The sequence below is a fragment of the Serinus canaria genome, chromosome 5, assembly GCF_022539315.1.
Source record: "Serinus canaria isolate serCan28SL12 chromosome 5, serCan2020, whole genome shotgun sequence".
Taxonomy (NCBI): domain Eukaryota; kingdom Metazoa; phylum Chordata; class Aves; order Passeriformes; family Fringillidae; genus Serinus; species Serinus canaria.
Genome location: NC_066319.1, coordinates 51197374 through 51319269, shown reverse-complemented (window position 1 = coordinate 51319269; position 121896 = coordinate 51197374). Strand labels below are relative to the sequence as shown.

At 36.9% G+C, this 121896-nt stretch overlaps 1 protein-coding gene across 3 annotated transcripts; it reads right to left on the bottom strand.

Moving 5' to 3' along the window:
- Positions 1 to 2933: 2933 nt before the first annotated feature.
- PPP2R5C (protein phosphatase 2 regulatory subunit B'gamma) lies at positions 2934 to 75804 on the bottom strand. 3 transcript variants are annotated; one of them, XM_009101739.3, is made up of 16 exons: positions 75645 to 75804; positions 74065 to 74130; positions 58748 to 58907; positions 26876 to 27075; positions 21500 to 21610; positions 20795 to 20887; positions 20566 to 20696; positions 18011 to 18070; positions 15951 to 16059; positions 14840 to 14893; positions 12959 to 13129; positions 12298 to 12425; positions 10667 to 10768; positions 8685 to 8757; positions 6287 to 6403; positions 2934 to 5578 (listed from the first exon to the last, which is right to left on the bottom strand). In XM_009101739.3, exons 1-16 carry the CDS (start codon positions 75669 to 75671, stop codon positions 5447 to 5449), a joined length of 1734 nt encoding a protein of 577 aa, XP_009099987.1. In that variant the 5' UTR covers positions 75672 to 75804; the 3' UTR covers positions 2934 to 5446. The 3 variants fall into 3 exon arrangements, with proteins under 3 accessions (XP_009099987.1, XP_009099988.1, XP_050830785.1); XM_009101740.4 differs by lacking the exons at positions 74065 to 74130; positions 75645 to 75804 and adding an exon at positions 46667 to 46790 and having other exon boundaries at positions 58748 to 58890; XM_050974828.1 differs by lacking the exons at positions 58748 to 58907; positions 75645 to 75804 and having other exon boundaries at positions 74065 to 74113.
- Positions 75805 to 121896: the final 46092 nt, after the last annotated feature.

Here is a 121896-nt window from a genome sequence, read left to right as displayed (position 1 = left end):
AAGCAGTCTAGATACCTCTCAAGTGTAACTTGGCCTCTCTTTGGAGGTGAGCTCAAGCAATGATTCGAAGCACTGGCATGTTCACTCTTCTGGAGCAGTCATCATCTGCTATGCCAAACTGTCACAGAATTTCTGTAGCTTACAAAGCAAGATAAAATATCTCACTGCTGTAAACTGTTGCCAGGAAAAATGCAAATACGGAAGGAAAAAAAATAAGGAAGTAAGTAGAAGCAAGCAGGACAGGGATAAGAAATTAAAATTCAAGTAAATATTTATGTATGTTGCTGCTGACTTGCAGAAAAAGTAGGATCAAAAAACCCTCAATAAGTCTCATCTTACTGTAGGTTTTAAAATCAGAAATGCTCCATGTGCAACAAGTCTTGAATTCTGATATCCAAATGTAAGGCCACTTGCAACTAAAAGCCGGCGCAGGTAGAGACTTAGTTTTCCTTTAATCCCTTCAGCCTTATCTACTGCTCTAAGGGGAGAAGGAGGAAGATGCAAATTAACTTAAAGGAAACTGAGGCAGAGACAAGATAAAATAATTTTTAATATAAAATCTCTTCTGCAGTCAAAGTCTATGGAGAGAGGTAAGGCTTTACTTGCTCAATCAGGGTGAAAAATAATTTGCCTTGATCTGGTTCTAGTTAATTATGTATGTCCTTTTCCTGGGCACACAGAAGACCTGGCCCTTCTTAGAAGTGTGAGAAGCCACGGAAACCAGCCATCTAAAGGGAAAGACTGCCAATATGACACATTTCCCATATAATTTAACTAAAGACATGTATTTCATATGGACTTGTCAAGATACAAGACTTACTCCTAGAAAATGAAATACAAAGTTATGTAGAAAGAAAACCTTTTTTTGTAATTTATAAAAGAATTTTATAATTCTTTTATATATAAAGAATTTGTAATTTATAAAAGAACAACTTCAGCAGGAAAAAAAAAGGATTTTTCCTATACCTAACATTAATTTAGTAGTATTTGAGATCAAAACCGAAGGAAAATACCCCAACAAGTAACCATAAGAGCAAATCACCTCCTTTCCCATCTCTAATCCTCCTGCATCTTGAATTCTACAGCAACTGAACTAGAAAAATTACTACGGCAGGGTCTTCATGCTAGCATGAACTTGCTCAGTGTGGTTTTTTGGATCACAAAAATGACTAAAATAGCTCAAGGCAATTATGTGACTGCTCTCTCCCCTCCTCACCACAGGGTCAGTGCTTACAAATCTTCCCCAGTGTGTGCAGCCCTCCCCAGGGAGGGAATGAATACGGTCCCTGCGTGCCTGGCTCCAGCAAGAGCCAGCTGCAGCCGTGCTGCTCTTCAATGAGCTGAGAAAGGAATAATGCACTGCCTTCTTTTAGCTCCACTCTAAATTCTCCTTTGGGAATTTGTTCATAGAAAATGGTTAACTACATCCAAGTTTTATTGCATAAAGTAAAGACAGCCCAAGCCAAGTCTCCTCATAGAAAAGAAACTATAATCCAGTTATATACACTCTCCAGGGAGACAGCGATATGGTCATTAGAATGGCATTTCTTAATTAGCTATACACAGTCAGTCTCCACAATCACTGCACACAGTAAGGACAAGATCCAAGGGGCAGAAGTGCTCCACTTTTAGGTGGGTGGCCCATAAAACAATCCACAAACATGGATAACCTGAAATCACAGCTATCTCTTATAAGTATGTTTGTGAGGTGGGTAAAGCAAATGAACACATCTCCAAACACAATCAATATGTGCACTAGCAACTTCCTTTCCAATTCTACAAAGCCAAACCATGAAAGCAGTGCCAAAAAACTGCTGCTGGTCAAAGCCCCTGAGACTAATTTCCTTTGAGGGAAAGGATTAAAGGTCATTTTCTGAAAAAGCTGGCCGCTCACTAACGTATTAATGTGGAAAAAAATGTCATTGCTGTCAGTAATTTAAAACATTGTGTGATGTATCTAACCCTGATTTCCAAAGGTGAATAACTGGATCCTCAGTTGTTTCAATATCTTGTTTTTCATTCACGGATCTGATGAGTTTACTACTGAGCTCATGCAGAAACTGTTTCTTTCACTACACCAACCTAACTTGTAACTCCAATCTTGCATTTCTAACTCAAGCTAGTAGTCAGCTCTTGATCCCAGGCCCAACCCCCCCAGTTACCGAATGTCAGCTTTACGTGAGTAATTTCCTTAGTTCTTTTGAAGATTTTTATGGATTGCAGAGGGAAGACAAGTCTTGCTGTAGACTTCAGTTTTTCCTTATATCCTTGCCACCTGATTATGTACAGAGTACCACAATATACTCCCAGATTTTATGGCTACTTTGCTTGAAGCTTGTAAATACAGAAATGTTTCAGGGAAAAATACTATGGTATGAAAGATGTTTTTTTAATATATGCAGATTAGGGTACTACCAAATGTTAGTACTGATTGCTGTTCTACAGGCAAAGTCTGCTTTTTCTACCGAGTATCAATCATTCCTGCCTTTTTTTTTTTTTTACTTAATGGCCTTTCCATAATTTTGTCTTGCTTTTGTGAAATTTATGAAGTTAATTTGTACAGATCATTCTGCTACCAGTGATAATTTGAACACACCCCCAAACACCTTGTGTTAAACTTAGTTTCATGATGAGCAAGTAAAATTCACATGTTCTTTATTTGTCCATATAATACACCTTTTTTTTTTTTTTAAGTTTTAAAATTAGATAAAAGCATATTAAATGGCAGGTGTATGAAGTTCTTCAGAAACAATACCAGAACAAAAAATTGAATTACAAAATGTTAAAAAATATGTAGGTACATTTGAACTTAACATTCCACTAACGTATAATGTTACAGATATTGTCTAATGAAAAATAATTGTGCCACTTACCTATTTTTGCTGTTTCTAGGAACTTTTTATTCTGTACATAGGACGATTCTGTACAAAATATGAAGTCTACATTTTTATTACTTATTACCATAAAACAAGGTACAATGTATGTACAATATTAAAATGAAGCCATACTAAAGCCACACTAAAAAGACACTTGTAATATTACTTTCGACATTCCTGATGTACAGGTGTAATTTTGGAAAACGGGGGAAGGTATCAGACAGAACTTTATGAAGAACAACAGTCACCAAAATTCTACTTTAATTTTTCTTTTTATTTTGGATGTATTAGTTTTAGAATTGTTTAGTACAAGATTATACGAAATATATAAATATTGATAACAAACATGCTAAACCATTAGTGATGGTAAGATTTTGGAATATTGCCTAAGCAAATGTTCACTGACCCAAAATTTCAAATATGCCTTTATAGAGAACTTGAAGCATCTAAATTACCACAATACTTCCCTTTTTGGTGAGTGTTTATCTTCAATAAAGAATAAAAATAAAATCTAGACAGTGAAAGATGTTCTTATACGTTGAGTATCACACAATCAATCAAACACTGATATACAGCTGGGCTTTTCCCCCCCTTGGATAACGTAAGAATAATTCCTTTCAGCAATCTCTTGCACAGACATACTGAACACCCAAAATCAAAGGTAACTGATAATCTACCAGCTAAAGATGGAAGTTCAAACAATGGTATATCAAAATACATAGACGTTGCTTTACACAATTAAAAAAGCACCCTTTTTCCCTCAAAAGTAGAAGGCATCTTTAAACTGTTTTCATATAGTTTATCCTAATGGTAAAGCATTTTCTTTTTCAAGTTTTACAGGAAATGTTTTCAGACGCAGTGGACATTCCACTTAAAGGTTGGGTTGGTCTTTAAATTTAGGTGTTGTAAGCCAATATTTACCACTCACAATTTTCTTCCAATAGACAATGTAACAAATATTGGAAATTGAATGTTAAATGCAACCAACGAACAGCAGGCACTACATCTGCACAAGTTTACTATGAATGTCTGCTTTGAGCAATATTTTTTTTTAATGGATGCAGGAGATGTTATACTTCCTTAAAAAGTAAAACAAAGCTATTTTTAAAGAAGCCACATTTTTTATCTCTTTATGCATCAAGACATTAAACATTAAGTTATATCATGTTACTGCCAGAGACAAAAGAAACTAATCACCCATTTAGAATAGCAGAACACATTTCAAACAGCTTGTAAGCAGGATAAGTAAGTCAAAATACTGGCCACCCTGAGAGAAATCAAATATTGAAGACAAAGCACTATATTTTAAAAGAGATTTTCCTCCCGTGCTTTTCCATCTACAACAAAAAGCTCATTACATGCAAGTAATCTTGTGGAATATATAGCAGCATTTGAAGATCATCAGCAACTCAGATGCATTTTCAGTTCACTTGTGAGGTGTATTTGCAGCACATGTGCTCTTTACAACAACAACAAAAATATTTTCACGGTAAAATTATGGTCACTATCTCCTCAGCTCTTAGACTCATTTAAAAAGAAGCAGAATGGAATTCAAGAGTCTGTTCTTTTTTTTTCTTTTTTTTTTTTTTTTTTAATTTTAATACTTATGATGTTGTGTTCATCTTTCAGATAAAAACTGATGCAACTGAAATCACACATAGTATCTGCCACAGAATATTGAACTCCTAGAGCCCAAGAAAAATGCTGAGTATTAAAAGCTCAGATAAGGGAGAAAACAGTGAAAGAGTTATTTTATTGACTTGAAAAAAATTAAATGAAATTTTATATTCAGTCTATTCCCAGTCATAGTAAACAAATTTTCATTTTAGGAAAAATTCTTCTACCAGTTCATATCTGGAATACTGGTGCCATATTATACACTAAAGACTGGAAGATATGGCTTTAATATACATAAAGTATTAGGATGTGGTATATATAGATATATATATATATCTTTACCCTAAGTAAAAGAGAAACGAATTTACAGAATTCTTAGAAAGGAATGATGACTGAGGATTGTCATGAATGTTACCAGTTTGTAAGCCATGTTTTATAATACGAAAGAATAATTGTATTTTCAAAACTGCTGGTATATAACAAGACAGCAATAATGTTGAAACAACTGTAAAGCTGAGAAATCCTAGAAAAAGTTTAATACTTATATCTGAAATAATTTTCCTTCTGAAAACACACATTTATCATTAGTACCAACTATTGGTCATTCACTTATTTAGATGGAAAGATTTTATGGAACGTTTTTCTCAAATGTGACTATAAAAACTGCATGTTATCAGCTAGTTGGTACTATGACAACACCTACAGGAAATTTTGTCCACTTGATTACAGTCAACCCAATATTCTGCCAATGGAACTGGGTAATTTACCATTGTTTGAACTACTAATCTTGAGCTGCATACTCTATTAAGTTATTGCCTACAGAAATGGGTTGAAGAAAGCTTTGACTTTGTGTGTAACTGATTGGTATGGCACAAAAAATTAAGTTCTACTGTAGAACTGAGTCCAGAAAAGAAAACAACTTTTCCTCCAAAATAATATTTCACTGTAATAGTTTAATGCCCATCATGTGATATTAATTCATCAGCTCTGCAATGTGATTCCAAGGCTTTCATGGTATAGATATCCTGAGGCAGTTCTGACTTGCGCCGCACAAGAGGACGATCTTTTTTCTGATCTTTTTGTGCCTGAAATAACAACAGAACAAAGTTAGCTAAACATACTAATTACTACACATTACTTAAGAGTACTTCTTGCATATCAGTATACTCACTTACAGGAAAAGAAATAAAAAATCTCTGGAAAAATGTTTATAGTTTCTCCTCTTTACCCTACCATCTATGCAGTTTCAAGTATTAAAACCAATTTTTTTGCTAAGAGGAAAACTAGAAACAACTATGAAATTCTAAGCTATTAACAATCATGATATCATTACCATTTTACCAATGCTCTCTCAAAACCAGACAATATTCCTAACAAAGTACCTTTAATTTTATAATGGTGTCTTAATGTCATTCCCGTGTCTGTCTCACCTACCCTAATTTGCTTGTTTATTTTTTTTTCCTTCCTATAAACAAGTCCTTAATAAAAAACTGCCTGGCTTTTACTCAGCCATTTATTAACTGGCATGTTAAAAGTCAGTAAGTCACAGTGATCCAAAAAAGTTTCTAAGATGAAACCTTAGAAGAAACTATGTAGCATATTCACAGGCATTAGAAACATAACACTACCTCTGGCTGCTAGACTATCATTTGAAAGTAGCAGCCCTGGTGAACCCTATTACTATAGAACAAATGGTTATGGGGCTGAAAATGCAAGCCAAGTTTATGATTAACAGTCATCTAAAGAAATTAAATCATAAATTGGAGCACTTTGCCATTTCCACAAGGCTTTACCTGACAAGCCTCTTCTTTCACTGTCTTTTTCAGCGTCTGCAAATCTTCAATTAAAGGCCCGTCTGTTTCCATTGCAACAGGGCTGTTCAGCAAACTCGTGTCACTGTATGTTGGGTACTAATAAAATGCAAAACGTTAAAATAATCATTCTTAGTCATAATAACTAAACACTAGGAGTGTAACTGTGCATTTGATTTATATGACTAATTATTTAAGATTAACTTCAATATTTTATGCATCCAGGGACTAAGTAATAGATTTTAGAATTGAACTCCAATACTTTCACACTTGGCCGAAATATCCTGCTGAAAAAATACAGTCAGCATTAAAAAAAGATGGTTTGATTATCTGAGACTCAATTTTAAGATACTCAGATTTTGTCAGTATTGCATGGCTATTTTGGCAATCTGAAACCTTATGAATACATTAAGTGCTCTGTGAACATAGTAATCCAAACACAATCATTTTACTTGATAATGCAATTTTGTGTTGGAAGAAAAAATACACTGTTAAAAGACCAAATATACCTAATATATATTTAATATGATTTCAAACAAAAAAAACCCCAACCTTTTCTGTCTTTGGAAAGAAAAACAATTATAGAAGTACTTTAGGAATTTAAAAAACCCAAAATCTTTGTTGTCCAGTAATCTCAATACATCAGATCTTATTTTATTTCAGATGAGATGTATATAGTTTTAAATTCAGAACTTATTTATATGCACACACACAGACCTTTTCATCAGTTTTTCCTCATAAATATTTTCGTATCTGAGTGAACCAAAAACTCAATGCAAATGAGAAAAAATTTTTAAAAACCCTAAGAGCAAGGATTTAACAAATATAATGATTTAAAATATTAAATTGTATTTTGTGTCATGCACAATCAGGAACAGGTCTGAATAACAAGAATCATCAGTCATTAGATGAATGAAAAAGTTAGATAGATATTTCAGGAAAAAAAGAAACTCCTAAAAATCCATTATCTAAAGCACTAAAAGCATTTATATCCTTATGTCAATTCAGTGGAGTATTCAGTAATTTGTATTTTAAATTTCTTCCAAATATTAGCTTTCTTCAGGCAGACTATGCAGAACATCCTATATATGGGTGGTGTTAACCAGTATCAGAAAATGTATGTACAAAAAGTTCCTTGGAAAGAAAAGGAAATTGATACTGTAGAACTCTGAATTTTTCTACAACTCAATCCACTTATTTAGACAAACAGGTAATAGCCCATCATTTGTGATAGCAAGTCAAATACTCTGCAAGCAATGCTTTTGTATGACTTATGTCATTAGAGAAATGTTTTGTCGGTGGAAGTCAATTATTGCATTCATATGAATAGTCCTTTTTGATTAATTTAATTGATCTGTTGTCAACTGACATTTTATTAATTTTAATAGATTTTACTGAGGCAGTTTAATAATTGTTCGCTGGCAAATAACCCAAGAGGAAAAAAGCATTTACGAATTTCCTCTTCTTAGAAAAAGAGATTACCTCACCTCATACTTTCTGTTTTAAAACAGCACTGAGATCAGGAAGTGTCCCGCTTCTGTTTACAGAGTACCCTTTCTCTCTCCTCCACCACTTTAAACTCAGCTAGATGGTTTTGGAAATATACAGTACATGAAGCTTCTTGCTACAGTAGAATAGAATTCTGGCTGTGAAGTAATTTGAATGTTTGGAGGTTTTTTGTTCATAGCAGAAAACCGTATGATTGAGCTGAAAGAAAACTGGCAGCCATCTCCAAGCAAGTGAAGGGGGTGTGGGGGAGATCCAAGCCAAACCATTTCCTTCTCCCATCATTTCAACATCCAATGAATAATCTAAAGGACCTTTGCTTTGTTATCATAACTGGAGCCACATCATTAATGCTGGACAGAATGGTTCCTGTAGGAAAGACCTGAGCAGCAGGTTCACCAGCAGAGCGGCCCAGTGCAACTATGGGAACAAATGCACCAGACAAGAACATACGATATTACTTTAATCCATTTCACATGAAGGAAAACTGACCAGTCAAAACTCACAGTTTGCAGAAAGAACTCTTTTGTAATATATTGTTTGCAAAACAGCTTTTCAAGAGAAACCAATTATGGCCTCTATATTTTTCCATAATTTTGCACAGCAGCTTTTCAAACTGCAATACGGTAAAAGTCCTATTATAAGGAAAGGAAAAAGTACTTCATATCATACTTTTCAGAAACCTTTTTTAAAAAAAATAATTACTTGCACAAGAGAAAGGTTACAAAATTGAAAAGTAGTTTTATTGTGTGTCTTTCATAATACAATTGGTGAAATTCCTTTATTTCCATGATCAGTCAGACCTGTTTCCCCCCACTGATATTTAACAAAATTCGAGTATTTAAACATGATCATGTTAATCTTTTCTAAATACCTGGGGATTTGATTTGGCTAGATTTTCTATTTTAACCCACGCTTCTTCCCGCTCCTTCAATTTTAGCTTCTCTCTGGAAAAAAAATCATATAGAAGTAAAAGAATTCAACAAAATAGATTATTTAGTTATACCTGTTTGAGTCTATTGTTCAAAACATCACTGTTGACAGGATAATCTGCATCATATCAATACCCCATGATCTCAAATCAACATTAAAAGGGAAAACCCTCCAGATTTTCTCATTAAAGCAACAAACTGGCTGATACCATTTTAACTTTAGCACATGTACATTGTTAAAAATAAAAATTAAAACAGAAAAAAGTTTTGATCTAGGCTGGAAGCACATTTTTGTTTTATTTATATTAGAATGCTACATTGGTGAGTAAGAATAACTGACCATGAAAGGGCAGAGATTTTTACTTGTCAGCCCAATGACTTCAGGTAGCAGGTTAAAGGAAAAGGCACCAGAGACATTTTGAATTGAACTCTAACAGAGAAGTACCCCCCAAAACCATGCTCATCCTAGGGAGTAGCAAGCCCAGATGGGTGACATAAAGGTGGGTTGTTTTTTTTTTGTTTTGTGTTTTTTTTACAAAGTAGAAGTTTGTTTTCTTATGCCTAATGTAATTTGAAAAGGTAAAATCTAGGGTATGTATTCCTTTCTTTCTTACAAATTAACATCATTTTGCAGAGACTAGAATGATCCACCTGTCTTTGAAGGTTGGTAGAATTTAAAAAAAATTTGAACTAAGAGTGCTAAAAATGCTCTCAATGCACAGAGCAGATGATCCAAATGTCAGGAAAAAAAGGAAGAACAGTTATATGCAAGCACATACACAACTTGCCTCCAGCTCTCAATTAAATTAATTCAAGATGGAGGCAGGAACCCTTCAACCATCCCCCTTTTCAGTTCTTATGTGGTGGGAGATTTTTTATTTTGGTTTTGTGTTGTCAGCTCATCGCTCAGCACTGTGCTTTAGGTTCATACTCAGAACACCCAAAAATGTTGGAAAAATCAGAGAAGAAAAGATTTGATTTCTCATTTAAAAGGGGTTCCACTTACTTGCAATCAGGAAAAAGAGAATTACAGTCTTTTTTTGAAGAGCCAATGCTCATATTTTGTCATCTATAAACACTCAAACCTTAAGAATTTGATACAGTACAAGATTATTTCTTCTTGAATTCTAACAGGAAACTTCAAAACTTGGACAAATCAAGCTACATTGAGAATCTGTACTACTTCTAGTATACCAGTTTAAAATAGGTGTCTAATCTGAACCACTACTCGAAAGAATTCCTGATTACTTTGAAATTTAAAATAAAATTCAAATCCAGGTATTTTATATCCAGTTAGTGGGCAGGCACTAACCCACTTCTGCTAGTCCACTAACTGCTTCCAGCCCCTAAAATGAGACCCAAACCATTAATACTTCTGACTTCTCTCATTTTAGTAGGATTCTTCCATCAAATAAAATCTGTACTAGAGACCTGCACTACAGCAGAATAACAACTTGATTTCAGTTAAATTATATAATAATATGAAGATATGCTAACACACAATGCAATGCTGAAAAATTGGGAAATTGCTGAAATACTGGGAAGGTATTTTGGGACAAAGTGAGTGACAACATGAAAGGAAGTAACACTGGGTAAATAAAGCATGCAAAAATAAACACAGGATGTGAACTAATCTGTTCAACAGATTCTCTACACTGGGCTCCACCATTAGCAGTGTCCCTCTCAAAAACTTAATTTTTACGAAGATGGTAATACCAGAAGTATTAGGTCTAAGCCTACATGAGATGCCTTATTGATAGGAAGATTTAAAATTCACATATAACAAAAAGTTTCAGCAAGTCAGCTTTGAGACTGCTAGAATCAAACAGGCAGCTTCTCACTAATGACACAGTGGTTTTTCAGAGCTAAAGCACTCTGAACAAAATACTCAAGAACAGACAGACACACTGACACGAAAACTTACTTCAGTTTTTCTGCTTTAAATTGCTGTGTGCAGTCATCGAACAGTTTTTGGTTCATCTCCATGAAGAGTTTCAGAGCATTGTATATCAAGCCATGTATTGTCCTATAAGTAAAACTTCTGGTTGAAACTCAGAGTACTTTAAACTTTGAAATCTACTTTTTCTGGTCAACAGTAGCCAATAGCCTACATAACTGGAAAATTACATCATTTCAGAATAAGTGGAAATAAAATTAATTAGTGGAAGTTTCAATTTACCCACAAGAGGCCTAACACAAGTACTAAAATTACCAACTTTGAATGAAGTTTTCTTACTCTGTAGTACTACTCATCACTTAAACTTCTGACATTTGAACTTCACTCTGAATGCTACATGTATCAATACAGGCCTAGTTGTGCAATTTAGTAGCTGACACTAATCCCATAAAGGTTAACAGAGAGAATGTAGTATGACATTAAAGATCTTGATGTAAGCAACTTACTGGTAACTGATAAATTGAAGAAAACAAGAGTTAGTAATTAAAAGGAGTGCAAAAAAGACCCCATTCCATTTGAAAACTGCCACACAGCAACAGCACTCAGCTCAACGCAATTATGCCAGAACTCTTAAGAAATGTGTTATAAAAGTAAAGTTGAAAACATCACAAAAATTACACAAAACCAATCTGCTTTATGAGGCACTTTTACAGATTAATTTACAGCTCCAGTCTATAATGTACTGCTGCTCAAAAAGCAATCTGTTAAATGATTACTTTGTATTGTATATGAAGTTACAAGTAAGAGTGCAGCTGTACTGGTAGCATGACTTTTACTCAGAATAAATGAATGCATGACTTTGAAAGTCAGAAAAAAATAACCAACAGCAACCCACATTTACTATGTACAATTGCATCACTGAATTGGAATTTTATTAATGAGTACATTATTTGTTACTGCTTGCACCCAGTGACAGTAAGCAACCACTTTAACATCACTTTATTTTCCATTTCTTTCCCAGTGTTTAATTGCAGACTGATTACTCATTCTTGGCCAGCCCATCAGCAATCCTCAATTCACAGCTAGAGCCAGACTGGGATACTGTCACCATACTGTTGCACAATAGCTCAAACAAAGAGGCACTTTACAATGGAACAGCTGCAGAAGGGAGCTGACCAGGACTGTTTTTATGCGTAAGTACTACGTTATTGTGGGGGAAAAAGTGAAAAAAATCAATGGAGAAAGAAGAAAAGAAACAATAAACAAAAAAAAAAGGGGGGGGGAATTATCTGATCTACAGCATATTTCACTTGAATGCAGAAGAAAATGCAAATCAGCAAATAGGTTAGTGATCAGAAATCAAAGTTAGTCTTTAGAAGTATCTGAACTACAGATGAATGCCAAATTTGCTCCAGATTTATAGAAGAATGTCATGGATTAGATGCACTAAAACACATTTTCTTGTTTAGTTAAAAGAGGAAAAACTATCTTCCACAGTTCTAAATACTTCCTCAAAACTGGCAACAGTCTCTTTATCCAGCAACTTCAATGTCATGGAATACACAGCTCAACACACTGTTAAACTAGCAAGTCACAGATCCAAACTCCTACAACTACACATAAGTGAAGTAGCAGAAATTTGTACAAGTGTTTCTTACTTATTCCAATGCGTCTTTGAATTCCGGTACAAGGATGGAAACATGATGGGTAAAATCTTTGCTGCATTATCACTAATTAAACTCATAATATATTCATTATTCCAGTAGTATAATGCTCGCTCTGCAACCTAAGACAACATGAAAAAAGGAACACTTCTTCAATCTCTTACAGAGCAAATAATTATAACATTTGGCAAATATAGGGAAAGGTAAGAAAGTTGCAAATCATACTTGGATTTTTTAGTGCTAATGAGAGTCATGGAGCTGATGGAACAAGAGACAGAAACACTGCTCTTTACCTTGCTAGGGACATGATTCAATCTATAACCCATTAACTCTGAAATTCAAGCAAAGAAATACTTTCCAAAAGAACCAGTATTTGTAGAACTTGTATTACCAGTAATGAAATGCAAACACTACACTGAAAGGGTTCAGGTACTTCTGAAAACACTGAGTTTTTCAGCTTTTTTATGGTATTATGAAGTGAATCATCCAACATGAATGCACATACTGCACTCTTGAGAAGAAACAATAAAACTAATGTTTGGATCCCTGCAACTTGACATAGAATTGAAGACTTCTTTGCAACAAATAAAACTCATTATGGCGAATAATACCTTACAAAAATTCTGATATCATTGTACATGCAGTAAATACAGACCTGAAAGTGTGGACTGGACACACATTTGGCTAGCTGTCTGAAGAGAGGCTCCATAACTTTAACAAATTCAGATGGCTCAATAACATCTAAAATTTCTTCTAGTTCATTTAAAAACATGACTTCTTTTGGACTGTGAGTCTTTGGCCAGTATTTCAGCAGTGCCATTACCACCTGTAAGGACAAAGATAAAATAATTCCACGATAATTCCACTCTACCTCAATTATAATGCATTAATAAGTCTGGTATTTTAAGCAGAACACAAAAGTCATGATTTCTTGTCCCACGTGACAGTAGTAATCAGACATGGTTCAGTGTCAAAAAAATAACTTTAATAGGTCTAAACTCACTTCTTTAGAAAACAAAGTTATATGTCTGTAAGACATGTTCAAAAATAATAATCAAAATACTAGAGAGAAAACCTAACATCTAACTTGTTATGATCAAAGTGCAAATTCCCTATTACATTTTTGGGAAAATTACCTGCCACTTAAGTGACAGCAGCTTTAAATCTCTACCTTCTTGGGGATGTAATCCAAAACTCAAGCAATTAAGTTCTATCAATATATTTTAACAAAGTATTTATTATAAATGCCTGAATTACAGGTGACCAGCTATTCTAGGTATGTTGATCTTAAACTCTGATTTTACTACCTTACTATAATGTTAGTCTTAACCTTCTTAACAATTAATAAATTATTTACCCAGCTTGCTTACCTAGCAAACCATGAACACTCAAAACACCATCCTCTGATTCTATGATTTTTAAATATAAAAGCTGTAAACAATATTTAATATAATCACAAGAAAACTCTGAGATATACATGCTTCTTTCATGTATATATTATTTAATCACGAAAGCAGACATTATGTCCTCAATGAGGCCTTGGTTAATATACACAGATTCTAAAAAATAAGGTGCCAAAAAGTCTCATGTGACAATTATAAGGGGAAGCAAAGACCAGGATCTTTTGAAGAGGAACTTAGTACTTTGCGGATGTGTATGCTAAGTTTATAAAGAAAATTGTAATTGCATACTAATTTGGGATCATAAAAGGAAACAAACCTGGTTGCATATTAGTTCTAGATTTCTGGATTCCTACTAGGAAATATGCTACATCCTATCTGATGTCAGGAGGAAAGCTAAGAAAACAAGATCTCATACAGTAGAAATTATAGAATGCCTGACATCTGCTATCTTATTAAATATGAAAAGCTCCAGCTAGAAGAGAACTCCTGCTCAGGTGCATACTTCCATTTGTTTCATAAATCCCATTTCCATTTTACAAGGAAATGGTCATAATCTAATAATATGCACTTTTGTTAGCAACTGTTGTTTTATTGATCTACTGATTAAACACATTAGTTCTTACCTACTTGATATTGGGTGTAATGAAGCAAACCCCTAGATACTATAGAGGACAGTTAAACCTATTCATCTCTGCAATTATGAGCAGCCAGACCAAAGCCTGATTTTGTCCAAGGCTGGCAGACATGAGCAGGATCTGATTTAAAGCCTTGCACCAATAGGTAGCTGTGTGTCAGAAATCTCTGTTCTATCATAACATCCATCTCTGAACAGAGCACAGTTCAGGCAAGCTAATTTCTGATTAAACTGCTTCTGGATCCACCATCTCCTGTCTGCTCAGCCAGAACAAAATAAGCAGAGTAAAATCTGTCTCTTCGTAAGACCTGTACTATTAATGTTGTTTTAGATATTCTGAATGACTGCTGAAAAAACCAAAATTTGACAGATCAAAATGGTTAAATATTTGACTCAAATATAAACAATTACAAATATATACTTTGATCCCCAAACCTCCTTAAACAGTCTACAAATGTGAGGTGTATTAATAGTTCAAAATGTAATAATAGCAACTTACCGGTTCTGTAAGTGTGCTGTCCTTTTCTAAAAACTGAACTACACAGTATGCCAGCTACAGCAAAAGAAAAAGAGTTTGATTAATTCTCACTATGAAACTGAACATATTTTGAAGTCACTAGCATAAGTCAAGAATAATTTTGAATGCCTCAAATAAAATACAAGTTTCTTCTGTAATTTAAAAAACTTAAAATTTAAAAACCTATTTGGCAGACAACTTAAACAGAAGGGTAAGTAGGCTTTAGACAACTCTTTCCAATCTTTGCAAGTCTGTCCTCACCTCTTCCTGTGTTATAATACAGATAACACATGACAATGATTTCTTTTTAGACCTGGTACTTTGCATTTCATCACACTTCATCTTTTCAAATACAGGATTTAAAAATCATGACCCAGCCCTATAGAGTGCTTTCCACTCACTAACATTTTGGTGTCCTGTGCTGATTTAGCAAGTATATTCTATTTCATAACCTAAGTTAGATATAAGTACATTGAACAGCTGTAAATCTTGGGATTTTTAAATGTATCACTCCTAATGATAACTATGCCTATCAATGTAAACTGATGGATTAAAAGCACGGCACAACTTAGAAGTGTTTTTTTTTCTGTGTACTTCTAAAAGGATCTAGTGAATTAAATAATGATGTCCTCATAAATTCCCAATTCCTTTCAAAACAGGAAATTCAACAAACTGAATTCAGCTGAATTGCTTCATGTAATTTAGAATAAAGTGTTTATAGACGACGTTCATTAAAACCATACTTTTCTGCAATTTTTTATGTCTAAACATTACAGACAAGAAGATAAACAAAAAATTCTGTGTGGATAAATACGAAGAACTCTCACATTAACCAACTACTACATATGTTTCATCTATAAACACTACAGTGCTTTTAAAAAGGGTATCATTGTGTACACACATGTTTACTTTTTAATTTTTCTATCAACAAGCGAAGCATTACAGGCATCTGTGTTAAGTAATTTTCCCCAGGCCAGGTAGCAAGAAGTTTTGGAGCTTAGAACTGAATTTACAGCAGACCTACTCAAGACCCCCAACCTCCTCAAGCAAGCTTACTTAAACACTAGTAAGAAAAACACCAAGTAAAATTTACCTGTGGATGGTAAACACTGAGTGATTTCACTTTGTGCAATGGTAACAAAACCTTCAATAGGAATATTTTGTGCTCTTCTTTTAATGGTAAGGCAAATCCATTAATTATGCTGCCAGGGAAAGAAATTTAAAGACAAAGATCAGTAATTATATGGAAATTTGCACTAATGTACAGGATATACAAAAATTCTTGGGCTTGTTTCCTAATATTTACAAATGAACAGAACAGTCAAATCAATCTCTGTCCACATGGTAACCAAGTTTTACAGCAGTCTCAACTTCTTCTTCCAAGCTGCACACAACTACACCTACAGCTCAGACTTCACCCTTCACTATGAACTACTCATAGTTTCAAAGCTTTGCATACACATCTCTCTCAGCTTCTTCATGGTATTAACAAGTGAAACAGAGACTGGATATAGAAGAGGTAATCTAGGACAGCAGACGAGTCAAAACATGACTTCTACTCAACTATTAGTATAGCTGCAAGGCCCTAGAGTACAACCAAACAGCATTTCCCAACACAAGACATCCCAGCTAAGGCTGAGTGCAGATGCAGCTCAGTACTGGGTCAATGGACCTTTACCTAAACCCACAGCACTACACCAAGAAGCTCTGTGTCAACAACTGCTCAGTGAAACTTCTTAATGAACTGGATGAACAACCAATACAGAACAGTTCCAGAACAGAAGCCTCACTGAGCTACTAAAAACTCTGATTTGGAAGCCTGAGGGGATAAAAAAATCTGCAAACCAAACTGACAGTGTCACTTTTAAATCTGCAATACTTACAGCCAACCTAACAAAAACAAGAATAAAAATGCTGGTGACTCAATAACAGTTTGGAAGATTTAGCTCCATATTCTAGTACTTAAACTTTATAGTTTTCATGATGAGTTCTGAAGAGAGTTACCCGAGTATAGTGTGTTGAAGTAATGATGGACATGTAACTTCTTTAATCACTGAAAATTTAATTGAAAATTACAGAACTATCTGGGCAGGCATGTAGACCTAAGAAATTTTAAAACATCTTTGCAATTTCAACAGCCTTCTGGGCTGCATCAGAAACAGCACTGCCAGTAAGTTGAGGTGAGTCAGTGATGCTTCACCTCTGCTCAGCCCTGGTGAGACATCTGGTGTTTGTGTCCAGGACAAGAGAGATGCAGATGTACTGGAGGGAGTCCAGTAAAGTGCAATGAAGAGGCTGGAGCACCTGACATACACAGAGAGGCTGAAAAAAGTGTTTAGTTTGAAGCACAGAAAGCTCAGGGGGCTCCCACCCACGTGTGCAAATACATGAAGGGATGTTGTGAAGAGTCAGACTCTTCTTAGCAATGTGCATTGAAAGGGCAAGAGACAAACTGAAAGATGGGTATTTAATTCAAGGACAAGAAAAAAACCCTTTTTACTGTGAGTGTGGCCAAATGTGGGAATCCATTGCCCAGAAAGATTGTGGAGGTCTTCATCTCTGGAGATATACAAAGCCTGACCAGACACAACCCTGAGCAACCTGCTCCTGCTCATCCATTACTTTCCTGTGCAAAGATATGGAAATACCATAAAGTAATCCTAACTGAGCTTCTGCAGTGTAATAATGTGTAAAAAATTGCTAAAAGCTTGTACATGGATTACGGAAATCAGTTAATTAAAAACTCACTAGTTTCAATGAGGCTATCAGCTTTAAAATGTCAAATTTCAGTGTCAAAGGCTTACAGATAGATCACTGAAGTCTGAGAAATTATGGGATTAGCAAAATTATGTTTCTGAAGTTTCATAACCTGTGCTTCTTTTGTTCACCCACTGTATCTTCAGTGAAGAATTTTTTAGAAATTTCAGTTCACTATATTTTACTGGTAGTTGCTTTAAAACTAATGTCAATTACAAGAATCCTAAGCAGAAAATAAGACCTAAAAAATAGGATTACAAAAAGTGTCATGTCCCAAAACATCACCACAAGGTTCAAGTTTTTTCTGTGTTTCTACAATCTTACACAAAACCCCTTTAATTTTTGAAGTCTACTCTTAAAACAAGTGAGTTTAATTGAACAAAATCTACAACTTACCTTCCCAGTATTTCCAGTAATTCTGCTATGCCGTTGTGATGTTCTGTTTCATAAATAAACCTAAATAAATGAAACATTTTATTGGCTTACTGCTGAAGAGAGATACAAATCTAATACCAAGATCCCCATCTATCATTACAGGTAGCCTTGACCCCAAATATTTCAGTCACTCAGTAAAAGGAAAGCAGAGAGACATAGTGGAAAAGAAACTTTGTGGAAACAAAAATCAGTAGCACACCCAGCTGCTTTCAAGCTTCACACCTGCTTGCTCTTTTCTCCCACATTTAACAAAGCAGCCTATACTCAAGCTTTTCCCAATACTCATATTTTATGCCATTTTAATAATGCAAAACTGAACACAGCAAATAACACTTTAAATATTAAAATAACACAAGAATATCTGGCATAATTAATCACCATGACTCAACTTTCTATAGCCAATGCAAGCACAAGGTGTTCAAACAGTTACTACTTCTGGATGTAAAAAGCTTTTTGGCATTACAGATCTCTGTGCATATAAAAGGCTTGCAATAAACAAAGGAAATCACATTTTCCTGAATCTTCTTTAGACAGAGCACTGTAATTTACTAGGCAGTCACCTTTCAGCCTCCTTCACCTGAGTGTAAATTTATTGACAAAGTTCTATGCATGGCTTCAGGTAATTTGCAGAGTTATAAACATTTACACTTATGAGAAAGTATTTTCACTAACTTGAAACCATGTTTTAATTTGAAAATTTGTCATAGGCTGACATATTGAAAGCTACTTTTAATCCAGAATATTTGAAGCGACAGTTTTTAATTCTTAAAGATCTCTTCCATATAATTCAGGATATAATTCCAAGCAAAATTAAACACAGTGATGCAAGAAGGTTTGGATTGAATTAATAGGCACATACAGGTTTCATAATTTTAAAAAAAAAGTGTTTCACTTCTGGGAAAAAATAGATTAACAACTACGGGGAAAGAATTAATGTAATTCTGGTCAATGACTAAAAGACAAATGAAGGCCACACATTTCTTAGGTGAGCACAGTAATAAACTGACAACTTGAAGGTAAAAGTATATGAAAATTAAATATTTTTAAAGTTGTACACGTACTTCATGTGTATGTGTACACATATGCATCATGTCACATAACCCAATTCACTAATTCAAGACAAGCTGGAACAACTTCTCCTTGGTGATCATAAACAAATGCACCAGTTTACATTTGGATGCAAAATTTTTAAACTTTGAGCTCCTAAATATTATACAGCTAAGTGAGTTTTTGTCTAAGTTTGTGGTTGGCTTTTTTTTTTCTCCCACAACTTCATAGCTGTGCAAATTATATAATCTCCCATATACATGTCAGACTGAAAACTCTCTTATACAAACTGTACAAAGCTGATCTAACAACCAATTTCTTAGTCTTTAAAAAACTTAGCACCAGAATTATCTGTATTTGAAAACTTTGCTTTCATTATATCTGAAAGCAAAGTGCAAGAAATGGCAAATAAAAACACTTTCCAGAAGTGCGTATAATGCGCTATGATGCTGTTTTACCATCTGTTCAGATATTTGACCAAATTATGTTTTTTGGATTTAATTTAATAAAATCATTGGGAAATTTATTAATGTGTGGGGAAAAAAAAAAACCTGCATCTTTAAGATCCACTCATACTTTTTCCTTGGGATATACTGGCTCTTCACTTGTCCTGTCTAGACTGCCCTGTGAAGTCAACTTCCAGTGACTGCAGGACAGTACAGGCTCACTAATTATTTTAGAGTAGCTCCTCTGTATCCCTTCCAAAGGCTCAGTTGTTGCCATAGGCAGCTCCCTCTACAGCTGGTACTGCCGGGTGCCATTCATGATATGGCACTGAGGGCCTGGCAGCTCTTTGCTACTTTCTTAAAGAGGTACCACTGCATACTCATTTTGGGATGAAAACAGTGGCAGAGAAGGACCAGGATGTAAAACTGATACACAGCACTATTATTTGTAGAAAAGCAAAGAATATCAAAATGAAAAAATTCAAACAGGCACCACAATCTTGCATTCACACTGGATGTAACAGTCTTCCAAAGACCTTTGGTAATACAGTGGCTTGTATCAGTGATAATACTAGAGTTCATTCTAGGCAACAAACAACTGTTTCACAAAAGCTCAACTGCACATGTCAATTCTGAGGAAAGAAGAGGCTGCAGACATGATCCTTTAAGCAAATTACAGTCATTCCATTTCAGCCCATTTTCTGCATTATAAAGAACTACACTTTATGAAGGCATTATTCTAATACAAACACTACTACCCCACCCCCCCAAAAAAAAGCCTTCCACAAAAAGATACCAAACTACCCAGTAAATCATATACTAACTCAAATTTCAGCTGACAGATATATACCACAGGCAAGACTACCATAATTTTACCACTCTCCCAGAGTGGTATTAATTATTATTAGATGTAGTAATACTGAGTATAAATATATTAAGAATTTTAAAATTGCTAGCAGTGTCTTGGGTTGTTTTAATTGCATACCTGATAACATGTACCATAATACAAAGATGTTGACATACCTATAAAATATATTATTAATTTGTTTCCGGATGTAAGCTCTTAAGCCTAAGAATTTCCCATATATTCTGTGTAGAGTTGTTTTAAGAAAATCTCTTTCACGTGGATCTTCACTGTCAAAGAGCTCTAAAAGCTGAAAAGAGGGGAAAAAAGATGCACTTTAACTGATTCTAATGCATTGTAAAAATAATTAGTGCTTGAAATTAAAAAAAAAATCTTTTTTTACCTCACCTGTAATACAAACTTCTGATCAATGTATTTCTTAGCTATATTAGGTTGAAAATCTGGAGATTCTAAAAACCTTAAGAAAAATTCATAAACAAGCTGGAAAAAAACCAAAAAACCAGGATTAGTCTTTTAAACAAGAACCATTTTATAAGCATCACATTACTAAAACTGCTGATTAGCTGCTCAGAACTGCAAAATGTTTTTAGTTATATTTATCTACATAACACACAGTAAAAGCTTTGCTCTTGCTCTCCTGACAACTTACAAGAACTTGAGATTATTTAAACTGCAGAAATTCTGCTGAGCTCTATCACTACACTTTACTCAAATGACACACAGTAATGTAATATTTATCATGCCCAGAAGTCCATGTTCTAAGAAATTTCTGTTCTCTTCTGTTTGGTCATGGTACTTCTGAAAGCTAAAGCTGTGCCAGAGCCAGATCAAAGCATTTATAGTGACAAACAGAAGCTCATTTAAAATCTCAGCAGTTACATCTCTACCACAAGAAACAATGAGCCTTTACCCTGTAACAACTGATTTAAAAAAAAAAAATTCAGTTTTAATTCAAGAAACACATTATAAAAATTACATAGGAAAGTAACTGTTTTGAGATAAACACATAACCTCAACAATTTAAAATAGATAAACAATGCATTTAATGTCAAAATTCTGTTATAGACTGATGTTTCAGCCTCCATGAAGTACCTGTAGATGAGGCCATGCAGCTTCTAAGGTTGGTTCATCTTCCTCTGGATCAAATTCTGCTCCCGTTGGATTGGAAGATGGTGGTAATGTTCGAAACATGTTAACTGCAAACTGAAATGACATGTGCCTTTAAGACCTCTGAAACAACTGAATGACTAAAAAAAATACTTCCAAGATAGTTTTGGCTAAGAATTCTTTGCATCAACTATTTTAATTAACATTTGCAAAAATACCTGCTATATAACACAGTATTTTAAACAGTGAGGAACATTCATACTTTACATAGCTCTAACTTGGAAAACACTTTTCTATGCACTAAGTACTCTTTGAAACACAAAACTACTGTCAGGATGTGTTTTATGAGGACACTGCTCTAATCTCTCTACACACAGACATGTATGTATGCAAACATATGTAAAATGTTTAGACAAACATTTTCATATATACCCACTTAATAAGGCATTCCAGCAACCTGCAAAAGTGTAAGTCAGAAGTAGAGATGCAAACCAAAGATAACTCACATCTGTTTTACTCTGTAAAATACTAGTTTCACTTCACATAGGAGCTGCACACATATGGGAACACTTCAAAACCAAGTTCCACAACACCAACCTCCCCAGTGGTATTTCTCTTAAACCATGTCCAAATACCTGACATTACACAGCACCAAGGGGGAAGAACAACACACCCTCATCTTTTTAATATTTGAATCCTGAACCCCCTGAAAAACATCTAGCATCCTCATGGAAGCGGACCAGTCTGCAAACATGAACTACTTTTCAAGTTGTTGATACAAATGCATTTTAGTGCTTCCAAGTGCTTGTCTACATACCAGGGCCAAGGAAGATGTGTATGTGCTGTTCTGCCACCTCACATCTGACAGATGGCTGAGCAGACAGTGGGAGGCAGTATCAAACTGCATCAGCTAAATCTGCAAGGCTTACATTATACTCCCATGAGGGAAAAGTCATCCTGATGCTCTGTTTTTCTGCATAATATTCCTTCATTCAAGCAATGCAGACATAGGTCTGATACACACCAAGACTGACATGTCAGAGTAATTACTACTGCAGAGAATTAAAACTAAAGCTGATATATTTTTATGTTCCCCTTTTTAAAAGCATGGACATCAAGTGATTAACCACCTCAGACCTCTGTTTAAAAAATATGATGAAAATTTGCAGTAATCAGTGGTCTACCAAGAAAACAAATCCAGGAGGACCAGACTTGAAATTTAAAACTTGCTGAGGTTGTTAAACTAATGGAAGAATAATCTTATCTAAAGAATTCTTAAAGTCTCAGGCTCTCACTATAAAAAAGAACATCTGGGTCATGTCAGGTGTTAGCAACCAAGTTTTGTACTTTGTATTTTTCAAAACAGAATATAGAAACCTAGAGAGTTTTTTTTCCATGAGAAATAGAACCAGTAAAGCCTGATGTGATCTATTTTGCATTTTATATCCTTGACCAGCAGAATAGAAAACTGTTCAAATCAAGCTGCAGGATCTTGCATGGAAAGCACAAACCTGAAACTCTCTTGGTCCCCTGTCTCTCTTGTCTACCCTTCTGAGGTTTAGGAAAACTCACAATGAATTAATATCAGTGAGTCCTTTACCCATTAAATGGCTGATCTTTTTTCTAACTTCTCAGTCATTTGACCAAACAGATAAGACACAATTTGCAAAGCCTGATCTCCTCTAAGGCAAATTTCCCACAGAAGTATAAATAAACACAGCATAACTGAAAAACATTTCCCTCCCCAGCTCCTCCTCCCACCAATAAAATTCCACAAACCCCCCAAACTTATGAAACACTGGCCTAGTATGCCAAAATTCTGTCAGTGCTGCCAGCACTAACAACACTTGACTTACAGGAGGATGGGAGAACGAAAAGGGAAAAGAAAACAACCTGCATTTTTATCAGTTCAGGGGCTTCTGCTGTAATGGCAGTCACAAATCCTCCTTTTCTTGTGGCCCATTTCATATAACATGAGAATAGTTTCAAGCAAGTAGGCATCAGAGATACTATACATTTTCTCCTCCCTTGTGCACATTTTCTCCTCCCTTGTGCTGAGCAGCCTGGGTCAAGCTTGATGTGAACAGCCCTGAATGAGGAGGCACATAAACTGAAAGTCTGTGCCTTCTGTATTGATAGGAAGAAAGCCAGCCTTATAGTTAACAGAGCAATAAGCAGCACACTTCTACTCACAGCACTCCCTCTTATTCTAGAGCAAAGATAGGGAACACCACACCTACAATGCCCCTTTGAACACAAAACTAAAAAAACCAACCAAACAAAAAACCAACAAAACCTCAAGCTCACATAGGTATAACTGAGTATGTAGTTCTAACAATGCATGAAATGGTGCACTGAAAACCATGTCAGCTGCTGAATAAATTTAGATCTGTTCCTATATATAGTATCAATCAAAAAAAAAAAAAATAGTACTACCCTATGTGCTAATGCACAACAGAATACTGTCAAAAAGCTCTGCTTTCTGCTAAAGCCAAGCTAAAAAGAAAAGCATTATTATTTTCTAAGTAAGAATCTGAAATGCATGCTTTTCATCACAAAACCTGAATACATCATGTATGTTTAGAAAATTTACTCAGATATTTGCCTACACATTTTATAGTTATGAGAAGAGGTACTTAACTATATTGCACCTAGGAAATGGAATTTGTATAATAAGCAGTTAATAAAACATTTCCTTTCTCATCACATCTTTGCTTAGAAATATAAAATGAATTTGAAGGACATCAGCCGGCTCTTCTAAGAAGAAAGGGAAAATACTCTTGAATCCACTCTAAAGGAACATTAAATTCATTTTTGAAATTAATTTCTCACACCTTTTGAAAAAAAAGACTTAGGCTTAACACTAAATTATTAGCTAAGCCACTAGATAAATATACAGCTTAAAGAAAAGATCTTACTATAATTTAGTCCAGGACATCTAAAGTGGGGGAAAAAAAAAAGAAAGAAGGGTGGGGTGGATACACATGACACGAGCATCATGAGCATTAAGACTATAAAGAATAAAGCAGAATGAGATTATAAGGTAAATGTTTATTTTGTCAGAGAGAAAGAATGTTTGAAGCTATGGAAACTGTGGAAAAGGAAACATTATTTTATTTCAAGTAAACAGATAACCTGTGAAATTCATTGCCCTGAGTGATTGGCCTAAATAATAATTTAGTAACACCAAACAGAACTTGTACACGCACACACACACATATATACAGCATGTATGCATGTACATACACAAACAAGTAACCTCCAAGCTGTGAAGTCTGGCAGAATGGCACAGCAAAATCCCAACTTTCGTGCCAACTCCACATACTTTCCAAACTGAGAACCATTCTCAAAACTGAATATTTCCTGATCCTCATAACTTAATTGAAAATGCTATTCCTTACTAATATAATTCAGTGGCAGCAGCAGCACATAACTTATGAATGTTTCTTGGACGAGTTTTAAAGTACATGAAAACATGACATTTATTTTCCTTAAAATTCCCCACAATCAATTCAGATATATGTCTAGAATTTAGCAAATGTTCATGACAATCTACACATACATGCCTGAAGGAAAGATCATAACACTACTGGAGAAAGTATACAGTTGTTTCAACAAATGAGCAAAGGAGAAATAAAACCCGATCTGAATTTAAATGCAAAATACCAGTCCAGGTGCCTTCACTGACCAGTGTTTCTCACAGTGCTGTGTAAAACCAATGTAAGGGAACTCCATACCCTTCAGACCCTTGCAGACAAAAAGCATTTTAATGTCACCAAAAGAATTTTCAATCACTGCCCACTACCAGTAAAACACTGGCAACCAAGATAGCAGCCAAATTCTGCTGCAAGGTTTGTTCAACTGACCAAAGTGCAGACTTGGTTATCATTGGGTACACCTGAAAAGAAAGAAAATGTACATTCTCCTTAGTCAAATGTACTCTGGCCATAACTGTTTGGGGGAGAAAGACACTGCAGGCATAGAAAGCACAAGCAATGAACTATGGGCAGTTAAGAACTCTTGCACAGAGCAAGCACCAATGTCTGACACTGGTATTCAAGAACTCATCATGAACTCCACTTTACCCAAAGAAAGCCTCAGCAAGCTTATTCTCTTTCATATCTCTCTTTTCAAAAGTGCCAAGTACTGCCAAAGAAGCAATCAATTAGGAAAAAAACCCCAGAGATATAAATAAATTATCAAAACATGGGAAAAGACACGATCCCACATCTCCTCATTAACTGTCCTCAATGCTTTGGGTACATGTTTGACATCCAGAGTTATGTGTAATCCTCATATTCTGAGAAGTTCTCATGGAAATAACTTCTGTCTCAGTAAACACTTATGGTTGATTTAGATAATATACATCATAAACAACGTCCTACATACTATAAATCCTTAAAATCTTTGAAGAAGCTTCAAAGTCTCTGATTTGTAGGAGAATTACTAAATTTGAAGTTTATATTCATGTTAAAGAAGGACTCTTTTCTCAACCCATTGAAAATTCACCCTAAGTTATAAAGCCTTGGGAAACATTATCCTGTTACACACAGCCAAGAGCTTCTTGCAGGGTTAGTAGTTAGCAATTTCAAAATATGCCTTCTGTTCTCAGGGTGTTGTAGACAACAGCTACAGACCTCAACCCAACTGCTACTCCAAGCCACTGGTGTCTGTTCACCATCATGACGAGAGCTGAAAGACTCTGCTGTAATTTCATGGCCTCCTCCTCTGGAGAGGACTTGCAGACAACAGAAAAATAAGCTAAGCCGAGCTAGCCAGGATTTGGATATTGAGAAGGGAGGGACAAGGCAGGTCTGAATGCTCAACTTGCTCTAGCAGAAACCCCATCTGCCATCCTGTGTGCTTAATAAAGTCTGACTCTCATTCTCACCTCTGAACACAGAATAAAGTCAGTCTTTGGTACTGAACAGGATTACAGGTGTCAAGCTTGCACATGTGATCTTGATTCTAACCTTCCAATTTTTTAAAATTTCAATTTTACAGTTTACATGTTTTTAAACAGTTTTGTGTGTGTATATATATATATATATATGTATGTATGTATGTATGTATGTATGCATGCATTTAACTTCCCTCCTTTCTATTTTTTAAATACAAGATTTTGTTTTTACCAACTTCACCCATCATCTAATTCTGCTTCATATACGTGTCTAGTTTCTGTCTTACAAAAAAGAAAAATCAACACTGGCAATAAAATTAACAATAAAATTTCAAAGTCCTGTTATTCTTTTGCAGATGTACAAACATAGCTGATCTTTTCTGAAGATTTCATCAAAATTTCTTCAGATAAATTGATACAGCTGAAGAAGCAACACTGAATCATAAAGCAGGAACACTTACCATATGTACTACTTCCGGGTAAATAGGTTCTGTAATCACATTGCGATTGTGTGTGATATATTCTACCATTTCACTTAAAGCTGCTCGTTTTACTTCCTTCCACTTTAGGTCACTTAGTGGATCAGAAACAAAGTCAAAAAGTACACAACATTGTCGTAACTTCTGGATAAAAAGCTTTTCTTGATCCGCTGGAGGAACATCTGAAAAGTGAAAATAATTATACAATGTTTAAATTATACTGTAGAGGATTCACTGCCCTCCCCATTCTTACTTTGTGAAACACAGGTATAGAAGTGTTTAAGATTACAAGCCAACTATCTAAATCTTCACACAATTTTCAGGAATATCCTTTTTCCAGAGTATGAACCCCACTGAAATACTCTGTACATATCAGGATGATTTAAAAAATTGCAAGAGTGATGCATAACTTGCCCTTGCCAGACACTGCATGGAAAAAATACATATTTGAAGAACTGCCTACATATGCTTTGTGTTTTGCCTAAGTAATCCCATAAGCCATTAAAATGACAGATATATGAGAGATTACAAATTATACCTAGCAAAAACTTCCAGGATCAGGACTTAAATATCTAGGAAATACTAGGTAACTGGCCAGAGGTAAAGAAAGCAATACCATGTTTTGACTGCAGCAAAAACTTGGGTCCAATTAAATGTCCACATGATTACAGCACGAAGCTTAAGAAATGAAATGTAAACACACCACAGAGAGTATGCCTAAGTTTATACCACAACACATTTTATGTTTCTGCATAATGACTTTTTTATTGTTAGATATGAACTACTAAGGCAGCAATAGCATATTAAAAAATAGGACTAGAGTGACTTCCTAAATAGTTCTGCAATTTACTCCCACTTCTTCCAGCTGATGAGCTTTTCTTTTTCCTTAGAGTTATCATAAAATACTAAGAATTTTCCTACACAAGCAGCAACAGCTACCATCCAAGTATTTCAAGCGGTATTACTGAATACAAGCTCATGTGTATGTACAATCTAATTAACTGAACGTGCAACAGATCTACAGTCCAGTTGTTTAAATAGCAGTTCCTCTCCTTATAAGTGCCTGAAAACTTCCTATGATAACAAAGCTTCTCTTGAAGAGAAGCTGCTTTCCAAAGTATTTTTGATTTAATAAATCTAGAAGACTTATTTGGTTTAAAACAGTTGGCAATTTTTTAAAGTTACTTGCACCTAATTGCTCTGAAGAATCATTCCAGTAAGAAAACACTGCATAGTAATAGCCCTGAAGAACATACAGAAAAAAACCCCACAGCCAGTTAGACTTTAGTGTCACCAAGACACCTGTGATAGTGCAGACTTCTAGAAGTAGAAAGAAGGTGCTAGGTAACAGGTGTCCCTGTGCAGAGCAACAACTTTCTGACAAATAAACCAAAATTCCTGTGGAGTGTTGTGAACAAAGACACACAAATTTTGTATATGAATACCCATGGCTTTTTTTTATTTGAATTAAAAAGTAATGAGTGATTTCTCCTGAGAAAATACCAGAAAAGTAATTAATTGAGAAGTCTGAATACCAAAGAAAATACCAAAAAAGTAATTAATTGAGAAGTCTGAATACTGAAAACCAGCCAAATTTATAACCTGAATGTAAAAAGTTTCAGGCATACAAAGTGGTTGGAGTGGTCACCTTTCCCCCATTAACTGTGAAATGGAGAACGGTTCAACCTGAAGCATAACAACAGTTACACTTACAGATACTGTGCTATGAATGCATACTCCACAAAATCCAAAACCTAAATACAGACTATAATTACACAAATAATGGACATACAATTACAGTGATTACAGAACACTAACCTTAAAGAGAGGAAGCATTAAAGATTAATTACCACTAATAGTGAAAGTTAAAGACTGAAAACTAAGAAGATCAAGAAACACCCTCAGCTAGGCAAGCCACATCCTTTGCCATTTATTCTGAGGTGGCTTAACTATTTTAAGTACCTCAGTCATCCTCATTATTTGAGAGATCCTCTTTATACAGACTGAGAACCACACATATATCTAACAAACTGTGTTTTGTTTATTTGGGTGAGACACAACCGCCTCCTTTAGGAGTATTCATCCACAGCTTTCAAGTGTTTGGACCTCACATCTCTTCTAGTACTTTGTCTGGAGTAGCTGCCTTGAAATCAGGATCATCCCTGCTTTTAAGGTCTGAAGGGATGATACCAAGCATGATTCAGCATGATACCAAGCAGAAGGTGGTTAAGAATAGCCCATAATTTTTGTGCAGAGCATGTGTGCACACCTGCAGAGCAACTCTGGGGACACCCAGTAAGTCATTTATCCTCAGACATTTGCCAGGGACTATCTGGTTATGTTCTTTCAGTTAACTCCATGCCGATTTCTAAATCACCTTCCAGTTTAATTAAGCGATAACCCCTCACTTCCATTTGCCTAATTAACTGGCATATTTGAAGAGAATGCCATTAGGGAAAAAAATTCCCTACTTGAGCAACTCTGGTGCTCCATTCTCTGATGACTGTGGGAAGATCATAATTATTCAGAAGCTACTCCTTAAAATTACACCAGAACTGATACTTAAGAGCTATTCACTAAGCAAAGTTTTTTTTAAAAAACCCCAAACACCATCATTCCCAACCAAACCAAACCAAAACCCCATATATTCTGCTCCCCTTCCCAACTGGTAGCAATGGTTTACATAATTTTCACAGGACTTGCTTCTGAACAGTAGGAGCAGAATAATCTTTTTTATTCACATCGAACACTTATCCCTCTCAGTACTCGTATCTGAAATTAGTACTATTTTTGCTCTTCTGCTGGAACAGGAGTACTGTTTGTTGTAATCCCAAAGAAGGTCAGTCTTACATTTGGGCTGAATGTCCATCAGTTCCTGACATAGCTTTAAACAAATTTGTTATGGCATATTTTATGCCTAAGCCTGCATAATTTATCCATTTATTCTACTGTCCTTTTTGTAAGAGAGAAATATACACTGGAAAAAGTATCAAAAGATGACAGGTATTATGAGAGCAAGGTACATCACTGGGACAGAGGGATCAGCTTTTTGTCTTGTTTGGGTTGTCCAGAGGTTTTCTCCCTTATGATCACAGGGTAATTGTGGGATCAAGTCATACAACCTACAGATATGCAAGCTCTGCCCCTTCTATTTTAACAGTATCAATACAGAAACAGCTATTCAGTATAAAATTTTCAACACCATCTTAGCCTGTGGCATTGCCAGATTTTCTGTATACTGATGAGTATAAAATAAGATACTTTCTACTTTATAACTGATACTAGCTGTGCTTGTATTATCAGATTAACTAGACCAGTATCTTACTCTGAAAGGCACCACTTCCAGTCTGTATTTCCCTTCAAAACAGCCAGGTAAAGATCTGAGGTACACAGCTACCAAGTGCCTTAGTAGAACACAAATAATTGGCTGGAAAAGCTTAAATTCAAACAATGAACTCAGTACGGAAACAGATTCTTTGGAAGCTTCAGGCATGTCTTCAGTAATTCCTACTGTGAGTTCACTGCAAACAGACTTCACACTGGTAGCTGTCCTCGTCCTTGAGTGTTTCTCAGCCAGGATGTGGTTCTGGTCTGCACCCAGAAGCTACCACCCCCACCCTTTCTTTTGTAATGTACAGACCAGCTAAAGAACTATAACCTGTGAATATTCTAACAAAGCAAGATGTCTTCATACTAAAACAAAGTTTTCCTGGTTTTTAAGAAAATTAGCTAAAGTAAAAAAAAAAAAAAAAAAAAAAGAAGAAAACACTGAAGTTTCTGTTTTTAGTGCCTGAGCTTTAGGACTGTGGAGATCTTACTGATTTCTCAATTATATTTTTTATGTTCCTTAAATCTAAAAGTTGTATTTTTAGTCATGTATTGTAACTGTGACATCACTGGGCACTGATGACAGATCCATCCCTACCTTTTTCACTGAAGCCCATTTTTCTGTGACAACAGTATAATATAATAGCTGCTGAAAGGAGGACAAAAGGCAAAGCAGGGTAAATGGGTGACCCAGAGATGTCACATGAAACAGCTGATTTCTAGTACAGATTTGAACTGAAAAAAGGTTGAATTTCACATTTTAGGTCATATTCTGACATAGAAAAGAGCTGATGCAATTCCTACCACAAAACACAATTTGTGGCCAGTAAAACACACTATCTTACATCATTTTAAAAGCAGAAAAAAAGAGATATGGTTGACAATTTGCAAAAAAATACATTCAGAAGACAAAATTCATTTCAGTTGTGTGAATACTTTTTTACTCATATATAAAAGCTTAGCACAGGTACCAGATTTGGTTGGCTGACAGGTCCCTATTTCACTGAAAGAGAAGTAGCTCCTTTTTCCTAGAAGGCCACAGAACAGAAGACAAACTAAACATCATAAGCTGAAAGTAAATGCTTCTATAATACACTGGCGTAGAGTGAAAGCCCAAGTATGCAGACGATGCCTGCTTGCAAATAGACAAAACATCTCATGAAACATGTCAGCAACCCTAATGAAAGACTAGAATTGTCAATGATTTGGAAAAACAACATTTAATTGTCAAGTAGAGTGCTACCCAGAGGATATCCCTAAATTTATTGGTCACATGGCCCCTTCTGCTAGTCAAAAGTATTAGTGCATTTTACATTTGATGTTCAATGGCAAAAAAAAGCAGCATTAAAGCTTTATTGAAGCTTTGTAAGATGCCCTATAGAGTTGCACTTCAACAAAGGGACTCTAGTATCTTGCAATGTTCTCCTGAAACACTTCAGTTGACAATACCACAAAGAATAGAGTTCAGTGCCTTGAGTAAGAGAAATGGAAATTGCCAGACACAAAGGCAGAGAAACTACAAAATATGGAAAGGAGAACATAATCGGTCAAAACATAGGATTACCAGAATACTTTTTCCAAAACTAGGGATCAAGTCCTTAAAAATGAGATTAATTAGAAAAAAATAGAAAGAATGTAAAAAAAGCTGAACCAACATTTGATAAAATTCCATTTAAAATATTTACCTTATTTTAAAATTGTGTAATGACCATCCTAATTCAAAGCAAGAAACACTATTCTGCAATGATTTTTACTGCATTTCTATTATGTGATTTATAGTTTTCAGTGACTGTACTGAAATCATGATGACAGTGATTAACACTAATTAAAGATGACAGTGTCCCATTAACAGAATTCTATCCTACCACATGATATTGGAGATAAGTGGTTGGCACAAGGAAAAAAACTTCCAATTCATGCATGGACAAATTTAATTAAAGCTATTTCTTCTAGCAGCATATAAAAATAAACTCAAGGAATACCAGAAAGTACTAAAATTATACACAATACATTTTATACTATAACTAGCAACTAGTAGTGGTAGTTTAGACTGCAGCTGGAGATAACTCAAAGCAGGCAAGATGTTGTATGAATACACTGGACTAACAAATACATAGAAAATACTGCTGTTTATACTGTTTTATTTATTGACCCTGCAGAAACATTTCTTTGCCAAAAGCAATGCTTAAAACAAGGAAAATGACCACAGTTACCAAAACACCACAGAAACACTCATGGAAAAACAGAGTGCTAGTACTAAGCTCAAGAGAGCACCACGTAGAAACATTTAAAGTGACCCAGCAGAGGAACAAATTTCTGCTCTTAAACTCACCATTGAAGATTAAGGGATGTACATGTCAGTGTTGTAAAGTGTCACAAAGAATACAAGCTTAATCTAAAAGAATTGTAAGTTTAAGGTCCTTCTCCAACTACTATGTATGAGACCCGTATACATTCCTGTTTTGTTTTTTTTTTAAACACTTCAGATATTTCTCATCAGAAACAGGACACTGAAGAGCAAACAGACTTTGTCTCATCTACAAGTTCATGACTCCCAAACAACTCTTGATCAGTAATCAAAAATATTTTACAGGCACTTGGAGCTTCTGTAAGGATTACAAGGAAACACTTAACTACTCCAACCAGCTGTTATCAAAGAAAAGGTGTTTTGTTCAAGTCCAGCTATAAGGTGAGCTGAGAACAGCAGGTGGGTGCATAGGGGAAGTTTCCAGCCTCAGGCACTGCTTGGACAGTGAACCAAAACTTCCAAAGTGTGTCCTTCATTGCATCAGCTGCCCTGCTGCAGCCCTGTGACGTTCAGCACCTGCTCAGGTACTCCAGAGACATGGGAATGAGACCTAGCTGCAATTACAGGATAATGCCCACTCTTCTGCATTCAAGGAATTGAGTTGCTGCCAGAAATACCATTTGGCTGTTCTTCAGATAACAGAAATTCATAACTGGAAAAAACCCTGCCTTTAATTTCCCTGTAATTGAAGAAATTACACTGTTCCTATCTGCCAGTGTTTCACATTTTCACCTGAAAAGCTGACACCCAAAATGTGATAGACACACAAAATATAATTACTTCCTTAAATACTGAGAGGAAATAAGGTTTAAAACAAAAATTAAAACTTAAAAAATTATAAATATATGGAACATTTTCTACCTAAATTTAAAAAGCAAGTGCCTTTTATTTCATTTTCAAATAGTTTAATTTTTGGACACATCAAAATACTCCATTTAATTTAAAGATGTCTTCTTTCCATCAAACAGTTATGTTTATTAACAGGCATTCAAACTTTATATTTTAATAAAGCAACAGCACTGATATTGTTTCTATGCCAATCTGCAGCCGGGATCAAGCTGTAACTCCACTTACAATGAAAAAGTTATTTCACCTGTGACAGCTTGCGTATGAAAATAGTCTCAATCATGTGTCCAGCTCTGGCATCCCTGACACAGGAAGGACAGGGACCTGCTGGGTGAGTCCAGAGAAGGGATGAAGATGCTCAGAGGGCTGGAGCACCTCATCTGTCAAAACAGGCCGTAGAAGCTGGGGTTCTTCTGTACTAAGAGTAGTCTGGGGAGAGTTTATAGTGCCTTCTAATGTGTAAAGAGGCTACAAGGGACCTGGGGAGAGACTTTTTACAAGGGAATGGAGTGATAGGACAAGGGGTAATGGCTTTAAACTGACAGAAGGCAGGTTTGGTGTAGTAGACATTAGAAAAATTCTTTACTGAGAGGGTGGTGAGACACTGGAAGAGGTACATCCCTGGAAGTGTTCAAGGCCAGGTTAGATGGGATCTGAGCAACCCAGTCTGCTGGAAGGTCTCCCAACCCATAGCAGAGAGCCTGGAACTGGATGTTCTCTAAAGTCCCTTCCAATCTAAACCATTTTATGATACAGAAGTGGGGAGAGGAAGGTTAACAGCAACATGTTGGAATTCATTAAGGTACATAGCATTTAAGATTTTTGGTGTCTACATAAAGAAATCTCTTGGCTAAATTTTAATTCAAAAGAGTGGCTTTTCATTTGATTATGAGGCTTTTAAAGTAATATATTTTTTTCATGTAATGAAAAAAAAAAGGCTATTAGAATCATATAAGCTATTACCAGACTAATTAAACAGCAACTGAAAAAAAGAAAGAGGAAAAAACAAAAGACAGCACTCAAGAATCCTACAGTTTAAACAAGCCCGAAAGGAATGGGAAGCACATGTTTTGTCAGTCCCAGAGTGAAGCTCAAAGCAGGTGCTTTACAACACTAATCCCCTCTGAAATCTCCAGTCATTGGGGAATCCAGCACTGGTGGCAGCTACCTCCTGACAGAGATTACACCGTGGTTTTGAGGATAGAGGAACTAAGTAATGACATTTAGCTGTCAAAGATTTAAGATGGGAGATTTTAAGGACTGATTAATAACAAAATAGCAAAAAAGATCTGCTGTCATTTTAAACTATTTGGCATAATTTTTACATACTAAACATCCTGAGGCACTGAAATTACTGCCAGTAACTTTATTCCAGGTGTAAATCATAAGTCTAATGATGATAAGGGTAGATCAACAGTGAATAATATGCACACCATATTATCTAACGATTGTTCCAAAGCAGACCAATGCCACTCTGAACCAAGAGCTTGCTTTAAAAGACTTTTATCAGAAGTCAACTGCTTTATTAGAAGCCATGTGAAATTTTTAAAAACCTTAAGAGGACATTTGTAATATGGTTAGGAGAAATAAGGATTTTTACACAATATTAAAACATTTAAAAACAGAAAGTGAAAAGTAAAAGCGATAACTGCATAAATATTTTAAAGGCAATGTAGAATAAAGAGGAAAACAGGAATGCTTATACAGGAAATGACATGTGAAACAAGCTGAAATGGGCTTGAACTAATGAAATGGAAATGCTACCTGAAAATTAGGGAGAAAAATGGCAAGGAGGATAATCAAACAGACAATGGAAGAAAAAAGTGTCTGAACAAGGGAAGGAGACAAACCAAACAAAGAACTCTCAGTAAAGCTTTTTGGCACACATACAGTTAATATGACAGCAAATCTCACTTTTAAACACAAAACACTAAGAGAAAACCCCTAAATTTCATAGCCATTAGAGTGTACTTGAATCCACTCTCAAGTTACCCAACATCTTCACATGTGCTCGAAAACTTTAAAATGGTTTTTAAATATACGTAACAGTCTGTCTGAGAAAATGAAGCCCTACTGTTGTGAGATCAGACCTCAATTATATCTGTAACATAACTGAAGTGTGTGGTGTAAGTCAGAAGATTTGTATTAAGTAAACTGAAGAAACAGAAACCTGAATAAACTCCGCCACTTTGGACACTTGGATGAAGTAAGAATCAGGTAATCAAGCCTACCCATCTGTTGTAAGCAAATGCACTGTTTCCTTAAACACACCCAAACTCCACACAGCAACCCCTAATTTTAGTCAGAGGCTGATCTGAGCCTGAGTAACTTGTCAGTCAAGAGTACCTGTCACACATCCATGATAAATACAATTCAAAGAACACTCAACTGCCAAAATGTAAAATAAGTCAGTTCCTTCTCCAGAGCCTGTCAGACTGCCTCCCCCTCTCCTCACTCCCTGTACATTTTCTAAACCTGTGGGCTGCCGCCTGCTTTCTGCTGGATGCTGCTGAACGCCAAAATTGGTGAATTTAACGATGACACTTAGAATAATCATTAACAGATATCACAAGTTGGGTCTTGTGTAGGCTTAGAAATAGATTACACAATAGATTACAAAGCAGGAAGGAAAGCTCCCCCCAGGTTTTCTGTGATCAAATTTGATGTGTTTCACACTCCAATGCAACCTAAAGCAAATACCCAGTCCCCATGCAGGAGCTCTGGTTAAAGTTGTAAGCACATCCTTGCTTGTCTGAAGCAAACACTTATTTTGAAATTAACAAAAACTTTCATAAACCTTCCTTGAGGACAACCCTGGTTTAGTTTTATAAATTCTCCACTCTATTTAAAACTAGAAATAGGAAGGGTAAGTCTTTTTTCATAGGAAGAGCTTAAAAAGCACAGGTCACACTGAGCCTGAGATGCCAACTCAGGTCCTGAATGGCTGATCAACGTCTAAATCATCTCAAATTGTCACACATCATTATAAGATATGCAAAAGCATATTCACCAGAAATCAACAGGGCTTTTGTGGTTTTCTTGAGAGCAATTTCTTAATAGACTTCAGTAGACTGCAAGCCTATCTGTAGTACAGGGTGTTTTTTGTATCTATTTGGGGTTTTTTTGGGGGGGTGGGGTAGGGTTTTTCTTTGGTCAGTTTGGGTTTTTTCTTATTTGATTGTTTGGGATTTTTTTTTTTTTTTTTTGGGGGGTTTGATTTTTTGTATCCACTGGGAAAAAACCTCCGATTGAGTACATAATTCTCCTCAATGATCAAGCAGCACACAAATAATGATTTGGTAAGAAAATAAAGAAATATATTTAGAACTAGGTCAGTAAAGTGCTTAGCAGTCAATGCTGGCCATGTCAAATGCTAAGAGCAATTATGATCAGTTCTCTGTTAGGAAATAAAAAATACTTTCTAGCAATGAAAGTTTTGACTCAAACAAAGTAGTGAGCCAAATATGGCCATTTAAATATACATGCTTTCAACATCTAAGACTGAATACACAATATACCTGCATGTTTTTCATTAAGTGCATAATGGTTTCCTATTTAACCCAAAAATTATTCCTGCATAATCAAACATTTTCCTCACATCACAGTTGTCTGAAAACACGCACATTTGCTTCACCAGATGTCTTCAGTCTCTGGTCAAACTAATCTCCAGTCTCACAAAGGAATTCTAGCAAGAACTGAAAATATACCTATAAGCAAAAGTGCCCTTATTGCTTAACTGCCAGAAAAGCTGATATTCTGCTGATAATTTCCACCCCTCTCACACAGGAGAAAGAGTGAACTGCAGTACGGAATACATTTAAATTGGAGCCTCCAAGAAATCTGTAAACTTACAGGGCACAAACAAGTTGATTGGCTGTATTAACTCTGAATCCAAGACTGACTCCCTACTACATGTCCAGAAGTCCTGGACATGTTAAGACATCTCACTCCCACCACATTTTTTCAAAATATTATTATATTTACATTAGATATATATATATTTATATTATTATATTTAAATATCATTATTACATTTACACTTTCCCTTTAACAGAAGATTTAATGTGCAATGAAAGCAACTTGTGCTAATTTCTTCCATTTAACTACAAGCTTTGAAATGTTTTGTTCCTTAAGATACATTAATGATTACTGAGTTTCCAACAATATGAAATAAGAAAAGTTATGCAGTGAAACATTCGCTCAAAATTTTGCTTTTGAGAGGATGTGTAATATTCTGACTCAAAAGTCATAAAAATCTTAATTTTGTACTGGGACAAGAACAAATCAGTTTTATTGCATGCAAACAACTTTAAGACAGTCCTCAAAAAAACTCTGGGGATCAATTTTTGGATTTTAAGGCACTTTATACAAATTAGATGTAACAGGAGCAAGAAATATAAAAATATTCTGGGAATAGGTTAGAAGAAAGGTTCCATTGTTACAACTTATTTGCTTTAATAATTTTGTTCAAGTTTTCTTTCCAACATGACTTGAATGAACACAGGACACCTTTGAAACATCACGGACACTGTTATACGTTCACTTGAAACATTAAAGCAGTAACAGAATTTGGTTCTAGAGTCTGGGTGAAGCCACACAGCTGGTAGATTTAATCCAAAATGCAAATTAAAAACCTTCCATAAAAATCTTTAAAATGAAAAGTGCTTCAAATTGGTAGACTTCTACAATTAGAAAAGTCCCAAATGAACAATTTTAAAATTAGTTTTTAAATTTTACACTTCATGTATAATTTTTTCTTCATGAAATTCAGATTGTTATCAGAAACAAGAGCAACTGTCACTTCCACTACTGATAACAAGGCAGAGTCAGATTCCACTCCTAAGTTTAACTATACTTTTATTAAGGAAATCTGAATTGGCAAGTTATAGCAGAAATGGTTTGTATGCTCATTATGTGGAATTGATTAAAGGATGTGCAGATGTGGCTTTAAAACATCATGCACTCCAAGTGCCATTTATCTCAGTTTCATCACTTTAGACAGGATGGTGCATACAGAGGACAGCTCTGTGAGGCTGCTGAGACTCTGCTTTACCTGTATGAGGTGTCCACCCCAGCACAAAGGTTAGAGCACAAAAGCCACCTCCCTCAGATGAACATCTTGTCTACATGAGATGCAAATAACGCTGTATCTACTAAATATTGCTGGTACTCACTTAATCTGTGTGGTTTACAGTGCAGTTTCAGTAGCTAATTATTTGACAGCACATGTAATTAATTTTACAGAAGTCTCAATTAATTATCAGAAGCTTCAAACAGAAATGGAAATAAAAATTTTTCACAGAAACAGATGATACTTAATTTTTACCTTAAAATGTCTTTCACAGCAACCATAACAAAACAGTATGAATAAAAATTGGAGGGCATCCATTTTTGCTTCCTTGAAAGGGCATGCACATTACTCCATGAGTCAGTAAAAGTAATGTAAAAATTCCAGCTGACTACCTTCCTACAATTTCATGGTATTTTTAGCTCAACAAAAAGTCCCCTCTAGAGACACTTTACAGTCATGCCCTCAGATATTTCCCATGCAGTGTGAACACTTAACATCCTCACTGTTTCCAGCAGGAGAACTCGTACATACACTCTCCATATTGGCAAGGTGTCTATACAAAGGTAAAAACAACCCAAAAACGTCAAGAAAGGAGGAGTGACAGAGAACAAAGAGTAAAGGCAGTAGCAAGGTAAAATACACTCTCTGATAGAAAGTGCTGCATGGTAAGTGGAGAGTTGATAAGCATGTTACCATGTTAAAGGCAGCAGGAATAATAACTAAATAACCTCCTTTAAATCTGCTTTTGGTCAAATATTAAAACCACTCTGCATGAGTTTCTTTAGTAGATACATTAAAAAACCATTGGTCTGTATCTGGCAATGTCTGAATGTCCTTCCAAAAGATCTAGCAGAACAGTACAAGAAGTAATACAACAACAGAGCCATTTGTACCAATATCAGTCCTTTGATAATTCAGGTGATTATCTAATACTAACATATGAAACTTTTCATAATTTGATATATACAAGAGGCCTAGGTTCATTAAGAACAGAACTGCTGCTTGTCCTTGAGGAAGATGGCCTTGGTTCTATTTTTTGAGGCAACACTTTTAGAAAGGAACAGTGGATGGGTTTCAAAGCTAACAATTAAGTGTAGAAGTCATTAAGCAATGTTAAACAGCAGCAGACTCAGAATTTACTAGGAGAAGCTGGAAACTTTTGGCAAGATGGATGACTATGAGCTCCAGGAGTCAGGCCATGTACCTATAGAGTCCAAGTGGATTGGCAGGAACATAACAGTCCAAACACAAGGTTGATACCTGTTCTCACCCCTTCAGGTTACCAAATCATAATTGGCTCATGGGGGAGAAAAGGGAAGAACAAGCATTTTCATCTCCTTTAAATCTCAACTGAGGTTTACCCATTAGATCAAAACCCAATAACAACTATAACCTGCAAGCAGGATAGAAGGTGCATGCTGATATGGGAAATTCCATTTATTGGACTGGAAAGACTAAAAAAGTTTTGAAGGTCTTTTGCATGGAAATATTTCCACAAAGGTACAAACAAACCTTCCATTTTAAAATTTAAATTCACTGAGAGATGTTACACAGTTCATCACTACTATGGAAGCATCTCAGAAGAAAATTAAGATGTCTTCTCTATACAGGTTTCCTCCCAGGAAGACTTTGCTCACTTGTTACAAAAAGGAGTGACTGTACCTTAAATATTGACTGAATTTAAATGTGCTAAAGAATTAAAGAAAATTAGGATTTAAATAAACATACGTGCTCAGACCGAGTAAGTTCACCATCCTTAAAATACCTACTTAGGTGGATGGTGCAAGATGCATTCAAAAGTGAAGATTATAGTTACACAGAAAATACAGGGGGAATAAACCAGACTCATTTTCTGCTGCAGAATATACTAAGAGGAAAAAAACAGTATCATGAAATGTGACTTTGAGATTTTTAGGTATGCTTTTATAATCAGAATAGGCTAGTTTCAGAGTATAATAAAATATTATTATCATCCCCAAAAAGGCAAACTCAGCACATGTAAAGGAAATTACACTTGAAACGCATCAAGTTCTTGGAAAGTATTAGAAATTTGGTAAGTGACAATTATCCTGGGATTTCTGTATTTTTAACATCATGTTGTTATAATGCAGGAAGATTACTACAAACATGTTGTAAGGATGTGTTACAAATGACACTGTTCAACATTTTCATAAACACCACAGAAGATGAATAGCAAGGTCGCACAGTTTGTTAAAAGCTGTACTCATTGTCAATTCAAACTTGTCAAAAAAGGCTAGAGAAAAATCTCACAGTACTGAGCAAGTTAATTTAACCTATTAGATGTTTCCAAAAGCTGATAAATGTAAAGAAATGTGCGTGAAATAGCTGCCTGTGTACATTTATTAATTCTATCTTATTCAGAAGGTATGGAGTGCTGCTGAGCTTCTAACTGAAAATTTAGAAACAAATAAAACATTCTTTTACCATGCCAATGTTTTTAATACTGCATGCAGCTCCAGTCATCCATCTTTAAGAGTTTGCTAAAACATGGTAAGAATAATTTAAAACACCATTAACACCAAAAACTTTGAATTAACAAAAGTAAAAGTACTACTAATAGGCAGGCTAGCACCAAGTATTAAAATGTTTGCCTTAGTAACTAAAAAGAAAAGAAGGAGCATAAACAGAGTTTACAGTGAGAATACTGTTCTTTGCACCTGAAAAAAACCCCTATGTTTAAATTAATAGTGAACATTTTTATGTTACAGCAAGGACAGTCATTTTTTGGTCCCACAAGAACCAAAGAATGAGAGAATCATAGCATAATTTTCCCCAGAAGGGACAGTCATTTCTGCTAGTCTAATCCCCCACTACATAAACCCAGCTGCTCTCCAGTCAAAGTATCTCCAATTACAGAGATTTCACAGCTCCTTCTGGAATCTTGTTCCAGCTTTTAACCACTTTTATGGTGAAAATATTTTTGCCTTGTGTACAACTGCAATCTTCAGAGTTTGCCAAGTGATATTGGTTACTTCTCATTCACCCACTGTGGATCTGAGAAGAACATGGCTCTGTGCTCTACACCCTGCCATCAGTTAGATGAGGATGAAATCTCCCCTTAACCTTCTTTCCTTTAGGCAAATCAAATCCAGTTCTTTCAGCCTCCTTTGTACATCATGAGGTAAATGGCTGCTGTGTGCTGACTTTGGTCTGCACTATTTCAGAAGAGAGAGCTTTGGGCTCTGCTTCCCACTTAATTACAGAATGGATAATTTTTTTATTCTTCTTTTAGCTCAGACACAATTCCTGCAAAGCAACAGTCTAGCAACAGTTTTTAGCAACCGTGGCTAGATAGAAGTATTTTCAGGTCAATTATTTTTCAAGACAAACACACGATGGATTCTTTCTAAAATGTAAGTGCCAAGCTTTTCTTCTTTAAGATATAAATTGCCCAACTAAACAAAGCTCTTTCACCACCTCTGAGGAACATGCAAATTTCTATCTAAATACTCAGATACTTACATCACAGCAACACTACCACTGACATTTTTTGCCTTGAAGAACACTATGTAAAGGCAGATTCTGAAATACCTTCCATGATTCCTCACACAAGATGAACAAGCAGCCCATAAAAAAATGGACAAAATTAACATAAAATCATCTTTGAAAAAAAGTCAAAGTATCTTCCACAAAATCTAAAGTAACTTAAATAATGACAAGTCAAATCTGTCAAAAAACATTTGCTGTTCTGGAAGGCAAAGGAGAAGGATGGACAATGAGATATATGAAACATGCTATGGCCTACATGAAGCATCAGTTTGAGTTAACATAGTATCACAGGGTGTTCTCACCCTTCTTCCCACACAATTTTCAGTATGTCTTGCAAAACATCTTGAAAAAAACTTTTGAAAAGCATGAACAGACATTACCAGTTCCAGCCAGTCAGCAAACAAGACATTAAAGTAACCTTTACATGCTGCTAATTCTGCCATTGCAGATCATAACAGAGTTTTATATGTATTTTGCTCAAAATATGTCTTGAGTTCATGGAGACATTGGCATCTGGGCTACTTCTATGTTCTGACAAAACAATATTAAGGGATTTTTGTCATTTTTGTCATCAACACTGGTATCAACACATTTTTCTAATGAAAAATATCTCCTCCCTCCCTGAGTATTCATATTCTGCCTACAGAATGAATTACTGTTATTTTCTACCTGCTACTACAAGCTGTACTACAGTTATGGTTTTGAATACTCAACATTAAATGAGTATTTAATGGTAACTCTGAAGTCAAGTGACAAACATTTACTGTTTGTCCTAATCTATGCAGCTTTTACAGCTGCTTTCTCTGACTGAAGTGCTGAGATGGAAATCAAACTATTTCCTTTCCCAAGCCTCACCTTGTTTGTGTGGCTCATCCTGTCAGGGCCCTGAACTCACTTCCAACACCCTGGGCCTTTGGCTGCCAGAAGGGCTCCATATGGAGGGATGCATCCTGAAAACACCATCCAGATCTGCTTCCCTCCTTGCTGTAAAAATGCTAAATTCATGATACCTAATCACCCTCTGTGCTGTCTTAATGTCATCTTGACTGCAAGTGGCCTGTTGATGGACAAAGATCCTAAAGGAGCTCTTCATGCAGATATCCCATGATGAGTTCCTTCAGCTGCATTTGTTTCACAAGGTCAAGTCTCTATCCAAAATCAAAACCACAGCAGTTATTCCATGGCTGTAACAGCTGCTTAAACTGAAACTGTAATTTTCCTGGAAACCTTATATCATTCCAATACAAGTAAGTTTTCAGTTGATGATGGCAATAAGTGACAATGAACTCAAGGGCATAATGTTCAGCTACCTTTGTACTCTAGAAAGACCAATGCAGCAGCAGCAGCATAGCTCAGATCCCCAGGAAAGCCTGTTGCTGACTGGAGACTTGCAATTTGAAGTTGCTCACTACCCCAGCAGGCTCCAATGGAGCAAATGTTTTCAGCACAAGCAGATAACATACAGCAATGGTGCCACACCACTTGCATTTAGCGTGGATTAGGCTGTTTTGGTGCTTGTTATTTTCCAACAGTGGGTCAAAAGTCACTTGCATTTCTGATTTCTACACACTGCTCTTGAACAGCTGCCAACAGTCTCCAGCTGTGACAAAGGGCATAGTCTCGAAGTACCTGAATGAAGAAAGGAGAGCAGCTATTCTGACACTGAGCAGGCTCAGCTGACAGTCCTGTGGCTGCTGAACAAGTGCTCAGCGAGAGGGACACCAACCTGGGTAGCAAACACACCAGGATGCACATCAGCGAGGCACATGACAGGACAACCACACAGCTGCAACCCAGCTGAGGCAACAACCAAGGCCACAGGCCTGAGCCTAAAGACAGCTCCTGAATCAAAGGGGAACTCCAACAAACTCAAGCTCTTTCCACAGCACTCTGAGTCAGGATTACATGGCTGTACCATACCCAAGATGAACTTGAGCACTGGCAGCCAAATGAAGTGCTGGAGGATGGGGTATTTGTGACTGTGACACCTCCCATCCTACAAGTACCCACTGCTCCTTCTTTTGGTGATGCTGGAGATAAAAGTGTCAGCAATGGCAGTCAATGAAATTCTGACATTCTTATTTCTTTTTCACAAGACTTTAACATAATTTTTAAATCTTGCATCTTTTTCCAATTGTGTTGTTTAGGTAAAGCTGTAAGCAACCTAGACAACAAAGCTCCTTACAGTTCAGGATACACAGGACAAAGGTTCTGATCGGGCATGACATTGTTGCTTGCTAAAATTTTCCTTTTTATCCTGCAAACATTACATATTTCATATGATCAAGGTACAGAAAGTGCTTTGGAATTAACTTTTAAAGTATTTTTATTTTCAATTAAGTACTAACAGTATAGTCCACAAGGCTTCACATATCTTTTAGAAGCAAGATTGAGTTCATATACGGTACCTACATCACCTCAAAATTCAAAAAATTTTATGGAACTTAAAATTTTATTTTAAGAAATATCTTTTCTAGTTCAACAAACTATACTAGTGCTTATGCCTCTACCCCCTCTCCTTGACCTTGAAGTTTTAGCTCTTACAGTTGCCAACAGGAACACCTACTAGAAATTTAATCCTGTTTTACAACAGATGATGCAAAAGGATAACTGTAAAAGCAGCATGCATTGGGACAAACAGTAATAGTGTGTCATTAGCCTTCAGAATTACCAGCTAATTTTTACTGCCATTAATTTTGTATGTATTGCTCTGAAAGACTTCATTTTGGAAGCATCAGTACTGGCACATCAGCACAGCTGGTGACATGAGGTACACATGAAAAACCCAAAGGAACTTCTGAGGTACACATGAAAAACCCAAAGGAACTTCTGCACACTCCAGGATGTATGAAAGAGATGCTTTGCTCTCCCAGTGTCAAGAAACTCCTCTGGGCTATAATTCCAGAAACCCATTTTATTTCCTGCCACCTGAAAAATGAAAATCAATCAATCTCCTAGTAATTCTTAAATTGCTTACAAGAAACTCTACTCTCATAATCCACTGAAAAACTGTAACCAACCAAACAGAAAAAAAACGATACCACCCAAAAAACCCCTAAACCACAAACACTTTTAATCTCTTCTTTAATACTGTATTATTCAGTGCACCCAAAATGTAGGTCTTGGGAAAGTAAATTTCAGAACAGTTTCTTAAAATCCATGGTTTCCACAATTATGTATTACACTGGAGCAAAGGCAGGATAAGAACTTCAATGACAAGAACCTTGTTATCATATTGAGACAAAGGATTAAGGACAATCATTGCAATATTTCATCATTCTGATTCCAACCTTCATTTGTTTTCCTAACTTGAACCTTTAAAAGATGGTGCTTTTCCCCTTCCAAAAGGCAGCACCTAACTGAAAATTAAGATAATTTGTACAGAGTGAAAAGCAATGGCTTGTCCACAGGTCAGGCAGTTCCATTTATATTCCCTTGACAACGAGCATAGTCCCTATCTGAAATCAAGGGAATTTTACTGCATTTCCTCCCCAGTCAGAGATCAAAATTAGTTTTCTAGAATTTATCCATTGTCACTTCAGACAGAGCAGATTACGGCTCTTTTAAAAGGTAGAGAGAAATCATGATTTTTAAATACATGAACACCCATGTTCCTACTTAAAAGAACGGACTTCTGAACAATTGGGGTTTGTAAACTTCCACAGCAAAATTTTTTCAGTGTATGGAATAATAATGAAAAAAAATTTCTTTCCAGTACTGACATCTAGCCTATGTCAGTGAAAGCTGAGAAGCAAAAGTAATTAAGAATAGTACCAGCTATGTTTCTTGCATATAAATACCATTGTTCAAGATGTGCTCATCCCAGCTAATACATGTTCTGCCTTCATAAAGTTCTAAACCAGACGCACCCTACAGCAGATATTAAAAAAAGGACTGGTTGCTTAAGAGGCAGCTAAAAAAATATACCCAAAACCCCCCAACACAATGCAAAATTTTACTACGTAAAAAAAAAATACAGAATAAGAGATACACACTCGATATTGTACAGAAGTGTCATACCAACATGTATTTTCAAATTATATAAAATTTAATTTGCAATGCACTAATTTTATAAACCCAAAAGAACATATTCCGTGAAGAACTGAACATTCAGAACTGCACAACACGGCAGGCATACAAGAGCTTGCTTGTTAAAGCCAAACCGCATCTCTTCTAGGAAATGCCTTCTAAATACATAAAGCATATTTTCATAGTAAGTGTCACATCTCTTTCCCCCCTTCCTCTCTGACACTTCCAATTCTTTTACAAGCTGCAGTGCACTTTAAGGCAGCTCTATCGGAACAATTCAAACAAAAAAAGGCTTTGAAGCACACCAAAGGTTTGCCCTTATTCTCTAGAAACGGTATAGGGATAACTTGGCTCTTCCCTCCCCCTCTCAGTACCTTTCTGGGGTAGTGACTTCACATCCTTTGACATCAGCACAGCTTGGAAGGGGGATGGGAGAGTTACGGCAGAAAGCTGTAAAACCTGCTTTTAACTATGTATGCAATGCCACCATGAATTCTGAAATCTTCCCCAAACACATTTAATAGAAAATAGGTTTTGCTCTTCGCCGGTTTTAGCGCGGCTGTAACAAACCGAGAGGGACTGAGCTACAAAGGACTTCCTGCTCCCTTCTCCGAGCTCCACAATAGCCATTTATTCGCTCGTCAGAGGGTCGCGATTCACTCTCACACGCACAATAACTCACCTCTAATATGCAAAAGGGCCACGGGCTGGAACGGCCCATTGGAATTGGCTGCATCAACCACCATCCTGCTGCCAGCTCTGTTACATGTCAACATCTAGGCTCCAGCAGGAACGGCACTGTATTCCTTAAGGCAAGAAACCAGCCTCCATTTTAGTTTAAAAAAAGACAGAAACTGAAGCGCTCTGCAGCTGGAGGGAACTGGCTGGGGAGTGATGTCAGCGGGCGGGAGGAGCCCCATTGGCCGACGGCAGCAACTTCAAATGACACCGAGGAGGCCGCGAATGAGCGCGGCCGGTGCGGGGCTCCCCCCGCGCCCGCGCCGGCCCCGGCCCCGCGCCGCCCGCGGCAGGGGCGGAGCGGCTGCGGAGATGACGGGTCTGCTGCGTTGGGTTTGGGTTTTTTTTATTATTACCAGGATGATCTCATTGCTGCTGTTGTACCCCCGCCCCCTCGATAATATTCAGTAGCACCTGCTAGAAAGAGCGCATGCAGTTTTATTTTTCCTCTTTCCTTAGCCTTTCCTTCAGTACGGTCTCCCAGAATCATCAAACACAATGTTTAATTTAACCGTGGAAAAACACAGCACTGAGGGTAACACCTACAACTTCACCTTTCAAGGGCCATAACAAAAGGAAGTTAGTTTACAGTAACATACAGGTCCCTTGGATTACTACTATTGATTTAGAAATATAAAACCTCATAAACATTCCTTGCACTGTTTCACTGGTTACTAGTATGTACATTATGAATAAAAATACATATATATGACAAGCAGCAGATGAAAACCTCATGTTTCATGCTGAATATTTCTTTTAGTCTAGAAATGGACCTGGATACTTCTATCAATCTAGAAATGGATCTGCCTTCAGTTTAGGTTAACGATCCTAAATTTGGATATTGCAAAATACTGGTTTTCCTTTCCAAAAATATCAGTAATTATAAATAACTTAAAACTATTACTGAAGAGTAAAGAAAATTACTAAGAAGCAATATATAAGCATATGGAAGCAGTTTCCCTGCATAATGTAAGAAGTACAATTAAAAAAAACATAGCATAACAATTTCTGAACTTGTTAGTTTTGATTATTTAAGGTATTTACAAAAAAACTGTGAGCAGCCTTTTTGTTCATCATATGAGACTTGCATATTTATTTTTACAATGAGCTATTTGAAGGACCATTTTGTCTGCTGGGAGTGATGTTCAGAGAAACTGGCACTGTTACTAGTGCTGTCTCTAAATCTGTCCTTCTGCCCAAATACTGTATGTCACATACTAGTGCAAATGAGTATGTAGATTACTGAATCTATGACACTGTCTTAACTTATATCTGCTCAAAAAAGAGAAAAAAAAAAGGGTGCACACCAGAAGACACTTTTTCTTTAAGTAACTTGCTGATGAAAATTTGAAATAAAAACAAATTATAGGGCATATGTGTACCTGGTTAGAAAAATTACATCACACTACAATAATATACTGCCAAAGGTGAGTTAGAGCTGTACTGAATATTATTCAATTGGTGAAGGGAAAAGACTAACTGGGATATAAAAAAGAAGAATATCATCCATAAGACACACAAAGAAATCAATTGGATTTAATGATTGCTGACAAGGCCCAATTTGAAGTAGTACATCCTGGATGTAAACCTGATGAGAAAGCCCAAAGACAACAAATCTTTAAAATATTACTTGGTTAAAAAAAATAAAGTTCCTCTGTTTGATGTGGTGTGTGGGTTGTTTGTTTTTAGATAGAATGGACCTGACTGAGAATATCCAAGTATTTTAAAGAATAATTATGGAGGTGGAAGGAATTAATTTTTCTACATTCACTACAAACAGTAAATGCATCCTACCTCTAAGAAGACTAGGTTAGAAATTAAATAAAATCCTCCCACAATAAGCACACTTTAAAAAAAAAAAGACTGCAAAGTTTCTAGTAATTTAAAAAATGACAGAATGTCTCAAATAAATGTAGTTGATCCTGCTTTTGACTACATCAAAACAAACCACATGAAATTTTCAGACCTCTTCTCTAAGACTACAGAGATTCAAATCCTTTGTCCTTACAATGTAGGCAAAACCAGGGAAAGTGTATCCTCAAAAATGTCATGTTTTTATCTATGTATCCCTTGAGTATACCTTAGAATCATAGGATCATCAAGGTTGGAACAGACCTTTAAAATCACCAAGTTCAATGTGAGTTTTTGCCTTGCAAAATAAAAAGCTACCATAGACATAAGCCTTTAAAAAAACTAGATTGAAAAATAAAACCAAGACTGACCTCTAACAAGGTGTTCTACAAGATTTTGATGAATGAAGGAAAAAACAAAACAACTTGGGTATTTTTTGAAGTATTTTCACATGCAGGCTCTCATAGCAAATTCTGTTTCTTTTCCTGATATTAAAGCAGAATTAGATTATTTTATAGTAATAAACCACAGTACAAAGTGGCAAAAATAAGGCTTAAAATTCCAGTTTATCTGGTAACTATATATTTAAGAACAGCTGCTCTATCACTCCTCTCTACTCATGTCTGCTTTAATAATCAGCTGCTGCTTCTGTCTCTCTGAAACTCTCTGCAAAGATTAAATGGCCAGGGAGGCTGTCCCTGTGGCCATGGACACAATTTCACAACAGAGCAGAAAGGGAACTTAGTCACAGAGCCATTTCCTAATTTATATATAAGCCTGACTTTTATTGTTGGAGGTTCGTTAGCAAATTTTAGGTAGTGGTTTAAGAGTCAAGTCCCCTAGAAAATTTTTCATTAGAGAGAGTAAATGTGACATTCACAGAGATAGAAGTCCTATTGGCAGATAGGACTCAGTCATATTCAGGAAGTTTTCTCTTGCAGAAATGTTCTCATTTCTTCTTTTTTGCTGGACTCTGTTAGGTCTGAGTCCAGTACTTAAAAAACCACAGAGAAAGTGGTTAAAACACCCATAAACCAGTGTATTTCTGGTGTAATTCTGTCAGGGCACTAGTGAAGCTGAAGTACTTTGGTCTTCATAAGACCTTTTGCTGGTTAACAACATCTGCAGTTTTCTCACCATTGCAGATTGAGAGTACATTCTGCTCAAGAGGTTTTTATACCCTCCCTTTGTTTCAATCTTAAAATATTTGATTTGCCACCAAAGGAAAATATTTATTTAAGTTGAATTATTTTGAGCAACTTCATTTGGGAAAAAAAAATTGCAAAGAAAATTGAGTTAGGAATTGACTTCCTAATGGAAGGGAAAGAATATTAGTGCAAGTGGAGCAGAGCTAATGAATATCAATGGGAGGAAGAAGAGCTCACTTTGACAAATTTATGAAGACATTTCTGTTGCAAGAAAATGAAAAACAATATTAACTTCAGCTATCGATTTTTAGAATTAAATGAACAAAAAACCATACTGACAATGTAGTGAGACTGTAGCTATTATGGGTTTCCTCTGAACCCTGCTCATCACTTCTAACTTTCCAATGATGGGAATGAAGAAAAAATGCTATAAAGTTCTCAGGATATAACTGTGTAACATTTTAGAATTATAGCTTTTTGGTTGGAAGGGACCTTAAAATCAGATCCTTTAGTTAGGATCCAGCATCATAACTAATGAATGCTCTTTACACTTGGAGGCTATGTACCACTTTTTCAAAAACAAACACTCCATTTGGGTTATTGATTTTAAAAACAACCACTCACCCTGCTTCTCATCCCCCCAGAACACATTTAGCAAATTCACCTGCCCAAAGGTTGCCTTTATTTACATTCTATACCACCTACTACTCTAACAGATAATGGCAGAATCAACAACATAATTTAATTAATATTGCACAAACTTCTACTTACATGAAGACACTTGGCTTGGTTACCTCTCAGACTGTATGAGTTTTTTTTTTTTATTGAGAGAGGAAGGGAAGGTATTTAGTCTGAGCTCTAAGGTTACTAAAGGCACAATTGCTGAAATTGCTCTTCCTCATCAACCTAAGCCAGCCTTGTTGCAGGTTGCTTCAAGCCCCTTCCTGCACTCCTCTCTGCTTTACATTTGAAAATATTTTGCTCTCATCTGCTTAGTGGTCATCAGACCCACAGCTGAGTTGGTGTAGTCCTGTAAGCCAACAGAAAGACACTTTATTGTCAGGTTAGGTTTCTGCTAACTTAAGACTGTGTTCCATGGCAGTCTAAGCTGAGCTAAACCTACAGGAGCTACTGCTGCAATCCCCTCTCTTCTGAGGCTCAGGTGCCCGACTGTCTGAAATTGCTGTACAAGGGTTTGTGCAGCTGCATGGCTGAACCAGATTAGGAAACTGAGCACAGTTAAAATGAGAAAAGGGTGAGTTTGAGCCATGTTGATTCCATTATCTGGCCCACCAGACAGACACCCAAAAAAGGGACAGGAATAAACATGACTTGCTTTTTCTGGTAGGAGCAAAGTAATTTCTTTTCTCCCCTTCAATTATAGCCTACACTAAACTTACTGTTCTCATAAATGATGTCAGGCTATAATAAAACGTGGGTCTCATCACAACCCTGAACAATGAGTTACTCAAAGACAGTAACTGTTTTAGAGAAGAAAAGGTACTGGATACTGAACATTCTGGAGGAGAACCTGTAGCAATAGGAAGGATATGGGCTTCTCCTTCTAGGTTCTGACCCAAATCCAAAGGACAGCCAAGAGGAAATTCTTCAAGGAAACAGAGGTAGTAAGCACCATGTTAATACTTAGCTATCAAAAGAAATACAGAGATAAGAAAAATATACTTACCTGGATAAATGAAAGGGATTCAAACTATCATGCAGCTTCCTTAAAAAATTCCCAAGACTCAAGCATGGCAAAAGACAATTCATCATTGAAAAATTTATAATATTCACTCCTAGTACAGCAAAATTTGGTTAAAGAGGAATTGGTAAACATCTGTTTGTGACTGGATTTCCCGTCTCTATCTGGATTTCCTAATATTTGCACAGTCACTGTAGCACACAGGTTCATAAGTGCCAAGTTTCCTTCAATCAGTCTTGTATACTCAAGAAGTTTTGTGAGTGGGGACAGGGAGGAAAACTAGTAGATATTGGTTGAGTTTAGAAAGCTATACAACACAAAATCATTTCCTTAAAAGAAACCTGTTTTAAAAATAGCATTGGTACAAAAAAGTAATTCCTAGGGCAGATTGCAGAAGCTAATTTCAAATACTGGCACACTAGTTTAATAAGCCCTGTGCAAAATCTACCAAAATAACACAAAATTCACTAATGTCTGTGGCCTTATTACATAGGTCACACATGCCACTTTTAAGAAATAAAGTGTAAAAATAGCATTTAAGAGTAAAAATTTGAGACCAGGCTAGTTATCCAACAACCACTGATTGATATTCACATGTATAAATTCAATGTTTGATCTGTAGAGGTCTTAAGTAGAAAGAAGTTCAGTGCAGCAGGAAAAATGTGAAGGTCTGATTATAATAAGGATCTATGCAATGGAACAAAATGTTCCTTTTGTGAATGAGGGCATAATAAAAGATATTTTAAGGGAGATCTAAATTGAATTTAGATACAGGTTAGAATCTAGAAAATAAGACAATACCACATTTTAAATCCTATTTTTATGGATTCTATCCAAACTTCAGTGGAAACAAGTTGGGTAGGAAATGCTGCCAGTGACAGATGTAGTGCATTCTTCTAACACTTTCAGCTGCTGACTAATGAGTAGGTGTTTGATAGGGCAGTTGAAATGAAAAATGGCTCATTAATCCAAGCCTATGATTTCATGTAAAACTAGCTGAAGGAAAAGAATTCACACACTCAAGCAAAGTATTTTTCCTCTACAACCTTTTTTTGGTTTTTTTTTGTAGTTCATTCATTAGCAATCATGTTTCTTAAGCTTTAAAATGCTACATAGCAATTCAGACTGGACAATTTCTAAATATTTTAATATTAATTACTTTATAACCACTGACAGATCGTATGTTCCTGTATGAACACCAAACAATTGTCAGATTTTGGTTTAAGAAATGTATATGCTTACCACAGACATTTTAATGATTGTTTTAAACATCTAAAAGAAAAATCAGTACAGGAAAGTTTGTTTAGGCAGTACTGATAACGCTTTTAAGGTCAAAGTTCAAGGAGAAAGTTGCTAAAGTAACATGACAAAGAGCCTCCACAGTTCCTCCACATGATACAATACACAGATTCACTGACAATACATGCATTCAACCATACTCATATAGGAAAGAACAACCTTCTGCAGTATTTTCCATTATGGACTTTTTGTTTCAATAAATTAAATACAACATTTGGCTACCAAAAAAACCTATAAAAGCACAAACACAGTCAGGACCAAAAGGACAGCATTTAGCATACTGAGATACTCCAGTATAGGTCACATTAGAGGGAGAGGAGAATGATCTGTTTCACAAAACTGCAATCATTGATATTTTACATGAGAATTAATTTGTTTTGCCTCAGTGTCTTGCCTTTTAAATGAATTATGTATTAAGGCAAATTATATTTTATAGCAGCATTATCTTGCTTAATCTACCATCTTACTTTACATAAAATACTTTTATCTGAACAGGAATGCTACCACCTTGCAGCTGGACACAATTCCTGAATTGCCATGCATGCACATAAACTGGAAAGGCCAAAGTACTGCATATTTGTCCTCTACATAAATTACAAGTGGCAGGAGTAGATTTCTGCAGTGAAAGTGATCTTAAACACTGAGATCTCCAATTTCAGCAGCTTATATGAAAAATGCTCCTCAAAACTCCAAAGCAGTCCATTAGTACCATGATTCTCACAAATTCAATTATATTGCACACATGCAGTCAGTCTCTTTTGTATCATGAAAATAGATGCTAGTTTTAAATGAACAGGTAACACACACTGCTTAAGTTTAAATGTATTCCAAGATGAGTTTGTAGAAACTATCAACATACATGGCTGAATTTCTTTACAGTACCAAGAACAAAACTTGACTTGCATTCTCATTTACTTGATATCAGTTTTGCTTACTTATTGGTACTCTGCACTTGAGAAAAACACACAATTTTACATTTCTGACCTCTTAAGCCATTCTCATTTTTTCCTCCTTTCTCATGGTTTCAACAGTTTTATCAATCAAAATTTGGTTACAATTTTTTTTTTTAGGTATCAGACTCAAACTGAAATCACCTCTTTTCCAATTTTGATTCATCAGACTTTAATATTTTACAGATGATGAAAACAGAGCTATCTCCTAGACAGCCATTTACAACTTGAAAACATTAGGAAAGCTTTAATAATGCTTGCCTCCCTATCAGAGTCCTGCATCACAGGCAGACAAGTTGAGACACCACCCTGATGTTCTTTTACACATAACAGAGTCAGAATTTGGCAGAGCTCTGAAGTCTCTGCTTGAAGAAAAACAAGAACCATGCTCTCTGCATGAAATGTGCTCAGAAAAATGACCTGTCATGTTCCTTTCTTTTCCACATCCCCACTTTTATTGAGTAGGTTTTTTGGGTTGTTTTTGGGTTTTTCAAATAGCTATGACTAATAGTACTTCTAATGTTGAAACCATGCTAAAGCAGAAACTGACATCACCAGAAGATCAAAACCAGTACTGATCAAAATGTGTGGTAAGATCTTCACCAACAAAATACCAGAATCTGTTTAATCCTATCAGATGCAGATATTCTACATTAAAAAAAATAATTCTATACTTCTCAGCACTAAAAGTCAGTACATATGTCCTCAGCTGTCAATGTAGCTTATTTTTTCCTACATTCATAAAAACATTTATAAGAATGTTGTATCTACATGTTTGAGATCAAAAGTCCAAGTCCAAGAGGTAAATAGTAACTTTTAAAATAAATTCAGAACTGTGTTTGAAAATAAAAGCTGATGTCCAGCCTCTATTGTATCTAGCAATGTTCACTTTTATCTGAAAGAAACCCCCAAACAAAACCAACAAAAAACCTTAATCCCAAACGCATAAACTGAATCACGACACTGCATCCCAAGAGGCCTTTATATGGCTGTAAAAGGATTTTACCCAGCTTTAAAAAAGTATATATGAAAATGCTACCAAAAAAGCATATTTTTGAATCATGCCCAAATTTACATATGCATGACTAACATATGTTCATTGGAAAAGTTTGCAACGTTTCAGAATATTAAGTAGTACTGACTTATTTTTTCAAATTTGTTATTCTAGAACTGACAGAGAATATTCCTTTTAATGAGTATTAGTTGAAGGTTAAAGTTAGATTTGTGACACAACTGTATTTGACAGTGCATGAAACATTTTATCCTAGTTGGAGTGTTTTAATATTATATTTAAAAATTCTAATTGTGACATTTTCTTATATATTGTCATGATTCAAACCATATCCTTAAAAATCTCAACACTTTGTACAGTCATTTCTCTATTCTACAGCTTACTACATTGACTGTTTACTAAAATCAGCACATTAATGCAAAATAACTTACAAATACATTCACCTGTTTGCACAGTTAAAAATCTCATTTACCATGAAAAAATTACCAGTAATGTAACAAAGAATTCATAAAGCTGAAGTGAGCAGGCAAAGAACACAAACTCCTTCACTGTGTCAGTGCTCAGGTACGCACAAGCTTGGATATGCTACTTTTAAAATATATTTACATAATAATATCGAACACTTACACTGTTTATTTCATAGAGAACACATTTTTAAAGTTTTAAACAATTTTAATAATTTATGAATTTCTAATATTTTGTATTTAATATACTGATTTGAACATATCCTAAATTACTAACTGCTTTCTTAGGAAACTAAAAATGAAGAAACTGGTACTTTTCTGAAGACTGAAGCACTCTTTGCCATTTATATTTGATATAAACAAAGTATTAATGTGCAAGCTTTCGAACTACAATAAAATAAAACAAAACACATTTTCAGGTCCAGTATAATTTTTCTCAATTAACAATTTAAACTAGAAATCAATTTTCTGTAACTTAAGTATCTGTACTACCAATGTTAGCTAACAAATGGAACTGGATAAGCAGAAATCAACAAAGCACAAGTTTGTTGGCACAGAATTTTTTTCTTTTTTTTGGTGAAAATAGGTAACATCTTTTCAAGATGTTTGATACTGTTCTGAAAGCACTTCTCCAGAGATACTTCTAGGTTATCTGTGGGCAGACAAGCTACCTGTTCTACCCAACTAAATAGGTTGCACTGCACTGTGCTGCAGGGAGCTTCATGAGTTTGCAGCTTTGCAAATATGTAGATCTTGATGCTCCACAAACCAATTACATAAGAGACTTCTCTTTTCTACGTTCAGCTCTCTTCTTAAAACCTCTTAATTCATAATCTATTTCATTTTCTTTGTGCATTATCTGAGCTATCCTGCTCCTCCATTTCCTGGATAATCTGAGGGTGCATAATATTAATCATAAGTTGTTCCAATGAACACAAATCATACCACACTAATAACCAGTCACCTGGGCAAGTATGCTGGAATTTGCAGAAGCTTATCATCAGCATTTTGGTATAACACCCAAGAGAATGTTTGCAGCATGCCTGAAGATCAAAAAGCTATTTCTTAAATAAGAGATCTTTCCTCCTTTCCCTCCCACTATTTCAAGTGATCTGCTGACCTCATCTCCAGACCTGTGGCACAGAAAAAAGGTGGTTATCTTACCAATACCACAGGTCATTCTGATCTTACCAGTTACAAGCTTTCAAATATCTCATATGGACCTTAAAGTATGCAAAGACAACCCCATTCTATATTTTGTGCTTAAAATACAGTCTCATGTAAAGTACATCACATGACACAGTAGTCACTGCAACATTTGTAAAAAAATACATTCTCTTGCTCTACTACAGACAAAAGAAAGGTTCCCCAGGTTCTGTAGCCATAGGAATACAGCCACCTGTTATGAGTAACAGGAGTCTGAAAGCTGGTTAAGCGCAGCTAACCTGAAGGAACACTGTGCTCTTCCCAGCACTTCATAGAAGCCAAACATGTCTTAATCATTTCAGTCCTTTAAATTATAGCCTGCCAGTCCAATTCAACTCCTGTCCAGACACAGACATTAAACAACACACTAAGATACCCAGAAAGAAAGTTTCTCAGCTTCACTTGACCCACTAAATGCACATTAAGTCAAGTATCTCTGTATCTTTTAGAGGAACAGCGTGACTGGCCAACAGTATCCTCAGCAACCCCAGCAGGCTGGAATTACATCAGGAGTAAGCACATGCAGTGAGCACAGCCATTATGCAGACATCTGGTATGATCCGGGAGATTGGGTACAGCTTGATAATAAAGCTATTACTCACTTTACTACTGAAAGGTGGCAATTACTACCCCTCACTAGATCAACAATTGCACCAGTGCTCCGTAACAAAGTCTGGCCCTTGACAACCTGGGGACATACACACAGCACCAGGCAGCTACCAGGGAGAAGCTCAAGATCTTTTCATTCCTTTCACCTGAGCGTGGGGGAGTGAGTGATTGCAGACTCAAGGCAATTACAATGCACAATACTCCTGCCATTTCTTCACAAATAGGTACACTGTGTCAAAAAGTGCCAGAATCTTCTGAGAAAATACCTCAGACACTTTATAAGAATTTTCTTTTTTTTTTTTTTTTACTCCTGCCCCCTCCAACTATAAGCAAGCGTTCTTCTGCACTTCACTGGCCTACTGGTTTAAACTGCAACATAGCCAAGGTAGAAACAGATCTTAAATTTCACCTTGACTACTGTAGGATGGATTAGTTCTTCCCTGTCCTATCTGCACTCATTTTCCCCATTTCCAGCTCTCTGTCCATACTGCTTATAATTGCATGCTCAGTTCTGGTATCCCTGAGCTGCAGTTCCAGGCACTATCAGAACCACCCTATTTAAAATAGGACCAAGAAACAAATTATATTCTTTGTGGCTGAGTCTTTGAACAAAAGCCAGTCAATGTTGCTGTATGCATAACTTATAAAAATCACTACTTTTATTCAGTATCTTTTGCTTATGTCACTCATGCCCTGGTTGTCACAGCCTGTGCTTGAACCTTCTATGTCAGTTTAAAAGACAGAACATATTATTCATAATCTGTGGTGCTAAATAGTCTTACCAAAAATTTAATACATATATTGAAATTAACTAACTAAACTAATAGTTTAGTCTTGAAATACATTAAGCAGCATCTTGTATATAGGCTGCTAAATTAACATGGTGGACAGTATTTCAGATTCTTTTTGTAAAAACAGTATCTGTGTAAAGAAAAAAATCTTGTAATCTAATTTTATCTGAATGAAATGAAATTCAGACAGGCTGAGAAGCAGAGCTTATTTTCAAGAAACACTAATTTATTATATTAAGAAAATTATGAACGGAGGAAAGAATACAGTAACTTCCCCAATAATTTCACATTACCTACACCAGTACTACTCAACACTGCAGAGATCTATTAGACTTTCACTGGCAATCTTGAACACTGTAAAGCAGTACACACTGCACTTCAAAACTGCCCTTTTTTTGTTTCTTCTAAATAAGCCTTCAGAGCAAATAAAAATGATAAAAGCTGCATTAGTAAGAGAAGACCCATCAATTATCATGATCTTTTTGTCACAAATGAAAGTAAATATAAATCTAAGAGATAAAAAAAGCCTTAAAATCAACGAAGGAAAAATTCAAATGCACTAAAAAGGCACCACTCTGCCTGACCCATGCTCAGGAAAAACAGACCCATACATAGTGACAGACCAGGTCTTCTAACAGTGTCAAGAGAAATTTTAGCACTAATGAAGCAAGGTTTGAACACACTGCTCTAAGGACAGATGCCTACTATTTTGCAAAGAGATCCCAAATAGTCTGCTTTTATGTGAGATGAGTGAATATGCTGTCACACAGACAATGCCTATACTGACTGCGAAGAAGGCAACATACTGGAAGTCCTCAAGTGCAGATAAAACTAAAGAAAAAACCACCCCATGCAAGTATGTGCAGTTTGCAAATGTGCATACTTGATGTATTATGTATGCTTTCCAGATATTAGAAGTATGACAGCTGAGGTGCTTCTCAGTCTCATGCCCAAATTTCCCCACAAGAGTAATGCTACTTTGGAAAGACATACCTTTTAAAGCTGGCAGTTTTTGAAGCTCCCTGTTATTGCTAACATTAAACCTTGAAGAACTCTGACGCTTTTCCTTCTTCACTACAGTCTGTGGTGCTGGTACTTTGATTTTAGATAGTTGTGCTGGGGGAGGAGCGTTATTTGATTTTTTGTTTGACACCTGTTTAAAAAGAAATTAAAGCAGTTAATTACAGCTGAACTTAGAAATAAAAATCTTCACAGAAATAACTGAAAATGAATATGCTTTTAATGAAACTATTGTATCCCTCATCCACTGAATGTATTGTCACCTATTCTGCTCATCTTTTCAGCATATTCTGTACCACAGCCCTCATACAGATGGGAATATATCACCTCGGTACATGCAGTAGCCATTTATTTGAAGTTACCAGACAACTGAAAAGAAATTTACAACTAATGTAGTTCCTCAGCTACTCTCACCTCTCTCCCCCTGAGAAGTCCAGGTCTCCTAGGTATTTAAGTTCATCTTCAAAGGGACTAGAGAAACTTGTCTAATTACAGCAGGTGAACCTTTCACGTCCCATTCATCCTGTGCCTCGCTGACAGAGTCCTAAGCTTGGCTAGGGGAGTCAGGCTTTGATACAAAGTTAAAGGAGTGAGTCTTACTATTGTTGTAGCTTTAACAGCTTTGAAAATATGGTTTACTGCCTACTCAAAGCAAGTCTTACTGTAATAATTCTTATTAGATTGTCACTGTACCTCTGTATGAAATTTATAACATAAATCCAGGCAAATGGTTCCCACTACAGGTTTTCAGCTTGCTGTTATTCCACTGACTACACTTGACGGTGCTCTCTCTCAAGCTGAATAAAATGCATCATTAACAAAAGCCTGTCAGAACTTGTGGTGCTGCCTTTCTCATTCCTTTTTTTTAAGGAGGAAAAGCAGGTTTAAAGGAGGCAATAGTTAACTTTCAAAATCTGAATAATTTCATGACATTCATTACTAGAATGATAAAACACCTAGGAGTGATCTATACTAAAAATGTAGAACAGCTGACAAGGACCTCTTGCTGCAATATTGTAATTCATTTTGCAGGCCCCTAATTTGCTGTAGAAGTCGTTCAAATTTGCAAACTAGAAGCACACACATCTTAAAATATACCTTGGCACTTCCTCCTTACAGGAAAGACCATACTCTTCTCTGAAAGTGCCCACAAGATAAGCAATAGGGAAAAAAGAATCAGATGGGAATGCGATTCATGATGGAAATCAAGTTGCAACACTGGTACTTTGGCAGTTTGACTTGATTTAATTAGAATTTTGTTAACTGTTTTAGGTATGAAAGCAGCTTTATTCCTGCATGGAATAACATCTGTGGTATTTTCATAGAGATAGTGCTAAACCAAGGGAAACCAATTTTCTTCATGTTCTGGAAAGTATTTCCAGAAAAGCTTATTCATCAACAATTTGCATGGTTTTGTAATGTATACATTCAGTGTGCATGGAAATGTTACCATACATAAATGTCTACCTTTTTTCCAAGACTCAAAAGGTAACTCAAAGTAATTTCATTCCAATTTTGTTCTAGTAGTATGACTGGGAGAGAATATATACTTCAACAATAGATTAAAAATTGTATTATACTATACACACAGCACTTAATATATCAAAGATGACTGAGAGCAACATTTAGGTTTCATTAAATCCCTTTAAGATGACCATTTTTCAAATTTAATGTTATAAAAGCAAAACCCCTTATACAGCCTTATAGAACAAGTAAGGGGAGACAGTATAGTGAATATAATATGTCTCAGTTACGAAAAATACTCTAGAACTTCTTCCAGTAAAAATGGAATACATCAGCAAATTGGAAGAATTTACGTACAAGTAATACCTGTTACATTGCATTTTTCAGACTATTTCACTTTTCAATCTCAGACACTAAATGCTTGAAAATGTTTATGCTGAAATACAAATGATCTGCAAGGTAATTTCTATCCATTAATTGAAATTTTAAAAAGCATTACAAACAAAAGTATTAATACATTAAGCTAAAAGAAAAACAGCACTAAGAATTAGGAAGCAATGACTTACTGAGTATTAAGCAATAAATGCTAATTAAAATGCATCATAAACATTTTTACTGCACAGGATTCTGTACTTTCAATATTGTTTTTGAGCCTAATGGTGTTTTTCTGAACTGGCTACTTTCCACTGCCACCTGTATTTTTTCTTTACTTAGAACAGGAAAAGCCATTTTCCTGTTTCCTCTATTTCCCAAACAAATTCGCATTTCAAATTAACAGGTGCTCTCATGTGTCTGCACACATGTATACACCTCAGGGAAGCAAGTATTCTAAATTGCAGAAAAATTCTAAAATTATCCAGAAGTGGTTATTTAAGAGGATGGGTAACATTTCTGACTAGAACTGTTGAAAGAAAGCATTTTTTGTTGCTATGGCAACTTCCCATCTAGAAGTGATGACTCCAGAGTAATTCTAGTCTTGAATCACTGAACCATTTATCCATCAGATTTCCTCCTCCTTCCTACACATCAAGCATGATCACCCCTGCTTTTCAGTCATGCTCCAGTCAGCACACACCAGAAAGTTGCCAGAATAATTTTTAAGCCATGATTTCAGTGCCATGCAGTGCCACCCAATGACCTCTGCAACTGGCACTATGGTGCTACCATGGAAGAGCTCCAGGAGCTTGCAGACCACATTGGATAGAAGGACACCCAGAAAGTGAGTTAAGTCAACTAAAGCCACAAAGTTCAGCAATTTTAACCACATCTCTTTAAAAAAGGCAAACAAATTCAGACTAACAACTGTGTATTCATCTGCTAAAGATTTCAAGGTAACACATTTTCTATGAGAGTACAGAGCTTTTGAGTTCAGATGGAAGAGCCAAGCTCAGCTTCCTCCTCCCAGTAACAAACCAAACTACCACAGACACCACAGCTCCCAAGAGTAAGTGCTGGACACTGCTACATCGGTGAACACTTCAATGTATTTAACACCAGAACAGTCAGGCTACAGACACATTTTTATCAATTCTCTTTCTGTGACTAGAAGAAGCAATACCTATCTTGCCCTTGTTCTGGCAAACAGCTCCATCCTACCCAAATGTTTATATAGACAGACACATTCAATTCCAAAAGTTCTGATAAACATCTAAAAATGTGCATAAATTGCTCTGAAAAATGTCATATTGAGAATGCTTCTTCAAATCATGATTAAAACACAACCATCAGGTTTTCTGATCAATTTATTTCTGAAAAGCTAGAGCTTTACATGCATAATTCAATGAACATTAAGACAATCAGCTTAAGTGTGATTTCAACTTTTACATTCTGATTTTAACAACTGAAGGTATACAGCTGATGTTCCTCAGTGGCCATGACTAAGCTTAAAATTAATTCAATAGAGTCAAAGGTGGGGAGAAGAGAAGGTTTTTTTGCTAGTCATAACAGTTCCAAGGCAGATAGCCCTTGCATCCCTTCATCCCTGGAATCCTGCACCAAACAGGATATGGTACATTCCTTTTCTTAACATCCCTCTTTTGAGCAAAGTTGGATCTTTCACCCTTCTGACATCATATAGACAGGTAAAGATAAGAACACAACACTAAGTTTGCAACCAGGGAAAGAAAGATACGAGTTGAGCAAGCACACCTACAGTTATGGCAAATTTTTCTTTTTAAGTTAAACTGGTCATCATCAAGCATCCCACAATGCAACTTTTACTTCTGGACAACTGTCTAAGACACTGGGACCTGGAAGGAGGATCCACCCTGCATATTGTGTACATCAAGAAGTCTTTCAGGAGAACCTATTCTTCTCTTTCTGACAGTCTCCCAAAAATGCTATTCAAGCTACCTCGACAAACAAAGGCAACCAGAACTCTGTCTGACCTTACCTTTCAAAGCACTAGTAACTGAATTAGACCAAAGGACACAAAGCCTTCTGATCCACAAAATCAAAAGCCAAACCAAGCCAAGCCCAGAGTGGAGTCAACTCTATAATGATGCAACAAGCTTGCATACTGCTTTCTAAGATATAACAGCAGGGTGAGGATTTGAAAATTACAGTAAAATCACCTTGATGCATCTGTCATTAAAGAAGAACACTGGAGGGCTTACTAGTGACAAAGTTGGATCTCCTAAGCACAAGGTAATAGAGATCCTCTGCCTGAAGAAACACAGTGCTGGGCAGCAGGGTATATGGTGTCTCTTTACACAGATCACTCTAAGACTAATATACACATTTCTGCCTTCTAATATGTATCATCACTGAATTCAAGTTTATATCTATCAGTGTGCACACCATTTCACAATGGCAGCAGCAAAACCCTGAGAAAAAACTGGACTATGAAATCTGGTAGGTGAACCATGTACCAATTCTCACATGACTAAGGTGAAATACAAGTACACAGAGCAAAAAGCACAGAACACTTTAAAAGAATCACCAGTCTGAATCTGAAACAGAGGGTAAATGCTTATTTTAATGCAGAATTAATCCCTTCCCTCTTCTCCTTTTGGTATAGTAAGTAGCCTCCATGGTCTTATTTTTCATTAAGATAAACACAGGTCTGATCTACAGCACCCAGAAGAGCTTGTTTCTTGCCAAGACAGCCTCAGAATGCTATGAAAGCATTCTGGATTACATCTAAAACATGCTTAAAATGAAACTGAAATACAGGTTACTGAAACTAAACACAGATCATCACAAAACATGAAAGGGATATTAACAACTTGATTTTCAAAACTGTATGAGGGCCCAGTATGTAACCAAAATAATTTGGCTAACAGGTTGAGGCTTAATACATAATCAATGTAATTAGGCTGAGAAGCTGAATTTAATTTCATCTCTTGAGATGACAACCAAAATCAAAGATCAAGGAGTCAAAATGGGTGGAGAGCAGCTAAAGAGCCTTCCATGTAGTTTTTTCTCCTCTGCAGTAACTTCAAAGTAGTGTGAAAATCTCTGAACACTCCAGGAATCTTGAATACTACCACAGAGCTCTCTCCTTTGCAGATCTTCATTTACTGGTTTGGAGTGGGAACAAGGATAGATAGTATCTGGTATATGGCCCAACTCTCATCAACCTGGTACATATATCCACACTATAACTAGAGGAAGTGGGCTGGTGATGTGACATCAGCAGCTGGTACCAAGGCACATTGTTCAAGACAACAGTACCAGGAGAGCAGTATGTGTCACCTGATTTCAATTCTGTGTTGTTAACAGCAGCAATTCAACATGACTTCCAAGAGGATAACATCAAAATAAACTCTTCTTTAATACCATTACTAAGAAAAGGCCTGACAGAGCTTTCAGACAGTCTGCAGCAATTCTAGTACAAGCAAGTGCTAGCAGAGTTTATTATGGACCAAGTAGACATGATTTTTAACATCAAAATTTTCAATCTACAGAGAATCAGTACAAACTATACAAAGCTTGATATGGAATACACTGGGTACATGAAAGGGAACACTGATGCCAAAACAACACAGTTAAAAACAGCAGGGAAACAATACATTTGCAGGGTACCATTTTGGACAGCAGATGTTTCTGAAGTTATTTGTTGAAGATTCTTGCTACTTATGCCATTTTTGTTCACTAGTTTTACCACCACAAGCCAGTCTGGACAGACAACTTAGGGAGGAGTCTCTGGAGAGGCAGCTTATGGTGCTGAAGGCTTTGGGTGGTTTCACACAGATGGCAATTTAGATGTCTATTGTTTTTCCGCAACAAAATCATTTGCCAGAATGATACCTGGATTGGCTGCTAGAATGATCTTTGCAGCTGCCTTTCTAGCAAATATGCTTATTATTGTTAAACATTCTCAGTAGTTGAGATTACTATCCAGTCTATCTCAGCATTACTTACTATGTTTTTATTACAGCAAGAACTGCATCCTAAAACTTTGAGCTTTCATGCTGTTCTAATGATAAGCAAAAAGATTAACTTTTCAACGTGACAGTAATGACAAACTTTGTATATTTTAGCACTCACAGATTTATGTTGTAGTACTTGTTTAGCAACTATGATTTTTCATTTACATACAGCAGTGCTACTGGTGACTACTCTCAATGTCTGACTATGGAGTTTCATTAGTGTTTTGCCAGAGACAGCATGGAGTCTGCTGAATTGTGCCAGTGACTGAGATGTTTCTTACAAGCACCAAAGGCCATCTGGGCCTCTTTGCTGTGGAGCCCACAACAAACTTTACTGTCACAAACCACTTCAGAAGACTGATCCACAACTTTTTGAAGCTCTTCTGCCTTTCTTGCTGCTGTTTATTTTTCACAACACAAAGCATTGCTTGTATTTCCTGTTAGCTGCTCATACATAGGACTCAAATTTTATCTTCTAAAGAATTGCATCATCACAGCTTTTTGAAATAGACTAGACTCGCAACACACCAAACAAATCCCATGTTTCAGCTTAGTGTGCTGCATCCTTGACATTAATAGAACATAATTTTACATTCACAATTAAGTATCAGTAGCACAAGGCTTGTTTTCCATTTGCTTCTTGTAAATTTAATTTTGCTTTAACTAATATACTCCAGAAACAAGCTGACATTTGATTCCCTTCAGTCAGAGCTCAGATCTTCAGCCCAAGATTGCAGAGTACTGGCAAAGATGAGAAGGTGCCTAGGCTCAGACTTCAAGTGGATTGACACTGCTTTGTGTTTGCTGAAGCACCGCCATCAGTGAGCACCTGGTACTTCGCAAAAGCAGCAAAGCAACACTTGCTTCCTTATATATCTTCTATCACAAAACTTCAATGCAAGAAATGTCCTCAGGAAAAAAAAAAGTAAAGTGTTACCTGCAATCACCAGGCAGCTGATTAAATAAGATTTAAACTGGATAATGTCCTAAGTATTATTTCAAAACATTTATATGAATACAGGGATGAAGCATCTGGATAAAGGATGGCCTGGCTTAAATTACTTTAGTTATAGATTTTCATTATTATTTCTCTCTGATGACCCTGAAGCATCCTTTTACTTTACAAAACCCCAAACCAACAAAAACCACCTTAGTTCTTTATATATATATATATATATATATATATATATATATATACATACACATATATGTAAGGTTCCCACATTTGAAGGAAATCACACACTAACTCATTCACTTTAGGCACCAACTCCTATACTCTACTGTAAATTTTAATTATATACAGCTACTGATGAGCTAAGGCAACTGCACATGTGGCTTTACCACTGAGGTCCATATTTTTGTGTTCCCTGATCTATTCATAGAAGCTTCTCACTTCACACACTCATACTGAAATCTTTTTTTACTTCGCCTCCTGCCCACCAGTTTGGTATTTGTATTAGATGCTCTTTGAGAGAGAGTTATAGTCCATGACAAATAATCTGGTCTATTGGAAGGTGTCCCTCCCCATGGCAGGTTGAACTAGATGATCTTGTGGGTCTCTTCTAACCATTCTATGATTCTATGAATTAAAACTGTAACTGCTTCTACAGAACTGTTACACCAAATCATCTTTAGCTCTCATCATGCTTTTACTTTACATGTCGCTGGAGAAGCTTACTTGTCAGTATTTCAGACTGCTAAATTGAGAAGTGATGAGGAAGTATATAAAAGTCACTATAAATGTGTAGCAAATTATAATATTTGGCAGTCATCTTTCAAGAAGCATATTCAGGAATAGGCCAGGATTTTTTTCCTAGCTTTTGGCTGGTTGGTTTCTGTAAATGGCCTTCTAAGCCTGTTGCAGGGAAGGACACACAAACAAATAAACCTCAAAGCCTACCATCCCACTTCTAGAATTACAAATTTATTCTGGTTTCAAATGAAATTGAGGTATGTTTGTAGTCTGTGAACATGTGGGTAGATTCAACAGCTACCTATTTTTCTTACTGTTTGTATTCTCTAAGAGATAACTATATTAATAATTCTGTATTACATGTGTTAATGTACATCTGAGTACTCTCTGAATTGTAGGCTTTAACTCTTATGAAAAAAAATTAAGGGAAGCAATTTGAAACAAAGGATGAAAAGGATATTTTCAGTTTACAAAATGCTGGTATCCATTTTTGAAAGTCCCTTTGTTCCTTTTGATTAGAACAGCCTTCACCTTCATTGCTGCTTCTATTCAGGAAGGATTCAGAGAGCTTAAAAACACCATTAGGAAGCAGAGGATAGCAAGTACTAAACCACACACAGTTCTCACACCTCATATGTTACACAAGTAGTTGTCAGCCTTGTGTAAGAAGTAGAAGGGCATAAGATCCTGTTTTCAGAAGCAACCCATTTTAGGTTATAAAATGCTTGTATACAGCAGTGTTTGGTACACTTTATTAACACCATTAATTTTAGAAGCATAATGTTAAAGTTACATAACAAACACCATTAAAGTAACTCTACTCTGTATTAAGGTGCCTTTGCTTGGAAGACAGAAGGAAATTCCAGTTCCCAAAATCAAAAAGCCAACATGTCAATAAAAATTGCAAATATTACAGACGTTTAAGACAAACAAAAAGTTTCGTAGATGTTCTAAGAATAACACATGGCATCTCTTTACTCAGCAAACAGCTTCTCATTTAGTACTTAGGATGTATACACTCATGTATTTTTTAATGGTTGTATCAGCCCATTAAAATAATCTCTCTAAGAAAGAAAATCAGAACTTCAAGACATGATCAAAAATTAGTTCAAATTAATTTTTTAAAGAAGTTGGCGCACCAGTTTAAAACTAAACAAACCCACTCCAAAGCCCACAGACTTTATTTTGTATCAGTTACTCAAGAGAATATTCAAGAGAAAATTCAAGAGAAAATTCACCCCAACTTCATAGAGTGTTTTGGTTTAAAATCCTGTTTTGCTAATGTTACGAGTGAAATCCCAAACTAATAGCCCTAGAAAGCTACATAATGGGTCTAACACTATTTATAGTCCTTCCATGATTCAAACTTGAAAGGACCAGTTGTTTGAAATTTCAATTTTATTTCATAATATATCTCTTCTTCCAAATGCAAGACCACCAGTTTTAAATCACCTTTATATACTGGCCCATGAAAGCACTGGCCATGCTGCCTGTCCAGCTGGGGCACACCACTGAGCACACACTGAAGAGAAGAGCCAGGGCCCAGCTAGGCTTGTTATGTGATGAAGATGCCTGCCAGTGCTATGTCTAGCTCTTTGTTAAGGACACCAACTTCTACCAAGAACAAGAAAAGAACTATCTTACACCTCAAAGATGATGAATGCCATGTATCCAAAAAGCAGTGCTACTGAGTTACAGAAACTGCCCAAATGGAGTTAGGGTTGACACACCTGAAGGATGGGATGCCAGCCAGAGGGGCCTGGAAAACTTGAGAAATGAGTCCATGTGAATCTCATGCAGTTTAACAAGACCAAGTGCTGGTGCTGCAGCAGGGTCCAGGCAACTCTGGTATCAATCCAGGCTGGGGATAAACAGCAGCCCTGATGAGAAAGCTTTGGGGTGCTGGTGGATGAGAGGCTGGACATGACCCAGCCATGGGCACTGGTAGCCCAGAAACCACCTGTGTGTGGGGCTGCATCCATAGCACCGTGGGCAGCAGGGGAGGGAGGGAGGGGATTCTGCCCCTCTGCTCTGCTCAGGTGAGACCCCACCTGGAACACCACATCCAGCTGTGTGGTCCTCACCACAGGAAGGACATAGAGCTGTTGGAGCAAGTCCAGAGGGATGGAGCACCTCTGCTATGAGAAAGACTGAGAGGATTGGGTTTGTTCAACCTGGAGAAGAAAGGCTTTGGGGTGACCTAATAGCAGCCTTCCAGTACCAGAAGGGCACCTACAAGAAAGATGCAGAAACTTTTGTTCACAAGGGCATGTAGGGACAGGAGAAGGGGGAATGGCTTTAAACTGAGAGTAAGTTTAGATTAAATATGAGAAAGAAATTCTTTACTGTGAGAGTGGTAAGGCACTGGAAGAGTTTCCCCTGAGAAGTTGTGGATGCTCCACCCCTGGAAGTGTTCAAGGCTAGGCTGGATGGAGTTGTGAGCAACCTGGTCTAGTGGAAGGTGTCCTTGCCCATGGCAGAGGGGTTGGGACTAGATGGTCTTTAAGGAACCTTCCAACCCAACCCATCCCATTCTGTGATTCTATGACTGAACAACAATAACAGAAAAGACCTAAATGATGGATGGATTTATTCACATTAGTGGATAAATAACTACCTGTGACAAGAAGGTATTTCCAGAAATTATTTAGGAGCAGTCCTAATACATGTTAACAAGGAAGAGAAAACAATTGCAGAACTCTGTCCCCTCCCCAAACCACAACCTCCTCTGCCTTGGTTCCTAAATGAACTGCCAAATTAGTATTTACTTGTGCCAAGGCTTTCAAGTATACCTTAAAAATTTTTTGAAGTAGAAAATTCTAGTTCCAAACTGGATACTGTGTAACAGTCCCCATCTTCAACATCAGCTATTTTTGTTTCTCAGGGCAAACAGCACCACAATAAAAAACACAAACAGTAAACATGAGAAAAATAAGCAGCATACATAGAGAATATCCACTCAACATTCTAAGTAACTTCTCCTGATCACAGAAACCTGTTATCACAAAATAGTGCTGGATTTATTGCCTTTGTCTATTCCTTGCTTTCCTTTAAATGTTAGGATACTTCCACATATAATCTCAGTTTAAAAAGCCATGCAAAAAACATCAACACTGCTTCTACTACCCATTCCTTTTGCAATTTCTTGCTTTTAATGGAAGTGACAATCCTTTGTGCTCATATAATCAGGAATTATTAAAAGTAGTAGTAAGAACACTGACAGTCTTTCCCACCATGTGCTGGCTAATATAGGAAAGGTGATCATGGAAAACTGAATAGCCACCTCTGGAATTGCTTTCAGAGGGATGAAAATCATTACTTGTGCTGAAGTGTTTTGAAGATGCAAGCAGAGATTTCTATTATTTTTTGGCAAATCCATTTTACTGAAAAGCATTACCACTATGCTAAGTAGCTTGAGAAATTAACTTCTAAATGAAAAAGGCTTCAAAATGCAGGGAAGAAAAACTTCTGAAAACAAAACCTTCCAAAATTTCTGCACTGGAAGCCATTACAGTAATACACCTACTGAAAACGGATGGCTATGAAACAACGGCAGGATAGAAGCACGGATCAGCACTTAAAAGAGTTTAAATTATTTTTAAAATTGGTTTCAGCAGTGATTATAGTCCAACATCAGCAACATATGCTATCAATAGATCCATTTCTTGCACAGCAAGAAAAATGGAAAATACAATTTGCATTTTACTACATTTTGATTTACCTACATTAAAAAGAAGGAAAAAACAGAACAAAATGCCTGTAAAGTAGAAAGAACCAAGAAGGACAGTACGTGGAAACAACAAGATCTCACACACACACACACACACACACACAGGCTTCTCAAAACCACATTAGTTTTCCGTTTGCTTTTCTGCATGGCAGAAGAATGAGTTATAATTTCTGTTTTCATTTGCTGATAGTCACCAAGCCAGTACTTTCTCAAACAACAACAGTCTTTGCCTTCTACAGACTACTCAGCACCTGGACTGAAAATTAATACAAAATAAATTTAAAAGTTTCATGCCAGTTTAAGCGAGTCCAGCTAGACTGGAGAAGAAGCTATCACCCCCTGTTACCTAGTTTTATATCAGAATATTGTCATGTATAAAAGGCTACCAGCTACTTCTGACCCTTCCATCCCCCAGCTGAATCACAGTAGTGAATTAATTGTCCTGGACTGTTCCAGTGACTGATGAAAAGAGCAAGTTTAAGCACCTACTCTCCCACAGACAAAAAAAGTTAGAAATAAAGAGTATATAGGGTTAAAATTTTAACTTCCTTCCCCTGTGGTAGTATTTGAAAACCACTGCTAAAGTACTGCACTTGAATTATTTTAGGTGTTAGGTTAGGCTTTTCTAGAGATAGAAAAAGGTCATGTTTTTCAACAGTCATTAACTATGTCTGAGTCACCTTTTCTAAACAAATGAGACTGTCCATAAATTACTACTGCCTCCACTCAAAAGGAGACCTCCACACCCCTGTGACAAAACAAAACTCTACAACAAAGCTTATCCAGCAGATAAATATTTTCTTCAAAAACCAGTTAGATCACAGCGTATATGTCCACAAGGTACCAATGGAATGGCCAATCACCACACCCAGGGATTTTATTTTCAGTATCAGTTTTTGATGCAAGCATAGTTTTTGGGCACTGTTGAACAAAGGCCCCAAAATTTTACCAGAGCAGAGACACTACTCCCATAGAAGGGAAAAGCAATACACAACAGATTAAATCTTTGTTCACAACCTGAGGACACTAATATGCTGGATGAAATAGGAGGTTATACTTAAAGGAACAGATTTAACTGTTCTGCCAACTATTTAGTCTAATTTATTAATAACATTTACTAACAGGTTACAAAATAAGCTTAGACAGGACCTTAATCATATTAGTTTTTTTCTTAAGTGTTCAATAAATGAGCAACATGAAACTGGAGTGATGGCATTAGGTACAGAAGGACAAGGTGCCCTCACCTCATACAGACTGTGCATTTCTGGTACCTCTGTCACAAGAAGGAGAACAGTAGATGGAAACAAGAGAAGGAAAATCAAAGTAACAGGAGTCCTCCTATGTAGGGGACATTAAGCTGGATTTTGGGGGAAAAACCCTAAATATAAAACACATTAATATATACATATATAAATGTCAATTACATAATTAATAATTTAATACTAATTTTACAAAACTTCCAGTTAAACAGTCTTATAAACCACATACTGGCTTAAAGAAAAGTATACCAGGATGGAAGATCATACACATACATCTACTCTGATTCTCTCTCCCCAGGCATCAGCAGCTGACCACATAGCAATTCAGAAGGGAGGTCCATGTTACTCCACATGTAGCAAGGCCTTTTATAGAGTAAACACACCCAGCTAATGCAAGAACCATCAGCTTAAGTGATTTTCACGCTCTTTTAGCATGGGGATTCTGGACCTGATATAAGAGGAATCAATTCAATCCCTTTTCAAACTTGCTGTAGAGCTTCCATCAACTGAAACATCATTTTTCTGACTGCAAGACAGGAAAAACACATCCTCATTTTTGTAAATACTAAGATCGGTTTTACTTTTTTTATCTATAGAAGTTCAAGGCATCATGAATTTAGTTAAGTGCTATAAAAGTATCTATAAATAAAGTATTTGTGGGATGCTGCTGCTTGTGTTGTCCCTGTTCTTTGAACAGCAGGCGGTCTCTAGTCTTTACAATCTGCCATTTGCATTAAATGCATATGCATTAAATGCATTTTGAGAAACAAAAAGCTGAAATGAACCACCATATTTCCAAACCTACTCATAGTCTAGAAGAGGATTTTTTAAAAGCCGTATTAAAACATATGTAAACTGACACACAACAAGAACCTTTTTTGAAGAGAGAGGAAACCTAGAAATGTATTAACAGGATGCTCCTGAATATTTCTGTATTTACCAATCTTCATTATGTTAATAAATACCCTCCCTTCTGCTCATATAAGCACCAGCTAACATACAGCAGGATTACAGCCAGCCACGTTAGAATGCAAAGTCTACATTACTATTTGTGTGCAATTACTCTATTAATTAAGATAATGAGTCAAGCACTGAGGTGTTCAAAACTGTACAGAGACTAAATAATGCCCACTGGGAATGAGAACCATACTGTACGTGCCGGTCACATTCCCAGTTCCTTGCCCATTCTGCCCCTGCTCACATATGGTCAAGTATCCTAGACAAGTTAACTGTACCTTTCATTGGGAATTCTACCTGGATGGACAAAAGAAACAGTGAACAGTAAAACACATTCTTCAACTGAGATTCATCTCTCTTACATTTCAAGTTTAAAACCCAAAAATCTAGATCTGCAAAGACAGGAAGAAATGACAAAGAAACCCAGATATGCATTTTTGGCTACCACACAAAGCTCTTCACTTATTATCTCAGGGAGCTTTACACTCAATCCTGAAGTACCAAGAGGGACTAAGAAAATTAGTCTTGGTCTCAGCAACACGTCATTCAGAAGCTTGAGAAAAGAAGTAGACAACAAATGTACTCCAAAGATGGTGAATATAATGAGCCTTACAACTACACAGGAATTAAAATTATGGCCAAGTGGCACTCTCTTTAATACCATAGCAATATACTGCAGAGACAGAGTACATCACAGTGAAGTACATCTATTTAAGCCACTGTGAACATCTACACTAATACATTTCCCATTCACTCTACAAGCTCCTCTAGTAGCTAAGATCCTTTCTAGTAGTGAGCTTCCCTCCATCAAAACTCAATCACTTTACAGGAATGTACCAAAATACTTTTACACATAAATTACAAGTTTTAATGATCTTCTTAATTTATGACAGTAGCATGAATCACTCTGCACAACAGACAAATGAGAACTCATTGAACTGCATACAATAAATAGTCCAACCCACCTACCCCTAACAGTCATTTCAGGGCAGGAAAAACAGCAAAGCTGGATGAGTGTTTTGTTCTCAAACATTATCTTTCAGTACCAAGAATTGTTTAGAGGCTGAAATACATAACTTTTCAATATACCATCTTACATTTAAACTACTATGAACATTTTAAAGGAAATTTCAGGAAATGAATGTAAATGGTGGGTTTTCAAATCAAACAAAACTACTAATTCTGAGTTTCTGGATGAATGTGTGCAAGGGAATAAATAATGATTTAATAATCCCTTTTCAAGTTGCTGTGCCTTGCTAGTGGGCAAAACAGAGAGAAATGCAGAAGGAAAAAAAAAATCTACAGAATAATTAGTCAAAAATGGCACACTTCATCGTATACCTATAAAAAGGAACTACACAACACAAGAGCTGGCAGCCTTTGATTAAGCCTAAGGTCTCCTGACAAAAAACCAAGCTACTGACACTTCTCTGACATGCCAGCATCGACAGTTTGAGAGAAGAGACCTCTGGGAATTACAGAGAATTCTAAAAACAACATTGAGCAACAAGAAGAGAAGCCCAAAAAACTCTCAATAAAAGCAGAAAATAAGTTAGATGTACATCTCATAACCAAAAAAGGGAATAGATGAGTATTTAAGACTGTAGCAAGCAAATATTTATTTACTCTAAATAAAACCGACTTCCTTAAAAGCATCATCTTATATCTTGCCAAATACCAGGGCAGTATTTCCACACTCATTTTCCCTCAAAAATATTGTCATGTCAAAATTACAATACAGAAAAACTTAAAGCACTTTTTAGAAGTTACTGCAAATAACTGTGAAAAATACTATGATTTTTAGTCATATTTACCTCATGTTCTTGGTTATCTTGTCCATCTTTGCCACTTTTTCCACTCTTGACTGATTTTGCAGGTTCCTTAAAAAAAAGTTTGCAGTTTCAGTTTTTTTTAAAAAAAGAGATCTAGATAGATTTAAGAGTCAAGGAACCAGGCTTTTTTAAAGTAATAAAATTGGCAGAATAAAAATTATACAATTTAACTGGAAGATGATAATATTGAACTATAAGTCTCTACAAAGCCACTTTAAACATTTTTTATCTGTAGAAAGACTTTGGAGTTTTATTTATGCCTCAAAATTCACCTATAAAGATAAGCTTTCACATAGGTAAGCAGGCAGGGACAAAGAATACAAGTGATTTGAACCACGTCTAAGAAATTACTTAGTTCTACTACCTTTCTGTCTTTGGTTTTTTGGTTCAGAAATATTTATATTTAGTTTAGTTTTGAAACTACTTCAGTATAGTACACGTTTTACATTTTATTATTATGTCTGTTCTTGGGGCTAGAAAGTCCAGTATTAAAAGTAGGTCAACAACTCAATTTTCTGCCTCACAGCATTGCACTTACCTTGAATCCTTCACCCATTTTTGAGATTTATTACTCTCAGGAAAGTAAAGAAAAGTTTCAATGTTTTTAACATCGAAAGTGCCAAGGATATTGGGAAAATTTAAAGCAAATAACCCCCACAAACCTCAACACTCAACCTCCCTACATCTAATTTTAAAATGACGTTGACAAACTAAAAGCTAAACAGAAGCGGTCGAGAGGGACAGCAGCTGGCCGAGGAGGACAGCACACTTCACCGTTTCTGACTTCCACTCACGGTTAATTGCCTATCACACAAAATAAAGCGCAATTCAGCTAACTTCCTGCCGGGTTTACAAGTTTTCTGCGATCATTACTTGAGCAAGCCCTGTTCGTAGCCGCCAGACAAATCACTCCCTGGAGCCTGAAGCAAAGCGGGGCCAAACCTAGGTTCATTCTATTGTCAGGAGAAGGAGCTGAAAGACTCCGAGGGACGATCAGTGCTCCTTGAATACTTACGGAGATCCCCCAAGCGCAACTCCCACCGCAGCCAGAGCTACGCAGGAGCCAAACTTCCCAGGACGGGCCCCGGGCAAGTAGCCGTGGGGACGGACGCCCCCACCTTGCCATGGAAATAATCCCTTCCCCCTCCCCAACGCCCCCGGGCCAGCCCCGAGCGAGAGCCCCCCTCCCCGCTCCGCCTCAGCCAGCCCGGGCTGAGGACACGTTTCCCATCCCCTCCTTCCAGCACTCCCCCGCACGCCCTCCACCGACTCCCTCCCTCCGACGGCCGCCGGCGAGACGGTACCAGGACCCCGCCTCGGCACCCCCGGACTAGGCCCCGCCGGGAGCTGCCCCCTCCCCGGCACCCGGCGGAGGCCGGCACACCGCAGCGAGGGAGGGAGCTGCCCCGCACCCGGGGCTGCCCCTCGTGCGGCTCTCCCAGCGCCTGGGAACGGGCGCCGCTCGCCGCTGCCGCCCCCCACCCCAGGCCCCTCCTCCCCGCGGGGCCTGCACCCCACAGCCTCCCCGCGGGGCTCGGCCTCTCCCGATCTCCCCGACTCACTTTCTCCTTCTTGTTTTTATTCGGCATGGCCGCGGAGGCGCAGCCCCCGCCGGCCCCGCTTTGCTCCGCGCCGCGCCCGCCCCGCGCTGCCGCTCCCCCGCTCCGCGGCGGCCTTGGTGCTCCCCCTTCCTCCCCCGCCCGCGGGGAGCGGGCCCTGCCCGCCCATTGGCTGCGCGCGTCACGTGGGCCGCAGCTCGCGGCGCGTCACCGAGCGGGCGGGGCTGGTGGCGCCCCCGCCCCTGGCGTTCTCCCGGCGGGGTCGGGGCTGTCCCGACTGCTCCGGGGCTTTCCCGACGGGATCGGAGCTCTCCTGGTGGCTCCGGGGTTTTCCCGACGGGATCGGAGCTCTCCTGGTGGCTCCGGGGTTATTCCGACGGGATTGGAGCTCTCCGGAGGGCTCCCCCGCTCCGCCCGGGCTCCGGCCACGCCTCGGGGTGTTCCCGCAGGCTGAGCGGGGCAGCGGGACGGGCTGAGGCGGCCTCAGGGCCCCGAGGCTCCGGCGGGCTCTTTCTGTGGCAGCCCGTGGGAAGCGGGGCGCCCCTGCAGCCGCTGCCTCTGCCGCTCTTGGGCGAGGGACACGGGCTCCGTCACTGGGGAGCGGAAACTTTAAGGGGAAAAAAAAAGAATATAAAACAATATAGGGCATGTCTGAAGTTCGCTGTCCCTCTCGTGCAAATCCCGTGTGTCCATCATCACTTTGAGGACTTCAATATGCGCTTGAAGCATGTGGATGGGGAAGGTGAACTTTGGGAAGTTGCAGACTGGTTTTGAAACCAGTCTGATATTTTTGATGTCTTGATTGCTTTTAAAAGCCTGAGTTCAGTTTTGCATGTTTTCATCATGCCCACCTGTACCAGAGATAATTTTTGTCCAAACAAATCACATTTTAATCTCCCAAAACCAGAATGCAAAATTTAGGACAATCTTAAGACAAAAGAAGAAATGTGCAAATACTCCATCTGGAAAATTTAGAAACTGTTTTTCTCCCATGGTCAGTTTAAGCCACAAATTAATTGTTGGCTGAGAAAAAGTGCAAAGGACATTAGCAGTCCTAATAGCATCAAGACATAAAATATTTTAAATTTAGATTGGATGTACCTGTTAAATTCTAATTGTGTTGTACTGCTAAAGGATTGAAAAATTACTACTTAATAAATGCAGGGTAAAAGTGAAATCGATCTCATTCCTTATCCAGACTGTCAGTATCAAATTCAGAATGAGCAAACAGCTCTCATTTTTGGGATATGGAATTCCAATAAACACTTGCGTCTGATGGGATGGTATCCAATGCTAGATACTTGTATCAGATTGTATCCACTGTATTGGAACACTGCTTTTGCTGTGGTGAAAAAGACAAACAAACTGCGTTTTCCAGGCACTGCAAAGGAATTTACTGGCTGCAGAGAGGTGCTTCCTCTCACTTCAGTCCTCTTCCTTTCCTGTTTCTCAAGTGCTAGGAAACAAATTATGTCTGCCTCTTATCCTTTCTCTCATCTCTGGTTTGAGAGCTTAGAAATGAGGAGCAGTTAGCACTATTGTGCCTCTGCTGAGAGCCAGTCATGAATGAGTTGCTACTAATAAATGACATTTCAGTCTAACAGAATACCGTGGACTTTTGAAATACTAATAGACAGCAAAGGAAAGAAATCTACCTCCATCTGTAGTCTGGAGTTTAATCAGTGTGTGAAGGGGTTTGCATGGCTAGGGATAAACTCAAGAGCTTCCACTTCTTTGTTAGGCTACAGTTTTGTAGAAGCTTAAACTACTCTTAATTCCCAGCTGTTGTGCTCCTATCTCCCTCCCCTGTGCTGATGCTGGTACTGGAAAGTTTAAACCTGCTCTTAGAATTGATCAGGTTGAAAACTATCCTCCCAAAATAATGTGTTGGTGTGTTTGTTTAGTTTTGGTTTGGAGTTTGTTGTTTGGTTTTTTGGTTTTTGGTTGGGTTTTTTTTTTTTGCCTTGAACTGGCACACCACCACCTGCTTCTGTAAACACTAACACTGGCTGAAGGAAGGGGGTGGAAATATGCAGCGGGGGCGGGATGTGACCTCAACAGCCTAGATTTAGATCAGTTTAAGCAGCTTAATGAGTTTCTCATTGGCTCTTGGCCTCTTTTGTGCTGCTAGTGCTCATAGTTTTTCTAAATTATGGAAAAACTCTGTCAGTGTCATTCTTACCCAAGTACCTCTGAATAGGAGGAGCAAAAATTGTCTGTCCTTATTTTGCAGTTAGTTGGGAAACCTTGAATCAATATGTTGAACTGACTACAGGTTCAAAAGTTGGCACTGACTCAGTTAACATTTATGAGGTTTTCTTTGTGACCACAGATGTAGAAACTCTTGTGAAAACTTGACTCCCCCTCACCTCGCTTTGCTGCAGAGTCTAATTCACCAGTGACAGAAAGCAATTGTGTTTTTCAAGGCCTTCTCTATTATATGAAATAATTAGTGGGTGGAGGAGATTTACAAGAAAAATAGTTCTGTCTGTATGCTCTAGTGCCTTCATAAAACCTGAGACCAAGATAAGTGACTTATGTGATGAAATCTTATTTTTACTACAAAGGTATGGCTATGTGGGCCTAATTATTCTGCTATGGAGTAGGAATAACTATGTAAATAAGGTGATGTAATTTGAGTGTGAATATGACTATATTAATATTTGCATTAACTTCTGAACATTTGATGCAAATTAGGTGTTTTCAAAAACCAGAACATATTCACACGGATTAGGTTATCGCTCTAAATAAAATCTCAAAAACTGATGTGTGTAGCATTGTTTGCAATTTACATATTTTACTGTACTGATTAAATTTGCAAAAGTCAAGTCACCAAATAATGTCAAGTATTGTGTAAAACACCTGGATAATACTTAATAGCTTGAATCTGAGCCAAGTGTCCTGTGTGCCAGTGAAAGGGGAATATTTACACAATTAGTCCTTTCCAGCTGTATTGGATATTCTTGTCTGTTTGATTGCTTTTAATTTATTTTTGTTGCTTGTTTTTTAATCGCTTTACAGTGGTTGAGCAGTCATGCTCTGGCCTGAGTTTACTGAACAGACCACTGTCACTGTGACAGGGATAACATCTTCCATCCCCAGTTGTATGACTTTATTGCTTTCCATGCCCTGTCTCTGGTTTAATTAGGTGGTATGCCAGTTCAGCTTGTTAAAATGGCAGAAAACTAACTGAGCAGTGGTGACAGGAGACAATGAGACCTTTTGCTAGGAAGCTCTTAATTTGGCTCAGCTGAAACTATGCAACAGCAGTTGTGGACAAGGTTTTAGCAGCCAGTGAACTGTCATCATAATACATAATTGTCAAACACTGTCAGGCTGTTTCCCAAAGCATCTCTTCATTGACTGGTGCAGACTTTGGTTGTCTGGCACACTGTGTCAGATAGAGAGAACTGAAACCTGAAGGACCAATGGCAGTAAAGAGGCTGGAATAGATGCGTTGAAATAGAAACATTTTTTTCTCATGCTTGCACGAGCCAAAATACTACTTAAGGTAACTTTCCTGGCAAGAATAGTGTAACTAGCAGATTATGTCTGAAGGAACTAACTGAGGGAACAAACTACTTAATCAGCACCTGCAAGAGATTCTGCTTCTATGCAATATAACACCAAAAGCTGCAAAACCAGTATACTCAACTTCATGAAAAAAGATTAAACATCTTCCAGGAATTTTCTCTAAAAGCATGGATTCATTCTGCTAACTCTGAATCACATTAAATAATTCTTGTGCTGCTCTCAATCTAAATTATAAGGCTTTAATTCTCAATTATTTTAAAATCCATTAGTGTTGGATGCCCTGCTGTCACAATCTGCAGTATTGTAAAGGTTGCAAAACAATTTATTCACAGCTGTATAAAAGTCAGACTCTCTTGAGGTAATTAGTAACAGGTCAAACTTGGAACTTCATGCATGTAAACGACATGATATTTTAGCCTCATATGTGACCACATAATTATAAATGGCAATTATTGGCATTACTGACCACAGAATCAGAGACTCATGTTCAAAACCATAATTAATACATGAATGTGTACTAGTGTCATATTTGATGCCTTCTAGTGGTAATATTACTCAGTATGTTTGGAAAATTTGGACTAGTAAAAATTAAAAAAAATTAATGTATGATTGATTATGCTATCTGGATCTTAGCTTTAAGAATTTCCAGTATTAACTAACACGTGGATTCTGGATTTCTATTTGGGTCAACTTAATTTTAAAAAGAATTTGAAAAACATAAATAATGAGAATGGCCAACTCATGCAAAATGTTACTAAAGCATTGTACTGGTTTTAACTGTGATAGAGTTACATGTCTTCATTGTAGCTTCTATGGTGCTAGATGTGTTTTGAATTTATGATGAAAACAGTGCTAAGAACATAAGGATGTTTTTGTTATCGCTGAGCAGTGATTACACAACCTCAAGACCTTTACTCCTTCTCACACTGCCTCACCAATGAGGAAGCTGTGAGTACACGAGAGGTTGGGAGGGGACACAACTGGGACACTGACCCCAGCTGACCCAAGGGTTATCCCATACTGTATGATGTCTTGCTCAGCACTAAAACTGGATGGAGGTGTATGGAGGTTAGCTGAGGCTAGCACTACTTGGGGACTGGCTGGGCATCTGCTGGCTGGTGGTGAGCAATTGTTTTGGGTTTTTTTCTTCTTTTCTTCTTTGTGTGTTTTCTTTTAATTGCTATTAGATTGTCTTTTTCTCAACCTATGAAGTTTCCCATTTTTACCCTTTTGATTCTTTCCCCTGTTCCACTGGGGGTAAGTGAGCAAGCAGCTGTGTGATGCTGAGCTGACCACTGGGATTAAACCATGACAAGCATCTATACAGAGATTCAGAAATATTCTGGACAAATAACATATCACAAAAATATCTAATAATATCTAATGATAGTTAAAACATTTTTATCTGCTTGTGGCCGCAGTTACCACAGTGGTTATTAAGTATTAAAATGACCTACATTGGGGAATTCAGAGGAGGATCAAAGTAAAAGACAGGCTATTAAGCCAGATGAACCATTTGTCTTATCCAGAATGCCAATTCCTATGAGAAATGCCTGAATTTGTGTACTGATACCCAAATTCCATAGAGATGGGAATTACAAAAATAGTAACATTAAAACACTTTGTGCAAATCGCTTGATATTCTTCTGCCTCAGTGAAACAAATAAAAAGATCTTAAAAGCAAGACTTTGCTGTATGTCATGGACTTGAATCTTTTCAGGAAAAAACCTCAAAAACAGGAAACTCTGTTAACTCCGTTTGTGACATTTATAAATTAGGATGTCTGCTTTCACGTTTCCTCTATTTCTGTGGGTTTATTTTTTTGTCTCTATAATGAGTCAAGCATTACTTGAAAATATTATGGAATAATCTGTTTAAAATTTATTGTCTCTGCCTAGCATTTAGGAGGTATAAAGGACATATTTATTTTTGATAGTTCATCTCTTTATCATGTCCAAATTGAGTATTTTTGTGGGGTGTTTTGGTGCAATTTTTAGCAGTCTTTGTTCATTCCAGGCTTTTGCTGCATTAAATACAATGTTCCCATACATGTACTAGCATTCCTTCTTCCCACACTATATCAAAGGAAAGATTAATTTTGTATCAGATGAGTGAGACTAGTAGCATAAAGGTGACTGCAGCTAAAACTCCTACATTTTCATTTTTATCATATTTAAGTTGGTATTTATAGAATGAATGAAGACATCCAATTAATTGTACCTCCTGTTGATGCCATACAAGGTTTTCTCCTTCTACACTTCATACCTTTCTTCTGCCATTTTTAGAATTGGTCATAGCTAATATAGCTGTATATTTTTATCTCAGTGTGGGAAGAGTTGAAAGAAGGCGTGCTCAGGACTTAACCGTGCAAGTGCCATGAGTTTGTGGACTCAGGAGGCTCCATGTCTGCATGTTCTCGGAAGTGTCCATCTTTTGAGATGATGCATACCCTGGATTTCTGATTTTCAGGAGCAATCCGTGCTGCCTTGTCAGAATGCGAGGAGCAGCTTCCACCAGCAGCGCTTTTGGCTCGCTCCCCCTAGGGCAGACTGCCTGCCGCTGCACCGAGCAAGCTCTGCAGGGACCTGACAGAGCTGCAGGGATCTTAGAGATGCAGGTATCTGACAGAGAGCTGCAGGGATCTTACAGAGAGCTGCAGGGATCTTAGAGAGCTCTTCAGGGATCGTAGCGAGCTGCAGAGATCTTAGAGAGCTCTGCAGGGTTCTGACAGATCTCTGCAGGGATCTTACAGAGAGCTGTAGGGATCTGACAGAGCTTCAGGGATCTTAGAGAGCTCTGCAGGGATCTCAGGGAGCCCTGCAGGGATCTGACAGAGCTCTGCAGGCCTCCACAGCCTCTCTGCATGCTTGGCACAGACATCACTCCTCTGCTGTGCTCACATCCAGCAATCAGGTCAGCTCTTAGGAAGGATAAAATTTGGGTTTAAGTATCATTGCATGGGTCTACACTGAAATCCCTCAGCGTGAAGCAACCTCACGAGGTCTGTTTTGGTAGGCAGGGTAACTCCTGCAGTCAGGGCTCCCTGTCTTCAAAAGCTGTGGTAGTCTAGAGGCCTCTGCCAGACTGATTTCCTCTGAGCACTTTAAAGTCTATTTTTTTGCATAAGACATCTGAGCAATTCTGAAAGATTTTTTTAATAAAAAAACCTTTTTGTTTGCCCAAGATAGAAGAAGAAATGCTTGTGGCACATCACTTACCTCCTACTATGCCATGTTATCAGAGAGACATGTTACGGGGTCATGCCAGGCAAAGGCTTGTAAGAATGATGTTGGAGGATTGGGCCAATAAATTTTGTTCTCATACCATTCCTAGAGCTATCTAGTCACTGAATGGCTTCTAGAATTTTTCTAAGAGCAAGCCTTGTTATTTTGATTCAGAGAGTATTCCAGGAATAATCAAACATGCACAAAGTGAATGCTAATGAAGAGGACCTTGGAACAAAACAGACAGTAATTCAAACTGATAGTGCAGATGTGCTCAAAATCTCCTTATGGGTTGTGATGGAAGCCTTGGCTTCTAATTCAGCTGTGGACTCTACTGATTGGTAAAAATTCTGAGCCATAGAATCATAGAATGGATTGGGCTGGAGAGGACCACAGTGAGTCATCTTGTCCAACCTCCCTGCTCAAGCAGGGTCGTCCTAGAGCACATTGCACAGAGCTGCTTCCAGATGGTTCTTGGGTAGCTCCAGTGAGAGAAACTCCACAGCTTCTCTGGACAATCTGCTCCAATGCACGGTCAGTGCACAGTAAAGAATTTCTTCCTCATGTTCAGCTGGAACTTCCTCTGCATCAGTTTCTGCCCGTTGCCTCTTGTTCTATCACTCAGCACCACCAAGAAGAGCCTGGCTCCATCCTCTTGCCATCCTCCTTTCAGATACTTGTAGACATTGATGGGGTCCCCTCTCAGCTGTCTTTTCCCAAGGCTAAAGAGGCCCAGCTACCTCAGCCCTTTCCTCATAAGAGACACACTCCAGTCCCTTAATCACCTCTGTAGCCCTCCAGCTGGGCCCAGGCCAGCAGCTCCTGTCTGTTTGTACTGAGGAATTCATAATTCTAAATTCAGATTTTCAATACAAGAGTTGTTAAGAATAAATCACCTTCGTCAAACCAGAATGTTTTTGCTCAGTCACATTTTAGGTGTCAACTCCATTTTTACTGAAGGTTTAAAAAAAATCAAATATTCTTAAAGAATTTAGACAGAGCAATTAAATGTTGGCAAAGCTTATAATCATTTCAAACCAGAATCTTACAATAGGAAGTGTTAGACCAACTTAACTGCAGATTTGTCTTCCATCTGTATTTATATCATGCTGTGTATTGACTATCTGGTATGCCTGTACAAACTTTGCCCCAACATTAAATTAGTTTGCATCTTATGTTCAGTATTTATTTCAGAAATTTTAAATAGATATGAGTTGTATTTACATTTTATCATCAATTCTTAGGTATGTTAGAAATTCTTTTGAACATCAGGAATTTGATTAGAAGTGTTGGGTATGCAATTACTAAGAAGTCATAAAACAAGGCCTTTGGCACAGATTTTTCTCCTGCATGCATTCCACAGAACCATGACACATAATCTTTACACTTCATGCATTTCCTTGACAGAGGTTCATGGGGTTTTTTTAACTTTATGTTCCTTTTTTGCTGTCCACATTTTTTTTGCTGTGAAAATGGCATGTATCAATGTCAGCACAGCTAATTAATCACAACTCTTCTCCTAGAGTTTAATTCCCAAACCAGCTCCAGTCTCCAGCATGCTGTATGTTGTCTGCTTTTGCTGTTATTGCTACTGTCACGTATTTCTTTTCAATTTTATCTGAAGACTCTTGGCTCATATGTTTCTTGGCTATTCAGAGAAGTATTCTATACACATGTAGCATGATTCAAGGACCAATTGTGAAAGCTGTTCTTCTCTTCCTTTCACTGGGGCTACCAAGATAGTTTTATGGGCAGCCCTTTGCCTGTCTTGTGCTCTCTAATTTACATACTAAATGTTCAGATTTCCTTATGTACTCTTTTTTCTTTTTAGTTTTTTTTTTTTTTCCCAAAGGAAGAATTAACAGGAATTTGAACTGTCATCTGCTTTTTAATATAAATTGAAATGAAAAATCCATGTTGTTAGCAGAGAAAAGAAACAGATTGGTAAGTGCCTGTTCATAATTCCCAGGGCACTTTGCATTTAAAGCTTCTTTCATATATGTAAAGAGGATAATGGTAATATGGTAAATAAAATGTGTACAGAAACGAGATAAGGTACATAAGATACATAAATAATGGTTTCTTTACACACATTTATATAAAAATCCTACTCATCACCCCAAGTTTTCTGACTGCACCAACTTGGATTTGAGTTTTCTTTCTGCTAAATATGTGATGGCATTTTAATATTTATCTAGAATGTCAGAGACTAGGTGAACTAATGCCTAATATTTAAAGATTTCTTTGTTTATTTAGTTGTATTATGGACCTAACCAGGGGTTTTTATTCAAGGCTGAAGCATTATAGAACTGTAATTGAAATACTAGTAGGGAAATGTCCTCTTCACAGAAAGATCTGGTTTTGCTATGTCTTTCCCAAACAATATGCTCCATATATAGTATTATTGAATTAAATGCTAAATTACATATATGCATAAGTTGTGCCTAGAAACCAGAATGAGGGGAAAGTGACCAAAAGCTGAGCAAGTAAATAGTAAAGTTTATGAAGTATGTATAAGTGAAGGGATGCAAAGGCTCGCCAGTCACTGCCATGAGTGCTCAAGCTCTGATGGTAGAAGGCTTTCCAGACTTCTCAGCTGTGTCTAGGCCAGTGTTGCTTGGCCTGAAGGATAAAGTTCATCACCTGATGCTGCCCTTTGCATTCCTGTGCATGCTCTTGGCTGCAGAAGAGGGTCAGGCATCAGCTGGCCCGAGAGGCTCTTGTCGGCTTGGGTGAACCTTAAATACATTTGGTGTAGTATGAACATTCAGGAACCTCCTAGTCAACTTCTTGATTATTCTATAAATGTTACAGAGGAAGTGGAATTTTGATAGATAGTAAATTCAGATGGTTTGGGTTTAAAAGGTCTTTTTATGGTCTAACATTAATTAGCGCCAGTAAACACTGATGGCTAATAAAAATGTCTTAGAAAAAACCTGAGGGAATACTCTGTGAGCTCAGAAACAGACTGGGGTTTGAATTATCTGAATTCTCTTCTTTATTTGACCATTAATTTGCAGAGTGATTTTGGCAAGTTAATCTCTGTGTTTATTTTTCTTTTTCACGTCTTTTATCTCTCTTGTCTATCTTTATGGCAATTTGTCTTTACAGTGCCTAGAATAAGGAAGAAGGCAGTCTGGACTGTGATTCTAACAACAGGGATAACAAGTAGCTTTAAATACAAATGAATTTCAATTGTTCTATTGAGGTATGATTGTAATTGGTTTCTATAGGTATACAGAGTTCAATAATTAATAAGAAATTATGCACATAATTTATATTATGTGTTCAGCCACCTTTAACCTAAGGGATTCAATCCTGTCAGAGAGCAGTCTTTAGCATCTGTCTTCATGTTCTATACTGACATGAAAGAAACCATAATGTCCATGGATGTCAAGGAGGTAACAAAGTTGTATTTTTAAGAATTCTCACTCAACAACTCTTATGACCTACTGCTAGATGTCTGCAGCACTTTTACATGTAGAATTCCATTTCATTCCTGATACATTTTCAAAAATATTATCTTTAAAAAAACTTTTCAAATGATACTGTCCTTATGTTTGAAATTGACTGAATAATTATATTTGAGATGTCTATTTCTAGGCTTACTCCAAATATACCTGGATGGTAATTTTCTTTTCACAAGAAGAGAGGGCTTCTATATTATGACTAATTTTTCTATCAGATTCGAGGCAATGAAGGCAGCCTTTGAGTCTGTATTGAAATCCCTTGAAGTTCAGTTGGATTCCCTGAAAACCTAAGTGTGGTTATAAAAAAACCTCTAATAAATTCAAAGCTCACAGAGACTGTTGAACATAATGAGTTTTGTTGAGGACAGCAGATGCCAGGTTTCCTGCAGAAGGGAGTTACAATCACTTGATTTTATGAATTTACTAATTCTTTTTTTGACAGTACAGATGTTTTTTGTCCATACTGTATCCATATAAAAAATGTTGTGCCTTGAGTGTGCAGAAGAACATGTCACATCCTTCATGCAAAACTTTGTGAAAGCAATGGTCTGTCACTTTACACTAATTTTTTTTCCATTCATCTCAAGTTATTTTTTTTTGTTCTTCTTGTCTTTTCATTTGTTTGTTTGTGTGTTTAAAAGTTAATCTAGTAATTGAAAAAAACACCTGATGGGCACTAATGGAAACTGACCACTGAGTCCATTGTCCCACTTGCACCTGGGTTTCAAAATTGTTTTGATAGGCTGACCCTTTAGATGTAAAAGGATAATCAAGTCTCCTGGCCTACTCAACCCTAAGTTTGAAAACAACATGGCAGCTTTGTTAAGCAGATTGCAGAGGAAAAGCAGAGTCTCTAGACTGAGCCTGGCTATCACATTTTTGCTGTTGAATGCCTGTCAAATTGTACCTTTCAGTTACAACCCACTTGAGACAGACCTGATGCAGATACTTGGAGATGAAAAGCTGTGTATCCTGTTACCAGTCACTTGAGCTGTTCAGTGGCCATCTGCTGATTGGAGAAGAAAACATCATTAATAATGTATTTGTGGAATGTGCTCTAGCTTTTATGTTGCTATTAGTTCTTCCAGCATGAGCTATATCAGCATTATTTAGCTTCTGAACTCTAGCATCTCCTTAGTAGCCATGGCAAGTTTTTTTGTATTTTCTGTTTCAGGGGATAAAAGGAATTAAAGCATATGGCTTGAAATTAGAATTGATCCATGAGTATGAGTTGGTTTAGTGTTTTCATAAGAGTCTATACTACATTAATAAGTTTTATCACTGTTTCAAAATATTTTTCCAAAGGATGGAGTGTGAACAAAGAAGAGTAACTTGTGCAATAATTTATTATAACTACAACAACTACTCTAGTGCTTGATAATATAAATCACTTAATGCTATGAAACAAGTAATGCAATCTTTAGACTTAAGATGAATGCTGACATAGATTGGTGCAGCTCTGCTGAAAAGTCAGTGCTAGAAAAATAGCCAGAAATATCTAGAGAATTTTGTTTGTTTTGAACGCTGTTTTAACATTTTTAATTGACAGTTTCACCAGGCACAATACAATTATTGCATTAGAACTTGAACCATTCAAACCCATAATTTACAGTCTTATCATTTGGAAGAGCTGTTTAGTTTTTAAATTGATGAACAATATGATCTGAAAAGTTGTCAGATTAAAGCCTCCAGCCAAAACAAGATTGTATTAGCTGTTAAGTTTTTAATGTCTCTTGAAATGTTGTTTTTTTCTAAGTATTGATCTTTTTTTCCCCTTACAAAGAGTGGTTTGTATATGCTTGGAAAATAATTATGTGCCTGGGAGAAAATGGCATGCAGGTTTCATCCTTGATCCAATACATTTGCAAAATAAAAGTTCTTTTTAGCCTATTATTTTTTAAAAATTAATTTTAATATCAGATATTATGACTGGCCAAAACCACCAAAGGCTTGGCTGTTTACCTCTGCTACAGATCTCTGTAGGTTTTATGCCTTTGTGTCTTTGAGATTGTGTTGCTGCAGTACACAGGGACAGAGGAGCTATAGCTATGGCAACCAGTGCCTGGTAGGTTACTGACAGCATGAATTACAGCATCTCTAAGGATTCACTGCAGACTGCTCTCCTTGCTGGTCTGATGGCTCTTTTTGTTTTTAACCTCCAGGACAAAGACCACCATCAAGGTCTTTTCTGTTCCTGGTATTCATCTTTCTGTAAGAAACTCTGAAGAGGTTGTGTAGATAAACAGGTGCAATCTTAAACTGGTTTGCATGGGGATTTTCTTGCAGCCATATTTATTGTTATTTTTCAAGTGGGACAAATTGCATGTCATTTTTGCTAGTATCAGTATTGCCACATCTACTGCACCACTTTGACCACTATGACCAACTCATTGTTCACAGCCTTGCTTGACTCAGTGGTATGAGTAAATTCCTGAGGTCAAACTCAGCTTCAAATACTGCCCTTATATTAACGATGAGATGGGTGTTAAGGGGGGATATGAAACATTCTTGTTTTTATTATTTAGGTTTTGCAAAAAGTGTCTGAATTACAAAAGCCAGCTGCAACTCTGACATTAAAAATCCAGGTCCTCCACAGTCACTGGCAATTGGAGATTATTTCATAGCCATATCACAAAAGCCAAGAGATTGAAAGGGGAGATATGAGAGAAAATAATTTCTTAATATCTCTGTGACTTGCTGATTAAATTTAAAGAATAATTATATTAATGCCCCTGGGTAATGTGTGAGTGGTCATGGTCCAGAATCTGAAATTCAGGTCTCCTTGCCCAAAAACCCCACTTAATGCTGATTAAAATACTTTATAGATCAGAGTTTTGTATCTCTGTTGACCATGTATTTGGACTTCTTTTTAATGAAAGCTCTGGGCCATTTCTGTAAAGATCATTTGCCAGCAGTTATCTACTCACAGTTGCTTAATCATGTACATTTAAAAGCAAAATTGAATGTGCCTGAACACTAATACCTACAGCCAAATACCTTGTTAGGGCAGATATAATAACATTATGTAATAGAAATAACAATGATTTAATTGAGCAATGCAGGACACATGTTCTGACACTGTATGCAATTAAATGGCTGCTGCAAATGTTTCAAGGAAAATGAAATTAATTTGTAAGAAAATGAGAACTACAACTTAAACCCAGTTTCAGCAGTCATAGCCAAAAAACCCAAACTCTTATCTGAATGAAGCAGTTCATAGTATAGAAGATCTGATAGATTTGGTGGATTTCTTTAGAATGCAGAGATCACACACAGAATTTTATTGCTTTAATATCCTCTCAAACAGGAAAGTGTACAGCTTGATTATTAAGATGTCAATAGAAAAGTTTGCTAAAATGGCAGTAAAATACATTTATGAAAACAACCACAGCAAGGTGATTGTAACTGTAGAAATATAAGGCATAATGAAGCAGTTCACAGGAAAAATCCCTGTTAAATATTTTTGGAGTTTGCTGGGTTCAAAATTACTCAAATTTGCTTCATTTTAAATTAAGATGACCTAAAAAAATTATATTCCTAAGTGAATTTAAATAATTCTATTTGAAAGAATAATGCTTCAGTTGTGGTGAGACAAAGCTGAAGCATTTGGGTTCTTTTGTTTTTAGTAGCTGCTATTTACTTTTTCTAGTGACTGGTTCAGTGCTGTGAAAAAACTTTCAGAAATGTTTAGCAGAGTTTCCAAGATTGGATGTTGCTCAATATTATTGATGAACTGATAGCTAAAAAAAGAGGAGGGAATTATTTACATGGTTGGTTTTGTACAAGGGCATAGAGAAAGTGTGCTAGGTATGTGTTCACAACTGAAAGAACCTCATCGACAATGGGGACAGATTTTTCTTAATTATTAATAGATTTTGTATATATCTAGTTCAGATCCCTTTTCCTAAAAATGCCAAATTACTATTGCTAATAACATGACTGGACCTGTCAGACACAATACCATTTTCCCAGTTTGTATTGGTTTTACTAAGATTGCAAATGATTATAGAATTTTGTCTCACAACAGTTTAGGATCCTACAAGAATTATAAATATTTAGGAAAGGTGGAAGAGATGATCCATGATAACTTATGACTGTTGTCAGTTTTTTTCTCCTGAATAATATGTGACAAGTACCCTTAAATTTATTGAAAACCTTTGGTAGAAAAGGTTTTAGAGCCTTCTTAGTGAGTCTGATTCTACTGCTTGGCAGAATTATCACTATGTCTATTTTGATTCTTTTCAATGTATTATTTAATTAATATTTCCTGTGCTTCTTCCAGTCCTCCTAGTGAATTCATTGAGCAATAAATGATCATCTTTCTTAACTGCCTATTTAATGTATAAAGAGAATTAAAGTTCTGAGCTCTCAGATTCTCCATCTCTCTCACAGGCTGCATTTTCTAAGCCACATCTACTGTTGTTTTCCTTCTCCAAATATTAACAATTGTTAACCCTATGGACATTTAAAATTAATGCAATGCAAAATAACTCAGTAAAATAACTCAGTAAATAGACACCTTACTTTAGGTATTGACATGTTAGTAATGTAAATTGTGAACACTTAATAAACATGAAGAAGAAATGCTCTCTGGATCTGAAGGCTGAAAACAAGTATGCAAAATGTGTCCTGGCCCTCTTCAAGGAAGAATATCTCTCCATATCATCACCAGACTGAAGTTAGATTTTGACTTTTTGTCTCACAGAAATTAGAATTCTTATTTTGAACGTGAAGAAACTTGTAGTGCATCAGGTAATACTGTGGGGGATGACTGAGACAATATCTCCTCCTTTCCTTTCTTATTCCTGATGGCAGCAATTCATTATGACTTTTTATTCAATGCAGCATATTCCTGAAACTTGCACAGGTTTTTCTCCTAAGTGTGATCTGCACATTTTAATTGAAATCTGCAGCAGATTTATCTCTGTTTTGCTGAAGTAAAGGTGTAAGCAATGTATGAGCAGTGGGTTTCTGATTCCCTGCTTCTGCCATAAGTGAGTATTCCCGAGCTTGGCTTGATCTGGCTCCTACTGCTCAGAACACCCAGTCAGTTTTCAAGTCTGATAATACTTGTAACTCTCAAACATATCAAGTACCACTACAAAAAAATTCAGTTATCTGCTTTATGTCAGACCCCTGCACCAAGGCTGTGTCCTTCCAAGAGATTCCCAGTTAGCACACTCAGCCCAAGGTGCATTAATCTTGTTTACTTGAAAACAAATAACATATTAAAGATTACTAAGGCTACATATCAAATTTACTAAGATAAACTAATAAACAATTATGCCATGTGATTTTACTCTCCAATTTTTATTAAAAAAATAGTCTTCAAGGCTTTCAGGGAAAAAAATTCTTTATTAAAATATCATTGTTTTCCCCTGGCTTTAGAAAACAAGGAACTTGAACTTTACAGTAATTGCATGTACTCATCGTACCTCACGTGTGTGCATAGTCATATGGCAACACTATCCTCTAGTGGCAGATTGTGTTAACACAAGGCTCCAGCTCCAGCAGTGGGCACTGGTTTGTGTGTGTTGAGAAGATGGGGAGTGGTCGTTATTATTCATCCATTCAGAGTTTTGATTTACATAACACAGCAAAGAGAAATTAGCTGAATGCTGCATACAATGTGATGATAATATGTGCTCCAGCCACCAGCATCAGCAGCACTACATATATTTGATCAGAATATATATATATGTGTATATTTTTATGATTTCTTGTGATTTTCCAGACTATTGAACTTAAATAATTGTATTCTGCTGTGGTCACTTTTTCATAGCTATGGTGCTTAACATGGTTGACCACCAGCTGGTTTTAGTCTCTTCATCAACACTGCTGTTAAAATCTGACTCTCATGGTGAGAGTGTCTCTATAAATTGTTAACCACAAGCATATAAAATATTCTTAATTTCTCTTTTTTAGGTTTGAAATTTCAAAAATCCAGAATATGGCTTAAGGAAAAATAAGGAAAGGAAAAATTTGGTAAGAGAGAAAACTCTGAGATTTCAATGCATCAGTTTTTTTAAACTTACTCACTAAAAGGGCTGGTCTAGACTGAAAGTGTATTTGCTTACTGTGAGTATAGCTAGTACAAAAAATTAAATTATTTCTCACTCGTCCTCTAAAAATATTCCTGCTCTGGAAGTTTGGAAATTTATCTATGCTAAAAATCCTATGTCATCTTTTTTGCAGGGTTTTGGTTGGTGTGGGGTTTTTTCTGTGTGTGTATGTGTTGTTAGGAGTTCTTTTTGGTTTGGTTTTTTTTTAGCAATTCTGACACATTTTGCAGAAATCTTATCTAAATATTTCATCATGTATTTTAGGAATAACGAGGTTTTGATGCTTCATGATTCATGTGTGCCCCACATAGATCCAAGGCCAAGTGAAAGCAAGAAACAGAGAAGCAAGTGAGAAGCAGAACAGATTGGAATGAGCATGCTGATGTTCTCACTGCTCTGATTTTACTTTTGAAGGCCATTTGACAAACAGCTCACTTGTGTATCAGGTCCAGTGAGAGGACCACATACCTGGCTTAACAATGTTTCCATTTTTCTTCTTCCAGATTTAGCAGACATGTTTTAGGAGGTGGCATTTTACCTTTTAAACATTACCATTTAATACTCCATAAAATCTGAACAATGGATACTAAAGGGCTTCTAGTGACATTGACATATATGCTATCATTCATATATGATAAATTAATTTTTAAATTCACAAGTGTATTTGTTCCTACTGTGCCAAGTTGCTTTTCAGTTCTGTACAAAGAATTCAAAGTAAATACTTTCTTAATTTCCATGTGAGTTGTTCTTAAAAAACAAAAGCAAAAATAAGAACATACAAATGCAGTATTCTTTTCTCCAGCATTCAATTTATATTGCAAAATTTTTGCAGCGCCTTTTTTTTATCTCTGTACTTAAACCAAAGGAAATACTCGATTTGGACAGCTCATCTGCACAGACAGAAGTCATTGTCTTGTTGCCTTTCTTCCACAACCCTCTTGAGCAGTGGTTGCTATAATGTAAACTGCAGTGGTAAACTGCAATATGAAAACATCAAATTTGTGACAACAGAACTGTAGCTATAGAACAATAACTAGTCAAGAAACAATTCTCTTGAAAGAGGCAACAACTATTTATAACATGTCAATAAGAACTAGTTAGTAGTACTGTAAGTAGTGCACCACTGAGGGTCAGATGGAGCTCTGCAGTGAAGGCTGTTATTTTAAAAACACCATGCCAAGAGTTCAGATGTTACAACACTTGAAAGGTCTTACGGGCTTACATTGAGTTAAGAATCCTCTTGCTTCTGACTCATGAGTTTAATTCCAGCTGGCATTGCTAGTGACAAAAATTGCATGTCAGAAGATAACACCGTGTTTCATGACTTAACTGTGTTTTTCCAGTCCCCAAAAATTCACTTAGAAGTTTACATTTCAGATTGGCCAGGGACAGAAAGCACCATCCAGTGATTTCTTTTTGGCAATGTTTGAACTGCCAGTGAAGGCTGACTTGTTCTTTTTCTCTCTAGTTCTTCTCTGAATGTTGAGCATTGTCCATGTGAAATACAGAGAAGTCCCAGAATTTCTGTCTCTGCTATGTGTATTCTGCAGAAAAATAAAGAAATGAACAGTTATGTCAGGAAGAAATAATACCCAGGTATCCTGGGGGAAAGGTTTTAGAGGATCTGTAAAAGGGAACTCTGTGCTTGTGACAGGCTGTCATCTGTTTATATGAAGACAGGTCCTACATCTTAGGGGACCAAGATAATCTCTTGAGCTGTGTAAAAATAAGCCTGTGATGTAGAAAGAGTAAAAAATATTTACTTAAGTTCCACATTCTCTTCAATAGGTCTGTATCACCAGGTGAATCTGTCTCCTGTTTCTGTTTCCACTTGCTTGACTCTCTTGAATTCTGTATTTCTTGATTCTGTGTATCCAAAACTAAGAACTCAATGGCAGAAGAAAATGGAGTTTTAATATTATATGGGTTGTTATGTGTTTTAGTGTTCCTGTTGGTTAACACCAAACTAATTTGATATTATGTTACTGAAAATTGCATCCACTTGATGACCATGTTTTTTGAAATGTTGTCTTTTATGTATGGTTTTTGCCCTTTTAAAGTTTTCTTCTGAAAAAATACTGTTCATGTAATAAGAAATACAATAAAACCAAATATTAATTATAATTTGTAGTGTCACAAATTCATAATGGCAAGAGTCTCACCCTAAATACAAAGGTAGGAATTTAAGAATTACTCTGCAACATTTGAAAACATTATACTTGGCTATGAAGTCTCATGGTTTATTGCTTTGTATTCCAGTGCAGAGTTTTCTCAGAGTTTCACTGAAGTATAGAATAGACAGTGGGAGAGCTCTGTAATGAACACAGACTTTTTTACCCAATATCCTGTTTGCAAGTGGAGCTTGACTGCTAGCTCTGCAGAAAAGAATTAGCAGGGCAGACAACACAGGAAGAATAGCAAAGGCTCCTTGGATAATATCCTTCTCTGCTGACCTATAACATGGCTCCTTTTATCTGCTCCTTTGAAATTCCTGCTGCTTGCTGATTTGCACAAAAAGAGAGTCCATTAAGGGCAGAGTGCTCACTTCTGTTAGAAATCTGTGAAGAAATACAGGAAGTAAAGTAATCAGATGTATTTCTCACAGGTCAATGAAGAGTTACAATGTCATGTGCAGGTGATAGTTGCACACCAATGATCTGGAGAATGTGAACTTGCAGTGTGGCACAGGTGTACTCTGTTCCCACTAAAAACCATGTGAAACAGCCCCTGTAATGGTGTAAGGATGTACTCTGTGCCGTGCATAGAATATTAGATCTTTCATATGGCAAACTTTTCAGATGGCTTCCCTGAATACCATCCAGTAGGGCAGGTGTTCTCCAGTGGACAGGGTTATTGTCTTGCCCTGAGTAGCACAGAGTCCTAAGGCTAAGTAATTGTGGTGGTGAAAAGTCTCTGTTTTTCTGGAGTTTGACTAAAAACATAAGAAAGAATAATTCAGCATGTCACAGAGGAGAGGATAAATAAATACACTGAAGGAATTGACTTTGATTTGCAGAGTGAGTTTTTCAACTGCTCCAGTGTGAAGTATACCTTCTCTTTCTCTCCACTGACACTATCCCATACATCTGGAAGCAATCAGTCTTAAACAAAGGGCCCTGAGATCTCAAGTTAGAGAGAGCAGACCAACTGTATGTGGCAGGGCTATGACAACAAATCTGAAAATCTGTCTTCATTGATTTCAGTTGCTTTAATTTAGATTTGATGCAAAACTTATTAAAGTATCATCTCACTCTTACGTGTATTGCTGCCCAAGCTAAATATCTGGAAAGTATTAAGAATTACTTTTTAATATAAATTGAATAGACAGATCATATAAGCATGTGCTGAGAATTTATTTGATTTGAATAGGCTGCATAAGAGCCTAAAGTTCAATGAAGTGTAGCTGTAAAGTAGTTTTTGTACTATAGAACTACAGAGAGCAGAATCCTTTTTCCAGTCAGGGTCTGCACCAGCTGCTTAATCTTTCTAGAATAAAAAAGCCTTGTGATTTTCCATAATGTGAAGTCAGAAAAAAAAAAAAAAGAGTTACTAAAAAAATCTATATTTCTTCTAAATATTTCATAGGGTGGTATATTTTTTTGGTATCAATTTGTGAGCTATAGTTCTTGAAAATTAAATTGTTTTCACTGTACAGCTTTGTGGAAGTTGTGAAGAAAACATACTGCATTATTTTTCACTTTGCAGACTTTCAAACAAATATCTCTAGATAGGGTATAAATCAGAATTTGGTTTGTGAAAGGCATAGCTCCTCCTGAGATTCAGTGGAGACCTAGGCTATAGACAGGTTCATGTTCAGAGAGATTTTAAATCTTATATGAGGAAAAGAGAAGTTGACTGGCGATGTTGAAAAAGAAGCTATGTCCTTCTCATTTTTTAATATTATTACATACTGTATGAAAAAAAAACCCTACTAATTTGTTACCAAGTAGAATAGAAGGTCAGAATATGGCCACTTAAAAAATTAGTTGTCCTGTTTATTGAGCTGGAACTATAAGAATAAGAGAATAATTACTCTCCATTGTGAAAATAACTCCTTATCTGGCTCTGGGAGCCATTTGCTATTCAATTTAATGCCTCATGTTTTAAACCAAGAGTCTTTCAATGTGATAGGGGAGTTGTTTCTTCAGCTTGAAAATGGCACCATTTCTAGGTACATATTTTTTACTGCCCTTCTCTGAAAGAGAAGTTGTTGAGTGCAGGAGTGAATGAAGAATGTGGTACTAAAGTCATTAACATATTGGTTTGTGATGGGAGATAATGTTTCTATATTTGACTAAGTTAACAAGTGAAACTGATATGAAGTGAAAACAAAATTCTAAATTAGGCAAGAGTTCTAAATGTTTTGGTCAAAATATTGTGTAACAAAAGTGCTACCAGACAGAGGAGTCACACAGCTTTTCCAGGGAGTGCCTATTTCTGTGTTTCAGCAGGTCTCTCCTGGGAAACAGTGCTACAAAAAGTGCTGGTAACAGAGTGTGAGAGGACTAAGTGCTTTAAGAATAAGAAGCATTTTGCCTAAACCAAGTAGTGCTGTAGTGTTGATATAATAATCTAAAAATAACAGGAATTCTTAATTTTTTCTCAGTAATTATGTCACTTCCTGCTCTCTTCAGTACAGGATACCCATTCTTCATTGATATTATCTTTAAAAATCAGCCATTAAATTCCACATGCTCCTTTACAGTTTGAGAACACAAACTTATGAATAGAGGAATTAACAATATAAGTAAAATAGTACTTTTAAAGATGCCTAGCTTGTTTAGCTAATAAAAGAAACTCATAGCTTCTAATATATTGTATGACAGTTAAAGAAATCCCATGGGAGTCACCATTCTAACCATTCTTTCATTACATGTCTATTGTTTATAATACCACTTTTCAAAGTAATTTACTACTCAAAGGAAAAACATTAAGTAGATACTTTCTACAAAAAGTTTATTATTAATCACATTTCTTTTGAGGAATGGAGAACATGACTCCATAATTTTATTTTGCCTGTTAATCACAACAAACTGCAGTTTCTTCATTACCTTCCAAACTGTTTCCTGTGCCTGCACCCACCTACTGTGAAATTACCCCTAAGAGTGTCTCAGATTATTTTCTTGCCAAAAAATATTTTTAGCACCTTACATTCTGTTCTTTAAAAGTATCAGAGAGGGTGAAGTACTAAGCCAAATTCCCCTCAGGATTTGAGAATGTGACTCTGTAATCTTGTGTAAAGAGGCATTAACAATATTAGTCACAGTACTCTGCTTTTTCTGTATTCCTGACTAGTCCCTGATGTGGCTGCTCTTTCACAACCAGAATTCTCACTGGCATTAACAGATTTATCAAATCATTCTAAAAAAGAATTGAGATTTGTAGAAGAGTATCCTGTTGCTAAAAGGAACTGCATATTTTATTGTTATTTTCTAATGCATACAAGTTGCACAAAAAATTTCAGAATTTTGAATAGATGATATTTTGTAGTAGGGGATGCCTGGGTGGGGACCAAAGGCAAGATTTTATGTTTATGTAGATTCACTACAGAAAATAACCAGATTTATATGTGAGCACTGCCTCTGTAAGAATTATATGATAAAACTCCTAAAGGATGATTCAAAATATGTTAATGACAATGGGCTGAGATTATTGGCAAAGGACCAGGAGGGAGAACTCTTAGAACTTTCAGATTCTAAATTCAGTTTTACACCAGCTCTTGCAACATTACAGATAGAGGACCAGTCAAATTCTTCACCTTAGTTATGATCCACATGAGGCTGGGACTGTTTTGCTCATGTTCTGTGCTTTCTTCTCAGTTCATAGAATCATAGCATGGTTTGGTAGGGAAGGGACCTGAACAGTTGTCTAGTCTCTAGCTGAGGCTCTAGGAGCTGATTATATTGAATGGATCACAAAGGTGTTTCAGAATAACTGACTTGTAGAGGGAAGTGTTTAATGGAATGTGTGTTCCTTTCAGTTTTATCAGCACAGGAAAAACACCTGGATGAGGAGCCCAAGGTGTTGTCCTTACTGTGCTCTCTTTACCCTTCCATTCCTTTGTTTTGTTATTGTGAATTTTGAGTACATAGAAACAGTCTGCAATTGAAGAATCAGGTGCTTTTTAGAATATGTTGCAACTTCAATTTTTCTTGAATGTTCATATTTGAACTTCCCTTAATATTTATTTGACTGCTTAAAATTTTCCTTTGAAAACTGATTACATTTAAATGCTACAAAACTAGGGACAGATATCAATAATTATTTTACATAGTATAGATTAAGAAGTATGTTTGAATCAAGGTGAATCAATTGCCTGTTTTGAGATCAGCAATAGTGCAGCAATATCAAATTTGAGAAGACAGTGGTCAGTATTTTTTAGGATTTCTACCACTGATTCATTGGGAGGAGTGAGCTGTGACATATGTTAAATTGCAGTTCCTATATGGGATAAGAACAAAACATTTTTGATTGAAAACAACCATTAGACCATTCAGCTTTACTATTTGCCTCCAAAGTCATTGGTGGCTCCAAAATTCTTTAGTGAGCATGGTTCATATCTGTTTTTTAATTGTTTTTAAAAAGATTGTAGAATTCTGTCTCTTTAATTGTACTTAAAACCAGAAAATCATTGTAGTGTATAAGACAGACTTTGGGAAAGTAGTGCTACTACAGGGTATTGCCACCCACCTTTTTATTTTAGTTCATTTTCTGGACTGTATTTAATGTGATATAATGTTATATTGTAACATCACCCAACATCTGTAAAGTGTGACTTGGTGTGCACACTGTAACTTCTTCTGACAGGTGTCCAGGAGTCACCTACTGTATCTATTAATAGTAATCTATTAATAATTATGATTAATGCACTAGTACTAATAATGCAGTAGATATGGGTTATAGTGCAAATAACAATAGTAGGGACTGCTGCTAAGCAATTTCCAGTGCCAATTTTTCCAAAAAAGAGATGATTATATGAATGGAGTTCTTAAAATATTGAATTTATACATTAATATGTGGGCAATGTGCTCATTTTCTCACTGAGAATTTATTTGCTAACAAACTATCTCACAAGACTTGTTAAATGAGGACTCTGCAAGTTGTATGCAGCAATTTAAATTTATTTAGTGCCAATAATCTAAGAATGTGAAAGCACTTAAAAATAATAACATAGTAAATATCTGATTACTCTGATAATAATATTATATCTCTTGCAGATGAACAGAAAGAGGCCTGGAAAGAAGGTGTGTTGGTTAAGCACTAAAAAGATCTGTTAAAGAAGTTGGGATTTGTTAACCTGAGTGTCAAATCCCACAGTAGGGGTGCTTTTCCCTGTCTTGCTGTCTGCTTTCTTTCCATAGCTACTTATGGACTTGTGGAAAGATGAAACCTCAATTAATATTTAATTTACTTGGAAACAAAACACAAAGTGATTATACCTATATAAACAGCAAAAAGTTTAAATATTTTAAACAATTTATGTCTCTCAGATGGAGGACAACTTTTTCTTCCTTTTACCTAGCTTCTTGAAATTAGGAACATTCTTGTTAAAAAGCCAGTAATGAAAAATCCTTCTGCACTGCTGTTTCCACAATTCAGATTCCAATCAGATAAACTTCTGTCCTGTCTCTTCTAAAACTTCGTGGGAAATGTATAGATTCCTTTAATAACAGAAATTTTAGGGAATTGGTAAGCTAAATGTCTACATAGTTAAATGCAGTGTGACCTCTAAGAATAAAGTCCAAAACATTTGAAGTCATATTTGCAAGGGTAGGTGCTAAAATGTGATTTCTTCACAGCTTTGTGGGTTCACAAACAGTCAAATTGCTGACTGTCTTCCCAAAGCTCAAGCCACTTCTGTTTCAGTATCTAAACATGTATTTAAAAACGCAACCTTTAGGCGCTGGTGGCTGATTTGTAGGAAATTTTAATAGTTCATTTGATGGTCCATAACAAAGTCCAGAAGACTCATGACTTTTTAGAGCACTCATCACCACTAATTTTGTAAAACTGCTGTCTGAATTCTGCCGTGGTGTCTGTGAGGGTCTGGAGACAGACATGCATCTTAAGTGACTGTCGGAACAAGCTCTAGATGTATATCATCCTCTTTCCCCTAATCTAATGCTGTCATTTGTGTTGAATGAGAACCTAGAGATACAGGCAGAAAGTTTTCAGTTTAGACAGATTACCAGTCTGAATAAATTTAGAGTAACTGGATGACAAAGTAAACTCTAATCCACATTTTAGGATCATGAGCAATGAGAATTCAGTCCTGATAATGTTAAAAATTAATAGACATCTCCTTACAGACTACAATAGAACAATACATCAGAGAAATAATATGTATTTACTTAAGAATTCCCAATCTTTCAAATTCAAGTGAGAATTTTATTGTCTTGGTTTTCAGAATTATCTTAGTTTCTAAAATGAATGATATAGACTATAGAAACTACTACAGTAACGTGGGGGTAGGTGCTGGACAGGACTTCAAGGAAAGGTGGCAGTAGGCATCAGTGGGGTTTGGACAGTATTTGTTGATCCAGAGAAACATTATTAGTAGAACTGGTAAAAACAGAACTGTGGGAACTCAGCGCATCACCTCGGATGCTCTGAGTCCCAGGGAGACTGCTTGCGGGGCTCAGAAGTCCTGGAATGTAGCCAAAGGCACCTGGTGGCTTGATTTTGACCCTTCAAGGGTCGTGCTATCAAAGCATGAGGGTATGGAAGTTTCTGAGGTTTGAATGGTGTAGGGCAGGTGTTTTTATAGAATAGAATATAGGTTTTAAGGTTTTGGTACAGGGGGGTCTAATGGAGGCAAGATGGAGGATTCAGGCCCGACCTCGTGGCTTTTCTCCTTCTTCTTGTCATCCATCTTCTCTGTGATGTGTGCATTTTGCATTGGTTCATGCTAAAGGTGCACTGTTTAATAAAGGTGATGGGTATTGGAGAAAAATTGTAAATATCACATACGCAATTATCAGTATAAGAATGTGCGACCGCCCTAAAGGGGCAGAGAGTGCTTGTGGCTGCCTTGCTGGTCAGATCTCGGCTGGGCAGAACAAAAACCTTAGAGATAAGCTTTAATAAACAACCTGAAGACTGAACTATAGAGGAGTCCAGACTCGTCTGTTCATCGCGGGCTGCCTGCGAACCGTCCCACGCGAACCACCCCACGCATGTCCGACAGAGACAGACAGCCGATCGGACACAGAACTAAACCAGAACAAGGGGTCAAACAAGGATAAAGGGGCACATCTTGCAAAGTGCTGGGCAGACTTTGCAGTGCTGCCCTGAAGTCCTGTTGACTCCTGCACACACGGAGGGTGGATTCAAAGGACGTGTGTATGTGCATGAGTGTGGAATCAAAGAACCTTATTTGAACCTGTCTTTGGGTTATAGCCAAGGACTTTAAGTCAAGACCATAGTCAGATGCCTGGGCTATGGAGTTACTTAAAGCAAGAGAAAAAAAATGAGTACAGCTGCTTTGGTTTTGATCTTGCTCATGTGATAAAAGTTCCAATAGCTTTCGATCCTGCTGGCAGGTACAAAGACCTTTTCTCATTATATTTATATAAATGCTAATAACTATTTCAGTATTATTAATGATGGCAAGATTTGAACTCATTAAAGGTGGGAAATTTGTGGGATTAATTTGCTCTAGCTTCTATTTGCCAAGAGAGCATTTTCCCAGCATTATTCTTTCTCCATATATGTTAACTTTGCAATTGTGGATCAAAGCCTACACAGCTTTGGACGTATTAAATGAATCTTACTGAAATAGAAACTCAGAAAGGCATTTTCTGCCAAAAAATGTAAGTGGAGAAGTCACGATTGAGTTCAGCTTATTAAGTGTGTTTACTCAGTGTGCCCAAGTCCTATTGGAATTTAAAAGAAAAAGTAAAACATGGATTTGCTTGGACTGTGAGACATGACAAGAAGTATATTTTAAAAGAAGTAGTCCTGGGGTACAGGTTTGAGAAATATCAACAATACAGAACAATAAACAAGACCTTATAAATTTATTGCCTATATGTGGCTCTATGAGATGAAAATTATTCAGGAATTGTGAGAAATCAGAACTTTAAAGGCTTGTACTTTATGTTCATCTGAATTTAAGAATTCCATCTGGTCCTGTATCCTGTCTCTGAAAATTGCTGATACATTTGTGCTTTCAAAAGAAGGTGTAAAAATGTACAGGAAACTACTGTGGCTGGCATTTTCCTGAACTCTAATTGCTAATCTGATTCAACTTTAGGTAGCTCTTTCCCTAAAAATAAATGTATATAAAATAATAATTATTGTAAGCACCTGCTCTATTTATATTATTTTTGTATGAATATTTACATGTAGTTCTTGACCCCATTTACTAAATGTAATTTAGAATATCAGATCAGTCACACAAAATGAGACTAAAGGTCAGTATAACTTAATATTGCTTCTCACTTGCTATGTGATGATTCCATTAGTGAGCCTTATTATTTGCAGAGCAACAAAAACCAGATTATTCTTCTCTGTTAGCCTCTTTAATTGCATTAATGACTTTAGTTATCCCAACATTGATATTAGTCATCTTTTGCTTCCAATTTTCCGGATTTTTTAAGAGAAGCGTCTTGCGGTGTTTTGTTTTTCTTTTCATAGAAACAGAAAATCATTAGGGCTGGAAAACACTACTGAGGTCACCAAGTCCAAACATCAACACAACAGTGCCAGGTCTACCACTAAGTCATGTCCCTGAGCACCACATCTACATGGTTTTAGTACAATTCCAGGGATGAGAATTTCACTACCTCCCTGCTCAGTCTGTTCCCATCCTGGACCATCCTTTCTGTGCTGAAACTTTTCCTAATATCCAATGTAAACATCCCCTGGCACAACTTGAAGCCATTCCCCCTTGTCCTATTATATGTTGCCTGGGAGAAGAGAGTGACCTGCACCTCACTACAACCTCATTTTGGGCAGCTGTAGAGAGCAATAAGGTCTCCCCTGAGCCTCTTTCTCTCCAGGCTAAACACCCCCAGCTCCCTCAGCTGCTTCTCACAGGACTTGTGCTCCAGACCCTCCACCCTTCAATGCCATTCCCTGGTCAAACTCCAGCCCCTCAAGGATCTTCCTGAACTGAGGGGCCCAGAGCTGGACACAGCACTCGAGGTGTGACCTCGGCAGTGCCGAGTACAGGGAATGGTCACTGCCCTGGTCCTGCTGCCACACCATGGCTGACACAGGCCACGATGGCACTGGCCTTCTTGGCCACCTGGGCTCACACTGGCTCAAGTTCAGCTGCTATTGACCAGCACCCTTTTCTGCTGGGCAGCTTTCCAGCCACTCTGTCCCTGCAGGGGTTGTTGTGACCCAAGGGCAGGACCTTTGGTCCATTGATCCAGCCTGTCCAGATCCCTCTGCAGAGCCTTCCTGCCCTCAGTAGATCTTGCTTGCTGCACCAACAAACCCACGGAGGGTGCTCCAGTCCCCTCATCAGATCATTGATGAAGACATCAAACAGAACTGGCCCCAAGACTGATCCCTGGGTGGGTGGTCCCCAGCTGGGTGTAAATCCAGGCACCACCATTCTCTGGGCCCAGCCATCCAGCCGGTTTTTTACCCAGTGAAAAGAGCACCCATCCTGGCCCTGAGCAGCCAGGTGAAGCTGTTCCATGCTTTTATTTGTCTTTGATACTGTTTCTGTAGTTTTATAGACACTATAGGATTCTAGAGGTTAAAGCTATTGTTTTATAGGATCTTTTTTTTCTGAGGTGGAATGTCAAAACTGCATACTTTATAGATGCTGCGAACATGTAGGTTTATGCTGTTTTAGAATTATTTCTATTTCTTTCCTAGTAGTTTGTATTGTGTGCCTTTTTGAATCCTGGTGCATATTTAACTGCTATTTTCAAAGAATTATGCAGAATGAGTCTTCTTCAGACCACCCCTCATTATGATAATATAAAGGGATTATATTTTTATATAATTCGACCTTTTGTATTATGCTGTCTTTATTGATTTTATGTATCCATGATCCATTTTAAGAAAATGATTGTCCCAGGTTGAACTAGAGGTTAGCCTAGGCCAATTTCCTACCTCTGACACTGGTTAAAACAAAATACTGCTGGAAAAAAAAGTGTTCAAACAGGGCAATAATGTATTGTTACTCAGTCAGAATATTCTCCCCAGCTCCAGCAGTTTGCAGTTCAGGAAATTCCAAAGTCAGACATACTGTCTTTGTAGTTAATGAATTTTATTTCCTGATCTCAGTATGGCATAATTCTGCAAATGCTAGCAGTAAGTTTTAGATTTGACTGTCCTGACTAATTGTTGCCATCAATAATGGTGCCTCCTATTCTATCCCTATACTTTTAGACTTAATTGAAGCAATAAAGCCAATTAGCGTTCATCAAACTTCTACATTTGTTTAGATCCTCAATTAGTTGGTCATTCCACTCTTTTTTTTTTCTTTTTTTGTCATATCTAATGTAGTTTATGGTTTTTTCAGCCCTTTCTTGACTCTGAAACTTTTAATTTCCTACTTTGACTAGTTTGGTTGCTAATTTTTTTTCTCCACAAAGTAGAAAACACTTATTTGAGGAAGAGAATAATTGAATTTGAGGCATCCTTTGACTGTTTAAGCCAAAGCATGCTGCTGCTTAAGCTGTAGAAATTAATAGGTATTCAAAATGCATTCTGTACCAGCTGCAACTGTTTAAGCAATTCACTATTTTTTGAGGAGTTATGATATGAATACGGATAAAAGTGGAGAGAATTGATAAGTGTTTTAATTTAAAATATTTCAGCTCAACCCTTTATTTTGTTCACATAGAATTTTTGCAATAAATACTGTGCTGAAGAAATTGGTTTTGACTAATGGTGTACCTGAAAATATAAGTCTCTCCTCCGGTGTTACATGGATGTAAATTGGATCCTGCATTGCTGGAATTAATAGATTTCTGCTTTGACCTTGTTTAAGGAGCAGGACCTTGGACACCAATGAAGGATAAAAGGTTTTCTGGGGTGGCTTTTTTGTGTGATCCAGTAGAGAGGTAAACACTGTAACACTATTTACATTTTCAGGGCTATTGCTACTGTAGTTTTAAGGGTGATATTGTCTGCACCAAGAATGTGTGTCGTTACTCCTTTGAACAACCATATTTTAGGCATGGTATGTTAGTTGTGGCTTAAGGAAAGAACAGACGTGCAGTTTACCTTGTGGGAAGGGGATTCTTCTGGTATTTCCCTATTATTGGATAATCTCTTTGATGAGGAACAGTCCCCAAGTTTCTGTTCTCCCTCTAAGTCTGGCACCTGCCCCAAATCTGTGTTTATGTGAAGAAACAGGCCCCCAAAATGCCTTGCATATTTAGCACTGCTGTTTCCATTTACTGCCTGATCACCTTTTTTAGAGACTCTACTCTTTCTTCAAAGGTTATTGTTGCTGGGAGAAAAAGTCAAGTCCTAGATATGACCTCTGGTCTTAGACAGTATCTGTTCTCCAACCACAGGTTCTTGAAATGGGTCCATGTTAGCTATTACAATGGGTTTGCTACATCACTGGCACTCAAGATCCAAAATTTTGTCCTTGTGGTATAAGTAGAGGTGTGCTGTTGGGTCTTCATATGAGGAACTACTCTTGTTGAATGGCAATGATTTGTGAATTTTTTGCAATTAACAGACTTGCTTCTCCTGAACTGAGGATTCAGTCCAAAGCCTCATTTTGGCTGTGCAGAACATGCAAAGGTTAAGTCACATGACCAAGCCTACATGTGGGATTACCTTTGTTTTCTCAATTAGGGCCACGATACTCAGGGGTTTTCTCTTTGCTGATCATTCAAGGTGCAAATACTGTGCAAAAGGCAGCTAGACTTTGAGGTTTTCTTCTCAGGAGTTAAGAAAGCTTTTGTATTATATTTATCTTCTCCCTGATCACTAAAAGAGCTCATTCCAGAGAGTCTAAATTCTCCATATCACTACCCAGTGGTATGTGTGTGTTTTACTCCAAGGCTGTCTGCTTCTTGAATTGGCTTATGTGGGTCAACTTCCTCTCTCCTCAGTCTAAGTGGGCTAGCTTATTTCTCAACACCATTGCAGTGTTGGCTGCTGAAGTATTTGGCTTTGTTTTCCAGACACAGATTCAAATGGCTTCTCCTCTGTGTTCTTTTGTCCTAAAACTTCCTTCTCTGGCTTAATGAAGGCCAGATGGTCTCTCAGCCATGACATCACTCCTGACTGTTCTTGATATGGCAGACACAGGTTCCCATCCTATTGTCCTACCTGTTCATCAGTGATGGTTTACATAGCTACAGAACACTGGCCACCTCAGGACATGCAACACTCATAGAGAATTTGCTCTCTAGTCATTCCTCCATTTTCATTTCCAGAATTAAGCTCCACTCTACAGTCTTTAGAATTCTTTTCTGGTCAACCAGTTCTGTTGGCCAGGAGTCTTCTCTTGCAAAGGGAACAATGTTTTACTAATTACTGATATGAGATGATCTGTGCCTTCACAGGCTTTGAAGATTGTAAGCCTTGGCCATGAATTATTCATTTTAGGTTTTTGATTTATGTTTACTTCCAGACAGAGAACTTGCAATAGACACAGGATGCCCCTATTTTCTACATTCTGTACTCAGATTTTGGATGGAGACTCTGGCTACTGAAAGAGATTATTGAAATAACTGGCAAGCTAGGCATCCTGGCTTCAGCTTGTCTAGTAATCAAAATACTTGAGAGAAGAAGTCAACCAGTATTTCAAAGTGAATAAACTGTCTTCTACCAGAGGTAATTAATTACTGGAGGGAATAGATAGTAGTGCATAACAGTAATATTCCATATGATGGCATTACTGGTAACCCTTAGAAAACAGTTCTTCAGGACTCATGATGTTCTTGTCTTTTAAACTCTGTCTAAGGCACTGCTAAGACACACCTGTAAGTTCCCCATCCAAGCCACCCCAACTTTTCTGCATAGCTATCAACTCCATTTTGGTTTCACAATGGTCTCCGGTTTTATGCAAACTTTAACTAGTTTTGATATTTCCAGAGATCCAAACATTTTAAGAGTAATTTTTTCCAGACACTCCTTGTTTATACAACGCTGCAGCTATGGTCTTGATCCAGAGTATTTAGTTAGGATCTGGTAAGGTATATGTGTGAAGGTAAGTATGAATTACAGAGGAAGCTTCTGTACAAAGCTTTCCTAGAAAAATTAAGAATTCCAAACTGCTTTGCTGAACAGATTTTAGTGTATGTGTCTTGGAAACAAAAAAAGAAAACAATTGAACAATTGCATATTTGGGTGCTTTATATTTTTATTTCTCTGAATTACAGAATATCAGCATCTCTTCTTTTTAGACAAGACTGTGAGTTGTAGTGGTAAACAATTAATCTGTTCCAGAATGTTTGTTGGACCACTGTTTATTAAAGATAAACATTGCTGCAAGTTGTAAGCAGTGTATGCAATGAAAGGTGATTGTTTAATGACTAACGTGAAATTCTAAGAGAGAACAAAGACTTTAGAACACATTGATACTTCTTTTAAAACTGTGGAATGAAGATCTTAAGAATTAATTTTGAGAACTGGTCTATGATCATGAGCAGACGGAGCTGGGGATATCAGATTGCCAGCAGATAAGTATTTTCACATTGGAAAAACACATCAGTATCCACCTCAGTATTTTCTGGAAAAAAGTTTTGGCTTTTCTTTATTCACAAAAGAATTTCTAAATAGTTTTCTGTATATAATTTATATTGTTTAGACTTTTAGTATTAAAATAATCCCAAATTCATTGATACAATTTTGTTTTCAGAGTCTTCAATTCCCCAGGCGAAAAAAATGTTTCAATTGCTATCTAGCTTCAATTAAAATTTGGCTAGAAGGGTTTTTTTTCATTGGAAACATTAATCTGTTTCCATTCCAACTGCAGGCTAACATCCATGCTTTGGGATAAATAGCAATGAGCCTTCTCACAGTTTCTCAGAAGCTCTTTAAATAAACAATAATTGTGTATCAACAACATCCTGATGTCAGAAGTTCTTCTTTTTAAGAGGCATTCAGCCTGCTTTGTGGTTAATATTTCTTCTCCAGATAATGTTTAACTAAAATATGTCTATAAATGACATAAGAGAAATTCTATGAGAAGGAGCTATAGGAAGACAGTGTGTTGGAAAGTGAGAGTTAAACAGTGCTTGGATTCTGTTTGTCTGCACTGTCATAGCTCAAGAGACGTGGCTGGACCTTGAGCTGCAAGTGGGTTGTACCAGGGAGCTGCCTAAGGGAAAGGGGAGAAAGTTCTAGTTCTCTGACAGTCAAAGAGTGCTCTGAGTTGGTCTATCCCAGGTGTCCTGACTGCCAATGGCCCCACGGGGATGGTCCAAAAACTACAGGAAAACTTCATTTTGTGCCCTCTGGCTCTGTCGAGTGACTCGTTATTGGTGGAGAAATGGGATAGAGGGCACTGTGCTGGGGCTGCACCACGGGGAAAAACTCTGTAGTGCATTTTTCTTAGAGAACTGAAGGTGTCACTAAAAATCATGAAGACAAATCTGTTCCCTGGAAGCCAGAACAGGGAAAATCTGGGGAAGTGGTGAAAAAGATGAATCCTTTTCCAGTTGCAGAGTCTGATAAGCCAACATAACAGAAAGCAGGGTGTTAGATCTGTCTCAGTTCTTTATACATCTATGTCCTTGAAAAGTGCTAATTGTGGCTATAATTGGACTTAGTAAGTTCTCCTAGTAGTCATTATGGTAAGAACAGTCTAAAAGGTTCAATTTCCATCTGTTACTAGATCCATGGCTTGAATAGCAAACATTTTTTTTTTCCTTAAAATTGGCTTTGTTTTTGTGTTACACTTCTTTGTCACTGTGTTGAGTATGTGGAAGATAAATACATGTAAAATGATTTAAAATTATTTTAAAATGCTTTCTCCTGAATAGGAAGAACTTCTGATAGTCATAATTTCTGTTTCTTTCTCTAGATTCTCTAGTGGTGAATATTGCTTATTGAAGTAGTTTTTTTCCATAATTCCTTCAGCTTGGCTTTCTTTATAATTTAGGATCTCATGCTTTCTTAGGTAATGTCATAGGACATAATGGAATACTTAGTGGAAAGATATAGAAAATATCTTAATAAGCATGTTTTAATTGACATGATACTGGACACAGTGGAGAATGAAAGACAGTATTGCAATAGTTCTCCATTCACTCTGCATCTTTCAGTTTCCTCCCTTTCAATTTTCACATAAAGTAATGTTTTAAGTTTAATCCTTGGCTGGAAGACAGAATTACTGGGAGTATTTGCAGTCAATGATCTGTCATAGTGTCAAAGAGTACATCAAGTATTTAATAAGACAATTAACAATGAACCACACTCTTTCTCTTTAACAATGGGAAATGAGCACTTCATCACTTTTAACAATGAACAATCATCTTTTACCTTTCTACCAGGAAGGGTTATCAAAGAAATCATTAAATATCTACTTAAGGGGGGAAAAAAGCAAGTAGGAAATTGAGAAAGAGGTGAGCATACAAATGGAGAGCAGCAGGCTGAATCTAAAAGGTCAGTGTGTCTCCCTTGCTATACAATCTAGTACAGTCTTATTGGGCTGGGGATTGTTGATCTCTGCCTCTGAAGGACCCTTAAATTGTGAATTATTTTAGAAAAAAAATCTTTCGATTTTGATCAAACTACTGCTGGTTTTGCTTTAAAAACAAGTTTAATTTTCATGCAGTGGTGTGGTGTGCCAGCACTTCCTGAATTGGAGGAAGCACTGATCATTTATTCATCTGCAGAAGCAGTGTGAGGGCTAACTTCAAAACTGATTTGAGGAAGTTGTGTAATGGCCAAAATGGAAAATGCAATTAATTTTTGTCAAACATCTGTGGAAATATGAATTATGATCTCATGAAATGTGGTAAAAGTGTTTTGCAGAATTTATTACTTTGCTGATTTATATCCTGTTGTACAAGGTGTTAACTCTGGAAATAGTTTGTGTCCCTGTCTTGCTGATTCCTTCTCATCTATCATCTATCAGTGCTCTCTGGTAGTCTTACCTTGAAAAATGTATGTTAGATAACCTGTTAATGCAGTTGGAAGCTTAATGCCACATTGAGTTTAGGTTCTATGGGAAACAACATTGATAAAGAAAAGTGCACTTTCCCAATCAATTTTCCACTTTTGCCAAGTTTCTGTACTTTGTTTAACATCTTCAGCAGACATCTGAAGAACTAATACTTTCTAATTGGTAATATTTTTTTAAAAAGAGATTCAATTTGTTTTAAATCATTTGTATTCTACCAAAGCCATAAATAAAGCATCATGCACATCTGCCTGTCTTTCTCTACCAGAAAAAGCTCTGTGCAGAGCTTTCCCACTTTCATTTTTCACTTCATCTTTATTGGCTGAAAACCAAACGCCTTCTTGTTTACTTTGGCAGGCAGTTGAAGGTTATGACTGAGCCCCTCCATTTTCTTCCTTTGTTACATTTACAGTAGTGATCAAAACCATGAAGTTTCCTTTATGTGTTTCTTTGCTGAGAATTCCTGTGAAATAACATTGTGGACATAACTGCTCTTGGCATTTACTGCCAAAATTTAATTATCTGATGTCTGTGTCATATTATCACTTATTCATTTCAGTCTCTTCTTATAATAGGGTCATATTGTGCCTGTAACCACATTTTCATTACTTGTCTTTGACACCTTTCTCTTTCAGCTAAACAGCTCTTGAAGTGGCATGGAATACAATAGTCAAAGCTTCATTGCACCATCACTAACCTTTACACAGTTTATATTGCTCTCCAGCTTTTTTCTCTGCTGTATTTGATTCTCAGTTTGATGAATTTCTGTGTGAGTTGTAAAACTCATTTGTTTTCCAAATATATCAGTGGGTTTTGCATCACCCTTATGTTAACTACAATATAATGTATATTTCTCAGATTCAATATTTGAGTTTTGCAGTTTGTCATAATAATGAAAAAGAAAGCAAGGATTTTATCTTTCTAGTTCATTTCACTATTTTTTTTCTTGAAGATTATAAAACTGTTGAGTTTCTAGTACAGCAAATGGAATATGAAATTTCATATAGGTAGCTTAGATGAAAATATTTTTATGTGAGAAATAGGATTGTCTAAAACTTTTCTACAAATGTTATAAGATACATGGAACATATTTGTGTTTTATTGTATGTGAATGTTTTTAGTTGGTTGACAGATACTTTTTGTTCTGTTCATGAAATGGTATTTGCAAGCACTAGGCTGTTGGAGAGTTCATTGTGCTACATGGAATATTGAAAAATGTTATGCTTGCAAAACATTTCACATGTCTAATATGCATAAATAATTGTTACATTATCATAGTAAGTGATAAGTACATAAGCATATAATATGTGTGAGTAATTGAGACAAATTATGACTTTACAATTACCTCTGGAAAGAATGCACCACTGTTTGTGGAAACTCCACCTAGAGTTACCTTTTACAAACCTGAATTTGTGGGGAGAGGACTTTTACTGCACGTGCACCAAAAATTTTGCTGGCAACTTTCCCCATCCCCATCCAGCACCACAGGAATGGCTCGTTGCCTTAAAGAAATACAAAGGAACAAGTGAAGGGAAAAGTCACTAAATGCCAGAATGAGAACAACCACAAGACTGAAAAAGGAAGAAAAATAAAACATCCAGAATTTCATAATAAACTGGAATTCAGATGGAGGTCAAACTGAAGGAAATAATAAAAGAGAAATCAAGAAATACAGAATAATGTATTCATGTACACTGATATATATTCAAAAGCAGTAATTAGTGATCCAAATTTGTAGATTATTGCCACAAACTCCTATCTGGGAGATTTTGGCCATCTTCCTATGAGAAGGCAAGGCTTTTAGAAAGCATGGAATTCTCACAGCTGAAAAGAGACTTAAATGTTGGCACACAGATGCTTCATTGGCTTCTTAAGCTGTTGATCTAAAAACATTTCTTATTCCAGCAAAGGAATATATGGTAGAGTTGCAGGCTGTGGATCATCTCCACTTTCTCCTGCAAGAGAGAAGACTTCAGGAAACCGAGTTTTTATGGAATGTAGAGCCACAGGAGAGGGTTCTTCTCCTTGAGTCTGCCAGGGAGGGGAAAAAGAAAACGGTGAATTGGTCTGAAGTTCAGTGTCATTAGTTAAATACAGAGGATGTCAAGGATGTTTTCTTTATATTGCCTTTCAGTTATGAAAAGTCAGGTTTGAAAGCATATTAAGTCCTGCCCTGAGATATATTATATGCCTAAAAATCCTACTGACCTCCCTGTAAATTTGTAGTCCTGTGTAGGAGGTTAGCAAGTTCATTTTTATGAACTCATTGCCTTGTTTTCCTTTGAGGTTGACTCCTGAACTATCCGGCAACAGAGTTCACTGTCTAGAATTTGCCTTTGCAGTCTTGTCTTAGCTTATTCCAGAGCCAACATCTGTGCTCTTCCTTTAAATTCTCATTTGAGGGAAGCTGGCTCACTTGGCAGACAGAGTTACTGGGACAAATATAACTGGACCTCAATGTAATTCCCTCATGGGCAGATGTAGGCTGACATTTTTGCTACTTGTTGTTTGGCAAAAGGTCTTGCGAGGCCAGATTGGTTGTTGCTTACACTATGAAGCATTATAGATTATATGCAGTGGGAGGCAATAGAAATTCATGAGACCTGAAAAATAAAGAATCCATCATGCTTTTGCATCTGTGAATTTCCATTGGTGTGTGATGTAACCATTTGATTTTGGCATTGTACTCGTGTTCCTGTCAATAAGTAAGATAGCAAAACCTCTCGGGAATTACTGTCTCTTAATCAAGCCCATCATTAAACTGTGTATGCAGAAATGGGCCCAGAGACTGGAGTTCCTGCCAAAACCCCAGAAGCCAGAAAAGAACATCATGATTTTAAAAAACATTCCTGTAAGACATTTACCAATGTTTATGCAAGTCTTAGTCCATCATGCTTTCAGTTGATTAAGAGCATAAGGTACTGTGTTTCCTGTGAGTCAAGAGAAGCAGATAGGAGTGATGCCTTTTTTCACCTTGATGTCATATGATCTTGAATTTTCTCAAGGATTCCCTTGGATCCTCCTCTGGACTTCTGCAGTCTGCAAAATCCTGATTAAGCAAGACTCCTATTTGTTTTAATAGCCTCGGATTTCACTCTAAGAGTGCCACAGTATGTTTGGAGTACCTGTGGACATTAATTTTAAATTGCCATCTGAAATGTGTTTACTGCATGCTCCTAGACTGAAATGTTTTTATTGCTATGTGCATAGAACGTGCATTGTTATATAAATGTTTAATGTATGTATAAGCTTTTATTATTTTTTCTTGTTGCATTTCCTTGTTGCTAAGAATAGTTCAGTCTAATTTGTGTGCATATTGTAAGAAGACATGCAAACAAACACATCCTATCATATTGGTATAAGCACAAACCTAATGGAAGCATCCACTTCATGGTCTGGCTCTGCCAAATATTTACTATCACATGGTCACTGTGTTTCAACAGACTGTGAGTGTATTACATGCATATAGAAATATACTGTCAGCTGTAAGGATCTAACATTGAAAATCAGATCTCTAATCTTACATTTTCTGTAATTTCAGATTGTTTTCTACTTTCCCTTCTAATTTGAGCAAAGTTTGAAATTAAATTGTTGTCTTTGAAATTGAATAAATTGCAGAAAACACTAATGAGGCACAAATCATCTTTTTAACTCTTGTACAAAATTTGAATCTATAATCATAAGTGGTGAGGTCCAAAAAGAGTAGCTCAGGAGTTAAACTGACCTGAAGTGCATTCTTTCTACTGACTTATGTATCTTTCCCGAATGAAAAAACCCAACCAAACAAAGCTCAACAAACAATCCACACAATTGGTGCACAGATGGTACAGAGCAGAACCAGATTCCTCCGCAGAACTGTAAAGCTTTCATGCCATGCAGTTTCTACACTGATACAGATTTTACCCATCCATCTGAGCTGCTAAGTTTTTGTGCACCGAGTGTGAGACTCATAGATTTGGCTCCAGAATGCGCTCACCCCCACAGATAGGGGTATGTCTTACAGACTTTCCTAGCACAGTGCCAGAATCTGTCTCCTGCTGCATGACCTGATATACCAGCTGCAGGTGGTTGGCAGCTCCTCTCATTCCCCATCTCCCAGAGTGCTGCTCTGCCCAGTGGGACAATCTGCTGGGCTGCATGTCCACCAGCTCCTGCCCAGGTGCCAGGCTCCAGGCACCCTCCTCCCAGGTGTGTTTCCTGGCTGCAGCACAGCAGCTTTGGCCTCTTTCCCACCACGAACCCCAACATGCAGATATGTCATCTGCACAAGACCAGTCCACAGTTTTGTCTTCTTCATTGGAAAAGAAGAAACATGAGAGGACAGAGCCATTTTTAAATGAAGTTATGCAAAGCTACAGTCAGGTTTTTTTTTTTTTTTTTTTTTTTTGCCAGAGCTTGATGATTTAAAAAATTTGTTCGCATATTTCTTCCAGCCAGTATCAAATATTCTGGAAAGTCATCTGCTTCTTCAAACATCTTTTTGGTCTTCTGTTGTATCTGGATAAATGTATCTGAGGGCTGCTGATTTAGTGGAGTCCTACTTTCGTACTAATAATGCACTAAATTGTCATTATTTCCCAGACAACAAAAATAAATATTTCATTTGTTGTTCCCTAACTTATTCCACTCATGTGGTTTCTTAAATTTTTGCCTATTTCAGGTCTGGCTCAGCCATATTTCATCAGACAAAGCTGCCACCAAAGTTTGATGGGAGATTTGTCCAAGTAAAGGTTTTAGGATTTGACATGTATTATTTTGCTGTGTGTTTGTGCTGTTTTTGTCTTTCATTTAATTTGGAACATAGATAATTATATTCTAGATTTAAAACAACAACTTTTTTTTTTTTTTACAAATAAAATATTTGTTTTACTATACAACGCCTGGAAACACCTTCAAAGAGGTGATTTTAGTATCTTATAATTTTCTGTACACCATAAATAGTTACTTGGAATGTGCTTCTAGTTGTCTCCCCTAAAAGGAAAAAAATACTGACCAAAAGAATTTAAAGTGCTTAAGAGTTTTAACCACAAAGGATACACAAAGAGGCTAGAATGGCACATGGTGCTGAGCCTGTCAGATTCTTAAAATACCACCAATTTGGTGGTCTATAATCCTGTCACTCTTTTCATGTATCTGAAAAGAAATGCTTAACATCCTTGTTAATTTAAACTATAGCTTTCAGGCAAGAGATTTGATTTTTTCCAGTATCAATGCTATAAAATCAGGGAGGATTTAGAGTAAGAGCATAGGACTCTATTTCCAAAAGTCATACTGAAAATTTATAAAAAGATTTCCCAAAGCAGTTTACTCAGAAGGGTTCTCTTGTATGTCATATTATCCACAATTTCTCTTTTCCCATTTTTATTGTAGAACTTTCTTTACAATCTTGTGTTTTAAAATCCATGTGCCCTTTTTTCTTCCTGCCCATGAGAATTGATTCTTTCTCTGTGATTTCATTCCATCAAACTTTTTTTGATGTCACAAAAGATTAGATTCAAAGAAAACCTGAGAACTGATCAAAATTAGTGCTCAGGATTTCACAGGATTGAGACCACTGAAAGAATTGCAGTCATGTTGAGGCATTATTTTCTAGCAAAAGCCATTGAGCTTTAAGTGTGAAGTGGTCTAAGAATATATGAAGCATAAGGATGAATATTTCAAAATAAAATGTTTTCCAACATTTTCTCTGAAGAGTCAGCTATACAATTCCAAAAAAAAAAAAAAGATTATTGTTTTAAAATCTGAGTCTAGCTTAACCTGGAGCTTTGTAATTGTTATCACAATCATCTTATAATTATTTATTCCAATATATTTATTCAGAAATTTCTGCTTCTCTTCACTTATCTAAGTCTTAAAAGAAAAATTATATAGAACCAATAGGACCAATGAAGCAGTAAATTGCAATGCCACATTAATCTTATTTGTTGAGCTACACATGGTTTGTGTTGCAGTTTGGGTTTGAGTGATTTGTTTGGTTATTTTGGTGAGAAATCAAGTCCTCTCATTAACAGCAACAGCAGTGGCAGAGAGGAAGGATCAAGCCATTCTGAATTTCAGTAGATACATTAGTCAGCCTGCCAGTCTTTCAATACAACCTGTTTACTCTTTGTGCAAACCATTCTTAGGTGCTTTCACTGAATAAGTGGAGACAGAATAGGTGCTTCTTTCAGCAGACCAGCTGGGGGGGGAAACTACCTTTATCATCTTCTGCTATATAGCATGTGCTTACAGATGTCCACTTCTCATCAATGAAATAGTGGGAAATAATTGTTGAGGATAGGAATCCTGAGCATTTGTAACATGCAGGTTGAGTCTATTTGATCCTAGCAAGAAGGTCAGAGCTCCATTTCACTCAGTTGTGTGTGTATCCTCGAAACCTTTCCTCCATCTGACAGCAGCAAGGTGTACAGGAGGTTGAAGGTGGATGTCCTTCCACCAAAGAGGGTCATCCTTGGATTAGCACAGGATGTTTGTGTATAGTGGGAAAAATGGAATCTTAAAAGTCTCTGTCGACCTCCGTCACTGAAATGAGAAGACGACCACATCACAAATGTGACTCTTACGTCATGTTGAAGGCTGACCATGGATTCCTATATGCAAACAATGTGTGCATTTGATCTTTGTAGATACTGGAAGACTCTTATCTGGGAAAACAGCTGGGAAATTAGTGGTTTCTTAAATGGACAACTAGCTTTGGTGATGTGTTTTTATTTGATGCTTGTTACATTTTAGATTCCATGCTAAACAAACTGCCTGCCCTGTGATGTGATATTCCTGCAACTTCTGCTCCCTGACTGGGTGGAATGGGTTTTCTTCTATCATCTATTCTTTCTTCATTTCTAGACTAATAAGGTTTTAGAAAAGTCTTGTAACAGTGTTCATAAGCTCTTGTCACGTATCATATATTACACAAACTCTCATAGGTATTCTTTGATTTCCAGGTTTTCCAAACATCTCTCTCCCAGATACTTTTGAATTATTATTTCCTTCAGCTTGCATTTTTCCAGAATGAATCTCATTTTGGGTGATATCCAAAGCCCATTGAGGTCAGAAGAATGTCTCCTCTTGACTTCAGTGAGCTTTGGATTTGTTCCTTTATTTCCTATTTCCAGAAGCCAAATTCTGCACACCTTATTGTTTTAATAGGAATTTTGTATCAGCAAGGCAAGCAGTGTTGGCTTCCATAGTCTGACATTTTCAGACTCCTTTGCAAAATATTTCATTCTTTTCACTAACATTTATAATAGCACAACATAATTTACAAATATAAGTGCTGTTTATCTGTCACCATGGATAGCTAATGGAAATCTTAAGTAATACTTAAGTGAGTGAACTCTGTTGCATTTGGTACCACCTCTTTCCAAACTTGATATATGTTCTTCCATTACCTTTTGCTTTGGTCTTTTAATTGCTTTGCAGCTCATAAGGCTTTGTAAGGGTTTGGGAAAATATGAATAATTTGTGGGTAAAGTTTTGAAAGGCACTGTAATCAGATATGAAGTCCAGCTACAGGTTGTATTTTACATATAACAACTCTTGCCCAGATTCACGAAAGTGCTTTAACATGTGCTCAAGTGTATTCCTGTTAAGACATGCAACTAGATTCTTAAATGTAATTGTATAAGTGGGACTTCAATCTCATTAAAAGTTAGGGAATAGTTTATCCCCATTCCTGAACAGGGAGGTCTTTTCAAATAGTGTCTTTTATATATTATCAGTTGTCTTCGATGAAAAATTCCAAACTGATCTAAAAAGACTAATCAGCACTGCATTATGGTTATCTCTGAAGTGAGTGTGCTATACATCTTGCCCAGGATTTGTGAGTTCCAGTTTAAAACTGGAACAAGCTTAGCAAAGGGTCACCAGGATAGTCAGGGATTGAAGGATTTGCCTCAGGAGGAGAAGCTGAGGCTTGTTCAACACCGAGAAGATACAGCTTTCAGGGGATCTTGGAGGATGGAGCCAGAGCTGCCCGGTGGGATGAGGAGAGATAATGGGCAGAAGTTGAAAAAAGACAAGGTCAGGCTGGCTTTAAGGAAAAACTTTTTTACAGTTTGGTCAGACAAGAACAGATCAGAATCTCAGGAATCAGAAGAGATTGCTAAGAGAAATTGTGCAGTCCTTGAAGGTTTTCAAGACCAAGCTGCATACGAATAATTTGGACAGATCTCACAGCTGACCCTACTGTCATCTGGAGGCTGGACTGGATAAACTTCAGAGGAATCTTCCAACCTGAGCTATCCTGTGATCTTTTGATCCTATTAATTTTCTACTGTTGCTTATGTTCCTAGTCTGCTCTTGATCTCTTATTGGGTCCATATTTTTTTTTCCTAATAGCATGTATCCAATTGCTTTTCTGGAAGGCGAAGAGATAGTGGAAAGCAAGTACTGGAATTCCTTGGACTTCCTTGTGAAAAGTATTAACCATATTTCTCTCTTTGGATTTTTTTTCCTTTCTCAGTACCTGTTCCTCTTGCCATACCAGTTTAATTGTCAGTGGTTCATAGATTATCTAAGTAATTCTTCTGTGATCTGTGGATGCCTATGCCCTCCTTTCAGTTTATATTTTTTTCTATCTGTTTATTAAGTACTTATTATAAATAAATTTACCAGTAAGATTCTGCTGCTCTAGTTACTCAGGCATATTTTCCTTAATTTTCTTGTTTAAGGTGATTGTTTTAATTATTCCTTTATTCTTTCATTTTTCCTCTTTAATCTTTTGTCAATTTGAGTGATATTTCACAGAATCATGGAATGGTTGGGGTTAGAAGGAACCTCTGGAGGTCATCTGGTACTGCCCCTTTCTCCAGCAGGACCAAATTTTGTTCACTTCTCTTCACTGGGAGAAACTTGCCCAGGTCCCTGTCCAAATGACTTTTGAATATGTTCAAGGATAGAGACTCCACAACTTCTCTGGGAAATCTGTGCCATCACGCAGTCACCCTCCCAGGAAAAACAGTTTCCTGATGTTCAGATGGAAACTCCCAGGTTTCAGCTGGTACCCATTGCCTCTTGTCCTTTCACTGAGCACCACTGAAAACCTGCACACCTTCAGGTATTTATTTACACTAGGAACCTTTTCTCCAGGTTATACAGTCCTCTCCAGGCATTTTGTAGTGCATGGAGTTATTTTAAGACAATTTCATACATAACAGAGGGCCGGCAAGGATAAAAAACAGCTGCTGAAGAAATTTAAAACCAGGTATTTGATACAAACTATTCATATGCCTAGAGCTTTAGTTGGGCTGTATGTAGAATTACAGATTGACTGAGCAGGTGAAGCCAATTTTTCAGACCATGGTTCAGTGTTTTGCTACCAAAAACTTGAAGATTAATATAAAATCCTCTATTAAAAATTAGGTGAGGTTTTCTTCAGTATTTTTCTTCATCTTTCAGTAAAAGTTTTAGTTTCAGCCTAGGTTTGTCTGGGGCAGGACACTTCAGTTTTTTGTTTTGGGATCTGCTACAAGTGCACAAACCTCTTGAAAGATATTTCAGGGAACAATAATCAACAAGGACATACTCTACCCAGGAAAGTTAATCTATGAAGAGGTAATTCTAGACAGAAAATGTTTCTACACAGGATATATTAAGAATTTCTCAAAGGCAGCTTTTGTGTAATTGTCCACTCAAGACATGTAATGGACAAACAGATCCTGATTTGGTCACTGAATGAATGTGTTTGTAAAAAAAAAAAAAAAAAAATTATACTTTGTAAAATAAAGTCCCTCCAAGTGGGAACAAGAAACAGAAATTCATCTCAAAAAAAAAATTAAATTACTTTGGGTTGTTTGAATTGAACTATTTGGTTAAAATAAAAACATTCAGTTTAAACACTTGCAATTTTTTATAATGTGAAAATTTGAACCTTTCTTTTCCAGAAATGTCTGATCGAAATATATCTATATTTTAAAAGGTTTTTCCACTTTCCCAAGAAATGCATAAATTTAATTTAATTTCTTTGAAGAAGGGGTTCAATGGAAATGAAAGTTTTCTGGTAGAGAATTATCTGACATATTTTTAGCATTTTTTGTAATTCCTTTAACTGAATTATCTCAGTTTTCATTCTAGGATAGTTATATAGTTATAAAGATAAGTAGTTTGTATTTATGAAACACCTAAAGACAGAGAAGATTAATCTCTGAATGGAATTATAAAAAATACTGTGGTAGTCTTAAAGACACCAATGAAATTAAAAGGCACTGTCAGGAGTACCCTCAATCATGGACATAAATTAATATTTCATTTCACTAAGCCATTAAAATCTCTGTAGACTTTGTTGTTCAGAGTTATATCAGGCAGGCATTATGTGCAAAAATGTGTACACACCTTTTACTTTCCTATTTAGAAATGGCATTTAATTTCATCTGTCACTTTTACCATCAAGTCATTTGGGACTGGGAGGTGCTTCTGTACTCTGCCTCACACAACTTTGGTTTTGACTGTCCTGAGTACTTTTGGATCACCAGCAGAAGATCTAAAGTTTCTATTTACTCTGTGTCTGAGGTTACTCAGGAGTGGGAACAGCAGAGATTCCAGCAGAGACCTGCTAACGCCCTGCGAGCGGCTTCTTCCCTTCTGACAACTGGCTGCTCATCCCTTCTTTTCCCTCCTAACTTGAAAAAAGCTAATAATATTCAAGAGGACCATTCCTCTTGTGGCATGGTAACTCTGTTGCCTAGAAGGCCTGTGCATTTTCCCCAAGCCCCATGGAAATCCATGACATATGCACCAGAGTATCCGAGTATGGAATTGCAACACTGCAGTTACCAAATCACCCTATCCACATGCTCCTTTGGACAAGCCTAATACATTTTTGAGACATGACTTCCATCTGCAGATCTGCATTGATTCTTCTCCAGTTAAAATCTCTGTCACAGCTGTAACTCCCATCATATTGCCATGCTAGGGTAGACTTGTTAAAATACGCAGTCTTTATCTTCTAAATTATTTGGATACTTACCCTTTGATTCCCCCCAGTACTATTTTGCTTCTTTGTTTTTTTTTTTCATAGAAAAAGAAGGCAAAAGTGAACAAAACACCCCTTATTTTTCTGACTAAATAATTAGCACCAGGGAGTTCATTAAAAAATGCTTATAATTAAAACCAAATTCCAGAAGTTTACTTTTATACAAGCTAAAAAAAAGAAAACAAAAAAATCATTTAAGGTAAGGTCCTGCATCTCTACTAATTAGTTACTAACCTGTAACTAATTAAATATTATTGTCTTTATGGGCTCTCTGATATTATTTTCTGTGTTTTGATTTCAGATACATATGTATCCAACTTTTATAGAAAGAAAGTTAATCTAGGCTTTGGCTCTCACTCAGCTATGTCTGGCATATACACATCTGAGATCTGTAATAGAAGAGGCTGCTTTAGAGACATGCACATTCACATCAGTATCACATTTCTAAATTTCACAACAATCTTCATTTTCAGGCCTTTATACTTCATACTTTGTGCTGGATTTCCCTATTGTGTCACTTGGCATTTCTGCCTGTGGAGCACTGAATAAAGCATCGGTAAATTCAGTTGGAAATTGCCTGTGCTCTTGACATTTTCTGCTGTTGAAAACGTAGCAACAAACAATTCAGTTCTGATTTTCAGCTTGCCTTAAACTTACAGAAATGGTGTAACTGCTGCCTGTTTCTAATTATTCCTGAAAAGCCAGTAAGAGGTAGTATGAAGTATCATTCAGGAGAATGATTCAGAGTAACCTCTGAATCTTTAGCCCCAGCTCTTGTTCTCTGACTGATGACGTTCTCCTTGCTAAGCCTGAAGTGTGCTGCCCAGCCCACAGGCTGTCCTTAGAGTCTCTTCTGCCCAAGGCACAAAGTCACACTGATGGGGGTTCCGAGATGGTGAGGATATTATTTTTCTTAGAAATAATAAAAATAAACA

Excerpts from the sequence above, each read along its gene's own strand:
- PPP2R5C (XM_009101739.3), bottom strand. The coding sequence starts at position 75,671 with ATGCCGAATAAAAACAAGAAGGAGAAA. Across the intron at positions 20,888-21,499 it reads CTGCATGGCCTCATCTACAG|CTTGTTTATGAATTTTTCTT; the intron begins GTACTTCATGGA and ends GTTTTTTTCCAG. Across the intron at positions 18,071-20,565 it reads ATTAATAATATATTTTATAG|GTTTATTTATGAAACAGAAC; the intron begins GTATGTCAACAT and ends TCATTTATTTAG.